Consider the following 135,026-nt stretch of genomic DNA (forward strand, 5'->3'; position numbering starts at 1 on the left):
AACCGAGAAATGTTTTTGCATAAACCAATACACCACTAGGCCATGTGGGCTCTGCCTCGCCTGCCGGTGTCCCCTCAGATGTGCAGCCCTGGCCATCTCTGCAGGCTCTGTGGCCCAAGGGTGACCCTGCTGCTGGGGCCACGTCTCGCAGGCATGACCAGGCCGACCTCTGAAGGGACTGAATGTCACTTAGCATGACAGCCACATTGTATCCTGTCTCATGACTCTCAGGAAATGGCCCAGCTCGCTTATCTGCTGTTTTGCCTTCAGCACGTAAGTTTCCCTGTCAAAGTAATTTCTCCAGTGCCTGAAAAACCACGATGTCACCCTCAGTGCACATAGCTGCCATTATCTGAGAGGTTTTAATGTCCATGTAAGATGTGATAATAAGATTTGAGTTTAATAGAGTTGGCCTTCTAGACTTGACCTTATCTGTATTAATCAACACTTGACTCACACTAGCTGCCCTCAAGGACTGCACCAAAGTCACGGCCTCTTCTCGCCCTCCTCCTGCCCATGTCTTGGCTCCTCTCTGTCCTGACTTAGCCTTGCTTAAAGTGGCCACAGGTGCCCCAGGCTCCTCTTCTTGCTGAGAAGAGAGTAGGGATGTGGGCAGAGAAGGACAGCAATTGCACGCGATAATGCCTACATCCTACAAAATGTATTTCATTTCTCAAAGTTACGCTGTTCAATGATTTAAATGAAAAGTTTTGCAAAATTATTGACTTTAAAACAAGGGGATAGTGGAGGTTGCCAAATATCATCTCATTCTCAGCCTGGGCAGGGTTGGGCCACCACAGACTTCCTCTGGATGCTTTCCAGGGAAAGGACCCAGGGGGACTCTGGGATGGTCTCTGCATCGCTTGACGCCAAGCATTCTTCAGAACTGGGTGTGGAGGGAGAGGGGGCCACAAAGCCTCATCATCTGCGGGGCTCAAGAGGTCTGGGGGTATCAGCGTTTCACCATTTCATGCCAGAGGATTACGTAAAAGATGCGCTCTGCCCAGGAGGGTCTCTGTGGGACTCTGACTCCCTCTTCCCCCAGGCCACTTTCAGAAACCTGCAGGGGCCCAGCATCTGACATTGACACTTAAGCAATGGGAGTGCACTGCGTATTTTCTTCCTAATGTCTGTGCATATGTTGTGTCTGTGTGTGCAAACGTGTATTTTGCATGTGTGCCATGTCAAGATTGTACCCAAGTCTCTGCGTGTGTGTTTGTGGTTCTGCGTTTGTGTGTGTCTCTTTGGAGCCCGTGTGTATAAGAGTAAAGTTGTGAGCTGAATTCATGTATGTGTTTAGACTGTGTTTGTGGGTGTCTCTGAAGAGATGGAGGGATGACATTCCTTTACTAATTGTGTCCTTAATGTGCTTAATTTGTGAAGCTGCCAGCTGCCTGCCTTCCCACTCCCCCCACCCAGCAGAAGGCAATTTGGTCCAGCTATCTTGCTGGAATGCACTCTGCTCTTCTGGAGCATGCCTTATTATTTTTAAAGCCTTTGGAAGGCCTTGTGAGAGAGGTGCCAGGAGTTCATTGCAGATTAATATTAATAACAGAATTCTAGAGGAAATGGAGTGCTATGTTTTATTGGCAAACTGTCTTCTCCATCTTTAAAGTAAACAAGACTCCATTTTCTACATTACTTAGTATATCATCCTTCCACCCCTTTTAATCATCCTCCAGATGGACTCACGGGGTCCAATTGAACAGGCGTGGAGCCCTCTCTATGTATAGATGTACATAGGGGAGGGAGAGGGGGCACCTAGGGGAGGATCAGGATCCACTGAGATTCAGGCCCTCTGTGGGCCACCAGGGCCAGCACCCTGCTCCAAACTACGGCTTGCCATTTAAACTCAAGTCAACTTGATCCAGATAAACACTTGGAGAATCCGCTTGGTTTGCATGCTAGCTAAGCCTGTGTGTGAGTGTGTGTGTTTGTGTGTACATGAATGAAAGCAGAGACTCTCACTACCAATGGAGAACATTGATGTAATTTGCCCAAACCTGAGCTCTTTTGGCTGCGATGAGGCCCCTACCAGGTCGGTGAGTCCCTGCTGCTGTCTGCATCTCTGCCTGCTGAAGCCCCCTCAACACTAGTTTCCTGAAGTCTACATACAGCAGGCCCCTGCAGTTCTGTGTCCTTCTATGGAGGGTGGGATGCCTGCCCCCTCTCTCCTGCCCCTTCTCCTTACACCCAGCTCAGCTCAGCCACCTTTGTGTCCCGGCAGGAACGTTCCTCCCTCCCTCAGAGCCCCCAAGACACTCAAGTTTTACCCTTCATGGGCCTCAGAACAAGTTGTCTCTGAATAAGTAGAGAGGAATTTTGAGTAACACATTGTTCTGCCTAACTACATCTATAAAGCTCACAGCCACGTGGGAGGGGTTTGCTTCACAAGATTTTGGTCCACTGTGCTACTCTTAGGAGAAGGAGCTCATCATCAAGTCTTCCACTAAACTGTCCCCTCAAGATTTCCAGGACTCCGGGGAGCCACAGTGAGTACAACTTCAATACTCTTAACTTCTCCAAAGCCTCTATTTCCATTCTCCTCCTTCATGTCTTTTCTCTCATTATCATGAAAACGCTCAGGCATGTTCCTTGAACTGTGACAAATTAGTGGGGGGCAAACCACACAGTCGCAGAGCCACATATCACCCGCACTTTCAGTCGTCCTCCAAACTACTGAATGTCCTAGTGTTGGGAAGGGTGTGAGGCGCTGAGGGGCACAGAGAGGAGGAGACCCCCACTACCCCCAAGGGGCTCGGGTCTCAAAGGGAGGCTCGGTGAGTGTGTGAATACCTACGAGGGGGAGTGTGGAGCTTTGGAGGACAGTCCTGGCTGAGACTCAGGCTCCCTGGAGATGACAGAACTGAAGCAGCCCTTGAAGGCTGGGTGGGATTTTGACAGAAGCCCATGGAAAGAGAAGGGCAGCCCACGGTGGTGAACAGAAGCACAGGGCAGAATGTGTGCCCCAGTGGGTCCCGGCCAGGGGCTGGGACTGAAGGGGCCCATAGGAGAGGAGGGGAAAATGGGCAGGACCAGATGCAGGGGGGCCGGAGGAGAAGAAGCCAATATTTGGAGGTTGTCATTAAAATACCTGGAGCAGGCAGGGATGCAGGCTGACCTTTGTGTTAGTGGAATAGAGAAAGAACCATGGTATAGAGTACCTTGGGGGTACAGAGGCTGGAAGGCAGCAAGGAGGGCAGGGCTTGGGAGCACACACCCCCACACTCAGCTCCACCTTTACCTGCACTATCCCTGAACCCCTTGATGCGCAGTGGCTCCGCATCAGCTCCACAGGAGTGGGGCGCCTGCCCTCCACAGCTGAGGCCCTGCCGTCCAGCCCTTGTTCTTCCTGGGCAGCCTGGTTTGCATGCTGGACTTGCCTCTTGCATCGGTTCAGGTGGTGTCTGTGCCTTCAAAGGCTTTTGACAACCCCTCCTCCTTTGTGACCTGTTACAGCCCAACCCCTGCCCTAGATCCATCCCAGCCTGCATTCCTGGGATTACGCCCCAGCGTATGCTCATCTTGGCCACTCACCTAACGTTAACTTAAATATTGTTAGAGATGTTAACATGAGGGACATTATCTAATGCTTTTTGTCTCTACTAATAAACATTTTTTTCTGTATTCTATTTATAATTCTTGCTTCTCCCCCATCCCCCACCCCCCCCCCCCCAATAAACTCCACAACAAAAATTGTTTTGATAGGTGCGACAGTTCCACAATTTTTTGTTTTTTTCGAGATGGACTCTCACTCTGTCGCCCAGGCTGGAGTGCAGTGGCACGATCTCAGCTCACTGTAATCTCCGCTTCCAGGGTTCAAGCGATTCTCCTGCCTCTCCCAAGTAGCTGGGATTACAGGTATGCGCCACCGTGCCTGGCAAATTTTTGTATTTTTTAGTGGAGACAGGGTTTCACCATGTTGGGCAGGCTGGTCTTGAACTCCTGACCTCAGGTAATCCACCTGCCTCGGCCTCCCAAAGTGCTGGGATTACAGGCGTGAGCCACCGTGCCTGGCCCACGTTTTACAAAAGCAAGATAAGAGGTGTTTTCTTTCTGTCCCTACCGGTGCCCTCTGTCTGGGGCTTCTTCAACAGGGTGCATGGCAGGCGGTGTTAGTGTTGAACTCATGGAGACGCCTGTGGCCAGCCCGCGGGGGCAGTTCAGAGGGGCAGGAGGCACTACACAGGTGGCTGGGTACAGGTGCATTCCCCGAGCTGCCCCCCCACGCTGCCACCGGCGCTGCCACCTGCCCATATCCCCGCCTTCCGCAGAGGCTTCAGCCTCCCCTGTACAGAGGCGGGGCATGGAGCCGGCGGCTTTCAGAACTCCCAGGGTCTCTGCTGCGGTAGACCGGCTATTTAACCTCCCTTTAATGCCTGTGTAATGTGCTGGAGAACAACTAGCTACAGTGGGAAATTCCCCAGGAGAGAATTCTTTCCTGGAAGCCCATGCGGACACCCTCGGCCCTGACTGTGGCAGGACGCAGGCAGGCAGTTTTGAGAGACCCCAGCTCTGATGGACAAGGTGACAGTCGCACCGGGCGTGGCCCAAGGCCAGGATCCTGAGAGCTGGCTGCCTGCGGCCCGTGGCATATTTGCTAGCGCCTTCCAGGCATAGAACGGTGGCAGTTTTTTCTGTCAAGGACTCACTTTCTAGGGAAGAAGGAGGGTGGTGGGCAGCGCGAGGCCAGGAGGCTGGCGTGGGCTTGCCGGTAGGCGCTTCTGAGCTGGGTGGGCTCGCCTTCTCGCCCTTCCTCCTCTTTCCTTCCTTGTTTCCCCTAATGACCCGGGCACTTATTCTAGCCCAGCTCTGGCCTCGCGTCACTACGCTCTGCAATAGGAGGACGGTAGGGTCCTTGGCCATGCTGGCTCGCCTGGTCACGGCGACTCCCACGCACGCCCGGACTCCTGGTGCTGGTGCTCGCTCAGCAGGCGCGGCTGGGGGCGGCTGACCGAGGGGCCTGGGCCCAAGAAGCTCTGCTTTATGAAGACACCGGGCGCAGGGAGGTCCTCCAGTTCCCCCATCCCACTGTGAGTGTCCAGAGGTGGAAGAGAAAGGTGTTTAGGGCAAAATCTCATGCCTAGAACTAGGACCAGCCGTGGCAGCAACAGGCCTCGCAGAAGCAAGGCTTGTTGTCAGTGGGGGTCTGGGATCCCTGCAGGCCAAGGACAGCATGCGAAGGCTGGAGGTTCACAGGTGGAGATGTTGCCCAGGGGCCCTGGAGGCGTGGCCACAGCGTCTGGGTCTCTCCTGTGCCCCGAGGCCCAGGCAGCAGCTGGAGACACTCAGCTCCACCTTTACCTGCACTATCCCTGAACCCCCTGATGCGTGGTGGCTCGCATCAGCTCCACAGGGGTGGGGCTCCTGCTCCGGACAACTGAGGTCCTGCCGTCCAGCCCTGTACTTCCTGGGCAGCCTGGTTTGCACGCGGGACTTGCCTCTTGCCTCGGTTCAGGTGGTGTCTGTGCCTTCAGAGGCTTCTGACGTCCCCCACTCCCTGTGACCTGTTACAGCCCAATCCCTGCCCTAGATCCATCCCAGCCTGGGTCTAGATCAGTTTCCAGTCCCAAATATCTCAGCCAAAACTCACGACTCATTTGTCTATTCTTACTGAGAATCTGTTAGTGCCAGCTTCTGGGCTCCATGTTATGGGGATTCAAGGAGAAGGACACTAGCGGTGACCTGAGGCTATTGTAGCCCTGAGTAATCTCTCTTCCAACTTGTTCTTAAAATACACATCAAAGTACAGAAAACAGCCAAAAAGCAACACAAAAACTGCACAGGAACAGTGTCAACAATTGTTAGCCTTGGGAGGGATTTCCATTATCTTCAAAAATAATGAGACACTCTCGGGCACATTTGAGGACATTTTCATTGTTAGTGGCTCAGTTGGCCAGAGGCATGTAGGTGAGAAGGGGCCTGGTGGCCCAGTGGCCATCACTGAACCTGGCAGAGCCCTGAGAGCACCTTACCCTCCCCTGGGGCAGGGACTGCTGCTCATCTGTCCTGAGCCTGGGCCTTGCCTCTCCTCCTCCCTGCTGGTTTGCAATGTTGGGGAGGTAAGGGGGAGGACATGTCCCACTGAGTCCTGAACCATGTGGTCCCCGAAGGTACAATGCTGCTGGCCGGGCGGAGGGAGGACTGGCATGGCTTTTTCTTCCGTGTAGCCTATTTGGTGGAACAAAATAAGCCCCTTCCTGTATTCACAAGGGCATACATTGACCCTAAGTGGGTCAGAGAACCTGCCTTCCTCAGCCCAGCCAACCACACCCAATGAGTGCCTGTCTCCAAAGCACTGACATCGGGACTGGGGGTGAACCCACTGTGCCTTCCAGCTTTAGCTCTTCAAGGGGTGTTCAGCCAGGGGACCCAGGGTGGCAAGAGGGTGAAAGTGTGCTGTGTGTCTCTGTAACAAGGTTTTTATGGAGCACGGACCAATGGAACCAATGAACATCTTCTGAACCGAATACACTGACTATAGTTGAAAATACAGTGTTTGAAAAAAATATTTTTAGGAAGAAATAAAAAAGAATTTAAAGATCCATATTTCAAATTCTCAGTGAGCAATGGGGATATAAGATTATTAGAGGAGCTCAGATAATGCAGAGGCTGAGGCACAAGCCCAAGTGAAAAGCACCCCAGACAGGAGGAAAAGCTTCAAAGGTGCCCACCTGCAACAGCAGAGCCCAGCGCTCCACAGTGGCCATAAAGGAAAGAACTGAAGCCCTAGAAACACATTCCAGTCAGTAGAGCAAATTCGAATTGCTCTCATAGAATCCACAGGAAAAGGACAAAGGGATGAAAGCAATGAAAAAATACAGCCATCAAGGAGGCTAGTAAAAGGAGAAGCAGTCTTCGAATAACATGGCCTATCATGAGGAAGAACGAGAAATAACTGCAAAGAAGCAATAATGAAGGATAGAACATTTGAAAACTTTCTTGAGCTGGGAGAAAAGAGTGCTTGGTCTAGAGACTGACTTACATAACGATGTATAAGGCAAATTTTCTAAAAAACAAAGCTATATCCATTACTTTATCAGTGATTAAAAATAGGTAATTTAATTGACAAATTAAAAACAGGTATAGAAACATTCAATCTGAGAGCACATGCTGCTCAGAAATGAATAAATTGCTTGTCAGGAGGATGTCAGACCCGTTCCCAGCAGCAAGTTGCAGAAGACAGTAGGGCAATGTCTCCATTTTCAGAGAAATCATTTTCTTATCCCCAATTTGACTTTGTATATTAAGACAGCAAATCCCTTCTTACGTGCAAGGGCTCTGGAATTATGCTAAGCTTTATGGTGTTATAACTGAGAGAATAATCAACCACAGGAACTCAGGAATGGGAAGGTCAGTTCACAAAAGTCTACCTTGTTGTCAGTTTGGGTGAAAGAGCCAGAAAGCAGCATGAAGACTGAAGATACATAATGAACAAAAACTGTAGCTTGGTAACCATGACATGGCTCTTTAATTTCTGATGAGTGAGAAATGTCTCTAAGCCAGGCAAGGTTCAGAAGCCAAGGATGAAGACAAAGAGAGCTCCTGGTTTTCTAGAGTTGCACTTCCTAAATAGTATGCTAGAGAACAATGATTTTTTATTTTTTATTTTTAGACAGAGTCTCACTCTGTCGTTTAGGCTAGAGTGCAGTGGTGTGATCTCGGCTCCCTGCAACCTCTGCCTCCCGGGTTCAAATGAGTCTCCTGCCTCAGTCTCCCAAGTAGCTGGGATTACAAGCATGTGCTACTATGCCTGGCTAATTTTCGTATTTTTAGTAGAGATGGGGGTTTCACCATGTTGGCCAAGCTGGTCTCAGACTCCTGGCCTCAAGTGATCCACCCTCCTCGGCCTCCCAAATTGCTGGGATTACAGGCATGAGCCACCGCGCCTGGCTGAAAACAAAGAAATCAGTGAGATGATTTCAGACAACAGTAAAGTTACAAAAAAAAAATAGCACAAGGTGCTGATAGGGAGGATGGAGAGAGCGGAGGCTGCTCACAGTGGTCAGGGGATGCCCAGGAGGTGACAGCAGTCGCAGTGTGAGGCTGCCACTCACCCTCAGGGAGGGGTTTCCAGGCAGCAGGGGTGAGGGCAAAGGCCCTGATTGAAAGGAAGCTGATGTGGGGCCAGAAGGCATATATGTGGGCAGAGAGGCAGGCAAAGGCTGACCAGAGAGCCCTGGCCACCATGGTGGGCACATGGATTTTGTCCTTAGGGCCACAGGACACCGTTGAAGGGTACGAGTGGAAAAGTGACCCTCTGAGGCTGCGTGTGGGGCAGGCTGTAAGGGCTGGCACGTGCCGGGGCCCAGGGCAGGGGGCTGTGGGCTGATGTGGGCTGTGCTCATGGCCTGAGGGAGGAATTCAGGAAGATTCTGAGCCTTTTGGCCTGAACAACATGTTCTGAGATTGGCGAGTGGGAGATAAAGAGGTTTGGGAGGAGTGAGGGGAATTAGCTGTGGGATTTGAGGAGGGCCCAGGCCTGAGCCCTGTGTTGATCCAGTATTCAGAGAAGGGAGAGGAGTGGGGCCCAGCGAAGTAGGCGGGGAAGGGGCCAGCAGTTTGTAAGGAGAGATGGGGATGACATAGAATATATATATATATATATGTATTTTTTTTTTCTTTGAAATGAGACCTATCGCCCAGGCTGGAGTGCAGTGGCGTGATCTTGGCTCACTGCAGCCTCCACCTCCCGGATTCAAACGATTCTCCTGCCTCAGCCTCCCAAGTAGCTGGGATTACAGGCATCTGCCACCACGCCCAGGTAATTTTTCTATTTTTAGTAAAGGCAGGGTTTCACCATGTTGGCCAGGCTGCTCTTGAACCCCCAACCTCAGATGATCCGCCCGCCTCGGCCTCCCAAAGTGCTGGGATTATAAGCATGAGCCACTGCGCCCAGCCCAGAATATTTGTTTTTCAGTTAGAAATGTATTTGGCTTCTAGTAATGGAGACCAAACATAACAATGATTAGAATCAGATAGACATGTTCTGGCCTCTATTAGTGAAAAGTGGGTTGTGTGCTTAGGGACAACAGAGTTGCCCCACAGATATGAGGGACACTGACACCACCTATCTTTATGTTTTTGTCAGCTTTAGAACACAACTTCTGTCCTCAAGGTCAACTCAGAGTCTGTGGTGGCTGCTGGACCTCCAGCCATCACATCTGTATTCTCACACCTAGAAAGTGGGAGGACAGAAAAGCATGACGGCCTCCTGCCATTTAGTGGTCTCCCATTTAACCTGCTTTCCTGGTTAAGAAATTGTGAATTCCAGTCACAATTTTCATTATATTGCCTTTTCAGATTCTTGCTATCCTCGTCTGTAAAAATAGGGAACTCTTCGCTCATTCGCGATTCATTATTCATGCATGCATTCATGTGTATTCAGCAGTAGGCTTGGGGTTGAGCCTACCACTAAATGCACCTGGGTAAGGTGATCAGCATGGCCTGGGATAAAAAGTGATTATCCCTATCTGTGAAATGATGAACACTGGCCGAATGACAGGCCGGGTGTAAAGTGCTCGGTCTTTGTTACTCCACTTCATGTTCTCAACAGCTCTATAGGCTGCTGTGGTCTTATTTGCTGCATGAAGACAGCGGGCCTGCAGTAGGTGTGCCTCGTAGTGATCACCGCACTGTGTGGGGACTGGCGGTGTGGACCATGGTGTCTGCTGCACCTGTACAGCTGGGTCACAGTAAGCCTCCCGCAGGCACTGCTCTGGGCCCAGCAGACTTGCTGACGACGGGGACAGCTCCGTGCAGGAAGCCTCAGAACAATGCATCGCTGCAGCCCAGAGGTCTGGGCACGCCCACGGAGATTTCCCCTGTGTGTTCTGGAATGTTTAGTGTGGTTGACCTTGCCAGTGATTTATGAAGTATCTTAAAAATAGTTTTTACCTAGAAATAAAATATGCCCCTGATTCTTATGCTTACAATGACCATTGTACTTGTGATGACTTCAGCTACAGTTGTTTGAGATCAGTATTATATTCACCCAGAATACTTAATCAAATAGTTTCCCTAACAAGCACTTGGTTTCTGAGCAGAATTTCCTCTAGTGGTACAAGGAAACCATTCATGTCTTACCCTTAAGAGGTGATGGATAAAATTATCCTGATTATGAAGAAATTATTTGTCCAGTGAATAAAGTCTGCTGACCCTATTGTATAGACATTCACATTTTTCTGAGTCTGACCTCACTCAGTTATGGCCACAGTGGGTGGTGGCCCTACCTGTGCCGGGACACCTCTCTCCCCCCATGTGGTCACTGTCCCTGGTGTGAGAAGTGTCCCCCCCAGGTCGGGCCTCGTCTGGCTCTGGCCTGGACCTTACTCCTCCTAACTGCACTCATCCACTTAGAGAGGGCACTTTGATTTATGGTGTTTACATTTGTGTTTCTCATTAGCCAGCATTTCCTTTGTGCAGTCTGTGTCCCAAATATCCTTAATTTTTGGGTTATCAGCAGGCAGAAGGGCAGCAGCCTGTAATGCCCCTTGTGGGGCCTGAGGAGTCCCTTCCCGCCTGGCAGAGGGACACACTGAGGGCTGCACCACTGAGTCATTCCCATGCTCTCTCCACAGAATCAGTCCAGAGACTGGGAAAGAAAACTGGCTAACCTCTCCAAGGGCCACTTTTTTAAAAAAGTAGATTTTATTATTTTTAAAGAGCATTTTCAGGTTCGCAACATAATTGAGTGGAGAGTATTTTCAGCAATATTTTGCTGACATACATTATCTCATGTGATTCTCATTACAGTCTTGTGAATTAAGCATGGGAGGTATTGTCATCTTATTTGAAAAAATTAAGAAAGTGATGTTCCAGGCACTAAGTAAGTTCAAGGATATGGGACTAGCCTGGTAAGTACAAGGATGTGGGACTAGCCTGGTAAGTACAAGGATGTGGGACTAGCCTGGTAAGTACTAGTATGTGGGACTAGCCCAGTAAGTACACGGATGTGGGACTAGCCCGGTAAGTACTAGGATGTGGGACTAGCCCGGTAAGTGTTAGGATGTGGGACTAGCCCGGTAAGTACTAGGATGTGGGTCTAGCCTGGTAAGTACTAGGATGTGGGACTAGCCCGGTAAGTACTAGGATGTGGGTCTAGCCTGGTAAGTACTAGGATGTGGGACTAGCCCGGTAAGTACTAGGATGTGGGTCTAGCCTGGTAAGTACTAGGATGTGGGACTAGCCTGGTAAATGCTAGGATGTGGGACTAGCCCGGTAAGTACTAGGATGTGGGTCTAGCCTGGTAAGTACTAGGATGTGGGACTAGCCCGGTAAGTATAAGGATGTGGGACTAGCCTGGTAAGTATAAGGATGTGGGACTAGCCTGGTAAGTATAAGGATATGTGACTAGCCCGGTAAGTACTAGGATGTGGGTCTAGCCTGGTAAGTACTAGGATGTGGGACTAGCCTGGTAAATGCTAGGATGTGGGACTAGCCCGGTAAGTACTAGGATGTGGGTCTAGCCTGGTAAGTACTAGGATGTGGGACTAGCCCGGTAAGTATAAGGATGTGGGACTAGACTGGTAAGTATAAGGATATGTGACTAGCCCGGTAAGTACTAGGATGTGGGTCTAGCCTGGTAAGTACTAGGATGTGGGACTAGCCCGGTAAGTATAAGGATGTGGGACTAGCCCGGTAAGTATAAGGATATGTGACTAGCCCGGTAAGTACTAGGATATGGGACTACGCCGGTAAGTACAAGGATGTGGGACTAGCCCAGTAAGTACAAGGATATGGGACTAGCCTAGTAAGTACTAGGATGTGGGACTAGCCTGGTAAATGCTAGGATATGTGACTAGCCCGGTAAGTACTAGGATGTGGGTCTAGCCTGGTAAGTACTAGGATGTGGGACTAGCCCGGTAAGTATAAGGATGTGGGACTAGCCCGGTAAGTATAAGGATATGTGACTAGCCCGGTAAGTACTAGGATATGGGACTACGCCGGTAAGTACAAGGATGTGGGACTAGCCCAGTAAGTACAAGGATATGGGACTAGCCTAGTAAGTACTAGGATGTGGGACTAGCCTGGTAAATGCTAGGATGTGGGACTAGCCCGGTAAGTACTAGGATGTGGGTCTAGCCTGGTAAGTACTAGGATGTGGGACTAGCCCGGTAAGTATAAGGATGTGGGACTAGCCTGGTAAGTATAAGGATATGTGACTAGCCCGGTAAATACTAGGATATGGGACTACGCCGGTAAGTACAAGGATGTGGGACTAGCACCAGGTCTTTCTTCTGACTCTTGGCTGCATGCTCAGTCTGTATCTGTTCACACAGGAGAGGGCAGGTGCATCATGATGTGGCACCAGAGGGGGTCTGCAGGGCATGAATAGCAGTACCTCTTCTACACACAGCACTGCAGCAGGTGCAACCGCAGACCCCATTACTCTGTATCTAGGGGACATAGTATATGGCAGAAGGTTCCTAAGACCATTTTTGAAGATAAAAGTCTACACGTTCAAGTTGTCATGGAAGCTTGAAAGTGCCACATCTACACAGAAAGACTGATTGGTCTATGGGGGAAATAGTTGTTATCAAACAGGGACGAGCCAGATGGAGCTGGATCTTGCATGGGGCTCACAGAATGCAGATGTGGCTTGGAAGGGAGGGGTGCTTGGGAGGGGAGAGGGATGAGACTCTGAGCTGCCTTCCCATGAGCCCAGTGTGGACCAGGGGTAGGTGGCAGGACAGCCATGCAGCCCTTTCTAAAGCATGCTGGCAGAGGCCTTACTAAACAACCCAAGGAGCAGGCAAACAGATCAACTGAATCGCAAAAAGGCCGCTCAGCAGTGCCTGAGCTGCCACCAAATGTGGTCTTCTCGCAAAACACATGGAGGGAAATGTGCAATCCCCTTTCCAAACTTCAGAAGATTAAAAGGGTAAACACCTCCGAAGTCAACAAATGATGCCATCAGGGCAGGAGAGCCAGGGGGAAACAGGGGAGAAGCGAAAGTGGGGACAAGAGCTAGGAATTCTGGAAAGAACAGTGCTTGCCATCATAGAGAGGCTGCATAGTGGGTGGTGAAAAGAAAACAAAAATATTAAAACCAGCGAGAAGGGCTGTGGGGGAAAATGAGAAAATAAATGAAAGTGGAAGAGGATTTAATGAGTTCTGGGAAGAAAACACTTAGTTGGAGTGGGAGGCTAAAGGGATAGGGGGTGGAAAGAAACAAGCTCTTAAGAGTTGAGAATGACTGAAATGGCTCCTGACTCAACAGTTTTGAATTACAGTTTTGTATGTAAAATTAAGTTATGTATAGCCATTGCGGACAGGATGTGCAGCCTCTCTGTTGATAATGCTGTTGGCTGCTCCATGGATTTATAAGCATCATTGGATCCAGAATAAGTTGCCCTTTATCCCCCAGCCTGGAAGTGATTAGGCAGGACTTCTCTTTGGGCACTCTCAGCTGTGGCTGAGAGAGAAGGAAAGAATTAGGGAAGCAGGTGCATCTTCCTGTGGGCAGGAATCTCAGTGGTTTAACCAGCTCACTAGAGGTGGCACTCAGGGGTGAAGGTGGCAAGACCACTAGAGGAGGCGCAGCCAGGAGGCAAGTGAGCGAGGGAGGGGCCTGAGGTCTCAGGGCGATTGGGTCCACAGGTGGCACAATGCTTGTTATCTGGCCAGGAGAATTACCGGCCCAGAGACACCAGGTCCAGGGCCAGGCTGGACGAGGATGTAGACGTCATACCAGGCATTTGTGTGCTATGCCAAGAGGTGGGCAGGGTAGAGGCACTGGAACCAACAGGGCTCGGTCAGGTTGGCCTTGGGGAAAGGTCACTCTGGCAATACCGATGCCTCTCTCCTCCCAGCCCTTTAAAAATCTAAGTGGATTCACATTTCCTCAGTATCCTCTGGAGCCTAGGTCACAAGATACATGGTTCCCACCCATGCCCATGCAGAGGAGGGTTGCTGGGGGGATGTGTGCAGGCAGCACTGAAGGGGGAAGCATGGGGTGGGATTTCAGCTTAAGTGGGGAGCAGACAGACGAGCAGAGAGACCCAGGGAGCATCAGCTGATACACAGCCACGCACACACCTTCCAAGTGACAAGGGTTGTGCAGAGGCCATTTTGTGCCCTGCAGACAAGCACTGTGGACCTTAATGCAGACATTTGGCCTGATGGTTGGGGCCCCTGGGGCTGGGCTCAGGGTGGGGATTTTAATTTTTCTTTTCTTTTTTTCTTTATTTTGAGACAGGGCCTTGCTCTGTTGCTCAGACTGGAGTGCAGTGGCACGATCTCGGCTCATTAACCTCTGTGTCCTAGGCTCGATCAGTCTTCCTACCTCAGCCTCCTGCGTAGCTGGGACTACAGGTGTGCATCACCATACCCAGATAATTTTTGTATTTTCTGTAGAGACGGGGTTTTGCCAAGTTGCCCAGGCTGGCTGCAAACTCCTAGGCTCAAGCAATTCTCCTGCCTTGGCCTCCCAAAGAGCTGGGATTACAGGTACAAGCCAGGCCAGGGGTGGGAGTTTTTACAAAGCTTTTTATTTAGAAATAATTTTAGAGTTACAGGAAAATTGCAAATAAAGTACAGAGAGTTTTCACCAATACAGTATGTACATTTTAGAGACCCCCCTTAGCACGATAATGAAAACTAAGAGATGAACAGTGCAGTATCATTGAGTGAATGGCAGCCTTTATCAGATTCCAGCGCTTTTCACGCTGTGATCCTGTTTCTCTTCCAGGATCCCACCTTGCACACAGCCCTCATGTCTCCTCAGTCTTCTCCAGTCTGTAACAGTCCTCATTTTGCCCCTTTTCTTTCATGCCCTCGAGACTTAGAAGGATGCTGCCAGTTACTAGGCAGAATGTCTCAGTCTGGGTGGGTCTGTAGTTTTCTCATGATGAGGTCACACACTTCTGGCAGGAGTGTCTGGAGCTGGTGTGCCCTTCTTGGTGCAGGACTGGGGAACCCGATGCAATATGGCTTGTTACTGTCTTTCCAACGATCATTTCTGTCATAAACACTATAGGTCTCTATGTAAATTTAAGTGGCTGAGCAAAGGGCGAGGTGAAAGATGTTTTCCCTCTTTTGAGAGTGGAGCTGTGAGTACCTAAGAAGCACAAACACTATCATCCACTATCCATTGGGTTCACAGGAGCCTCAGATTGGACCCAGCTCACCTGCCTGTAAATCTGGAACTCGCTGCATGGCACTCTCCTGAGACAGGTATCCAGGTTCTTCCTGAAGTGATGGGCAGTGGCCCTTGGTGGGGCAGTCCAGCTGGCCATCCCCAGGCAGGACCTTCTGTTCCGCTCCCACTGCCTCTCCAGTGCCTGGCACACAGAGGTGCTTGGTACGGATCTGTTGGACAAGTGAACGTCAGAACACTCTTTGTGTTGAGCTGATCTCAGAGTCCCTCTAAATTCTACTCTTTGGGTCCATTTCTGTCCTCTGAATCACACACAAATACACACTCTTCTCAGTTGTAATTTTTCTTGTTAGACTTAGTTTTCTTTGCTACTAAATGAAGTTAAACTTTGTTTCCCTCAATTTGATAATCTTTGTTTTTTCCCAATTTTTAAATTATGGTAAAATATATATCACGTAAAATTTACAATCCTAGCCATTTTTAAATGTGCAGTTCAGTGGTATTAAATACATTCATAATGTTGTGCAAACATGATCACCATCCATCCACAGCATGCTTTTCGGCTTGCAAGACTGAAACAGTGCTATTCTACTTTCTGTCTCTATCACTCTCGGTATTCTCGGGACCTTGTTAGTGGAATCATGCCGTCTCTGTCCTTCTTCTTTTTTCTTTTTTTTGAGACAGAGTCTCACTCTCTCGCCCAGGCTGGAGTGCAGTAGTGCGATCTTGGTTCACCGCAACCTCCGCCTCCCAGGTTCAAGCGATTCTCCTGCCTCAGCCTCCTGAGTAGCTGGGACTACAGGCACCAACATGACCAGCTAATTTTTGTATTTTTAGTAGAGACGGGGTTTTGCCATGTTGCCCAGGCTGGGCTTGAACTCCTGACCTCAGGTGATCTGCCTGCCTCGGCCTCCCAAAGTGCTGGGATTACAGGCATGAGCCACTGTGCCTGGCCCCGTCTCTGTCCTTCTGTGACAGGCATATTTCACTAAGCATCATGGTCTCAAGGTTCATCCATGTTGTAGCATGTTTCGGAATCTCCTTCCTTTTTGAGGTTGAATCATATTCCTTTGTTAGGGTTACAGCACATTTTGCTTCTCCGTGATAAGCATCTGTGATGATGCTTGGGTGCTTCCATATTTTGGCTACTGTGGACAGTGCTGCTGTGAACATGGATGGGGAAGAGCATCCTTTGTCTCTGTAATTTCAATCAAGTGGGGTGGGCAGCAGGAGTGGCCTGCTGGCTGAGATTCCCAAAGCACATGAGAGCTTGACCAGAAGTCATGGTGTAACTGATCCTAGAAATAACCCCACCCAGAGCTGACCTGTAACAGTCAAGGGGACCTCTGGGTCCTCAGCTTCTAATAGGCCCTGTCTGGCACCAGTATTCCATGACAGAGGTCCCAGACCCTAGACACCTGGAACTGGGTGCAAGTTGGATCCCTCAGTACCCAAGAGGCCTCGTCCGCCATACGCTCTGCAGACGGGCCCCTGTCCCAGCCCTTCCTGTGCGGCAGTCCAGCTGCAAGATCCCCCAAAGTGCTCTTCCATCTTCTGTAGTTCAGGTCCTTCTGAGGATGACCTGCTCGTGGCACAAATGCTTCAGCCCTCCAGAGATTTTGCCTCTGTCCACAGTTCCTGGGGCCCTGTGCAAACAAAGCAGCCAAACCTTAGAGATGGCACAGGGAGTCTGAGCCAGGGGATGAGGAGGGGAGAGCAACCAGGAACCAGAGAGGATGATGATCCAGAAGGAATCCTTTGGAAAAATGGGATGTGAGTGTTTTTGTTTTAAATTTTCTCATCAATATTATTTTATTGTGCCCTTAACATTAGATGCTTTAAGTTGTCTATGACACAATGATACCATCATGTAGTTAATGCACACCACAGAAAAAACTCTGTTTCAGGTCTCAGATATAATTGCCTGCAGGTGCCCGGCAATAACACACACTTAGGGAAGCAGGCAGGGCTTCCTCCACAAGGACAGTGATGACTGCACCCGAGTTGAATGGCTGCATGGGAGGGCTGGCCCAGTGTGCTCCTGCCAGGTACTGAAAAGCACATTGATTTCAAGCCAAACACACCTGCAGGCCTGATGCGGCCCCAGGGCGGTTGGTTTGCTTCCTGTGTTCTATGCCATCTAAATGTGGAGCTCTTTATTGAACAAGATAGAGTAAAATCCAAGTCAATACCCTCTGACGGCCTCATCTCAAACTAATGGCTATGGCTTAAATTAATGGCTTGATTTAAAGTTGACTCAGCTCAGAGTCCTGTCAGCAATAAGCCACAGGTGGGATGACATCAACAGAGATTTTGAAGAAGGGGCCATGTGACAAGATTTGTTTGTAGGAGATTCCCAGGTAGCATGCTCAGGTCTTTCCAGCCAAGGAGATGCCCTAAGGGGTTGTGCTATAGTCCAGGTAAAAGGTGCTAAAGGTGTGATCCAGAGAGGCAGCTGGGGAGGTGGACAGCAGAGGCCTGAGGCACCCCCAAGCCATGGCCTTCAGAATTAACCCTTTTGCGTATTCCCCAGGAATTCTGAAAATGATGCACATTTTAAAGATAACATTTTAATTATTTTATCTTATATTTTATAATTACAAGGGATGTAATTCACATATGTATTAGTCATTTAAAGTAAACATATTATAACACTCTTTAAAAACTGTATGTAATAGAATTTAAGTATCTTGCAATTTGATAGTCATCATCACCTATTTAAAAATATATTTGAGGCCAGGTGCGGTGGCTCAAGCCTGTAATCCCAGCACCTTGGGAGGCCGAGGTGGGTGGATCATTTGACAAGGTCAGGAGTTCGAGACTAGCGTGTCTAACATGGTGAAACCCTGTCTCTTCTAAAAATACAAAAATTAGCCTGCCATGGTGGTGTGTGCCTGTAGTCCCAATTACTTGGGAGACTGAGGCAGGACAATAGCTTGAACCTGGGAGGCAGAGGCTGCAGTGAGCCAAGATCATGCCATTGCACTCCAACCTGGGTGACAGAGGGAGACTCTGTCTTTAAAAAATATATATATATATGTATATGTATATATATATGTATATGTATATATATATATGTATATGTATATATATATGTATATGTGTGTATATATATGTATATGTATATATATATGTATATGTGTGTATATATATATATATATATATATATATGAACTTAACTCTTTAATAGCTGGAAAATTAACACTGTTCCTTTTCCTCCTTACATTGTATTTCCATTTCCCACTTCCGTCTTTGAATTTTATCCTAATATATTTTTTAATGGCTGAAAGTCTTTTATTGATATATTTATCAAACTTCCCTGTGGCAAAAATATGTATATGGCAAAAATAAGTATATAAATAAAAATAGATTTTTCAAAGTAGTTCATGCGATTACAAGGCTCTTACAAGTGTTAAGAATATTTATTGTTGGGTGGAGCCAAGATGGCTGAATAGGAACAGCTCCAGTCTAGAGCTCCCAGCGTGAGTGATGCAGAAGACAAATGATTTCTGCATTTCCAACTGAGGTACCGGGCTCATCTCTCTAGGGAGTGTTGGAAAGTGGGTGCGGGATAGTGGGTGCAGCACACCCAGCGTGAGCTGAAGCAGGGCGAGGCATCGCCTCACCCGGGAAGCGCAAGGGGTCAGGGAATTCCCTTTCCTAGTCAAAGAAAGGGGTGACAGACGACACCTGGAAAATCGGGTCACTCCCACCCTAATACTGTGCTTTTGAAATGGTCTTAGCAAACGGCACACCAGGAGATTATATCCCGCGCATGGCTCGGAGGGTCTTACACCCACTGAGCCTCACTCATTGCTAGCACAGCAGTCTGAGATCCAACTACAAGGTGGCAGCGAAGCTGGAGGAGGGGCACCCGCCATTGCAGAGGCTTGAGTAGGTAAACAAAGCGGCTGGGAAGCTCGAACTGGGTGGAGACCACCGCAGCTCAAGGAGGCCTGCCTGCCTCTGTAGACTCCACCTCTAGGGGCAGGGAATAGCCAAACAAAAGGCAGCAGGATCCTCTGCAGGCTTAAATGTCCCTGTCTGACAGCTTTGAAGAGAGCAGTGGTTCTCCCAGCATGCAGCTGGAGATCTGAGAATGGACAGACTGCCTCCTCAAGTGGGTCCCTGACCCCCAAGTAGCCTAACTGGGAGGCAACCCCCAGTAGGGGCAGACTGACATCTCACACAGCCGGGTACTCCTCTGAGACAAAACTTCCAGAGGAACGATCAGGCAGCAACATTTGCTGCTCACCAGTATCCGCTGTTCTGCAGCCTCCGCTGCTGATACCCAGGCAAACAGGGTCTGGAGTGGACCTCCAACAAACTCCAACAGACCTGCAGCTGAGGGTCCTGACTGTTAGAAGGAAAACTAACAAACAGAAAGGACACCACACCAAAACCCCATCTGTACGTCACCATCATCAAAGACCAAAGGTAGATAAATCCACAAAGATGGGGAAAAAACAGAGCAGAAAAACTGGAAACTCTAAAAATCAGAACGCCTCTCCTCCTCCAAAGGAACACAGCTCCTTACCAGCAATGGAACAAAGCTGGACGGAGAATGACTTTGACAAGTGGAGAGAAGAAGGCTTCAGACGATCAAACTAATCCGAGCTAAAGGAGGAAATTCGAACCCATGGCAAAGAAGCTAAAAACCTTGGAAAAAAATTAGATGAATGGCTAACTAGAATAACCAATGCAGAGAAGTCCTTAAAGGACCTGATGGAGCTGAAAACCAAAGCACGAGAGCTACGTGACGAATGCAGAAGCCTCAGTAGCCGATGCAATCAACTGGAAGAAAGGGTATCAGTAATGGAAGATGAAGTGAATGAAATGAAGCCAGAAGAGAAGTTTAGAGAAAAAAGAGTAAAAAGAAATGAACAAAGCCTCCAAGAAATATGGGACTATGTGAAAAGACCAAATCTACATCTGATTGGTGTACCTGAAAGTGACAGGGAGAATGGAACCAAGTTGGAAACACTCTGCAGGATATTATCCAGGAAAACTTCCCCAATCTAGCAAGGCAGGCCAACCTTCAAATTCAGGAAATACAGAGAACGCCACAAAGATACTGCTCGAGAAGAGCAACTCCAAGACACATAATTGTCAGATTCACCAAAGTTGAAATGAAGGAAAAATGTTAAGGGCAGCCAGAGAGAAAGGTCGGGTTACCCACAAAGGGAAGCCCATCAGACTAACAGCGGATCTCTTGGCAGAAACTCTACAAGCCAGAAGAGAGTGGGGGCCAATATTCAACATTCTTAAAGAAAAGAATTTTCAACCCAGAATCTCATATCCAGCCAAACTAAGCTTCATAAGTGAAGGAGAAATAAAATCCTTTACAGACAAGCAAATGCTGAGAGATTTTGTCACCACCAGGCCTGCCCTAAAAGAGCTCCTGAAGGAAGCACTAAACGTGGAAAGGAACAACCAGTACCAGCCACTGCAAAAACATGCCAAATTGTAAAGACCATCGAGGATAGGAAGAAACTGCATCAACTAGCGAGCAAAATAACCAACTAACATAATAATGACAGGATCAAATTCACACATAACAAGATTAACCTTAAATGTAAATGGGCTAAATGCTCCAATTAAAAGACACAGACTGGCAAATTGGATAAAGAGTCAAGACCCATCAGTGTGCTGTATTTAGGAAACCCATCTCACGTGCAGAGACACACATAGGCTCAAAATAAAGGGATGGAGGAAGATCTACCAAGCAAATAGAAAACAAAAAAAGGGAGGGGTTGCAATCCTAGTCTCTGATAGAACAGACTTTAAACCAACAAAGATCAAAAGAGACAACACCATTACATAATGGTAAAGGGATCAATTCAACAAGAAGAGCTAACTATCCTAAATATATACACACCCAATACAGGAGCACCCAGATTCATAAAGCAAGTCCTTAGAGACCTAGAAAAAGACCTAGACTCCCACACAATAATAATGGGAGACTTTAACACCCCATTGTCAACATTAGACAGATCAACAAGACAGCAAGTTAACAGGGATATCCAGGAATTGAACTCAGCTCTGCACCAAGCAGACCTAATGGACATCTACAGAACTCTCCACCCCAAATCAACAGAATATACATTCTTCTCAGCACCACACCACACTTATTCCATAATTGACCACATAGTTGGAAGTAAAGCACTCCTCAGCAAATGTAAAAGAACAGAAATTATAAGAAACTGTCTCTCAGACCACAGTGCAATCAAACTAGAACTCAGGATTAAGAAACTCACTCAAAACTGCTCAACTACATGGAAACTGAACAACCTGCTCCTGAATGACTACTGGGTACATAAGGAAATGAAGGCAGAAATAAAGATGTTCTTTGAAACCAACAAGAACAAAGACACAACATACCAGAATCTCTGGGACACATTCAAAGCAGTGTGTAGAGGGAAATTTATAGCACTAAATGCCCACAAGAGAAAGCAGAAAAGACCTAAAATTGACACCCTAACACCACAATTAAAAGAACTAGAGAAGCAAGAGCAAACACATTCAAAAGCTAGCAGAAGGCAAGAAATAACTAAGATCAGAGCAGAACTGAAGGAAATAGAGACACAAAAAACCCTTCAAAAAATCAATGAATTCAGGAGCTGGTTTTTTGAAAAGACCAACAAAATTGATAGACCGCTAGCAAGACTAATAAAGAAGAAAAGAAAGAAGAATCAAATAGACACAATAAAAAATGATAAAGAGGATATCACCAGAGATCCCACAGAAATACAAACTACCATCAGAGAATACTATAAACACCTCTATGCAAATAAACTAGAAAATCTAGAAGAAATGGGTAAATTCCTTGACACACACACCTTCCCAAGACTAAACCAGGAAGAAGTTGAATCTCTGAATAGACCAATAACAGACTCTGAAATTGAGGCAATAATTAATAGCTTACCAACCAAAAGAAGTCCAGGACCAGATGGATTCACAGCCGAATTCTACCAGAGGTACAAGGAAGAGCTGGTACCATTCCTTCTGAAACTATTCCAATCAATAGAAAAAGAGGGAAACCTCCCTAACTCATTTTATGAGGCCAGCATTACCGGATACCAAAGCCTGGCAGAGATACAACCAAAAAAGAGAATTTTAGACCAATAACCCTGATGAACATTGACGCTGAAATCCTCAATAAAATACTGGCAAACCGAATCCAGTAGCACATCAAAAAGCTTATCCACCATGATCAAGTGGGCTTCATCCCTGGGATGTAAGGCTGGTTCAACATACGCAAATCAATAAACGTAATCCAGCATATAAACAGAACCAATGACAAAAACCATATGACTATCTCAATAGATGCAGAAAAGGCGTTTGACAAAATTCAACAACTCTTCATGCTAAAAACTCTCAATAAATTAGGTATTGATGGGACATATCTCAAAATAATAAGAGCTATCTATGACAAGCCCATAGCCAATATCATACTGAATGGGCAAGAACTGGAAGCATTCCCTTTGAAAACTGGCACAAGACAGGGGTGCCCTCTCTCACCACTCCTATTCAACATAGTGTTGGAAGTTCTGGCCAGGGCAATCAGGCAGGAGAAGGAAATAAAGCGCATTCAATTAGGAAAAGAGAAAGTCAAATTGTCCCTGTTTGCAGATGACATGATTGTATATCTAGAAAACCCCATTGTCTCAGCCCAAAATCTCCTCAAGCTGATAAGCAACTTCAGCACTCTCAGGATACAAAATCAATGTACAAAAATCACAAGCATTCTTATACACCAATAACAGACAAACAGAGAGCCAGATCATGAATGAACTCCCATTCACAATTGCTTCAAAGAGAATAAAATACCTAGGAATCCAACTTACAAGGCATGTGAAGGACTTCTTCAAGGAGAACTACAAACCACTGCTCAACGAAATAAAAGAAGATACAAACAAATGGAAGAACATTCCATGCTTATGGGTAGGAAGAATCAATATTGTGAAAATGGCCATACTGCCCAAGGTAATTTATAGATTCAATGCCATCCTCATCAAGCTACCAATGACTTTCTTCACAGAATTGGAAAAAACTACTTTAAAGTTCATATGGAACCAAAAAAGAGCCCGCATTGCCAAGTCAATCCTAAGCCAAAAGAACAAAGCTGGAGGCATCAAGATACCTGACTTCAAACTATACTACAAGGCTACAGTAACCAAAACAGCATGGTACTGGTACCAAAACAGAGATATAGACCAATGGAACAGAACAGAGCCCTCAGAAATAATGCCTCATATCTACAACCATCTGATCATTGACAAACCTGACAAAAACAAGCAATGGGGAAATGATTCCCTATTTAATAAATGGTGCTGGGAAAACTGGCTAGCCATATGTAGAAAGCTGAAACTGGATTCCCTTCCTTATACCTTACACAAAAATTAATTCAAGATGGATTAAAGACTTAAATGTGAGACCTAAAACCATAAAAACCCTAGAAGAAAACCTAGGCAATACCATTCAGGACATAGGCATGGGCAAGGACTTCATGTCTAAAACACCAAAAGCAATGGCAACAAAAGCCAAAATTGACAAATGGGATCTAATTAAACTAAAGAGCTTATGCACAGCAAAAGAAACTACCATCACAGTGAACAGGCAACCTACAGAATGGGAGAAAATTTTTGCAACCTACTCATCTGACAAAGGGTTAATATCCAGAATCTACAATGAACTCAAACAAATTTACAAGAAAAAAACAAACAACTCCATCAAAAAGTGGGCAAAGGATATGAACAGACACTTCTCAAAAGAAGACATTTATGCAGCTAAAGACACATGAAAAAATGCTCTTCATCACTGACCATCAGAGAAATGCAAATGAAAACCACAATGAGATACCATCTCACACCAGTTAGAATGGCAATCTTTAAAAAGTCAGGAAACAACAGGTGCTGGAGAGGATGTGGAGAAATAGGAACACTTTTACACTGTTGGTGGGACTGTAAACTAGTTCAACCATTGTGGAAGTCAGTGTGGTGATTCCTCAGGGATCTAGAACTAGAAATACCATTTGACCCAGCAACCCCATTACTGGGTGTATACCTGAGGGTTATAAATCATGCTGCTATAAAGACACATGCACGTGTATGTTTATTGCGGCACTATTCACAATAGCAAAGACTTGGAACCAACCCAAATGTCTAACAATGATAGGCTGGATTGAGAAAATGTGGCACACATACACCATGGGATACTATACAGCCATAAAAAATGATGAGTTCATGTCCTTTGTAGGGACATGGATGAAGCTGGAAACCATCATTCTCAGCAAACTATTGCAAGGACAAAAAACCAAACACCGCATGTTCTCACTCATAGGTGGGAACTGAACAATGAGAACACATGGACACAGGAAGTGGAACATCACACACTGGAGCCTGTTGTGGGGTGGGGGGAGGGGAGAGGGATAGCATTAGGAGATATACCTAATGTTAAATGACGAGTTAATGGGTGCAGCACACCAACATGGCCCATGTATACATATGTAACTAACCTGCACATTGTGCACATGTACCCTAAAACTTAAAGTATAATAAAAAAATAAAAGAATGTTTATTGTTAGTTGAATTATTATAATATTATTAGTATTCAATTGATGAAAATACCATGAAAATATTATAAATTTGGAGAAAGTATATAAAAGTAAAAATTTTATGGTAAATTTATTTATTTAGTATTAAAGGAGATATATGGGACATTTTAATAAATTAGTTCATGCATAGAGAGATGAATATTACTTATTTTCAGTTTCTATAAATCTAAGCCTGAGAACCTTTACTCTTTTATGTAAGTAGATGAGAATGGAGTTTTGTTTTGTCAGTACTTTGAACTCTTTCCTAGGTATTTGCCAAAAATCAAATCATAATCTATCATCAAATATTATTTTCAGTGATTTGTCAGCTGACAAATTCACTAGGTTTTCCTTCAATTTTGTTGAAAGCAAAGAATTGGAAACCAAGCGGCATGACAGTGAGTCTTGAGAGCTGTTTGTGCCTCTAAGGTACTCACGTGCCTACTCTCAAAAGAGGGAAAATGTCTCTCTCCTCTTTGCTTAGCCTCCAAATTTACAAAGAGGCCTATAGAGTTTACTGTGGAAATGACTGTTATGACAGAAAGATAGAAGAGCTTTTTTGCTTGAACCAGGGAAATATTCTCCAAATCTAATGTCCAAAATGGATGATTCTTATAGCACACATGGCCACCAGCTGAGGTTGTCCAATCCAGTGGGTACGATGGTTTCAGGAAATTGGGAGAACAAAATCACTGTCGAGCTTTTAGGAGTTTAGAGGGAGTTAGCAGAATATTGTAAACTTGTATATTTTGCAAGGTGCTCCAAAAAGGCTGAGATGTTGTTGATCTTTTGATTAATTTCAAGCTCCAAAATGTACCTGCGGTGTCTCTAGCATCCTTTACAATGCCTGAGTGAGAGGGCTTAAGTCACAAGCTCTATCCACTAGACAAGTGTATGCAATATTCTTGTTTGTAGCACCAGGATTTTGAGTAAAATAGCCTTCTTCTTGGATGTCCTCACATTTGTTACCAGAATGCAAGACGAGAAGCTAAGAAGGAACTGGGTTGGACCCAGCAGAACTGAAATGATTTGCAGCCTCTACTCCTCTGATGACACTTTAATGTGACCTTGCATTCTTTGGCTTTCAGGCTTTTTCTCCTCCAACCCCAACTCTTGGGAAATTAACCTCTCTGAAGGCAAAGATACACATCTCATAAAGTTCTTTGGCACCCCAGCCATGTGGCTATAGATGAGGAGACTTTCAGTACCATGAGATCCAATGTCAATAATTTCATCCACTCATTCTTGCTGCACCTGCTTTGCTAAGCAATGTCCTGGGTGGTTTGAAGCCCAGAAAACTGAATCACACATGGAGTGAGACTCTGAGGAGCTAAAAGAAGTTGGTTTTATACATCATAAACCCAAGTGAAGAACCAAAGAAATGAACAATGTAGAAGGAGGCAATTGACAAAGATGAAAGTTAGAATTAATGACATTAAAATAGTAGCAGTAATAAATAAAACCAAAAACAGTTTTTACGGAAGACAAATTAAATATACAAAAGCTGATTCTTTCAAAAGACCAATTAAATTTACAAATACCCAACAAGCTTGATTAAGGAAAAGGAGAGAAAGCAAAACTAACTACAGATATAACAGAGATATTAAAAATTATAAGTAGTATAACATGTAACTCAATGACATCAAATATGAACAGAAATTATATAAGAAATAGATGATTTTCTAGGAAAAATGTAAACCACTGCTATGGTCTGAATGTTTGTGTCCCCTCCCAAATTCATACATTGAAGTCCTAACCCCAAGGTGATGGTATTTGAAGGTGAGCTCTTTAGGGGATGACTAGGTCATGGGAGTGGAGCTCTCATGAATGGGGTTAGTGCCCTTACAGAAGAGGCCCAAGAGAGACGCCTTACCCCATTCATCATGTGAGGACACAGCAAAAAAGTGCTGTCTACAAACCAGAAGGCAGGCTTTCACCAGACACCAAATCTGCTGCTTCCTTGATCTTGGACTTCCCAGCCTCCAGAGCTGTGAGAAACAAATTCCTGTTGTTTATAAGCTACCCACTTAATGAGATTTTGACAAAGCAGTCTGAATAGACTAAGATAATCACCAAAATTAACCTAAGAAGGAGGAGAATACTAAACAGATCTGTCACAAGTGACAGAAGAGGTGAGAAAAGTACTTAGATAGCTTTAATTAAAAACAATTCGGGCCAGGTGCGGTGGCTCACACCTGTGATCCCAGCACTTTGGGAGGCTGAGGCAGGCAGATCACGAGGTCAGGAGATCAAGACCATCCTGGCTAACATGGTGAAACCCTGTCTCTATTAAAAATACAAAAAAATTTAGCTGGGCGTGGTGGTGGGTGCCTGTAGTCCGAGCTACTCGGGAGGCTGAGGCAGGAGAATGGCATGAATCCGGGAGGCAGAGCCTGCAGTGAGCCAAGATCACTCCACTGCACTCCATCCTGGGCAACTGAGCAAGACTCTGTCTCAAAAAAAGAACCAAATTCAAATAGATTTTGAGAGGAGCTAATTATAGTATGTCATTTCTGTTTTAAGCTGTTTTAGATCATAGAAAAAGTTACAAAGTTCCACAATTTGTTTTATAAGGCTACTGCAACCATAATTCCAAACCTATAACAAGACCATTTTCACTTACAACTATAGATAAAAATTCTAAATAATTAACTATACTTATCTAGCAGCATATTTATAGACTGATACAAAGTAATCTGATAGAATATTAAAAATGGAATAATTACCACCTGGAGAGGAGGAAGAAGATACTGAAAAAGTACTCCAAGAAATAATGGTTGAAAACTTCCAAAATTTGGTGAAGTCCAGAAACCTACAAAACTCCAGAAGTTGAGTGAACCCCAAACAGGATAAACCCAAAGAGATCCACACCAAGGCACACCCCAGTCAAACTTCTGAAAACTAAAGACAGAAAAGTCTTGAAAGCAACAAGAGAGAAAAACACCTCCTTACCCACAGGGAAAAACAGTTCAAATGACAATAGATTAATCAAGATCAAACCTCCAACACTAGAAAGAAGTGGCATAACAAGTGCTGAAAAAGAGAACTGTCAACCCAGAATCTTATATTCAGTGAAAATATCCTTCACGAATGAAGGGAAAATCAAAACATTAAAGATGAAGGAAAGCTAAGATAATTTGTTGCCAGCAGACCTACCCTAAAAGATTGGCTATAGGAAGTTCTCTAAACAGGAAATGATAAGAAAAATCTGAGAACATCAGGAAGAAAGCAAGAACAGGATGAACAAAAATATGGTTAAGCCCAATAGTCTTTTCTTCTCCTAAGTTTTCTAGTTTGTTTGACAACTAAAACAAAAATTATAACTCTAATATAGTTCTACCAGCATGTGAAGAGGATGTCAGTGGGGATGGTGGAGCAAGGATCTCAAACCCCTCTCCTCCTCTTTATAAAACTAGCAATAATACTGCTAAGAATTGTGAAAATTAACTTTTTCAGAACTCTGGAAACTAACAAAGCTTGTCACAATCTGGAAAGCACTTACTCAAGAAAAACACTAAGTTGTGGTAAGAATAGCAAGCTTTGTAACATTTTAACGAGCCCTATTTCTGTCTTCCCTGTACAGCTTGGCAGTAGCCTTGGAAGCCAACAGCCCACAGCAGAGGTAAAAGACAGCAGCCCAGCAGCCAGTGGAGGGGCCAGAATGGGGCTGCAGCTTCTCCAAAGACCCATTCCCAGAGAACTGCCATTGTTTGACCTGCTAGTCATTCCCCACTCATAAGAGTTGTCTTTATTTGGTCTGACTCAGAGCTTGCCCAGTGCAAATAACCTTTTCCTCAGTGACATTTGTCAAAAACAATCAGTGGTGATGGTTTAGCATCACTGCTGCCTGAGGTGATGATAATAGTTGGGGCAAATGACAAGCTGACCATAAAAACCCAAAGGGAAAAGCTAGAGACTGAGATGTCCAAAGGAGGCTTTGAAAAACTCTGACACATCCTAGGAACCTGGAAGGCCACTTGCATGAACAGGGTTGTGCAAATGCCCAGGGCCGTGCATGTGTTCAGGAAAGAGCTGAGAAGCTCTAAGTTCTCACTTCTGGCTGATATTGAGGTCCTGAAGAGCAAAAAGGAGAGCCTAAGGCAGAGCTGTCAACTACTTGGCTGAGTGTAGAAGGCATTTCCCAAAACGTACTCACAATCCCTTGGCAACGACTGGGAGACTTACTGGCTTCAGACAGTTAAGAAAATCTATGCACAATTGTGAGCTGCCCACTGAGCTAACTGAGCAGTGACTTCTGCGGTCATTTATGACAAAAAGGCAGAGTCTACAATATTAATTCAGGAAAGTCACTAAAACAAACAAACAGCAGCAGCAAGAACAACAATAAGTGGCAACAAAAAGAAATCCCAGGGAGTGGAGAGAACCTGAATTTCAGAGCAGCCACATTACATCATTTGAAATGTCCAGTTTCAACATTCAAAGAAACAAGAAAATATGGTCCGTGTACAGGGGTACAAAGCAGTCAACAGAAACTGTCCTTGAGGAAGTCTATACATTGTCCTTACTAAATAATACCGAAGCTATTTTAAATATAAAGAACTAAGGAAACCATATCTAAAGAACTAAAGGAAAGTATGAGAATAATGTTTCATCAAATAGAGAATATCAACAAGAGATAGAATTATACAAAAAAACAATAGAAATTCTAGCGATGAAAATAATAACTCAATTGAAAAAAGTTCACTAGAGAGGCTGAATGGGATATTTGGGCTGGTAAAAGAATCAGTGAAGTTAAAGGTAGGTCAATTGAAAATATACAGTCTAAGGAATAGAAAGAAAAAAGAATAAAGAAAAAGAAACAGAGCCTAAGAGATCTGTGGGACACGATCAAGCATACACAATATGTATAATGAGAGTCCCGGAAGGAGATGAGGGAAAGGGGTGGTAAAAATACATGAAGAAATAAGGGCTAAACCCCCACAAATTTGATGAAAAACTTTCATCTCTACATGCAAGAAGCTCAGTGATCTCCAAGTACAATAAACGCAGAGATTCACACCTCCGCACCTCATAAACAAACTGGCAAAAACAAAGACAAAGAGAGAATCTTGAAAGCAGCAAGAGAGAAGTGATTTATCACTACCTGTGATCCTCAATGAGATTAACGGTTAATTTTTTAAAAATCAGAAATGGGGAACAGAAGGCAGTGGGATGACGTATTCAAAATGCTGAAGGAAAAACACGTCAACTGCCCATGCGGGGCGGCGCCCGCCTGGAGGGTGGGGATGCGGGGCGCGGAGGGGCCATGCGCCTGGGTCTGCACCTGCCTCGTTCTGCGCCCCGCGTGTGCACGCGAGATGGTGAACCTGGCGGGCACCGTGTGCCCTGGCTTCTGCAGAAGAGGAGGAGAGGGCAGTGAGAGATAGGAATCTCCTCCAGGTTGAAGACCACGATCAGCCCATCCCTTGGAAAGTGCAGTTTAACCTGGGCTATAGCAGTCGCCTGAGCAGCCAATGCCTCAACTCCAGTCAAAGGAAGCACGTCCTCACGGGTGAACTAGGCTGCGTTTGGGAGAGAAAGTATTTGCAGGCGCATGGCTGCGGTCAAGTCAACGTCCCTAGCATAAAGCAACACTGCCGCAAAGGCTGCTGGCCCGACGGCTGCTGCAGCGCCTCCTGGACTGCATCTCCCGCCGCCTGCAGCCCAGACACAATTTCTCCCGGAGCGCTTCTAACCGCGCAGCGGTGGCGTTCCAGAGACTCTTCATGGCCCTTGCTCTCGAGGATCCCTTGGAGTCGTGCCTGGCCGAATGCAGAGCCTCATTCCAGAGCTTGCAGCATGAGAACACCTACCGGGACCCCTAGCAAAGTACTGCCGTGGAGTCAGCCCCGGAGCTCTTTGCCTCTGGATGGGCAGCGGACTTGCCCCAGCTTGGGTGGGGAGGCCCCGCGAAGAACTCGCCTCGTGAGGTCCGGCTGCAGGGCTCAGGCCAGGCAGTGGGAAGAAGACAAAGGCAGCGCGAGGAAACCTTGGCTTTGACCACTTTTCGTTTGTCATCTTGGCTTAGCTCAGCACCGGGCTTACCAGATGGAACAGTCTTCTGTAAAGCAGCTTGGACCCTCTGGCCATTCCCATTGGGGAAAGATGAAACCACAGGCCGGTGGGGGTGGTGCGTTCTTGGACGACTCAAACCTGGGATCTGCACAGGGACCTGTGACTTGTGTTCGTCGGGAGCCGGTGTCACTTCCAGTTTTGATCCAGGCCCTTTCACTGTACAATTATTTATTGGATTCCTTTGGAGTAGTGGGAAAATTGTAATGTTTTATGTAGAAAAATGCTTTGCCCTTCTAGCGACCGTGTTCAAGGAAACGATTATAGTTGTTGTTCTTGTGTTCTTGAGTTTCACGAGTTAAATCATCCTTTCACCCAGATAATATGTTTTGTCATTTAGGATGTAGATGTTCTCTTTAGGCAGTTATTTTTGTTTTTATTTAGACAATATCAAGAGTAGGCCCTGAACACAACCTGTTAACCATATCCCAATGTCTAAAATTATCTAAAAACTCAGGCATTCTTCCATTCTTATCTAACTGAAAGCTTTCCAGCAGTTGGCACCAAGTGCGCACCCTCAGGTTCTATTCTAGTGGTGGTTGAATGTGCTCATATACCCCGTGTGAGAGCACCGTTTTAGCCCGAAATCACACTTCTCATCCTGGAGGAATTTGTTTGCATTTCTTTTGCCACTTAAAATTAGCTGTGGTCTGCTCAGCCAGGGGACAATGGAGCTTCAGGAAGGTCTGAGGCAACCTCCTCCCTGGTTCTGTCAATAGAAACCCAATGTTAAGGCAATTCCTAAACAGAGATGCACCTAGCAACTTGCTGTATGTGTTCATTCTTTATTGCTTTCAGCTTCAGGGGGTGTAACAAGTATAAATGTTTGGTTTCCTTATGAGGAAGAAGAGGAAGAAGAAGAAGGAGAAGGAGAAGAAGGGGAGAAGGAAGAAGAAGAAGAAGAAGGAGAAGGAGAAGAAGGGGAGGAGGAAGAAGAAGAAGAAAAGAGAAGAGAAGAAGAAGAAGATGAAGAAGAAGGGGAAGAAGAAGAAGAAGGAGAAGGAGAAGAGGAAGAAGAAGAAGAAGAAGAAGAAGGAAGAAGAAGAAGAAGAAGAAGAAGAAGAAGAAGAAGAAGAAGAAGAAGAAGAAGAAGAAGAAGAAGAAGAAGAAGAAGAAGACAGGCGAGGGGGAAGACCCAACTTTCTATCAAAGTTCTGTAAGAGATTTCTTCTTACAGACTGGAAGGTTTCTTCTTTTTTCTAAGCTAGAGTGCAGTGGCACGATCTCGGCTCACAGCAACCTCTGACTTCCTGTTTCAAGCGATTTTTCTGCCTCAGCCTCCTGAGTAGCTGGGATTACAGGCGTGCACCACCACACCCAGCTAATTTTTTTATTTTTAGTAGAGACGGGATTTCACCATGTTGTCCAGGATTGTCTTGATCTCCTGACGTCGCGATCTGCCCACCTCGACCTCCCAAAGTACTGGGATTACAGGTGTGAGCCACTGCGCCCAGCCAGAGATTCTTACATCTACCTCCAGTGGGAGATGAGGAAGATCATTATGGCTTAGACAATGCTGCACAGGTAGGTTGCTGGTATGTCCTGAATCCATGTGCATAAAGCACTTCCCATTTTTCTACTGCAATGCAGACTCTTCAGCTCAAGGCCTAGAGTATTTGATCCTAAGATCAAGACATTATGCCCCTTGAATAGCAGTGCTCTTTGATTTCATGTGTAACATTAACACACAGCCCTCCTATATTCCTTCACTAACTTCAGGATTGAGCAAGGTCTTTTAAATTTTTTTGGTTCAAATTATTGACCTGGGAGCAGGGTGCTAGATCTATGGTCAGCATTCAACATTTTTTTTTCAGTGGAGGTTTTTCTTTGGGCTATATTTGCCTTCCAGTATGTTTCTGCAATATGTAGTGGTAATTTTCCTTACCTTCCTCCAACTGCCTCTTATACTCATCTTTCGAAAATAATTTGCCCCCCTTAAATAGATTTTCTTAGAGGGTAGGTTGTCAGGCAATTAAAAAATATTAGATCCCAAGAAATCTATTCTGTTTGCATTGGATTTTTTTCAGATTCTGTGTGTTCGCAACAGTACTAAATCAAACTCTGATGTGGGGGAAAAAAGTATGTCAACCAAAAATTTTATATACAGCAAAATCATTCTTCAAAAACAGAGATGAAATTAAGACGTTCTCAGGTAAATTTAAGAGATGAAGTTTGTCATTAGTAGACCTGCCCCCCCACAATGCTAAAGGGAGTCCTTCAGGATAAAATGAAAGGACACTAGGTAGTAGGTCAAATCCACACGAAGAAATACAAGCACCTCATAGGTAAATATAAAATATGGTATAATGTTTTTTCTTTTTTTTCTCATTTTTGATTTAAAAGTCAATGCAATAAAGTAATAATTATAACACAGTGTTAATGGGTGTACAAAAAGATGTAATTTCTATGATGACAATTGCACAAAGAAAGAAATGAAGAGAATGGAGCTATATAGAAGCAAAAGTTTTTATATACCATTAAAATTAAGTTGATATTAACTTGGACTAGATTGTTAGAATGAAGTATAATCCCCATAGCAATCACTAAGAAAAATAACTCAAAAACAATCTTAAGGAAACAAGGGAATTAAAATGGTACATTAGAAAATATCTATTTAACATAAAAGATGGAGAGACAAACTTTACATGTTTGTAGATGAAATAATGATGTAACAGAGCTTGATCCAGTTTTTTGATGTTTGATGGTTGACAGCTTTGAAGCCTCATCCTTCCTCCTTCTGTTTCTGCTTCACATCTGGGCAAACTGATAAGAAAGCCTGGGTTCTCCCTCCTTCAGCCAGGGGAGGTTTACCACATGTAGGAACCTACACTGAGGCCCTACTCGCTAACAACCATAAATACCCCAAGCTTTTCTCTGCTCTCTCAAGCCATTTTTGGCACTGCTTGTGAGCCGCGGTGCTCTTTTCAGAAAGCCTCATTATGTGAGTCACGAACCGTTCCATTTTCTCTTGGGGTCAATATAGTATCATTAGTCTTGACATCTAAATCAAATTTTGGAAGGGATTCATCCTATGCAGGGTGAACATAAACAACTCAAGACAATTATAAATGGAGGGGGGTAAATTGACTTATAAAAAATAGATGCTTATACTTCACTTGAACTGATGAAATAATGACATCATTAGAGTGTGATATTTTGTATATATGGTATAATACTACAGCAGCCATATACACAAAAGCTACTCAAAGAGCTGCACATTCAAAAACAGTATAAAGCAAAATAGAATTCTGAAAGTTCAAGTAACCCACAGCAAAGCAAGTAAAAGAAAACAGAGAAATAAAAAACAAAACAAAATATTCAAGTCCTTTTTGATCCTGAAGTCAATTAGGTGCCGCTGTTGCTGCTCATATTGACTCTGGAACCGTAGCCAGACATGGGACTGGAGGATGAGCAAAAGATGCTGAGCAGGTCCTGAGATCCTAAGGAGGAGGAAGAGGAAGAGGAGGAATGAGTGAATCCCCTAACAACCGTGAGATAGCAATGTGAGCAGTTGGAGAAATGTGTAAAGGCCTGGAAGCAGCTAGAGCTCTGTGACAAGCGTGTTATCCTCTCGATCACATACAGAAGAGGATTGCAAGAGGAGCTCTTTGACTTCTTGCATGCAAGGGACCATTGCTTTGCCCACAAACTCCTTAACAACTTGAAATAAATGTGAGGACTTATTCACCCCAGCCTTCATCACCTGGGCATCAGGATATTTCTTTATGGTTTTGAATATGCCATTTGTTTCTTTTTTTTTTCTTTTTTAAAATTGTCATTATACTTTAAGTTTTAGGGTACATGTGCACAACATGCAGGTTTGTTACATATGTATACATGTGCCACGTTGGTGTGCTGCACCCATCAACTCATCATTTAGCATTAGGTGTTTCTCCCAGTGCTATCCCTCCCCCCTCCCCCCACCCCACAACAGTCCCCGGTGTGTGATGTTCCCCTTCCTGTGTCCATGTGTTCTCATTGTTCAATTCCCACCTATGAGTGAGAACATGCAGTGTTTGGTTTTTTGTCCTTGCGATAGTTTGCTGAGAATGATGGTTTCCAGCTTCATCCATGTCCCTACAAAGGACATGAACTCATCATTTTTTATGGCTGCATAGTATTCCATGGTGTATATGTGCCACATTTTCTTAATCCAGTCTATCACTGTTGGACATTTGGTGCTGGAGAGGATGTGGAGAAATAGGAACACTTTTACACTGTTGGTGGGACTGTAAACTAGGTCAACCATTGTGGAAGTCGGTGTGGTGATTCCTCAGGGATCTAGAACTAGAAATACCATTTGACCCAGCCATCCCATTACTGGGTATATACCCAAAGGATTGTAAATCAGACTGCTATAAAGATACACGCACACATATGTTTATTGCCATTTGTTTCTTATTTGTATAACTAAGTTCATATGAACCTCATAGATTTTGGCTTAGGCTAGTAGCTTCTAGGTAATTTGCAGTGATTCCATCTTAATAAAGTTCTGTGATCTGCAAAAAAATAAAGTGGCAGCCTTAAGTCCTAACACACCATTAATGATATTAAATATAAATAGTCTTAATGCAGCAATAAAAAGCAGAGATTGACAGTGTGAATTAAAAAGCAGGGCTCAAGTGTATGTTATCTGCAGGAAACTCACTTCAAAATAATGATACAGGCAGTTTGAAAACAAAAAAATGGAAAAAGATATCTATACAAACATTAATCAAAAGAAAGTAGGAATGGCTATATTAATAAATGATAAAGTAGATTTCAGAGCAAAGAAAATTACCAGAGGCAGAGAGGAACATTATTAATGATGAAGGGTCAGTACACCAAGAAGACAGCCATTTAAAAGAGCTACAAAATGTGTGAAGCAAAAACTGATGGAACTTAAAGGAGAACTAGACAAATCTACAATTATAGTTGAAGACTTCAGTGTCCCTCACTCAACAATTGCTAGAATAACTAGACATAAAATCAGTAAGGATATAAAAGAACTCAAAAACTCCCTCAACCAACAGTATATGGTTAATATTTATAGAATAATCTGTCTAGCAACAGCAGAACACACATTTTTTTCAGGCCCACAAAGTAGATAGCAGCATAGAACATATGCTGAACCATAAAACAAACCTTAACAAATTTAGAAGAATTGAAATCATACAGAACACATTATCTAATGTTATGGAATCAAACTCGAAATCAATACAGAAAAATGATCAGAAAATTTCCGAACACATGGAAACGCAACAGCATACTTGTAAAAATCCCACGGGACAAAGAGGAAATCTTGAAGGAATTAAAAAATACACTGAACTGAGGGAAAATGAAAACACAACATATCAAAATGTGTGGGTGCACATCTACGGCAGTGCTGAGAGCAACGTTTGTATCTCTTAACACATGCACTAGAAAAGGAGAAAATTGAAAATCGATAATCCGAGCTCCTGACTCAAGACGTTTGAAAACTTCAAAATGTAAGCAGAAGGAAGGAAAAAATAAAGAACAGATATCAATGAGATTGAAAGCAGAAAAACAATAGAAAAAAAATCAATGAAACAAAAATGATTCTTTGAAGAGATCAATAAAATTGATAAACCTCTAGAAAGACTGGCAAAGAAAGAATAAATACACAAATTACAAATATCAGGAGTGAAACCTGATATATCACTGCAGACCCGTAGACATTAATATGATGTGGGTTACTATGAACAACTCTACACATGCAAATTTGACAACGTAGATGAAATGAACTAATTCATCAGAAAACACAAATTTCTGCAACTTTGCCAATGTGAAATAGTTATTTTGATCAGTGTTGTAACTTAAAGAAAATTGAATTTGTAATTAAACATCTCCTAAAAAGGAAATTTCCAAGCCCAGATAGTTTCACTGGATACTTCTACCAAATGTTTAAGGGTGAATTGACACCAATTCTATACAAAAATCTTTTCCAGAAAATGTAAGGGAACACCAGTTCATCTTTGTGAAGTGAGTAATACCAAAACCAGACTGGTCTCATACCAAAACCAGACATAGTACAAAATCTTAGAGAACAGAATTCAGCAATTTATAAAAAGAAATATGCACAAATTTCAAGTGGGATTTTTTTTCTAGGTATACAATGATGATTTAATATTAAAAAAGTCATCAGTGTAATTCACCAGAGTAACAGACTAAAGTTGATGTGGAAAAAAGAATTTGCCAAAATCTAATATTCACTTATGATGAAAAACTCTCAGAAAAAATAGGAAGAGAGGGAGAACATCCTCAATTTGATAAAGAGCATTTATCAAAAAAATTGCAGTTAGCATTATGTTTAATGGTGCTTTCCTTCTAAGACAGGGGAAAGGCAAGGATGTCTGTACTCACCACTTTTATTCAGCATTGTGCTGGAAGCTCTAGCCAGTACAATAATGCAAGAAAAGGATATAAAAGACATGCAGATTTGAAAGAAAAAATAAAACTGTCTCCATTTGCAAATGACATGATTAGCTCTATAGAAAATCCCAAGGAACCTGCGAGACCCTCCTAGAAACAAAGTGAGCTCAGCAATGTTGCAGGACAGCCCCATGAAGGAGGGGTTGGGGTATGGACTCTGGATTGGCTGCTTTGCACGTGAAAGGTGTGTACGGTCGAGCTGTTTCCAATCTTTAGGAACTGGCTAACGCTGGGAGGGGCAGCCCCTTTGGGGTCAGCAAGGCCCCAGATGTCAAAAACATGAGAATACAGAAAATAAAGGATGTGGTTACTACATCCAGGCTCACTGATGGCTGGCTTTTCTTCATCCTGCCGGTCTCAGCTTAATTGTCACCTTTTCAGAGACAGCTTCTGGGGAACCATGCAGCCCAGATGCCCCCACCCACATCATACTCCAAGCAGCACCCTGTTTGTTTCATTCACAGCCTTCACATTTTTAGTTACTTGTCTGTTACATGTGTGTGCCCTCTGTGAGCGCAGAACCATGCCTGCCTTATTCATTGTTAAATCCCCAGGGCCTGGCAGAGGACCTTGCACATAAAGGGCACCCAATAAATATTTCTGTAATGAAAAAAACAAATGCATGAGGATCACAGAGCTTAAGTGGCTTTCCAAGGTTGTATAGCTGGTAAATAGAGAAAGCAGCAGATGAGCAGAGTTCTCTGGACTTCAGTTTTGTTTATTTTTTACTCTGACACATTATAGTGCTTCTCAAAGCCACGAGTGCATCATGAGCCAGACTTGCCTGGCATTTAGGCCCTCCGAGAAGCTCTAGCCATGGCACTGCCTGGTCCCATTGGGTGTGAGGGGCTGAGTCCCCTGATTCTGAGGGAGGCTGTGCAGCTCTGCAGAGGGTCTGGAACAGAACTGCTGTCCCCTCACCAGGGCCCCCTAGTCCCCACTGATGACCAGTCAGACTTGTGTGAAATTTCAGATTAAGCCCATCCCAAGGGCTCAAAACATATTTGATTCTGTAGGCCTGTCAGAGTTGCCAGATTTGGCAAATAAAAACATAGGATTCTTAGTTAGATCTAAATTTCAGGTAAGCAACAAATATTTTATTAAATAAAAGTATGTCTCAAATATTACATGGAACATATTTAGAATAAACCACAATTCGCAGTTTATCTGAAGTTCATATTTACCTGGGAATCCTGTCTGTAAGCTGGCTGCCTTCCTGGTGGCATGTTCCAGGAGACTGGATTTTTAAAATAGATTCCTCAGTTGATTTCTCTCATCAACCATGTTGGAAACAATTGCTAATGCCAATCAGTAATCCACTAGATGCCATTTTTGCTCAAGTTATTAACTGGCAAGTTTATACATTTTTATTTAATTTACGGATCTGGAGTCCTTGTCATTCATTAACAGTGTCTCTCACTGGCACAGGAGACTGGAGAAATCACCATTTTTCCAGGGTTTATAATTTATAGAGGAAATTCCTGATAGACAGAGATGGGGTGAGCTAGCCTTGAAGACAGGCAAAAGGACTTCCTGCCAACTGCCCTGTGTGCTCTGCTCCTGCAGGAAGGTTACTGGGCTTGTCAGCCATTAGAAGGGGGCAATATCAGAGAATGACGGGGTGATCCTGTGTTTTCTCTTGGGGTGGGTGGGTAGATAATGGCCCCAACAACCAGAACTGGGGACACAAAGAAGTGTCTTTAGGTAAGAAAGACACAGTGAGATGGTTTTGGAGATGTTCATATCTCCTTTGTGCATGCAGGTGGAGGCATTTACCAGGCAGGCCAGTGCTGGGTCTGCATTTGGGAGCACAGCTGGAGCTGGAAGCATGTGTCTGGAAGTCGTCAGTGTGCTGGTGGTAGGTGACACTGGGCTGTGAGTGCAATCGTCTAAGAGCAAGGACAGGGCCTAGGAAAGTGTGGGAACAGCCAGCTCCCTTCCTGTTCATGCTGTCCTTTCCCTGTCCACCTCACCGGCTGCAATCCATGCACAGAGTTCCACCCAGTCCCACTGTAGGGGGCTGCCCTGGTGCCCACACACACCCTGTAACCCCAGGGCTTTATTTGAGACAAACATGGTTGAGTGTGATCATGATGCTGGGATTATGATCCTCGAGACCTACTCACTGAAGCTGAAACACTGCCCCAATCTTCTGCACAGTGAAGGGGGCCATAACAAGAATCTCTGTTACACATATGGAAAAATGATCACATTTATGGGTTACTCAAAGACCACAGTCTACGAAAAGACATATGGGAAGGATAAATGAACCGGAACTTAAAGGTGTTCTTCCCCTGACCTCTAGAAATGTTGGGCAAGTTCACTTCACCTCTCCGTATTCTGTCTCCTCACCTGCAATGGTGTAAGTGTGATGCCTTCCTTGGAGGGCTGCTCTAAGGGTTAAATAAATGTATGTGAGTACACATATATATGTATATATTGATGTATATGCATATGTGTGTATATATGTCTATGTATGTAAATACACATAGACACATGGTGTTTAGAATAAGCTCTGACATGTACACTCGATAAATATTAGCTATGTATATGTTGAATTGTGTTAAATCGTATGTAACTCTTCCATTCCTTTTTAACAAGTTTGTGGAGGCTTTTGTGTTCTGTTCAGGCCAGGGTGGAGGCAGGCAGACAGGTTGAAACCCATATTTCTGCTGGCTTAGGATTGGGGCCTCTTGTCATCTGGTGTTCATTTGTTTTTATGAGTCCAGAGCAGGATAAACTCTTCAGCCTCTCTCTTACCCTCAGTGGAAAGAGCCCTGGGCTGAGAAAAGGAAATACTGGTGTTTATCCACTTCCACTGGTGAAATGGGAGAGAACACGGTGTGTTTGAGAGGGGGCAGCAAGTGTAGCGGGTGCTATTGTGTTCCCCAGGTGCCCCTCAGGACTGAGGCACTCCATGCCGGAAGCTGACAGTTCTCAGCCAAATTCCTCTCTGGAGGTTGCTCTCTGGCTTGCCCAACCTATCCACTTCTTGTGGGCAGCCCCCATCCAATAACTGGTTGAGGAGGAGAGGAGTCTACAGGCCCTGACTTTGGCCTCAAGATGGGAGAACACCAAAGAGCCATTCCAGATCCAAAAATTCTTGAAGCTCAGCTTTCCATTGAAACCACCTTGCAGTTCAACTTCCTTTGCACAGTTTTGCTTTTCTCACCCCTTATAGATGTGACTGTTAAGAGTAATTCCTAACAAACCTTCTGCATACAAATTTCAGAGCTTTAGAGACTCTTTTTTTTTGGTAATCCCAACCTATGATAATTGGTACCAGAAATGGTCCTACAAAGCACAACCTAAATTTGGGTTTTGAAGATAGACCATCCATTGGCTTACTGGCAATGAAGACCACATCACTGGTCTAAGTGTACCCTGATAGTCCCAGTGCCAAATTGGGGAACAATTGTTGAGATTTTCAACAGTGGTAGACTGAGATTGGGTGCTGGTGGGAGAAAGCATATGGCAAGTGTGACATCTCAGGTGGTCATCTTGGGAGTCTGGGGGCTGGAGATAGTCATTATAAGGATGTTGGAACCAAGTGTCCATTCCTTGAGGCCATCAACACCTTGGAGAAAAACAATGACAGTCTGAAGATGAGAAATCACCAGTGTAAGGCGAAGTATGAAAGCCAGAGAATCTCCCTGGCTGCACATGGGAACTCTCATTTCTTTCAGTCAAAATGCAGAAAAGCAGAGGAGAAAGAGAGCTCCAGAGAAAGTTCGGTTTTCAGCATTTGTAGGTCTGCTCCATGCAGATGAGGGCTTTGATTGGGAAGGAGTGAGATACTGAGTTTGGAATAAGGGCTTGTATGGACATAAGTTTTTGTTTTTCTTGGGTAAATATGTGAAAGTGGAATTTCTGGGTCATATGGTAGGTTTAAGTTTAACTTTTTCAGAAACTGCCAAATTGTTTTCCAAAGTGGTTTTACTATTTTACATTCCTACTAGCAATGTATGACAGCGCCAATGGCTGTATATCCCTGCCAAACTTGTATTGTCAGTCTCCAATTTTAGCCATTTCAACTGCTCTGTAGCATCTCAATGTGGTTTTAATTTGCACTTCCCTATTGACTGAAAATACTGAGGGCTGTTTCATAGGCTTACTTACCATGTGTATTTCTTCTTTTGTGAAATATCTATCCAAATATTTTGTCCATTTTAAATTGGGTTGTCTTCTTGTTGAGTTGGAAGAGTTCTATGGATTCAAGTTCTTTGTCAGATGTATGACTGAAGAATATGTTCTCCCAGTCAGTAGCTTACCTCTTTTCATTTCCTAAAACTCCTATCTGTAGCAGAATTTCATTTTCTTGATGATGTGTCCCTTCTTTCACTCTTGTCCATTATCCACTCAGCAGCAAATTTTGTGGAGAGATCCTCAAACGATGTTCAGGATCCAGTCCCTTCTCACTGTTTCCGCCACTCTCCCTGAGCTTTCCCAAGTCTGCATCGCCTCTCCCTGGATCACTGCAATGGCCTCTTTATGGTCCTCCTTGCCTCCACTCTTGTCTCCTTGTAGCTACTGCCGATACAGCAGGCAGCCTGATCCTTGAAATGTAGACGATACGATGTCACTACATGCATCAAAACCCTGCATTGGTTCCCCATGTAATTGCAGTAAAACCCACAGATCTTACAAAAACCAACAAGGGCCTCCGTGGTCTGATGTCCCGTCCCATGCCTGACCTCATCTCTTTTTTGTTCAACTCTACTGCAGCCATACTGGACTCCTTGCTGTTTCTCCAATGTGCAAGGCACACTCCTGTCTTGCACACTTAAAAAAATTGAAATGTAACTTACACACATACATTTCACCCTCTTAAAGTATAATTCAGTGTTTTTTTTTTTACCGTATTCACAAGGGACTCCAACATCTACACTCATTCCAGAACATTTTCATCATTCCCAGAAGAAATCCCATCCCCATTGTCTCCTGCCTTTTTTTGTGTGTGTGGAAATTGCAAAGGAAACTTTATAGACAATGAAAATATAGTACTTTGATTGCTCAAAATGTATAATGTGCTAGAACTTGAAATTATGTAGTTTACTTGTTGACCATCTGGCTACAGTTCAGTTACTGCTTCAAAAGCTAAACTTAATAATCTTCCTAAGCTGCTTAAAATAAAGTTCTTAAATTATAGCAATAAAGAAAAGGAAACAATTAATATTGCAGTTTGTCAAAAAACTTGTATGAAATTTCAACTCTTATTCTTAAAAAGTTATAAAAATTGATGTTTTGGCTAAGTTATAAACATGCTTATAATGCAATTATTTGTGTAAGTCTAGTAATGCTTATGGTGGCTGTAAGATCAGAATAGATTCTTAAAAAACATAAAAAATAAAAATATTTATCCCCATTATTTATCTGTAGAATGTGCTTATATATGCCTAAATTTCAGCATTTACTATATCTTCATTGCTTTAATTTAAGAAGTCACATATGAAGAATAAGGCAAAAGCAGCTACAAGCTGGCATATTAGTTTATTTCTCAACTTGTAAAAATATTCTTAATTTGTTGATGTAGCAAACAAATTTCAACTCTGATTGCTTTGCAGAAAAACAACATAATCTTTACAATAAACTTTATGGTTGTTTTTTCTTTTTTTTTTTTTGAGATGGAGTCTGGCTCTGTCACCCAGGCTGGAGTGCATTGGCGCCATCTCTGCTCACTGCAACCTCCACCTCCTGGTTTCAAGTGATTCTCCTGCTTCAGCCTCCCAAGTAGCTGGGATTACAAGCATGTGCCACCACACCTGGCTAATTTTTGTATTATTAGTAGGGATGGAGTTTCAACATGTTGGCCAGGCTGGTCTCGAACTACTGACCTCAGGTGATTCGCCTGCCTTGGCCTCCCACAGTGCTGGGATTACAGACGTGAGCCACCGCGCCCGGTCTTGCAATGAACTTTATGGTTCAATTGCATACAGGCAACATGTTATATATGAAAAAATTACTAACTGAACTACAGGTATTAAATACTGAAAAAAGTTAGCAGTTTATTATGATTTGTTTTATTTAACAGTTTAGGAAATCATAGCCATCAGCTTTTCCAGTGGAATTCAGGAATCTCGGTGGAGCTGTTAGTGTAGCGAAACTTTATAGGTAAAATACACAAATATTTTTGATAGCACTGTTTTTTTTGCTCGTTAGTTGATGGAGTTTCTTCCTAGCCTTGATGGTCTTTACAATTTGGCATGTTTTTGCAGTGGCTGGTACTGGTTGTTCCTTTCCATGTTTAGTGCTTCCTTCAGGAGCTCTTGTAAGGCAGGCCTGGTGGTGACAAAATCTCTCAGCATTTGCTTGTCTGTAAAGTATTTTATTTCTCCTTCACTTATGAAGCTTAATTTGGCTGGATATGAGATTCTGGGTTGAAAATTCTTTTCTTTAAGAATGCTGAATGTTGGCCCCCACTCTCTTCTGGCTTGTAGAGTTTCTGCCAAGAGATCCGCTGTTAGTCTGATGGGCTTCCCTTTGTGGGTAACCCGATCTTTCTCTCTCTGGCTGCCCTTAACATTTTTTCCTTCATTTCAACTTTGGTGAACCTGACAATTATGTGTCTTGGAGTTGCTCTTCTCGAGCAGTATCTTTGTGGCGTTCTCTGTATTTCCTGAATTTGAAGGTTGGCCTGCCTTGCTAGATTGGGGAAGTTTTCCTGGATAGTATCCTGCAGAGTGTTCTCCAACTTGTTTCCATTCTCCCCGTCACTTTCAGGTACACCAATCAGACGTAGATTTGGTGATAGCACTGTTAAGGGATCTCTCTAAAATTAACTCACTGGTTTCATTCTCAAGCCATGTTGACTTGGGCCACTCAGCATGGCTTTTATCACGCCTGATGTTAATGCATGTTGTCTTTTTACAACAAATTCATGACCATCAGAAGATATCCATTTGACATATGTGGCATCAGGGCCTTAATAGCCACCATAGGTTTTCTCCTCTCCATCCATTATGTCCTTATGAAATTATACAGTTTTGGGAAAGTCTACCTCCAGACTTTTGCATTGCCTTTCCCCCACCTCGATTGCCCTCCATTCTTTCTTTGTCCATTTGTGTTGCTATAGAGAAGTACCTAAGCCTGGGTAATTTATAAAAAAAGAGGCTTATTTGGCTTATGGTTCTGCAGGCTGTACAGGAAATGCGGTGCCGTATCTGGTTGGCTTCTGGTGGGGGACTCAGGCTGCTTCCACTGATGGTGGGAGGTGAAGGGGAGAAGGCTGTGCAGAGGTCACATGGGGAGAGAGGAAGCAAGAGAGAGAGGGTAGTGCCTGGCTCTTCTTAATAGCCAGCTCTCATGTGAGAACTGACCCATTACCTCTAGGCCAGTGACAAGCCATTCACGAGGGATCCTCTCCCAAGACCCGAACACCTCTACCAGGCCCTGCCTTCAGCATCGGAATCAAATTTCGACATGAGGTTTGGAGGCGGGGCAAATATCCAAACTATAGCTCACTCCCTCACCTCCTTCAAGGCTTAACGCAAGTATCACTTTACCAAGGGGGCATTGTACCCCGACTACCCTGTTTAAAATCACTGTCTCCTCTACTTTTTCGTTTTTCCATTCTACTCATCATGTTCTAACATTCTGTGTATAGTTATTTATTCTCTTTATAATTTATTGCATTCTCTGGCAACAATGTAGGGACATTTGTGCTGTTCACTGGTGAAACCTAAGCACCTAGAACAGTGCCTGGCACACAGAACATGCTTATTAAACATTTACTGATGAGATGAACAAGCCAATGAAATCCTGAGTGAATGTCAACCACCTTTCTCGACATAAGTGTGACCGGGCACCCCAGGCCTCCCTTGAGGATAGTCCTAGCTGTTCTTTTTTCACCAAGCCCCAGATCTGACTTGAAGAGGCAATGCAGATATTTACTGAGGTTCTTGGGGGAGACGGAGGAGGAAGTGCTTACAACCAACATTGTCACCACATCTCTAATGGCCTCCTCTTTTCCTCAATTCTCCCCGTAGCAGCATACTCAGCTTTCCTATGTTTTTTCTTTTTTACAGAATCTCTCTCTCCTCCTTTTTTGCTGGCTCTCTGTGTCCTTCCTGACACTGCCCTTCATCTTGTACACCCATTCAGCAAGACAAAAAACTGGTCTGCTCAGCCAGACACCTGGTCACTTATTTCTTCCTAGACCAGGTCACTGATAGACAACAGGGGTATGTGGGGATTCTAGTACTCTGACATTTTGAGAATAGTCGACTCCACCCTCAAGTCCTTTCTACCTGGATGTGTGAGGCAGTTATTCCAGGTATCCACTGCTTGCCATTCTAAGCCTATGTCCTTAGCTCCTAAGAAGGTGTGAAATTCTTTCTTGTTTTGGAAAGCAAGGAAAGAATTAGAGAAGTCTCTTCTGATCCTTGTTCTTTGAAAAAAAGCACAAATGGGGTATTTCAAGAGGGAAGAATATGAGAGGCTGAGAAGCACATGGAACTGTAATGAGAGGCCTGCAGCTTCAAAGGTGAGTCTCTCCAGGAGGGGAAACCTGAGCCCCAGGCCTCGGGTTCCTTGCTGTCCAGGTTCTCATTCCTTCCATCTGCTTCACACTGCTTGGAGCGTGGTTTTGCTCACAGGCATGAGATGACCTGAAGACTGGGGTCTGTTTGCTGTGACTCTATGTTTTATCATTTGAATGGTTGCTTTAGCCTTCATAGTATACGTCCTTAGCTTATCATAGTTGATCTTTGAGTGTATTTATAGCACTTTATAGACGGTATTACAATCTCATGATAGTTATTCCCATTTTCCCCCTCCTGGCTTTTTGTGCTGTTGTCATACATTTTATGTCTACATATGTTGTAAATGACACAATTACATCATTATTATTTTTTAATAAGAATAAAACCTTATACAGTTACTCATGCAGTTAACAACTTCTGATACTCTTTATTCCTTTGCATAGATCCAGATTTCCATGCGGTCTCAATTTCCTTCTGCTGAGAAGTTTCCTTAACGTTTCTTTTAGTCCATGTTTGCTGGTGATGAATTCTTTTAGCTTTTTATTTCTGCAAACAGTCTTTATTTTTGAAACATATTTTTTGCTGGATATGGAACTCTACGCTGACATTTATGTCTTTAATCTGACTGTAATTTATATTTGTTTATGATAGTTAATAAAGTCCATTTTTGAAACTGTAAGTCTGATATTAAATTTCTAGGCACCCTGAAATAGATGGGATCCGGCGTTAACTAGGTCTTCTTTTGGTTTCAGCTCTACATAATGCTAATCTCCTTTTCTGATGCCTTTTTTCATTCAGTACTTTAAAAATGTTGCTTTATTTTTGCATTGTTTCAGACAAGAAATCTTCTGTCATCCTCATCTCTGTCTCTGTATGTAATATGTCTTTTTACTCTGGTTTAAGATTGTCTCTTTATCACTGTTTTTGAGCAACTTAATACTGAGATGTCTTGTAGTTTTCTTTAAGTTTCTTGGGCTTGGAGTTTGCTGAGTTTTTTTGATCTATGGGTTTATAGCTCTGATTGAATTTGGAAATTTTCAGCCATATTTCTTCAAATATTTTTTCTGTTCCACACCCTCTATTCATTTCAATTTTTGATTATTTTCTTTCTCTTGGTGTCTTATTTTGGATAGTTTCTCTTTCTTTAAGATCCCTAATATTTTCATCTGCAATGTCTAATCTGTTGTTAATCCCATCCAATATATTTTTCATTGTAACATCTCACACATTATAGTTTTTATCTCTAGAAGTTCAATTTGCCTCTTTTACAGATTCCATGTAGCTAACTTTTGCAAATACATAATGCAGTTATAATAACTGTTTTAGTGTCCTTGTTTGCTTATTTGAACATCTGTATCAGTTCTGGGCCAGTGTTGATTGGTTGATTTTTCTTCTCACTGTGTTTTCTGCTTCTTTGTTGCCTCAGCTTAGGAGTCCTGTATTCTCCTGCTATCCCTCTCCCTGCCCCATGGCTGGAGAGGTCTCCAGTAAGCTGGGGCAATCAGATGGGTCACCTCATTTGTGCCCATCTCTTGGGGATCACCGTCCTCCATTGCTTGTTGGCCAGTGTCTTAAAAACTATTTTTTCATATATTTTATTTATTATTTTTGTGGGTTCAGACAAGAGGGTAAATCAAGACCCGGTTACTCCCTCTTGGTCAGAAACGGAATCCACTTGCAACATGTAGATAATAGTAATTCTTTGATAGGGGTCAAATGTGCTAATAATTGTGAAGGGTGTAGTCTAGAACTTGGCAGAGAGTAAGTACTCAGTTAACATTAGATATTGCCACCACTGACAATGCTGTTACTACTGTTGCTGCCATTGCTGTTAGTAATTATCTCAAATGGATGAAATATGTTAATTCAAGTGCCTAGCCATGATCTGGTGGTTAGTAAGTCCTCTGTTAATATTCCTCCTTCTATTGCTGTGGGTGCCATGCTATTCCTACTATAACTGTTATTATTATTACAGTCAGACTAACAACCCTGGCCTCAGAGAGACTCACCGGCATGTAATAGAACCTGACAGATCTCTTCCCAGAGGTTATAACTAAGGGTGTTTCTGAGATGTGGAGTGAACATGAAACCTCTATTCCAAGCCTAGGTGGACAGATCCAGGTGAAACTTGCAGGGGATTCTTGCTTTGGTCTGGGAGATGTGTTTTTCCTAGAAGTTATAAAACAGCATTAAGAAATTTAGCTTCTCTGTTATATAGTCTCCTCAACACAAGCTATGCCTCCCTTGTGTCTCCCAGTTATCTCATTGTAATCTCCTAGATTTGAGAGGTGGGGGCAGGAAAGGGAGCTAGCGCCTGTTGAGGGCCTGCCATGCACCAGACGCTCCCTCTGATGCTGGAATGGCCATGTCCCTTAATTTCTGAGTCTTAATTTCATCAAGTATAAAATGGAGATAATTGTGCCAATCATACAGTGTTATTATGAGAATGAATTTAAACACGTATAAAGTGCTGCGGGTAGCGTTTGGCATTGTCTGTATTTGATACATTTTATCCATCATTATTATCTTCACAAAAATCCTACATTGTAGCTGGCGTTATTGTTCCCACTTACATAAGACACCTGATGGAGCCAATATCAGTCCCACAGGGAATGACAAGTCCATCCCTAAATGCCATTTGCTCATTCATTTTTGGAAATATACCGAGGCTCTCCCATATCGTAAGCCTGGGGTGCACAGGTTTCTCCCAGAGCACAAAGTGCAGACAGGCAGGTTAATTTACAAGTGTAGGCCAGGCGCGGTGGCTCTTGCCTGTAATCCCAGCACTTTGGGGGGCCGAGGTGGGCGGATCATGACGTCAGGAGTTCAAGACCAGCCTGGCCAAAAAGACCAGCCTGGCCAACATGGTGAAACCCAGTCTCTACTAAAAATACAAAAATTAGCTGGGCAGGGTGGTGGGCACCTGTAATCCCAGCTACTTGGGAGGCTGAGGCAGGAGAATTGCTTGAACCCGGGAGGTGGAGGTTGCAGTCAGCCAAGATCGTGCCACTGCACTCCAGCCTGTGTGACAGAGCGAGACTCTGACTCAAAAAAAAAAAAAAATTTGCAAGTGTAATAAAATATCATGGGAACACTGGTAAAAGCTTGTGTAGAAGGGACTGACTTTAAATGATTTTAGGAGAGGGAAGGTTGTAAGTAATCTTCACTTGGACAAATTTTTGAGCTGTGTTAGCGTTCATCTAATGGCAGGTGTGGGGAAGTGCATTCTGAGCAGAGAGAATGCTGAGTCAAGGCCAAGAAGCATAATGTTGCCAGCTGACCCATATGTGTGAACTGTAAAATACCACAGGGTTTGATGAGAACATGGTCTGTAGCAGGAGATTCTTGATGCTAAGAAAGAAGGTGGATTTTTATCTTGCAGGCCAAGGGAAGCCACTGAAGGATTTTAAACTGGAAAGTACTTACAACAGTTGCACAGCATTTTTTTTAAGCTAAAAGATTGTAAATTACCATATTCCTATGGTCACAAACCAAATAGTACATATTTAGGTGTTAGGGACTGATTGCTCGGTGCAAGTCTTTACACTGCTGTCTCTGCAGGTGGGATCTCACACTGATGTCTCTGTAGGTGGGATCTCACAATGTTGTCCAGGTCTTCACACTGCTGTCTCTGCAGGTGGGATCTCACACTGTTGTCTCTGCAAGTGGGATCTCACACTGCTGTCCAGCTCTTCACACTGCTGTCTCTGCAGGTAGGATCTCACACTATTGTCCAGGACTTCACACTGCTGTCTCTGCAGGTGGGATTCTTTCCTGAGAGGATGGCTGGCTGGAGGCCCCAGTTTGTGTTAAGGGATTGTCAGTGGGCAAATGTCACTTCAGTGTGTGAAGGCAGGAAGTCAGTGTCTGGGTATAGACTCCCTAAAGCCTGGAATGAGTAACTGTTGCATCTGCAGAGGTCCTGAGCTTAGTGTCTCTTAATAAACATCCTGGTCAACTCTTGTGGAAAGCTCCAAAGTGCAAGGCTTTGCTGAGGGTTGTACAACAAGGTGAGTTTTTCTCCACTCTGATTTATCTGTTAATTTGTTCTCATTCACTTTTGACTCTAAAAACTGTTGAAATGTCCTTTTCACTAATGGCCTTTCTCTTCATTGTTATAGGTTCTTACTGTTTTTATACCTCTTATACCTTCCTATAGATTTCAATTTCATGCTCTTGAACTAGAATCCTGATTTTGCTTTTTAAAAAGGTTCCTGTTGTCTGTAGTGGGGATAATTGGAGGGGTGTGGCCTGGATGTAGGGAGACCTACCCAGAGAGTATTGATCTCGTGGTCCAGCTGACATGGTGGGGGGCTGAATTGAGGGGAGCAGTGAGCCCAGAAGGCAGGAAGGACCCAGAGAAGCCCACAGGTAGCATCACAGGTGAGGGAAGGGAGGCACAGGAGGGCTGGAGGGTGAGATGCCTGCCAGGTCTTAGACACGACTGGCTTGATTTGCAGCAAAGCACAAGGAGAAATGAGTTGGGAGCAGAATGCAGAAGACCAACTTGGGCAACTCAAATCTCTAGTGTCACTGAGACATCTTGGTTGTTATGTGTGTAGATGGGGTTCTTGGGAGACATGTGCAGAAGAAAATATGGATTTATGAGTCATTAGTGTAGGACTTGATGACATGGTGTGCTATTTTGGGGGTCCCAGAGGCCATCCTCAGCCTCAGCGATTCACTAGAAGGACTCACAGAACTCAGAAAAGCTGTGAAGCGGGTGGTTATGGTTTATTACAGTGAAAGGAGGAGGGGAGGCTGGGAGTCAGCTTCCAGTTGCCCTCTCTCAGTGGGTCTGCACAGAAGCACTTACTTCTCCCCGCAATGACGAGTGACAACACATGGAGGACCGGCAGCCAGGCAGTCTCAGCCCTGGTTTCTAGGGGTTTCACTGCAAGTTGGTCACCTAAGCATGGGGTGCCCAAGCGACCGACCTTAGCTGCTTAGTCTCCAGCCCCTGTGGAGGTCAACTTCACACCACATGGCCTGGGACCAACTCCCCTCCCGCTTGACTAAATCACATTGTCACCATAAAGTATGTGGCATGGCCCAAGGCCCCAGGAAAAGACAGTTTTCTCAGGCAGGACACTCTAAGGCCAGGGGTTAGAGGTTTACTCCTGGAGTCAGGCAAAAGCCAGACCTTTCTTGGAATTTAAGATGTGGGATGGGATGAAGTCCCTAGGATGGGTACAGAGGATGGAAAGTGAGGAGAGCCGCAGACAGTGCTCTATAGAGCACCCCAACTTCCCAGGGAGAGTCAGAGAAAGGAAGAATGTCAGAGGCGGGAGGACAGCTTAGAAGGTGCCCCGGAGCCAAGGGCGCAGGGCAGTCAAGGGAACCACACCACACGTGACAGAGAATTCACGCAGGAGGCTGTCTGGAAAAGGTCCATGGGCTTAGCCATTTGGGTGAGAGCCATTTTAACAGAATGTTTCCACTGGAGTGGCTGGGGGCTGGACACCTGACAGTGGTTGGCTGGAAATGTTGGGAGGTGGGGATGGGAACACAGGCGAATGTTGTGAGCTGCTTGGCTGTGAAGGGAAGGAGAGCGACAGGGTGGCAGCTGGCAGGGAACAGCAGGTGGAGAAACGTGTTTTCCTAACCATGGGAAACGGGAAGACGTGACTAAGTGTAGAGGTTGTGGGCAAGAGGCTGGAAATACGAACCAGAGTGAGAGAAAGAGGGAGGGAGAGATGACCTGGAAACTCGGGACGGAGAGCGTGCTGGAGGACGGAGGAGGCTGTAGGATCTGGAGAGCCACTCTAGGGAAAAGAACGGGAACTGACCAGGGAGATAGGAACTGCTGAGGACAGCCGAGGTGCTTAGCACATGAACCAACGCGGAACATCGTAGAGCTTAGGCTGGAAAGTGGACTTCAGAGTTGAGTGTCATAGGCTGGGTGTGTGGGAATGAGGATGGGAGGGTTGTGAGAATAGCGGATCGTGATAAAGGAACAGAGCGTGCAATTTTGGAGATTATGTTTGATGACAAAGTCTGTGGTGTGGCCCAGGGACTGGACAGGTGAAGTGCAGTAGGGTCTAGGGGCTAAGAACTGTTGAAAGTCAGGGTCAGAATTTGATCACCCACAGGACCAACTCTTGTTTGGACATCAGGTAATGTTTAATCTGACTGAGAGGTAGGCATTGGACTAGAAGTTCCACTGGATTGGTGTTCTGGAAGCTCACGGTAATGCCTTCTTTCATGTACAAGGTAGCAATGAAGATGACTTAAGCCGTAGGTAGCAGAAAGCCTGAAACAAACTGGCTGAAGCAATGTGGAAATGTGAGAAGTCAGCCACAGAGCCAGCTGATCACAGGGCTCCAGGTCTGTTTCTCAGCTGTTCTCCAGGCTTGGCTGTCCTCTGTTATGTGGGCTTAATTCTTTAAAAAACTTTTAATTAAAAAAAATCGTGGTAAAATACACATCACATAAAATGACCATCTTAACCATTTTAAGGGTACAGTTTAATGATGTTAAGGACATTCCTATTGTTGTGCAATCATTACTATCATCCTTCTCCAGAACTCTTATCTTATAAAACTGAAATTCTATACCAATTACACAAATAACTGCGATTCCCCTCCTCCCAGCCCTGACAACCACCATTCTACTTTCTGTCTCTCTAAATTGACTACTCTAGGAACCTCATATAAGTGGAATAACATGGTATTTGTCTTTTTGTGCCTGGCTTATGTCACTTGGCCTAATGTTCTCAAGGTTCATCCATGTTGTAGGATGTGTCAGAATTCTCTTCTTTTTTCAGGCTGAATAATTTTCCGTGGTATAGACAGACCACACTGGAAAAAAATCTATTCACCCGTCAGTGGACGTTTAGTTGCTCCTATCTTTGGGCAATTGTGAAGAAGGCTGTTGTGAACATGGGTGTACAAATCTCTTTGAGTCCCTGCTTTCATTTCTTTTGGGTGGGTACCCAGAAGTGGAATTGTTGGGTTTCATAGAATTCTATGTATAATATTTTGAGGGATTACTGGGCCATTTTCCATAGCTACCATCCCATTTTACGTTCCCACCAACTGTGGGCTTAATTCTAAAGCTGCTTCTCCCCTGGTGGCAAATGTTCAGGGCTTTACCCCCCATGCTATGACCTCAGAGGGAGGACAAAAACTGTCTGGGATCTGGCAGTAGTGATGAGACCTAGCCTGCTTGGTGGACTCAGGGCACAGGGCTAACCCTAAACCAATGACTATGGCAAAGGACTGGTGGGCTTTAGACAACCCACCCCCACCCCACCCCCCACACCTTGGAACTGGGGCTGTGGTCAACACCCTCATAAGTGTGTTTGCTGCGTGGATAGTGCTGGGGGCAGATTCCAGGACTATCCACTCAGCAAACACACAGATTCCAGTAACAGAACATGGCTGCTGGGATCACCAACTGTGTCCCAAACTCAGAGTGCTGGGACACAGATTTTTTCTTTGAATAGTTACATGAAGTTATAATTGGCATACAACAAACTGCACATGGTTAAAGGGTACAGTTTGCTAAGTTTTGGTCTGTGTGTACCTGAGACACCAATATGATTGACCATCAGTTTAAAGTATTATTGATATGTTTCCTGAAAAATGATCATGTAATTATCCGCTGCATTCCAATATTGTTTTAGGATGTATCACTTGGTTTTCTCTGATTCTTACCACAATACTCTGGAAACACCTGATCATCGTTTTGCATATTCGGATGCCGCAGTGCAGGAGCAGCATCTCCGGATCGGTGAAGCGGTCCTGGGAAGGATGTCTCCTCGTGGTGGAACAATCAAAGTGTACGGAAAGACAGTTTTTCTCTAAAAAACTAAATGGCTTACTAGGGACCAAATCCAGAGTCTTGACCCACTTAACTGGATCCCTTGGCTGATCCTGAGTGGGCCACAGGCTGGACCCAGAACATGTGTCTTCAGGCCCTCCAGGCCTCTAGCAGGGCACTTATGTTCACACACCAGGGCTCAAGCCTGAAGGCCAATAGAGGCCAGGGCTGATGGAGTGGAGCCTGCGGCCAGCATTGGGCCTGCCCTGCCAGCCACGGGTGCCTCCTTCTTGCTGGCCGGCTGGCTGGGTATTCTGTGCACGGACTGCAGTTTGGTGGAAGAAAGGCGATTCCTTTACTTGTGTGGCAGGGTTCCAGAGAAGATGTGCATTTATAACTGGGACTCTGACAGCCTTGGGTTAGTCCCTGGTGGGCCACTGAACCGGACCTATTCATTTCAGGCCTGAGGTCACAGATGGGAAGGCCATTTATTACAAAGTAAACCTAAGTGAAAGTTCAAATCTATCAGTGCTTCTTAATCCTAACTGGACGTTCAGATAACCTGGGAGGTAGACACAGATACCTGAGTCTCCCCCTTTCTCCCCAGATTCTGGTTTAATTGGTCTGGGTGAGGCCCAGGTGTCAGCATACTATCAAAGATTTCGGGTGAGTCCATCATGCTCCTGGCTTTGAGTGAGGACCACTGACCTGAAGGGTTACTTCAGGTAAAAAGCCATTTTCATTTACATACATATTGCAAGACCATTCTTCTGACACCTGAATTCTTTCTATTTTTTCACATTACTTTTGTCTTCTGCTTAAGTGGAGCACGGACACTTCTCTGACATTTGAATGGTGACACAACGACTCAGGATTTTTAGGAAAAGGCTGTCTTGTTGTGAACACATGGTTTTCTTTCATTAACTTTGCAATGAAAGGGGTGACTCTCGCCAGACTTTAAGACATGTCTTCACAGTTTGTCATCTACAATGGGAGAAGACACTTTGGCTGTGTTCCTCCAGTTTCAGAGAAAATAACTGTGCCTCACAAGTTCGTCTACTAACTTCCAGCCTCTGGCAATAAAGTCACAATCTCTTTCTAGAGGCCCAGGCTGGGTGCTGCAGGCCACCTTCCCACAGTCACTTGGATGATTTAAGGTCACATTAGGAAAGAGATGGCAGATGCCAGTTCCCAGGTCCACGATCAAACAAAGACTCAAAGGAAAAGACTTTGGAAACAAATAAGCCTGGCTCTTCCAAAAGCCACACTTCAGCAGGTTATGGGCAGGCTCTATTGAAGGTTTCACTGCAGTCATTACTGGCTCCTGTGAAAAGGTCAAGGCCCTAATTCAGATGCTGGAGCCACTTCCCCAGCCTTGCAAAGGGAACATGGAATGCAAATATGGAATAAAGAGTAGGTTCTGCTTAGGACCTGGCCACTCAACTACCCCAGGGACTGTGGTTACCAGATAGTACCCTCCTGCCTGCTTCAGAGGTCTCCCCAGCCTGGGCATGGTGCACCCGACAGTCATCTCCAGAGAGCTGTCTCTACTGTGCTGCATACATTGCGGTCCCTCTCTGTACACCCGAATTGGGCAGGCAGGCCTTCCCTTTTCTTCTTTCCCTTTGAGAATGAAGTGTCCGTGGGAACACTGGGACGTTCAAGCCTCCCATCAGCATCTCTTCCTGCCTGTGTGAGGGCATCTGCCAGGTTAGTCTGAGAGGCCAGGACAGACCCTGCCTCCCAAGGTCTCCTTGGTTCCATGTTCCCGGCAGCAACTCCAAATGGTGGCTGACCAGTGGCAGGCCCTAAACAGTCCTGTGTGAGGGCTGGCACTCTGAGTATGACTGTGTGAGCCTCCTCAGCCGGGCCCTGGGCCCCAGAGGGGGGACTCACCTTCCACATGGGGCCCGGGATGCTTTGACCTCCACACTGCCGGCCCAGCCTCCTGGGCTTTGTGTGGCTCCGGGCGGGCGGGCCTTTCTCCACCAGGGCCTCCTGGGGCAGCAGAGAAAGCACCCCAGTCCCGTTTCCCACCCTCTAACAGCGGGGGCTTGGACTTCCCTGGGTGTCCCAGGCCCTTCTTGTTGCAGCAGGAGGATCCTGTGCGTTTGATCTAAATCTGGTCTCCCGCTGGAGAGGCCCAAACAATCTCGGTCAAAACAGTATTAACAGGAAACCTGTCTCTCAGGGCCAAGAATGCAACCAAAATAGCTCCAAGTCTTCAATTCCGATAGCAGCACCGTTTGGGAAGGCTTTACCTGAGAGAGACAATAAGTGGAACTCTGTCCCCAAATATCCCGCCCTGCCTCTGCAGCCTCCATGGGGCCTGGCGGAACACAGGGAGTGTGGGGCTGCTGGGCGCCAGGCTCCCCAGGTGGGTGGGTGGTGAGCCCTGACTGTCCTCCGAGGGTGGAGATGGGGATTCCGGCTCCAATCCCACTGTGCAACTCGAGTGTGCCACAATCAAAAGGCTTGTTTTGACTGAATTAACTGAGCAGGTTTTTTTTTTTTTTTTGAGATGGAGTCTTGCTATGCCACCAGGCTGGAGTGCAGTGGCACGAGCTTGGATCACTGCAACCCCTGCCTCCTGGATTCAAGCGATTCTCCTGCCTCAGCCTCCGGAGTAGCTGGGATTACAGGCGCCCATCACCATGCCTGACTAATTTTTTTTGGATTTTTAGTAGAGATGGGGTTTCACTATGTTGGCCAAGTTGGTCTTGAACTCCTGACCTCAGGTGATCGGCCCACCTCAGCCTCCCAAAGTGCTGGGATTACAGGCGTGAGCCACTGTGCCTGGCCCAGGTATTTTGTTTGGTGGAGATAATTGAGAATTTTAGAAGGAAAACAATCCTTGTTTTAAAGCATCTAATTTCGCTGTGAAATATTTACAAACTCAAAAAATACTACAAGGAAGAAGATACAAGTCACCCATAAGCTTACAGTACAGACAGAACACAGCTCACGCCTGTGGGAACGCTCAATATTTCTTCTATTTATGTGCACGCATCTACATAGACACCAGACATACAGCACACTTTTTAATGGGTTTGGGTATCTCTTGCTTCACTATTTTCCTCTCCCTCCAGGCAGCCCTTGCTGCCAGCTTCCAGAGGTGTCCGCTACCTCGGCAGCACATCTGCATTTGTTCAGAGGAGCTTTCATATGCAAGTGGTAGCACAACAAGGTACTTTTGTGGCCCTTCCTTTCCTTTTGAACTTGACCCTGTACCTTGCAGAACCTTCCAAATCGTACAGGCCTCCTTCTTTACGAACTTGTATAATATTCTACTGTATGATCACACCATAATTTATTCAGTCCCCTATTGTGAACATTTAGATTGTTTTGAGACTTATTTAAAAAAATACTCAGTTTCTCACTTTGTAGAAGTGGTGTCCTTGAGTCAAACACTTCTGGTGCTGAGTGCTTTGCCAGCCTGCTCTCCCCTGAGCTTGTAAACCTGCACTCCCACTTGCAATAATAGCTAGGAGAGTGTTGATCTCTCCGCACCATCACTCACACAGTTTGCCATCACAGCTTTTGAATTTTGCCAACTTGTTAAGTGAAAAATACCACTGCCTTTCTTTTAAGAGTGAGATTGAAATCTGTTCCCATATTTGAAAGCATCTGCACTTTTGCTTCTCTGAACCGTCCATGCGGTTTTGCTCACTTTTCTACTGGTTGTTGGTATCTCTCTTTTTCTTCTCTCTTTTTGATAGCACAGTTTTTATTTTTTGGCCACTACTCCTTTACTACTTCTTAGCCCAGGAAGAATAGAAGCCGCCCACAATACAGTTTCTTTTTCTTCTTTTAAATCTCCTACCTCACAGACTGTCTGCTTCCTGAAAACATGGCTTACCCATGGTTCCTCACTCAGTCTGTTTACTGATGCTTTCCCTGCCAAGTGACCAAACTAGGTCCAGAGTAGCTCTAACCACCAACCCATGTACCCAGCTCCCAGAGGGTAATTTTATTCTGCAGAGAAACTTCTAGCAATGTACCACACAAGCTGGAAGAAGCAGCATGCCAGGTGGTAAAGAAAATATTTGGTTATTTTGGCTGGAAATTCTTGTCCTGTATAAAATTGTCCGTGGTAGTTGGTGGAGGGAAAAAAGCTTTCAGAGTCTAATATTACTGATTCAGTTTCCTCACAGTTGTTCTGGCAAAGTCTATGTAATTGCAAAAATGATTTGCTTTACTTAGAGTTTTGCTCCTCATTATTCTGAGATGTGAAGTTCTAAAGAGACCGAGGTCTCTATCGGGAAAGGTTTCCTCACCATCAGTCTGAATGTGGTGTGTCATCTGAACTTCTGCCTGTGATTTTTAAATCCTTTTAAGTTTTTTTCTAAGTATTGGCCTTTTAGTTCCATCTTTTAAGAAATAACCACAGGGAAAGGACTGTAACTAGCACAGCGGACAAACATAGACACCATTTTGCAGAAATGATCAGACTTTTTCCACTCTGTCCTCCCCAACCTGGTCCCTGCCCAGTGACAGTGAGATACACGCTGTGTCTTTCTTTCTTCTCTTCTCATCTGTGCAATTCCTGTATTCAGAGGCATCAGGATGTAGAGTGTTAGGCAGCAGGCTCTCCCCCTCACTCCTCATTTTCATGGATTTTATTTGTGTTGAAGGCAGAGGCTCCCTTGCCACTGAACTGCTGACTGCATGGTTTGGATGCTCAGCCTGTGGCCTGTCGAAGGAGGATGCCACCAGGGTGGTCTGTCACTTCTGAGCCATGAGGAATGTTCAGACCTAATTGTTCTTAGTTCGAAATTCTACTGTTTGGAAAATGATTTTCTTTCTTTTTCCCCTATAAACACTAATAAAGGATTCATCATGTTATAATATTTGCTAGATAATCTTTGCTACATAGACTACATTTTTCTTTTTCTTTTCCAAGGGAGAAATATTATCTCGGACGGCAGGCAATCTGCCAGTGTTTGTGATTCTTGAATTCTGAATGTATCTAGAACATTGCTATCTTGATATCTGCTGGCATTGGGGAGTAACAGTAGTAATAAACATAATGAAAAGAGTAATAGCAATTGTGCAGCACTTCATATGTGCCAGACACTCTTCAAAGCACTTGATTTTTCTTTTTTTTTTTTTTTTAAATTATACTTTAAGTTCTAGGGTACAAGGGCACAACGTGCAGGTTTGATACATAGGTATACATGTGCCATGTTGGTTTGCTGCACCCATCAACTCGTCATTTACATTAGGTATTTGTCCTAATGCTATCCCTCCCCCAGCCCCCCAACCCCCGACAGGCAGTGTGTGATGTTCCCCACCCTGGGTCCAAGTGTTTTCATTGTTCAATTCCCACCTATCAGTGAGAACATGCGGTGTTTGGTTTTCTGTCTTTGTGATAGTTTTTTGAGACTGATGGTTTCCAGCTTCATCCATGTCCCTGCAAAGGACATCAACTCATCCTTTTTTATGGTTGCACAGTATTCCATGGTGTATATGTGCTACATTTTCTTATACCAGTCTATCATTGATGGACATTTGGGTTGGTTCCAAGTCTTTGCTATTGCAAACAACTTGATTTTTATTAATTCATTTAATCCTCACAAAAAATGGGAGGAACACTAGCTACCTTTGTTTTACAAGAGGAGGCCTTGGCACAGGAAGGTTAAAAGCCTTGTCTGAGGTACCTAGCCACGAGTAGAGCAAGACTGGAATTGCAGAACACTGCACACATTACGCAATGAGAGAATTTGTTGGACCAGGAAGTTGAGCTAAGAAATTCACCAGCCGGCCGGGTGCAGTGGCTCATGCCTGTAATCCCAGCACTTTGGGAGGCTGAGGCTGGTGGATCACTTGAGGTCAGGAGTTCGAGACCTGCCTGGCCAACATAGTGAAACCACGTGTCTACTAAAAGTGTAAAAATTAGCTGGGCGTGGTGATAAGCGCCCATAATCCCAGCTACTTGGGAGGCCGAGGCAGGAGAGTCACTTGAACCCGGGAGGTGGAGGTTACAGTAAGCCGAGATTGTGCCACTGCACTCTAGTCTGGGTGACAGAAGAAGACTCTGTCTCCAAAAAAACAAAAAAAAAAAAAAAAGAAAAAAAGAAAAAAAGAAAAGAAAAAAAAAAAAAGAAATTCATCAGCCAACAATGATCATTGAATGAGCATCATAGCTGAGATTGGTTCTAAGACCCCTGAAAGTATTGTGGGTGATTTGGAGCCAACCCATAACTGGGTCTAGGGATATTGGAAGCTTTTATTTTCAGAAGCTTAACTTTTATTTCCCTTTTTCATCCGGACAAGTTTTAAACGGTATTCCTTGGGGGAATTTATAATGAATGGAATTTGGAAGATGTTATTAGTAATAATAAATTTACATCCTGGTCGGGCAGGGTGGCTCACGCCTGTAATCCCAGCACTTTGGGAGGCCAAGGCGGGTGGATCACTTCAGGTCAGGAGTTCAAGACCAGCCTGGTCAACATGGCAAAACCCCATCTCTACTAAAAATACAAAAATTAGTCAGGCATGGTGGCCGGCGCCTGTAATCCAAGCTACTCAGGTGGTTGAAGCAGGAAAATCACTTAAACCCAGGAGGCAGAGGTTTCAGTGAGCCGAGATAGTGCCACTGCACTCCAGCCTGGGCAACAAAGAGAGACCACACCTTCAAAAAAAAAATTACATCCCATTAGGATTATTTAGAAAGCACAAAATTATATACCCTTCTTTCCAAGTGAGAGCCCTCCCTGTGTAATTGGAACTACAACCACGGTAAGACTGTGTGCGTGGTCACGCTTGCCCTGGTGCTATCTAGGGCACACTGGATATCTTAGACATGGTTTTTTCCTCACAGTCTCTAAACATCGACCCTGGTTAAAGACATAAGACACGTTAGTTACATGGTATAATCCTGTTACAGATTTTCAGGATGAGTTTTCCTCTAAAATTTCTATACTCCAAATCTTCAAGAGGCAAATGAAAGACGTTCGAAGGGCCTGAGCCTACCAGGTGACACATAATATGGATTGATGTGCTCAATTCATTTTTAATCTGCGGTCGATATACAGTCCTCTGTGCAGAATGGAGAAACCTGAAAACTGTATTTTCCAGTTGTCATTGTGCCTGGGATTCCACGTGGGCTGGATGGCCCAGCAATGAGATGCACCCACTGGAGAATTAAACTTGGAGCTCGGTGGAGAGAGCTGCACAGCATGGGGAGCCATTTTCTGATGTGGATTCTGTGGGGAACTGTGTTTTGGAACCAGCAGTTCTTCACAGTCAACAGTTTTCTAAAGTCACTACCAGTCAGTCTTCTCTTTGTACTGTTATGTTACCAACCAGGTAGATAATCAGGCTTATTCATTTCAGATTGTTTTGGGAATTGTTTTGGAAACTGAATTCAGATGAATTTAGAAATGCGTTTCATTATTTATTGTATGTAAAACATTTTGTTTTTAAAGTCAAAACTCTAGGTGGTATCTAAGAAGTCTTTCATTCCTATCCTCACTACCTTGTTTCTCCTTCCCTCTTTATGTAACCACTTTAAAAAATTAGTTTTTGGTTTGTTTTTCGAGTATTTCTTTTTGCCAATATAAGGAGATACATTTATATGTGTGTTTCTATGATTTCTTACCCAAAAGGGCTACATTGTATTTCCCATCATGCCCCTAGTTCTTTTCCCTGCAACAGTGTCTCTTCCAGAGTTTCAGGTCAGAATTTGGAGCGAAGAGCTTGTTGTATTCTCTTGTCTGTTGCCCTGGCTACCACTCCAACACAGCGCCCTCATGGGGAACCCGTTTCCCATTTGGTAATGGGCCAGAATTGGTTCCTCCCGGTGGGATCTTGGTATGGCTGACTTCAAGAATGAAGGCCCCAACCCTCGCAGTGATTGTTACAGTTCTTAAAGATGGTGTATCCTGACTCTGTTCCTTCTGTTCAGATGTGTGCTGAGTTTCTCCCTTCTGGACCCTCCTAGGGAGTGTTAGTTCTTAAAAATGGTGTGTCCAGAGTTTGTTCCTTCTGATGTTCAGATATGTCCACAGTTTCTTCCTTCTGGTGGGATCGTGGTCTTGCTGACTTCAGGAGTTAAGCCACAGACCTTCGCAGTGAGTGTTACAGCTCTTAAAGGTGGCCCCTCTGGAGTTGTTTGTTCCTCCCGGTGGGTTTCTGGTCTCGCTGACTTCGTGAGTGAAGCTGCAGACCTTCGCAATCAGCCTTACAGCTCATAAAGGTAGTGCAGACCCAAAAAGTAAGCAGTAGCAAGATTTAGTGCGAAGAGCAAAAGAACAAAGCTTTCACAAACTGGAAGGTGACTCTAGCGAATTGCCAGTGCTGGCCCAGGTGGCCTGCTTTTATTCCCTTATTTAGCCCCATGCACAGCCTGCTGATTGGTCCATTTTACAGAGAGCTGATTGGTCCATTTTACAGAGAGCTGATTGGTCCATTTTACAGAGTGCCGATTGGTCTGTTTTTACAGAGTGCTGAGTGGTGCGTTTACAAACCTTTAGCTAGACACAGTGCTGATTGGTGTGTTTACAATCCTTTAGCTAGACAGAAAAGTTCTCCAAGTCCCCACCTGACCCAGAAGCCCAGCCGGATTCACCTCTCAGTAAGATGCTGGTTTTAGGGTGGAGTTGTTTATCTAAGAAATCATGTCAGGGAAGTATCCAACAATTCTTTCTTAACTGAATATTTTTAAATACCAGCAATGGGTGTCAGATTTAGTTAAGTGGAGGCAGAAACCATGCCTATTTTTAAATGAAAATAATTTAACATAAAGAACTGTTCACTAAATGACAAGAAGGGACTGCTAAGACATCTGAGAGGTTGTGGGTGGGGGACAAAGGGGAGAGGAGGGGCCACATGGAACTCAGCCCTCTGCAAATCCCCCCACTCCCTGAGCTCAGGCTGGGTCCTGAGGCCTGACGGGCTCCTGGAGCCAGACCCAGACGTCTGATGGAGGCAGCGGCTGGCTGGAGGAGCAAGTGCAAACAGCAAACTGGACTCAAGTGCTGCTCCTGGAACACACCACCACATTTGAGGTGAAGAAGTGAGGATGGGATGATACTGGCTGAAGAGGGAGCAAACAGGAAGAGTGATGCCCCCAGCCTGGCCGCCTCCCTTCTGCCCGTCTACTGCAGGGCCTAGCAGGCACAGCCAGCGGAGCTGGGATGCGGTTTGCAGGGTACCAGCCCCAGCATTGCAGAGCGAAGTGAGGAGCGCAGGCTGGAAGCTCAGGGACGACAGCCTGATAACTGGCACAGCACGTGTGAAACAACATGACTTTTCTTCTTGAAGATATAGATACCATGAGTCAAACACTAATGTGATTAGGCTTTCGAAAATCGCTTTCTTTTCTGGAACGAATCCCACCTGGTCATGACAATTGTTTTGTACATATACTGTTTGCTCACACTTTTAAGATTTTTATGTCAGTATTTATAAGTGAATTTGGTTTATAATTTTCTTTTTAGGGCAATATTTAGTTAGATATTGATATCAATGTTAGGTTTGTTTTGTAAAAAAGAATTTGGAAGTTGTAATTCTTTCCCTTGTGAAACCATCAGGGCCGGGTGTATTATTTGGTGAGAAGTCTTGCAATTTTCGCCATAGCTTCTATAGTAATTGAGCTCTTCAGATTTTTTATCTCTAAAGATTCAAACTTGATACATTATATTTTCCTAAATATTATTTATTTCATTTAGGTTGTCAAATTTATTTACATTAAGTTAGCAAAGTATTATCTTAAAATATTAAAAAGTCCTCTATTTCAATGTTTTCCCACTTTGTCTCATTCTATTTGTATAATTCTGCTTTTTTTTTTTTTTGCTAGTGTTTTCTGTTCTTTGTGGATTTTTTTCCAAAGCAATAGCTTTTTGATCATTTATCAGTTTTACTGTTTTTTAGTTTTCTAACTCAGTGTCTACTCTTTATTCTGATTTATTCTGTTTTTTTTTAACATTAGTTTCTTTCCTTTTTTTGATATAGATATTTAATACTATGATTTTTTTCTCTGAGCACAGCTGACCTATGTTCTAGAGTCTTCAGTATGTGGGTGGAGAGTTCTCTTTTAGTATGCCATAATTTCTGATTGGCAAACTTGTGTTATCAGATACACAAATATTAATAAGTTATATCTTCATTGTAAATTATAGCCTTTAGCATTAAAAAGTGTTTTTGTTTTGCTTACTGCTTTTTGACTAGAATTCTACTGTGATATCAAGATTTGACTAGTATGAATTTTCTCATCTTTTAATTTTTACCTTTTCTTAATCTTTTTTGCTCACTTCTATATAGTATAGAATTGGATTTTGCTTCATTAGTTAGTTTGATAAATCTTTTCTTTTAATACATGATCTAAGCCTATTTCTATTTATTGATAGGAATGGCATGTTCTCAGTTTGACCAGGTCACGTTTTACTTGCTTTTATTGGGCACTGACTTTGGTATCCAGGAGGATTTGTGTGTGCATGTGTGTGTGTTGTAGTGATTACTTCTGTACTAATGATTTATATAAGGACTTAGTTATCTTTTTCTCTAGATATTCTCTGTTGGGTTCCTACTTTGAGAAATATGGAAATTACTATAGACACCATTTCTCCTCCCTCTTCCTAAGCTTTGAATTTTAGATACCAGTTTTATTTTATTGATAATCTTTGTGGTCTTCAATATACTCAAGCTTCTTTTACTTGACTTGTCAGAAAGTGACATCCTTTCACTCCCAGCTAATACCAAGAGGCAATCAATAAACTTCTACCTTCCAGTTTCATCATCCTACTCCTCATCTATCCTTTGGTGAAGTGTGTCTTCAAATATTTTGCTCTTTTGTTCTTTATTGAGCTGTTTGCTTTCTTAATTTTTAAGTTTTAAGGGTTTTAAACTCCTTCAAAAAACTGATTTGCAAATATTTTCTCCCAGTCTGACATCTAAGTTTTCATTCTTTTAATAGTGCCTTTTAAAAAGCAGACGTTCTTAATTTTGATTATGTCAAATTTATAAAATTTTTCCCTTGTGGATCATGGTAAGCACTCTTTGTCTAACCAAAGGTCATAGAGATTTCCTCCTATGTTTTCTTCTAGAAGTTTTATAGTTTCAGGCTTTAGAATTAGGTCTACGATCCATTTTGAGTTAACTTTTGCACATGGTGCATGGAATGGGTCAAAGCTATTATGTTATTATTGTTTTGCACATGATGACCCAATTGCTTCAATCCCATTTGCAGAAATAGCTATTTTTATTCTTTGCATAGTCTGTGCACGTTGGTTGCAAATCAGCTGTCCATATATAAGTAGGCCAATTTCTGGTCTCTCTATTCTGTTACACTGATCTATTTGTGTATCTTTATACCAATACCACATTGTCTCAATTATTATAACTTTATGACAAATTATGAATTAGGTCATTTGTTTTCAAAGTTGTTTTGGCTAGTTTATGTCCTTTACATTTCCGTGTGAATTTTTAATTACCTTTTCATTTTTTCCAGTAAAGCTGACTAGGAGTTTATTTGGATAGTGTGCTGTTTCTAGAACAGACATCTTCATAATATTGAGTCTTCTGACCCATGAACACATATATCCCTTCATGCATTTACATCTTCTTCAGTCTCCTTCAGCAATACCTTGTAGTTTTAAGTGTACAAGTCTTATAACTAAGAATTTCATAATTTCATGCTATTGTTAATGGTTTTGTTTTTAAATTTCAAGTTCTTTTTTTATTGTAAGTACATATAAATATAATTGGTTTTCGTATATTCATGTTACATTCTGCAACCCTGATACACTCTCTTATTATTTCTAGTATTTTTTTTGTAGATCCTTAGGAATTTCTGGATTTACGATCATGTTTTTGGTGAATAAAGAGAGCTTTTATTCTTCCCTTAAAATCGGGGTGCCTTTCTTGCGCCCCCCTTTTCTTGCCTTAATACACTGGCTAGATTCTCCTATACAATGTTGAATAGAAGCCATAAGAGTAGACTCCTTGGCTCATTCCCAATCTTGGGGGGCAGAAAGGGCAATGAAAAAGCATTTAGTCCTTCAAATAAGTATAATATTGGCTGTAGAATTTTTTTAATGGATGCCCTTGATCAGGTTGTGGAAGTTCCCTTCTGTTCCTAGTTTGCCGAGAGTTTTTAATCAGAAGTGGAAGTTGAATTTTGTCAAAAATTTTTTTTCTATCTATTAAATGATCATAGAGATTTAAAATAATTTGTTAACATAGTGAATTACTTTGATGTATTTTTGAATGTTAAATTAGCTTTGAATTCCTGGGATAATCCCCACTGGGTCATAATATATTGTTCTTTGTATTTATTGCTGGCTTCAATTTTCTATGCTTTAAAAAGAAGTTTGCATCTATACCCAGGAGGGATATTAAATTGTACTTTTATTGTAATGCCTAACTTATTTTGGAATAAGAGTAATATTGGCCTCATTCAATGACTGGGAAGTATTTTCTCTTATTTAATTATCTGGAAAAATTTCTGTAGACTTGGTATTAGTTCCTCTTTAAACATTTGATAGAATTTACCAGGGATAGAATTAGCCAGCCATCTGGATCTGGAGTTCAATCTGTGGGAAGGTTTTAAACTAAGACTTCAACTTTTTTCTAGATATAATGGCTTTTTTTCCCCCAGTTATTTCTTGAATTAGTTGTGGTGATATGCATCTTTTAAGGAAATTGTCAATTTCAATGAAGTTTGCAAATTTATTGGCATAAAATTTCTCATAATAATCCCTTTTTTCATCAACAACTGTAAAGCAAGTAATGATGCCACCTCCTTCATTCCTTATATTGGGAATTTTTCATCTTCTTTTTTTTTTCTCCAGAAGTCTGTCTGGCCATTTATAAATTTTATTTCTTTTTAAAAATAACCTAACTTTTGGTTTCATTGCATTTTCTTCATTTTTTTTGTTTTCTACTTCATCAGTTTTTTTGTTCTCATCTTTATTTCCTTGATTTTGCTTACTTTGGGTTTAATTTGCTCTTATTTTTCAAATTTCTAAAGATGAAACTGAGATAATTTATTCCGAGTCTTTCTTCTTTTCTAACACAGGCATTTATTGCTATAAATCATAAACTGCTTTAGTGACAGTTTATAATATATTATGTGATATATTATGTTTTCATTTTTATTCAGATTAAAATACTTTTTTCTGACTCATTGCTTATTTAGAAAGTGAATTATTTGATTTCTAAGTATTTGAGAATTTTAAAGAGACATTTCTGTTGTTGATTTTAATTTCATTCCATTATGGTTACATGGCATATATTTTTCTCTTTTTTAATTTTTAAAACTTCAGTAGCTTTAGGGGTAAAAGTGGTTTTTGGTTACATGGGTGAATTATGTACTGGTGGAGTCTGGGCTTTTAGTATACCCATCATCAGAATAGTGTACATTATATCCAGCAGGTATTTTTTCATTCCTCACTCACTTCCCACCCTCTCCCCTTCCATTATACCACTCTGCATGCCTTTGCATACCTCATAGCTGAGAGCCCACTTACAAATGAGAAAATGTGGTATTTGGTTTTCTGTTCCTGAGTTACTTCACTTAGGACAGTGGCCTCCAGTTCCATGCAAGTTGCTGCAAAAGCCATTATTTCATTCTTTTTTTATGGCTGAGAAGTATTCTATGGTATGTGTATACTACATTTTCTTTATCCACTCATCAGTTGGTGGGCCTTAGGTTGATCTTTGCAATTGGGAATTGTGCTGCCAATAAACATGGGTGCAGGAAGTTCTAGCCAGAGCAAGCAGACAAGAGAAAGAAAGAAAAGGCATTCAAATAAGAAGAGAAGATATCAAGCTACCTCTCTTCACTGAGAATATGATTCTATACCTAGAAAACCCTAAAGACTCTGCCAAGAGGCTGCTAGAACTGATAAACAATTATGGTAAGATTTCAGGATACAAAATCAATGTAAAATATCAGTAGCATTTCTATATACCAATAATGTCCAGGCTGAGAGTCAAATCAAGAACACAATCCTATTTACAACAGCCACAAAGAAAATGAAATACCAGGAATACAGCTAGACAAGGAGGTGAAAGATCTCTGCAAGGAGGACTACAAAACACTGCTGAGAGAAATCAGAGTGATGACACAAATAAATGGAAAAACATTCCATGCTCATGAATAGGAAGAATCAATATTGTTAAAATAGTCATACAGCCCAAGGCAATTTACAGATTCGATGCTATTCCTATGAAACTACCCAATGTCATTCTCCACAGAATTAGCAAACAATTCTAAAATTCATATGAAATAAAAAAAGAGCCCAAATTGCCAAAGCAATCCTAAGGCAAAAAGAGCAAAGCCAGAGGCATCGCACTACCTGACTTCAAACTACAATATAAGGGCACAGTAACCAAAACAGCATAGTTCTGGTACAAACAGACACGTAGACCAATGGAACAGAACAGAAAACTCAGAAATAAAGCCATAACTTATAACTATCTGATCTTTGGCAAGGCTGACAAAAACCAGTGGGGAAACAACTCTCTGTTCAATAAATGGTGCTGGGATAACTGGCTAGCCATATGCAGAACAATGAGACTGGACCCTGATCTTTCATCATATTAAAAAAAACCTGAAGATAGATTAAAGATTTAAATGTAAGAACTCAAACTGTAGAAATTCTAGAAGAAAACCTAGGAAATACTCTTCTTGACATTGGCCTTGGCAAATAATTTTTGGCTAAGTCCCTAAAAACAACTGAAACAAAAAAATTGGTAAGTGGGACCTAATTAAACTAAAGAGCTTCTGTACCATAAAGTAAACTTTCAACAGAATAAAAAGCCTACAGAATGGGAAAAAATATTTGCAAACTATGCATCTGACAAAGGTTCAATATCTAGAATCTATAAGGGACTCAAACAGATCAACAAGCCAAAAACATAAGCCCATTAAAAACGGGCAAAGGACATTAAACAGACACTTCTCAGGGAAGACAAGTGGACAAGAAACATATGAAAAAATGGTCATCATCACTAATCATCAGAGAAATGCAATCGAAACCACAATAAGGTACCATCTCATACCAGTCAGAATGGCTGTTAGCAAGGCCATGGAGAAAAGGGAACACTTATACACTGTTGGTGGGAATGTATAATAAGTTAGTTCAGCCACTGTGGAAAGCAGTTTGGAGATTTCTCAAAGAACTTAAAACAGAGCTACCATTTGACCCAGCAATCCCATTACTGGGTATATACCCAAATAAAAATAAAACATTATACCAAATAGACATATGCACTTGTATGTTCATCACCATGGTATTCATGATGGCAGAGACATAGAATCAACTTAGGTGCCCATCAGTGGTGGATTGGATAAAGAAAATGTGGTATGTATACACCATGGAACACTACAAAGTCATAAAAAGAATGAAATCATGTCCTTTGCATTAACATGGATGGAGGTGAAAGTCATTATCCTAAGCATATTAATGCATGAACAGAAAACTAAATACTGCATGTTCTCACTTATAAGTTAGAGTTAAATATTGAGCACACATGGACACAAACATGAGAAAAATAGATACTGTGGACTACTAGAGGGAGGAAGGAGGGAGGAGGACATAGGTTGAAAAGCTACCTACTGGGCACTATCCTCAATACCTGGGTGTGATATGCCCATGTAACAAACCTGCACATGTACCCCCATATCTGAAATAGAAGTTGAAAAAAAAAAAGAAATAATGCTCTATGGTAATCTACTGATTAATTACCTTGTTAATAAATATGTAAAGCTCAGCACTTCCCCCAACCCAAACCAAAACCAAATAAGAAAACAAACAAAAAAAACCTATGTATGCAGGTGTGTGTGTTTTCTATAATTACTTCTTTTCCTTTGGTAGGCCTACTTTTAGTTCTTTGAGAAATCTCCATACTGTTTTCCATAGAGGTTGCACTAATTTAACATTCCCACCAGCAGTGTATAAACATTACCCTTTCACAACATTGTGCCTATATCTGTTGCTTTCTGACTTTTTAATCATGGCCATTCTGGCTGGGGTGAAGTGGGATCTCATTGTGGTTTTAATTTGCATTTCCCTGATGATTAGTGTTGTTGAGCATTTTTTTCCTATGTTTATTGGCCATTTATATATCTCCTTTTGAGAAATGTCTGTTTATATAATTTTAAATTTCATACAGCTTGAATCCTTTTGGTTTTATTAACACTTATTTTATAGCCCAGAATATGGTCTTTCTTGGTGAATATTCTATGTGCACCTGAAAAAATGTGTATTCTGCTGTTTTGGGTGAACTATTAATGTCAATCATGTCATGTTAGTTGATAGTTTTATTTAGGTCTTCTAAAATTCTTCCTGCTTTTCTCTCTCTTTGTTTTATTAATTGTAGAGTGAAGGGTATTAAAATATTTTATCATAGTGGCTTCATGTATTTTGAAACTCTGTTATTAGGTGCATAAATGTTTACAATTGCTACGTCCTCTTGATGAATTCACCCTTTTATCAATATGAAAAGACCATTATTATCCCTGATAATATTCTTTGCACTGAAATCTACTTTGTCTGATATTACTATAGTCAGTCCAATTTTCTTTAGATTAGTGCTAGCATGGTCTATGTTTTCCATTCTTTTTCTCTTATTGTTTTTGTGACTATTTTTGTTAGTATCTCTGTGTATTTTTAAACTGTTACTAAATGCCTACAAATTGAGGATGTATATATTATCTTAATGAATTGATCCATTTAACACTTTGAAATGGTATTTTTTATCTTTAGTAACACACTTTGCTCTGAAATCCACCTTGTCTGATATTAATATGGCCTCTTTAGCTTTCTTTGTATCAGTGTTAGCATGGTATATTTTTTCCCCTCATTTTTAATCTATTTGTGTCTTTATGTAAAATGCATTTTTGATTATATATGTATTTTGAAAATTGATTATTTATTGCATGTACTTAAGATATACAACATGATGTTTTGATATACATATACATACTGAAATGACAACAGGTAAACAAATTAATATATCTATAATTTTCCACAGTAATCTCTGTTTTTGTGGTAAGAGCACCTAAAATCTACTTTGCCAGCAAATTTTCAATATATAATACAATATTATTAACTATAGTCCTCTTGCTGTACATTAGTTCTTTAGACTTACTCATCTTACCTAACTGCAAATTTGTACCTTTGACCTACGTCTCCCCATTCCTTCCCCATCCTACCCTGAAAACCACTATTCTACTCTCTGTAGAAAGAGTAAAATTTTTTGGATTGCACATGTAAGTGAGATCATGCACTGTTTTTATTTTTGTGTCTGGTTTTCTTCACTTAACATGATGTCTTCTAGGTTCATCCATGTTATTGTAAATGGCAGTATATCCTTTTTAAAGGTTGAATAGTATTTCATTATGTAAGTATACCACAGTTTCTTCATTCATTCATCCATTGATGGACAGTTACATTGTTTTAATATCTTGGCTATTGTAAATAATGCCACAAGGAATATGGGACACAGATATCTTTATGAAGTGCTGATTTCATTTCCTTTGTGTATACACTCAGCAGAGGGATTGCTGGGTCACGTGGTAGTCCTATATTTAATATTTCAAAGAACCTCTGTACCATTTTCCATAATGGCCATACCAATTTACATTTGCACCAACAGCATACAAGAGATCCCTTTTCTGCACACCCATGCCAGCGCTTGTTATCTCTTGTTATTTATTTATTTATTAAATAATAGTCATTCTAACAGGTGTAAAGTGATATCTCATCATGGTTTTGATTTGCATTTCCCTGATGGTTAGTGATGTTGAGCACCTTTTCAGATACCTGTTGACCATTTTTATGTCTTACTTGGAAAAATATCTGTTCAGGTCATTGCCAATTTATTGATTGGGTTGTTTTTACTTTTTAGTTTGCTATTGAGTTGCATGAGTTCCCTGTATATTTTGGATATTAACCCATTATCAGATATATGGCTTGAAAATATTTTCTCCCAATCCATTGGCTACCTTTTCATCTTGTTAGTTTTTTTTTTTGCTGTACAGAAGCTGTTAGTTTGGTGTAGTTTCATTTTTTATTTTTGCATCACTGCCAGAACTTTTTGTGTGATATTCAAAAAATCATTGCCAAAACCAATAACAAGGAGTTTTCCCTCTATATTTTCTTCTAGGAGTTTTATTGTTTCAGGTCTTATGTTTAAGTCTTTAATCCATTTTGAGTTAATTTTTGTGTATGATGTAAGTATCCAATTTTATTCTTTTGTATGTAAACCATATGTTTATTGGCCATTTATATATCTCCTTTTGAGAAATGTCTGTTTATATAATTTTAAATTTATATTTTCCCAATACCATTAATGAAAAGACTATCTTTCTCCCCATTGTGCCTTCTTGATGTGCTTGTCAAAAATTATTTGACTATATTTGCTTGGTTTTATTTCTGAGCTCTCTATTCTGTTCCACTGGTCTATTTGCCTGTTTTTTTTTTTTTTTTTTGTTTTGCTTTTGGTCAGTAACATACTCTTTTGATTATTATAGCTTGGTACTATAATTTGAAATCCAAAAGTGTGATGTCTCCAACTTTGTTACTCTTTCTTAAGGCTGTCTTGGCTATTTGGTATCTCTTGTGGTTCCATATATATTTTAGAATTGCTTTTTTTATTTACTTAGAAATGCCATTGGGATTTTGATAGAGATTGCATTGAATCTGTATATTACTTTGAGTAGTATGGGGATTTTAACAATATTCATTACTCCAGTCCATAAACATCAGATATCTTTCCATTTGTTTGTGTCTTCTTTAATTTCTTTTCCCAATGTTTTTATACTTTTCAGTGTACAGGTCTTTCACTAACTTGGTTAAATATATTCCTAAGTATTTTATTCCTCTTGATGCTATCATAAGTGGGATTGTTTTCTTGACACTTTTTTCAGATAGACTGTTATTGGTGTAAAGAAGTGCAACTAATTTTTTATGTTAATTTTGAGTCCCACAACTTTATTAAGTGCATTTTTTGGGTCTTGATTTTTTGATTTTAGCTGACAATTTCTGTCTTCTAATTGGGCTATTTAGGTTATTTACATTTAATGTTATCATTGATATTGTTAGGCTTAAATCTGTCATCTCATTTATTCTGTATTTTTCTCATGAGTGTTTCCCTTTTATTTGTATGCCTTTTTAAGATTTATTAAATATTTCGTATAATTCCATTTTATGTCAATTTTTGCCTGCTAGTGATAGTTATGATTTGTGATAGTTATTTGTTTTGTTATTTTAGTATTTTAGTGGTTACTTTAGAGTTTATAGTATATATCTTTAATTTATTGCAGTCTGTCTTTAACTAATATTATACCATTTCATGAATACTTAATAAAGCCCTATAATAGTATACTTCCATTTCTGCTCTCCTGGCATTGTGCTATTATTGTCATACGTTTAACATCTACATATGTTATATAAACCTTATGCTATAGTTATTTTTGTTTAAATACTTAATATTTACTCTTTAAACAAAGATATTTAAATAATATTCAAGATATTTAAATAATAAAACATATTTTACTTTTGTTTTTACCAGTCTCCATGCTCTTCATACACTTTTACAGATCCACATTTCCATCTGGTACTTTCTTTGTCATTTCTGTATATTTTGCATTTGCTGGTGAATTAAATGATTTCAACTTTCATATGACTGAAAGTCCTTATTTTGTCCTTAATTTTGAAACATAATTACACTTTACAAATCATAACCATTACTAATAAGCAAAAACAGACATAAAATGGGATCATATAAAATATTTAATTTTAAAAAGGCATACATATAGGGGGAAACAAAGAATTGATGAGAAAAAAACAAAACAAATGAGATGATAGATTTAAACCTAACAATATGAAGGATGTAGAATTCTTATTTCACCAGTTTTTCTTTTTGCTCACCTCTACCTTAAAAATTTGCTCTATTGCATTCTCTTTGCTCTATTGCATCCTCTATTGCATTCTTGTTTGAATAGTTTTCAGTAAGAAATTTGTTATCCTTGTCTTTGATTACCTGTATATGACATACCTTTCATTCTCTGGCTACTTAAAAAATATACTCTTTATCACTGTTTTCAAGAAATTTGTTTATGATGTACCTCAGTGTAGTTTTCTTCATATTTCTTATGCTTGGGGTTCATTCAGCTTCTTAGATCTGTGAATTTATAATTTTCCTTAAATTTGGAAAATTCCAGTCCTCATTTCTTTAAATATTTATTTTCTCTCCTCGTTCTCTTCCCCTTTAGAGACTCGACTTACATGTATGCCAGACTGCTTGAAGTTGTGCTGCAGCTTACCCATGAGCTGTTTACTTTAACAATTTTATTTTTTTTCTGTTTGATTTTGAGCCATTAAAGGGAAAGGTAGCAGTTTCAAGGAACTTACAAAGGAAAATGGCATATTTACTTTGATAAGCTGTAATTAAAAAAAAATAAGTCAGGTCTTTCCTGTCCAAAACAGTGGCTATCAAAAAATAAGAGAGCTTTTGTAAAAACTGGCAAATGTCAGATTATTCCTTGTTGAAGGAAACGGTTTATTTTTGTGTAGAGATTTTCCCTGCCTGAATTTACTGATTTTCTCTCCATTGTGTTATTTGACATGCTCCTCTATTCTCTGTATTTCATGTAGATTGGTAGATAGATCTGGATGATACAATTTTTTTGACAAGAATATTTCATAGGTAGTTGTGTACTTCAACAACGAAGCACATAATGTCTGATTTTTCTCTTGTGATGTTAACAGCCTTTGACAGTCATCATTATCACTCCATATGGCAATTTAGTTCCAGTAGACGCCTCATGAGTGACTCATGGGAGTAAGATGTGTTGAGTTTTTGCTTTTTTTTTTTAATAAGAGACTGCCTTAAGCCTTTAAATATTAGTCTAACTGGATGTAAAATCCCTGGCCTCATTCATTTCCTTGAGCATATTAAATATGTAATTCCATTGTCATTTGGCACAAAATGTTGCTGTTAAAATGTCTGATGCCAATCTGATATTTCTTCCATTTTAAATGTTTTGTTATTTTTGTCTGGTGTTATCCACACAAACAAAATAGTTTTTGAAAAATAAGTACTCTATTTCAAAATTTCAACTACTGTTCTCAGATTGACCTGTCTTGCTAATTTGTACTTTTTGGAATTTTTTTGTTTGTTGGTTGCCAGTGTTACTAGAAGTGTCATTGTCTCATGCAGCTCACATAGCTGTAAGTGGCTTGTTCCTGCTTTATAATTTTGGGTTTATGAAGATACGTTGTCATCTAGATGTTTTAGTATATATTATATTGCCTATGGGCTTTTGGGTCTTCCTAGGAGCTCTGTTTATAAGGACAGGGGCTCTCAGGAGAATTCACAAACAATGCATATGCCATTATACCTGTTTTCTCAATCTTCCTAGTAGGTTTTGAAAATCTTGGATGTGAGTTTTGTTGGTGTCTTTGTTTGTATTTTCTTTTGTTTTGGTGTTCATGACTTTTAGGGTACGTTGGCTTTTCCCTCATTTCCCTAACTTAGACCCACAGCTGCTGACCTCCCACACTCCTGCTCACCACTACTTTTATTCAGGTCATAAAGGACTCTCCATTACCTGGTGGTGTTGAAGATGTTATCCATAGATTCATTTTTTCCACTTTCATATTTGATCTGTTTAGTTTTAAGGAGTTTGGAACATTAAAAAAACTACCCTGCTGCTATGGTCAGTCATATCATTGGAAGTTTATGGAACTTTTTTTCCATATGGAAGTTAATGGAAATTTGTAAAAGTTTTATCACACCATAAATGTCACTATGTCATACTGGTAGTTCCTTTTTTTACACTTAAATTGTTTTTGGAATTTATCCCTGTCGATCTATATATATATATATATATATATATATATATATAATTTTACAATTTCTCTGTGATATTTTCCCCTTGTATCAATATGCCACATTTAATTCACCAACTCACCTATTCATTTGCATTTCTGCTATTTCAGATTTTTCACTATAACGAAAAAGACTGCAGTAAAAATTCTGATATATTTCTGTTTGAGATCATATGATAGTTACTACAGTGTTTATTTATAAAAATTCATATTTAACCTTTCAAAAATTAAATCACCTAAAAGAGCTTTGTAAATGGAACATGGTATACAAATATCACATACTTTAATTATCTGAGATTTTGGCATTTTCTGATTTTTACAAAAGATCTCTTCCTTTTTGATAGCTGCTTTTTTGAACACGAAAGACTTGACTTTATTTTTTTTTAATGACAGCTTATCAATGTAAACATCCCATTTCCCATTACAAGTTTCTTGAAACTGCTTCCTTTCCCTTTAATGACTCAACAGAGCACACATAAAGAACTGCACAAACACATGCACACCCCAGAGAGCTTTGTGTGAAAATCTCTGTGTTGGTAGTTTTCTGTGGTGGTTACCCTTTTAGTTTGCTCTAAAACATCCTAAAAAGAGTAAGGAAGGATATATTGGATTCCCTTCCAGGCTCTTCCATCCTATATCCATGTGCTTGGGGTTTCTGATGGGCTCCCAGCATTTCCAGCCAGGCAACTTTGCCTGGACAGAAACAAGATTTCTTAGTTTGTACAATATTTATTAATGAATAAGTGAGCCTGACTCTTTGGCCTGGAGTCCTTTGCTTTTCATTTGGGTAAATTAACTTAGGAACACTAAATTCAACTCATTGAATTTCCTGTGTATTATTTTGTTGAGGAAGCAGTGATCGTAGTGTTTTTAGATATGGTCCAGGCAGCTGTGACTGCCCCAGATGAGGGTAAGAACATTTCTGTTTTCCCCCGGCTGAGACCTCACACGTTGGTCTCAGTCTCAAAGGGAAAAGCCACCAGCTGTTTGATAAATGTGTTCATTTGTTCATTCACTTGACATGCCTTTATGGAACACCTGCTGTGTGGCCGGCTGTGGTAGAAGCTCAGGATGCAAACACGATGATGATGATGATGATGATGATGATGATGATGATGATGATGATCACACTGAGCACAATGATGATGGGTTTAGATGTGCTTGTTTCCTGGTAATAGATGGAGAATATTTTTTCCATTGCATGAATATACTACATTTAATTGATCAATTTTACAATTCATGCACATTTAGGATGTTTGTTCCAATGATTTACATGATTAGCTGCTTTCATCTTCACAATAATCCTAGAGGTTGGCAATATTGTTCTCGCCCCTATTTTACAGACGGGAGAAGGAAGGCACAGAGAGTGAAGCAGTTTTCTTGTAAGTGCTCTTATGTGGTGAGCCTGGGATCCCATCCTAGGCAGCCTTATTCCAAAGACCACATGCTCAAGAACTCTCCTCTCTCCACCTGTCCAGAAGTAGTTGCTGTCCTAAGGAATTCACAGGCTAAGAGCTCAACATGCAAATAAGTCACTTATAGTACATAGTAGTAAGAAACAATAGCTGACCACTTAGACAGGCGTAGCCCAGAGAAGAGGGGACTAGCTCACCTCTGCAGGTAGGAGGAAGTCTGCTGGGGAGACTCCTTGTTTTGAAGGATACATAGGCTCAGCCCAATCAATTCGGACTCCTAGAGAAGGCGTTTGTACATGGCAGTGGGGGACTATGTGGACAGTGTGAGCAGTGGTGGACTATGTTGACAGTGTGAGCTCACCTACAGCAGGGCAGTGCGGAGGAACAGGAGGCTCCCCAAGAGAGTCCACTTGGGGTCAGAAGTTCAGGCCCTGCCACTCTGCCTCTCACGACCTCTGGCAAGTCACTTAGCTCTCCTGATGTGGTCTTCACTTAATCTCACACATTGGTCTCAGTCTCAAAGGGAATAATCAATGCAGAAGTTCCTTGTAAATGGCAAAGTGCTGGGCACTGTGACGGCTGCTACCACTCCCTGGAAAGGACAAATGAGGCCTGGCGGGTCTCATTGGGGGCAGCGTGAATCATGGCTCTATCGCCTTGCTCCAGTGACTGCCTCGTAAAGCTTCATCTAATCCCTAGGTTCCAGCCTTGAGCTCCTCAGGAAAGGTGTCAAGTATCACGTTTCACCACGAACTGTTGGTGTTGACCTGACAGTCAGGGCCTGGCCAGCGAGCTGAGGCTGCGCTTCTCCACGCCACTCAGCCATGGTCCCCTTTCTTCCTCCATAGGCAGAAAGCATCTGTTTCTGTACAATAAAGAGAGCGGCTCCACTGATAACACAGTCGCTCAACCGGCCCCAACCACCAGAACAGTAGCACTGGTTAACTCTGTGCACAGAAGCAGGGACTTTCCCTAAAGTAGTTCTCAGAAACTGGGAAAGTAAGACTGGGCTGAGGGTTTATCCTAGAAGAATGTGTCAGGATAGCCCCTTTATTAAGAGGTTTCATCCATGATTCAATCTATAATTCCAAGAACTCTCATTTTTTAGACTTAACAAGCTCTCCATCAATAATGGCTGGAGAAAGACTAAAGAGCATATTTTAAAAACTGAAACCTGCAATCTCCTGATGATGGAGACCAAAAATGGAAATAATCACACAGATTTCTCTAGGTCCTCAGGCCCTCCAGGTTTCCCAGGCTCCCTCTTGAGAGAGCTACATTCCATTCAGACCAGGGGGAATTTACATTGAGGGATCCGTCTCATTGTACTCTGCTGAACCTAGCAGCCAAGCTGGCCAGAAGAGTCCTCACTTGCATGGCAGGTGCTGACATTGGCAGGGAAGCCTTCCCCAATCCAGCTCTGTGTCATTCTTGGGAATGGGCAGTGGCCCGTGTGTTCTCCTGAGGTTGGAGTAGTTTCCTTCCCTGGCGAAGCTGCAGTGAGGAGGCCACCGGGCATGGCAGTCTGGAGTTCAGTGTGTCCTGTGCTTGCTGTAGAGCTCCCTTTCACTCTGGGTCTGCTGGGAATATGTGATCATGAAATGCACTGAGAAGAGGCAGCACCACATCTTTGGATAAAGATGCTCCATCAAACTAACCGACTAAGGTCATGACCCCAGGGTGATCCCTAAACCCAGAGCCATGGCCACCCTGGACCTCCCCACCCAGCCATGCTACCTGTGTCTAGGCCTGGGGGCAACTCAGCTCTGCTTCTCTCAGAAGCTTCTGGTCAAAGAATGGTCTGTCCTGCCTTGGCTGTGGTAAGGCTGCCACACAACCCATTTTAGGAAACTTTCATGGTGATGGTTGGGTTGGACGACCTGCTGCCTTTAACTCAGTGTCCTGGATGTCACCTGAAAGGCATCGGCTTCACAACATCCTAGACCTTAAGGCTCTGAGCCCCCCACTTGCTTCCTGGCAATGTGTGCTTAGTCAGCCTCATGGCTGCTTCAAGCTTCCCACTTACGATGCCTCTATCTTTGTTCAAGTCCTTTTTAACATATTTCGTTCCTCCAAATTGTGTAATTTGAATTTGGTTTTACTTTGACTGACTATGATATTTTATGGAAACACATGATGATAAGCCCCCAGCAACTTGCATCTCCCTTAGCTGAAGTGTGAGTTGGAGCCCTGAGCTGCACACTTCGATGGTGCTGAAAGAGGGTCCTGGAGAGGCAAGCAGGTGCATTTGGGCATGCGCAGCCCTGGCCAGCTATATCCTTTGCTGTATTCTTCTCAGCGTATGGCCCTCCAGACCTCCTAGCTCGCTCACAGTCATAGCCAAAGTCACGTTTTGCCCTCATCTACTCCCCTTCCCCTACTCCATGGGGCACACCGGCCTCCTGCCTCCTTGGCCATGCAAGGCACTGGCTCACCTGCCTGGACACCTTTGCACACCTGTCTACAGGATGGCGCCATCACCTCCTCCAGGTCTTTGCCCAAAAGTCACCTTCTTGGGGACTTGTTCTTTACCATTTGATTATTTAAAATTACAGCAGATTCCTAGAACCAACCATCCCTTTTGCTCTCTCTCTCTCTCTTTTTTTTTTTGCCCTTCTCACCATTGGGCATGCTCTTTACTGATTGTGTATTTCTCCCAGCCACTGTGTAACCCTTAGAAGACAGATTTTTTTCTTTACAACTTTTATTTTCGGCTCAAGGGGTACAAGTGCAGGTTTTTTACACGGGTAAATTGCGTGTTGTGGGGGTTTGACGTACAGATTACTTTGTCTCTAATAAGGAATAAGCACAATACCCCATGGGTAGTTTTTAATCCTCATGCTCCATCTTCTGCCCTCAGGTAGGCGCGGCAGTCCTTGTTCCCTTTGTGTCTACACATATGCAGTGATCAGCTCCCACGTCCATATGAGATCATGGAGGACAGGTGTCTGCCTGGTTTGTTACCTTCCCAGTACCTGGGCAAGAGTATCCATGAACTAATGTGGAATACATACCTTCTAAGGAATAAATGAACATTATATCCTCATATTATATAAAGAATATCATTTGAAGTATTTCTCCTTGTGTAACATCTCTCTAAGTAAAAATTAAATTTCTCTAGTAGAATAACTTTAAAACAACACAAAACTTCATTTATCCATAGATATATATTTAAGCCATCTTTTTACTTTTTTGTAAAAGTTTTGAAAAACTTTTTCTTTCAGGCAATAAAAGTAATTCAGAATCATTGTAAAGAGTTTTTAGAAAGTACTGTTATTTTTAAAATTAGTAATTAGTAATAATGCCAGAGTTAACCACTGTTAGCACTTTGCTATATTTCCTTTTATATTTTTATCTATGCTGCACATTTGCATAGACACACACACATGCTTCTATAAATACTTAATGGTATTTGTCTACACACATATGTATATATATATATTTAGGTTGGAATTGTACTATGTTTACTTTTATCATGTACTATGCCAAGAACATATTATATATTGTTCATTGCTGGTCTTTCTGGAACACTATGTTCAGAGATATACTATCATTTCACCACATATAATCTATCATAATTTAACTAATATGCTATTGTGGATAATAAGTGTTTTCATTTTCATTATCTATTGAGTTTATTGGTCTTTAACAGCTCTTACTTTTATTTATTCTAATTCCTTTAGCTTATTTTGCTTGTATATTTTACCTCTCAATAACCTTCAAAGTTTAGTCTTTTGTCCTTATGTTCTTTCAAAATGGCATTTTCTTGACTCTCAGTGGTTTCGTCCCATGGCCTGTTTACCTTTAGTTCCTTGATTCTATCTGTCTCACCTTCCTTGTATTTTCTAGAGTAGATCTCATTTCCGGGATGTGTTTCCTGGCAGGCTTTCACTGTGGTGAAGTGGGAACAACGTGACCCCACAGCCCACTTCCTACTCTGTCAGAACCTTCTCCTCAAAGAGCACGCTCAGGACCTGGGGTTCTTCCCCCTGTGGCTGGCTAGGTCACAGTGCCCTCTGGAATCATGTTCCCAGCCATCCCTTGCTGAGAGAGGAACATTCCATGTTCTAGAGTCTCTAACATGTGCAGCCTCTGATGAGGAGCAAGAATGCCCCCTCTCATCCAGCCTTGTCAGGGCCAAGTGAAAGAAGCCCGGGCAGGCCTGGGGAAGCTGCCCAAGGAGCCTCAGTAGTCAATGCTGGCATCGTTTCTCTCTCAGCCCCGTCTCTGTCACTTTGAAGCTTTCTACTGGTTTCCTTTGAGTCCCCTCAGCTCCCCAGTCAGATCAAGGAAGAGCTGGTTGTTGCTTTCACAGACTTCAGGGGCAAGCAGATCTGAGTACCTCGGGGGTCAAACAGACCTGCCCCAACCACAGCGTTGAAGAGGAGATCCATTTCCTAAAAATGGGGGGAGACGGCTATTGGTGGGATACTCTATTCACATCTGTCTCCACTGCATGTCTACAGAACGGCTCCCTGTAGTCTGGGAGTAGCGTTCCCTGGCTTCTCTGAGCTTCCTGCGGTCCACGAAAGGCTGTTTCCCTTGACAGAAGCCTTTCCTCTTCTTCCATATCTGGTTGACTGCATGTCCTTTGGAGCCAGCCCTCTGGACTGAGGACTTGAATCTCTGATTAATCCGCCCAGTACTCAGCTCCATGGCCTCAGTGGTGTCCACGAGACTCTTGACACGGGACCTATTCACAAGGGAAGGCACCTCCCCACAGATGCACCTGAAAGCCGTGGACCCTGTGATTCTCAGGAATTCGGCTGACTGATGGAGCAATCCTTCCCACACGGGTGAAGGTGGAGGACTCCCCTTGACCCAGACACACGGGTATTCCGTGAGTTTCTTGACGGTGCCAGTTCCTCTGAAGTATGGATTTTACTCCTTGGTGTTGTCTGATTAGATAAACTCTCCAAGATAAAGATCCGGATATATTGGCAAGGGACCTGGCTTTTAGAAAACATATTCCTCAGATTTAAAGTTGTAGGCCCTCTTTTCTCTCCAGGTATGTGAAGAAAATACCTTTGGCAAAGGTCTTGGTGGGCTGGCGCCTGTATCTGCTTAGCTTCTGGAAGAACTGGCTCGTGCACTGAGAATCTGCTTCTTCCATATCTGGCTAGAAGTCTCATTAGATGTATGATCTACAGTCTGGCCAGGGTGCATTCCATCTACTCGGCTTCTGGGTCCCATTGCAATCCAACTTTAACCTTGATTCTCTGCCCCAGGAGAGGGATGGTTATCTGAGAAGACCCATCATTAGGCCCAGCCTTGGGCTCCTGGGCCCACCTGCAGCCAGTGGGCCATCCTCTGGGTGGTTTGCAGCCACAGTTGGGAGGGAGGTTGAGTTCAAGGGTTTGCTAGTTTGTAAGTGAATTTTATTGCTGTAACATCATTCTCACTCACTTGCCCTCTGACGTGCTTTCTTGGGCAGGAGGGAAGGTCAGGGTGACTCAGTGGTGCAGAAATTATCTTGATTCCTGGGCACCCCCTGGACCCCACCTGGGCCTCTGGTCCAAGGAAAGCAACGACACTCACGTTAGGGCCCTGAATACTCAAGTCCAGCCTCTGCCTTTTTGTAAATAGTAAATCTACCCGAGGTTATGTACATCCCAAAGGGGAAATGTGCCTTTTCCACCCTGTTACACAGCGTGGAGGTGCATTTACAACTTGAATGTGAGAAATTCACCCCCAGCTGGACACCAAGGCCAAAGGGCCTTCTTACTGTCAGGCTTCTCTGCTGCAGGCCTGATGTGCATGGCAGACTCACACCTCTGATGATCTCAGCCAGACGAGACGAGGGCCATTAAGGTGGGAATTCAATTTCTGGACTTCAGTTATACCATGAAATGTTATGTGGCTATTTAAAAAGCATGCTTTTGGAGTTATTTTAAGACATGGGAAGATGTTCTTAGTACATTACAAAGTTGAAGAAAAGGACAGGGCCCTAAGCTGCTTCCTCAGTAAGACCCCCATTTTGTTATCTGTATATATAGCCATATCAAAATGCTGATGATAGATATTTTTGGGTGACTTCATTATAGGTACTTTCTAATATTTTTCAAATATCTACAGTGTATGTGAATTATTTTGTAATGAGAAAAGACACATTGTTGAATTAGTATAAGTTTTGTTAAAAAAAACTGTATTAAAATTATGAGTTTCATAATTTATAATGAACCCCCACCCACAGACCCATCACCCATTCTCAAAAATTACCCCAACTATGGGCTAATCTTATTTCATCTATGCCACCATCTACTTCTCTCCTGCTCATATTACTATTTTTAAATTAACAGACAATTTTTGAGAGCAGTTTTTGGCTTAAAAAAGTGGAGCAGACACAATGGAGAGTTCCCACATGCTCTCCCCTGACCCCAGTTTCCCTATTACAAACATATTGCATTAATGTGGAATGTTTGTACAATGGATGAACCAATACTGATGAATTCTTATTAATTAAAGTCCCTAGGTTACTGTAGGGTTCACTCTTTGTTTTGTATAGTTCCGTGAACACAGGTTTTTAGCTTTTTTTATTCCACAACTTATCAAGTGGATTATTCCCAAGACTACAAATGTCTGAACCAACTTAACTATTTGAAGTATCTAAATTGCATTCCAACTACAATCCAGGAACAAGTGAGGTGATGAAGAAGCCCTTTAGAAACATCTGAAAAGCACAAAGTTGAGAACACAGCAGCCACATTGAAATCTCCATCCCTAGTATATGAGTATAAAGCAACAGCAGTGTGGGTTGCTGGTGCTGATGTGTGGGGGCTGGGTTGTAGGGCTGCGCCTGCTGCCTGGGGAAGGTGAGCCTCACTCCTCCGGGAACAGTAACTTTAACTGGAGCACAGTTGTTGAGGCAGTGGGAGTGGGAAGGAGCGTGCAGAATGTTCTCCAAGACTGATTGGAGCCAGAACCTACAAAGGGGATTAAAAAAAATTAAAAAGTAATCCTGGAAGCCTAATGAAACAGAGACTTTCTCAGCAGTGGAATGGGGGAGCAATGCCCAGCCATGATGTCACCATGGCCGGCCAGGCAGCTCTTTCCAGACACCTGCCAGACGCTAATTAGTCCAGGCCTCCAGAGCAGGGATCCGGGTGGGAGCAGAGGGAGCAGAGGTCATTTTCCCCAGGACATTTGCAACCTGTCAGAGTTTAATGCCCTCTCCCCACAACCAGCCTACAGTAGAGTTTTGGTTTCTATATGCAGAAGGGGACAAAAATTGTCATAGCCAGCTGACTCAGCCCCTAAATTAATCATGCCAGTTGTGGTAGAGACCACATTGACTGTTTGCTCTTCAACAATCTCACTGATAAGCACTTCCTGCATGGGGCCAGGCTTCTGGGAGGCACTGGTGGCAAGACAGGGCAGGCTCTGCAGGGGCACTGACCTCCCACTGCAGGACACCAAGCCCCTGAAGACAGTGGGGGCTGCTCTTTATTTGCTTATTTCCAGGGGCCCCACCAGCCTTCACTTTGCCCTGTGTAGCCAAAGGGCCATGTGCATGCACAGACACATGTCATCTGGGTTTCCTGAGAGTGGAGGAGACCAAAACTGAATTCTGAGTTTCCAAGTTTCCAAATATTCAGCCCGTCATGATGGTGTGGGCAAGCCCTCCTGTGTGGATGGAGTCACAGAGAGCCGGACGCTGCTTCCTTCCACCTTCTTTTGGGGCCACAGCTAGACGTCAGTCACTTCTCAGCAGTGGGCCTCACCCCTTCCCAGCCAGGAGCACCAAACTCAACCCAGGACCATTCAGATTCTTAGGCTACTTTAGAGAATCTGTACAAACCTATATAGAAAAGCAATTAGGAAACTTTAAAAAGAAAACTAGGAGAAGGGACTAGCTCTACATGATTCCAAAATATATTTTAGGTTTCCATGGAAAATGGCACCTGGTAAGAATTCCAGATACAACCTCCTCTCCCTTTCCATGAAAAGACCTAGGAAGAAACAGAAACGCTTGGATACTAACAGATTCTTACTGCATGTGTATTGCATACCAGGTATCATGCTGGGTACTTCCAGCAGCTCATCAAGGTTGGCGGAGTAACTGACCCCACTTACAGAGGACACCCACCCGCCCAGGCATGCACAACCCCACAGACTCAGCCAGCAAGGGGCACGATGGGTGTCATGTCTAGCCCTTCCTGGACCCCAGGGCTGTGCTCCTACTGAGGCCACTCACCTGGTCTTCAGAATCCTGGGGGAATTTCCACAGCATGGGAACCTAAGGGGCTGAACCAAGAATCACGTGCAGAAGCTGGCAGTGTCTGAGCCTGGGACAGATAGGGAGGGACAACGGCTTGGGGCCTGTGGTCATCTCTCCCCTCACAGGCCCATGTTGTTGGCTCTCAGGCCACTGAGCAGTCTTAGGTCTGAGCTGTGGTTACTTTCTGGAGGTTTCATAGAAAGGCTTTGATAGCTGACCTCAATCATTGTCTCCTAGCCCAAGATGGAGCAAATCCATCAGCCTAGTTCAAAGGCCAGTAACTTCCTCTGTCATGGCTCAAAACCCAGGCCACGACCAAGCCCTGCCATGCCTGGCAAGGGAACGACTCTTGGCGTTGACCAGAGAACTGCTCCCTGTACTGTTTCCCTGACCTCTTTCCTCCACCTGATTTCCCCATAAACCTTCTCTTTCTAAATCTGTTCAGGGGAGCCAGAGAGTAGCGGAGGAGAGGTAGCAGCGCTGTCTCCCAATTCTTCCCTCGCAGTCAGCCCCTGCAATGTCTTCTCTACATAGTAGCTATGGTAAGACTTTTAAAACATACATTCAGCTCTGCACCTCCTCTGCTGGTGCTCTCAAATAGCCCCATGGCTTCTCGTGTTGGAAAAGCCTCTCCTCCCTACCCATTCCACTCCTGACTCTGGAGGCCTTGCTCTTCCTGCAAATACCAGGTGAGCTCTGGCTTCAGGGCCTTTGTGTATGCTGGGCCTCCTCCTAGGATGCACTTTGGCCAAGTGTGCTCATGCTCTTCTATGTCCACTGTTGGCTTGGACAAGGATGAGTTCTCTTTGTCTTTTAACAAATGAGGACCTCGGTTTCTGAAATACTGGTAATGTAAAAAAAGAGTTCTGGCTTGAACTTGAGAAGTTGATTTTGTCTGACCTTATGAAATCTCTTGAGAATACACAAGAGTGATTCAATGAAGGGGAAGTGAACTGATCTTCCCTCTCTTAAGTGATCCACCAAGGAGAGGAAGGGAATCCAGAACTTTCAGGAGCAAAGTCATATGTTGGAAAGGTGTCCATCATATATTCATTCAATAGACACCTACTGAGCACTGAGCTTGTGAGTTAGGAGGTGGGGACCCCACCCTGAATCAGAGAGCAGTCCTTCTGTCAATGAGCTGATGGCTGGCCTAACTGAAGAGACAAATATTAAGTGACTATACAAATAATTATAAAATCCTAAGTATCATAAGTGCAGTGAAGGTGACATGGGCAGTTTTAGGTCTGTCTGGGAGGCCAGGAAGGGCTTCCCCAGAAAAGGGACATTCGTTGTAGAATATGAAGGATAAGTTGGAGAGATGCTGAGCAGCACTGCGAGATCCATGGCTTCCACCCTTCAGTGCACACTAGTAACATTCAGTGAAACAGAAAACACCAGGAGACAGGAAGGCCAGGTGTGGGTAGATGGGGAAAGGAATAAGTTCTGTTTGGGACTTTACTGTGAGGTTCATTTGAGCCAGAGAAGAGCCAATATTAAGTATACAATTGGATATTACTAGATATACCAAGGACAATATGCAGACAAAAGCTTGGAAATGTGAGGAGTGGTCTGGCTCAAGGTACATGTTTGCGAGTCACTACCATGCTGTGCGGTAACCAAAGGCCTGGGTGCACACTAGTTCTTCTGAGGACAGAGTGCAGATGGCACAGAGAAGGGGGCCTGGGGGCCGCCTTGAGGAGCTCTAACATTCCAACTGTACGTAAAGAAGGATGAGCTTGCCAAGAAAGCAGAGACATTTCCTGATCAGCAGGAGGAAAAGCAGGAGATTGTGCTTTGAATGAAGTCGAGGGAGGATCCTTTGGACTATTGGTGTGACATTTTTGTAAGTCTAAAATTATTTCAAAACAAACAGTAAAAATCAGTTTATTAGGGCTTATTAGGATGGAGGAGGGCCCAGCTTCTCCATGATGGATAACTGCTTCCCATCAATAGGGACCTTCCTTAGTAGGGGTCCTCATCTTCTTCCGTATCCTCTTCAAAAAGCCACTTTAACTCCTCAAATCTTCTTCCTCCTTATGCCCCTATACTTATCTTTTCATCTAAACCAGTGTCATTCCAGGATGTAAACTGTGAAAAAGGGATAGATCATTTACTTTTCAACCCTTTATATTTAAAGAAATGCTATTGGCTTTTAAATGTATGCTACATTTTAATATATCCCCACTTATTTATTAAACAAACATATACATACATTTAATTGAGGACACTGGAGAAATTACTGCCAATTTGTACCAGTCAGGATAGGCCAGGTTTGATGATAACAAACAAGCCCCAAGTCCTGGGGGCTAAAAGAACAAAGGTTTGCTTCTTGCTCAAGTGCTCCATCTACTGTGGGTTGTGGGAGAGCTTGGCTTGTATTTATCACTCTAAGACCGCTCCAACTTGACACTTATTTCCATGATTGCTGTGGTGGGGAAGGCAGGGCTCAGTCAGGCACTGCATTAGGTACTTCAGCCTGGGAGCTACACACATCGTTTCTGCCCACCCTTCATTAGCTGCAGGCAGGCACTGGTTGTGCCTGACTTCAAGGGAGTGTGGAAGTATCCTTCCTGTGTACGTGAAATAGAAGAAATCCAGAACCAGTCCATGCAATGTAAGGTTCTACCACAAGCAATAAAAGTCAGTAAAATCACAACATTGTGGCAGAAACAGCTAATTGCTTAGTCAATGTTCATTCTTCTCTACTTCCTAAGAGCACCCTTGTATGTCAATACCTACTGAAAAGTATCTAACTCTACAGATACCTTAATAGCTAAGCGGGGGACATATGACCCAATTTTGGGTGTTTGGATGGAATCAGAAGTCACTAGGGGTGGGGCTTAAAGCAAAAAAATCTTTTTGGTGATCTGACAATGCTCGCTTGTGCCTTTGGCCTCTGTCCTTCCTCTGCCGTCCATCTTCTTCCTCCCATCTTGGCCCCTGGAAATGCTGGGAGCACAGCAGCCATCCTGTGATCCCAGCACAGGAGCCTCACTCTGAGGACGGCGGGGCAGGACTACTCATGGGGCCTGGTCTTGGTGACGGTGTTGAGCCTCTAGATCAGCCGTGGGCTGCTTCCCCAACATCGCTGCAGACAAATAAGCCAGCACTGTTAGGTTCTCTGTTACTTGCAGACAAACCCAATCTAAATGATGCAAATAAAATATTTTTATTACCACATACCAGAAATAATGATGTATTCATACAGTATAATTCTGGGCATTTTAGAAATATTTACAAAATTGTCACATTAACATCACCTTTCAGGTAGTTAAATGGCATGTAACTTTCTATAATGAATTTAGAACAATTTTTCTACAGGAAAACAGAGGGAAAATAAAATATTATCTACATGTAAGACCCACTTTGGGGAATAAGTTGTATGCTTTGAACTTCTTGTAAAACTAATCAATCTAGCCTAATAATTTAAGACATTAAAGTTAGTTATTCAAACATTGATAGTGATAAATATAGCAGTAGTATCCATTCCTTCTCCAAGTAATCAAGACATTATGGTTTATTGATGTAAATTATTTTTTAAACATGCAGTTCATTTAGCAATACATGTATTGACAGCTGCACCTTCAAAAAAACTTACAAAACCAGAGAACACAACATTAACTTGTTACTAAACTAAAACAAACTTAGCTGAGATAGTGTTTTGGAAATCATGAGGGACATAGCCTGCTCTTTGAAATGAAAACAAAGGCATTTATTGGGGCATAAAACTAAATTCATTATTTGGCAAATTTCTTGCTCAAATACCATGTCCACATGCATTTCTGTCCCAGCAATTCTGTTTTGTCGTGAATTATATATAACTTATTTTAATGTGTTTGCTTTACTTAAAAAAAGGAATGAATTATAGTAATCTTTTCATCATGCTTGCCTCACCAGAGAGGAGCTCTTAGCAGAGCTGTTCCAGGTATAAGAGCCCCACAGCAATCCTTCCGCCTTTCTGAAATGCCCGTGCAGGATGTTGAGGGCCTGTGGCCAGCGTTTTCTTTTCTTTTCTTCTTCTTTTTTAAAATCTCCCCCATTCATTTAAACTTTATTTATATGAATAAAAGAACTTGAGACAATTTAGCTCAATTTTAATGTTTCCCAAGCATTATTTTGACCAGGTACCCAGGTTTAAGTTATGAACATTGACAGTGTCCATTATATAACCACACTTGAAGTTATTAAGGACTTAACCATTTTCTAATATTAGCCTATTTTCTACACTGCTTTTCACATATATGCCCATTAAAAATGGAATGTCTGTTACATTTATTGGCTTGTGAGTGTTTCTGGAAAACTGCAGTAAGTGTGAAGGCCAATTTCCATGCTGGCATTGCATGCATCCAAATATTAATGCACGGAGGCACAGAATTAGAGCAACAAGAGAGCATATTCAAACACTAGCATGCGCCATTCCCCTTTTTATTGCTTGTTTGCTTAGTACTTCTTAAAACAGAAGGAAAGACTTGAATTCAACGTTCAACTACCAAAGAAGGAGTAACAGCAGGACACATACTCAGGACTTGAATGAAATTGTAAGCACTAGCTGAAGCAAAACAGTAGACATGGGTATATATCCATATATATATATATATATATGTATATATGTATATACCTATATATATACACACACATATATATACCTGTATATATATATATAAAATATCTCTATATATAGACATTGGTATATATCTATATATATCTATATATATACAGCCTTATTATCTAAAACTCTTCTCAACCAGGGCCTTCCCAACAAATTGGTAACAACATGATTTATGTTGAAATATACACAAGAAATAAGAGTGTGTTCTTTGTCTTTGGGAATTTAATAACTCAGACTATCCAAATTTGAATTCAGGTCTGTAGGAAGTGAGAAGCCTGTACTAAGCAACTGTCCTACATTTCTGCTGCAGTTAGGTTATTTTGGACAATTATACCTAAACTATCCTTGGTTTCATCCAGCAAAATGTATACAGTACAAACAGGAAAGCATGCCAGCCAGCTAGGGGTTTAATAACGCATGATTTTTATTCTCTTGGTCTGAAAAGTTGTATCAAAAAATGTAAACTAATGCAAATAACTCAAGATTTATGGGCCTCTTGTGCTTTAAAAAAGGAAAAAAGGTACCCACTAATTTGCTCAGATATAGCAGGCTTAATGGTTCTATATTTTGAAAAGTTTTTAAGAATGGTTTCTAATGTAGGAGAGGGAAAACATCCACTATACCTTTTCAGAATTTAAATGGAGGGCAGTAAACATTCTTTACACCCAAAACCTATGGCAGCAGTTCAAATTTGACCAAGGTAAATGTAGAATGGAGATGTTCTAAACACAGCTAGGACTCAGCAAGTCTAACACACTAAAATCATGTGATTACATTTTAAAAGAAAGTGCACAAAAACCAAAAAGAAATTTTGAGACTTTTTTATTTGAAGGTAATCTTAATGCTATTAAATTCACAAATGCTAATTTAAATACCCAATCCTATTTACCTAAAACACACATTGCAAACACACAAATTATCTGTTCTCTCCACATGTCGGCGTCCATTCATATCATGGTTTGGAAATGGGGAGAATAGATTCCCCTTAAACTGCAAGTCAGCAGGTGTTTCTTTACAGTTAACTTTAGCAAAATTTATACAAAATAGTAATTAACAATTGATCTTCTTTACTTGTTAACTCACAAGGAAACACCTTCAAAACTGCATTTTGTTAAAGTTTCTGTACTAAAATGTAGAAAAACTGAACTACACAGATATTGAAAAGTTAAAAATTCCTTAATTTTTTATTCCTGGTACCACTACCACAATTTACAGGGCAATATACCTGATGTAATGAAAAGAAAAAGAATAAGACAAAGCTACAACAGATAAAAGACCTGAGGAATGTACATCTAATTGACGCTACATTGCATTAATCGATAGCTGCACTTCCTGCAAACTGTGGCTATGACAGTCCTGAACAAGAAGGGTTTCCTGTTTAAGCTGCAGTAACTTTTCTGATTATGGATCATCGTTCCTTCTGTGACAGATTTTTACAGTTCCTCTAATGCACTTGGGACGACTGTCTCAAAGTAACCTGTAGCTTTCCTGACAACTCCTCACTCTCTCTCCTGCTAAGAACTGTAGCCCTTTCCTGCTGTTTTTAGAACCTTCTGCTACCATATCCACCACTTCCACCACCAGATCCATAACCACCACCATAGGGACTGCCCGAGCTTCTTCCACCAAAACTGCCCCCTTTCATGTGTCCATAATTTGATTGCTGTTGTCCACTGTAATTTCCAAAATCATTATAGTTCCCACCACCACCATAGTTACTACCGTCAAAATTTCCTCCTTCATTGTAACCATCATATCCTCCAACACCGCCACCATATCCACCACCTTGGTTTCCATATCCTGGTCCACCACCACCATACCCGCCTCTACTACTATAACCAGGACCACTGCCATAGTTGCCACCATCACCTCCTAATCCATTATATCCACATCACCTCCTCCATAACTACCTCTGCTGCCACCACCTCCACCACCATAGCCTCCTCTTCCACCAAAGTTTCCATCACGGCCAAAATTACCTCCACCACCTCCAAAGTTTCCTCTGTGACCCATACAATTGCCAGATCCACCTCCACGACCCCTCTGTGATCCAGCCGGCTGCATCACTTGTTTAGCAAGGGCCTTTTTCACTTCACAGTTATGCCCATTAATAGTGTGGTATTTCTGAACAACAATTTTATCAACTGTATCATGATCATCAAAAGTTACAGAAGCAAATCCTCTCTTTTTTCCACTCTGCCTGTCTTCCATAACTTCTATGGTTTCAATCTTGCCGTACTTTTCAAAGTAGTCTCTCAAATTATATTCTTCTGTATCTTCTTTAATACTGCCAACAAAAATTTTCTTCACTGTTAGATGGGCACCAGGCTTCACAGAATCCTCTCTAGAAACAGCTCTCTTTGGTTCCACTACACGCCCATCAACCTTGAATGGTCGAGCACGCATTGCTGCATCCACCTCTGTAACACAAGAATAAGTCACAAAACCAAAGCCCCTGGAACGTTTTGTTTGGGGGTCTCTCATTACCAGACAATCTGTGAGTGTGCCCCATTTCTCAAAATGTTCTCTTAAACTATCATCTGTAGTTTCAAAGCTCAGACCACCAATAAACAGTTTTCTCAGCTGCTCTGGTTCCTTTGGATCATGGCCCTCCTCCCCCCAGTGGCGACGGCGACTGCCGGAGTCGGGCTGGGGGCAACCAGGCGGCGGTTTTACCTCCATTTTGAGACAGGACTCACCTCTTCCAACTCGAGATCAATATGGGACCGAGAGGAAGGTGGCCAGCGTTTTCATTTAGGCAACTCTGCCTGGATCAGCACACTTTCCCTCTGCAGTTCAGGACTTACTCTGAACTTCATTGATAACTTGTGACTTCAGGAAAAACCACACTGTCTTGCAGTATCTCAATTGAGCCACTGACATGGACCTGAAAATGGCTTTTTAAATGGTTAGATGAGGCCGGAATGTACTTTTAGATCAAAAGTGAAGTAAGGAGGGGTCAGGAAAGATGAGAGTTGCTGGTAATTTTGGTGCTCTAGATGCCCTAGACCTGGGGAAGGGGGAATGGTCAGGGATGCTGGTTGGAAAACATGTTTTCCTGAGCTGTGGACATTTCAGTATTTCTCACTCCACATTTCTACCACTTTTGGTTGTTCTTTGAACATCTTTTGCATATTTTACTTGCATGCAAATATTCTCCCCAAATCCACTGTTTCAGTGCTAAGCAGCCCAGCTCCAGTCCCATCTTCTCTGGGAGCTTTCCAAATCTCATCATCTTCCTCTGAGATACCATAGCTTTCTGTCTGTGTTTGACTCTGCCATGTCTTGAGCCTGCTCTCTCACTGGTCTGCCAGCTCTTAGAAGGCTGGCATCATTATTCTTCTCTGACTGTCCCAGGTGTTTGGCACACAGTGGATGAACCTAGAAGGAGCTTCATGTGTGCTTGAACAGAATGAAAGGACAGCTGTGATTTTCTCCTGTGCGGCTGATGCCTTCTTTGTCCCATCCAGAAGCAGGATTGCATTGAGATCCCTGGAGTTGTCTCTGGCCCTTGTAAAATTAAATGCCAAGAGAACCTTGGTTAACAGAAGAAATGGAGAAGGACCAACTTCTAGTTTTCTGTGCCAGAGGTCAGTGCATTGCTTCTTCTCTGTGAATTGCTCTGACTTGCTGAATTGAAACTTTCTTTACTTTTGGGCAGATAAGAGTAATTTGGGGGCAGATAAGAGCTTCTGGGAAGTTGTTATTGCAAATGGCTTGGCAGTGATGCTGCTACACAATGGTTATCCAGGACTCGTTTTTTTCCTAGTTTGAGTTACTTAAAAAAAACCCTAAGAATTACTTGATTTAAAAATAATAGGTCAAGACCTTCTGGCACTACTGAAACTTCTGAGTGGGCCTCAGATGGTCGCTTGAGAATCTATTCAGACAACCCAGCAGTTGGCAGATGTAACACTCATCATGCCTCTGCACTCTTTTGTCATTAGTTGATTACATAACAAATATCAGTGGGCTGGGCGTGGTGGCTCAGGCCTGTAATCCCAGCACTTTGGAAGGCCGAGGTGAGTGGATCATGAGGTCAGGAGATCGAGACCATCCTGGCTAACACGGTGAAACCCCGTCTCTACTAAAAATACAAAAATTAGCCGGGCGTGGTGGTGGGTGCCTGTAGTCCCAGCTACTCGGGAGGCTGAGGCATGAACCCAGGAGGTGGAGCTTGCAGTGAGCCAAGATCGCGCCACTGCACTCCAGCCTGGGCGACAGAGCGAGACTCCTTCTCAAAAAACAAACAAACAAAAACAAATAGCAAGCATGAAGTTGTGTGCCTGAGTGAAGCCCTAGCAAAGGAATCAAAGAGCAAACTTTTACATGCAGGTCAGCAACTGTTGGTGTGCTCCACGGGGAATTTACCTTCAGGGCACACTCGGGCCCCCACTGTGCCACCATCACTGCCGACCTCCCTGCCCAGGGGAATCCGCTCCCAGGCGGATTCTCCCTCCTTATGCCACTTGTCCTTCCCACCTTCCATTTACTTATGTGTGTCAACACAAAGCTGTCCACTGACTCTCTCCTTTGTTCTGGAGATATCATTCTGGGAATAAAAAGGAGAGTGGATGGGCCATAAACAGTGTGTGGGATGGAAAGTATCAGACAATTTAGATGTCTGTGAGGCCAGGGGAAGCCTCCTCTTTGGGGGCAAGGACACTGGCTCAGTCCAGGCTGTGTCCAGCCTCAGGGCCAGCTGGGAGCACGTGTCATTTGCTCTTCATCCCACTCTGAATGGGCAGGGGTGTGAACGCTCGTACAACAGGCTTTCTCAGGCTATTTTCAATTGTGTGCAGCTGGTGTTTGAAAGAGCATTGCATTTAGGAATAGGGCTACTTTATGCTCTGGGGGTGAGGAAGGACGGAATGAGAAGGCTCTGGTTCCGGCCCATCCCAAACCACTGTGCAACACCGTGCCTCTGAGGTAGCCCAGAGTGGAAAGTGCCTGGGGTCCTGCATACCCACTGCTGCTAGTGGCTTATTAGCCATGAACATATTGCCGCCCGATTTCTGAGATAGCACTTGTCACATCCAGAGGAAGAAATAATTATCAGATGTGAGAGATATTGGTGGTGGCAGAAGGAAGAGAGGGGGCTGGGGGGAATCCCGAGGGTAAGTGTTGTCTGTGGGGCCCAGGCCCAGGCCTAGGTGAGCAGGCACTGAAATTCTCTAGGATAGAGGATGCAGCAATGCTAAAGGCAGCCATCACTGCATTAATTTTACAATGATTTTACATGCGTTTGCACCTGCACTCTGAGGGAGTTTCCAGGCTGGACGTGGTGGGATGTGCCTGTCTTCAAGGACCTGCCCTTCCACCAGGGGAGCCAAGATGAGCACTTACACTAAATTTGTATTTGCCACAGTGAACAGCTCCTATGCTCATGGATGGCACTGACTGTGATTTACCATTGGGGATGGTCCATCCTGAAGAGGGCCTTTCCTCTCCTTTGCAAAAGGATTTAAGAAGCAGAAAGAGACACATGATCCTCCCCAACCCATTGTCTCCTTGAGCCCCATGGCTGCTGATGCCGGGGCAGCAGGAATAGAGCTCCCAGGAGCTCTCCCACCCGGCGAGAGTCAGGCCCCAACCCACAAAGCACAGCCAAGGGAGTGCGCTTGCGATTCTAGTCTTTTTCTGAGCATCCTTTCTCTAGATTAGAGAAAATCCGTTTAAAGTAAATTAATGGTCAGATGACCTCTGTGAAACCTCTAAAATGATTTCTCATACCCATTAGGCTCAGCTCCTTATATTATATCAGGCAGACAGGAACTGTATTTTAAATCTCTAATAGCACCTAGTATCATATTCAGTGCAATAATTCTGATGAATAAATTTCTTTACCTTTCTTGGTGAAAATTATTCACCCTGAGGGCATCTGTTTGGGTCTTGAAAAAGGCATTAGATATTTTCTTTATATACTGTTTGCTACACGCACACACACACACACACACACACACAGGAGTTATGAAATCCAATATAACATGAACATCCATGAACTTACCACTCAAGTTGAGAAGCTATCTTTGTGTTCTTCCAAGATCCCATTCCTCCCTTCCATGAAACCGTGAATTTTGTGTATATTATGGCCATAATTGTCCACATGTGTATGTATCTCCAATTGCATTGTTTAGATTCTACAGTCACTGGCTTTGTTTAGGAGTGTGTACCACAGTGGTTACAAATAGTGGTTTTGGAATCAAACTGATTGTGTCGAAATCTCCGATGAAGCATTTACTAGTTGTGCAACCTTGAATGCATTACTTACCCGCTCTGAACATCAGTTTCTTCACTCCCAAATGGCGGTAATCCTGCCCAGCTCATCCTTCTCCTGGAGTTGCCCAGGAGATTGAATGGAATGAGACCTTGTCCATTTCTTCTTGGCCCATTATCGGCCCTCAACTAAGGTTGAGGGCAACCCTCTGCCCCAGACATCCCTGGGAACTCCTGTCAAACACATGCACCCTTCACCACTGGCACCTACTCCAAGCCACCAGGCCTTAAAACAGCAGCAAACTAGGAACCCTTGGGATGAGCAAGAGCGCCGGACTTAATTTATAGCCTTTCCTGTGTCCACACAGGAAGACAAATGTGCTGGGCAGAGGACAGCAGATGCCATTACCAGATCATTACTTAGCAAGTTGCTTGGTCTTGGCAGGAAATGGTTCATCATTTTCAGATGAGTAGAGAGCTGCAGAACCTTGTAACTGTCCTCCCTCATTCTGCACCCCTGTCGCAGACGCAATGGTCCTTGCCAAAGCTTTCCCTCCCACGGTGCCTTATCGAGATAAGTGACTGGGGATGTGGGATGCCACATGATCCACTGAATGCAAGAGCCCTGAACTCAGAAGGGGGCTGGGGTCAAAGGCTTCCAGGGCTGGAGAGTGAGGCCGGAAACCCCAAAAGATAAATGAGGACTTCTGGAACAAGATGAGAAGATGAATTAAACTGTTTACTTCGAGCATGCACATAATGTTCCAGAAAAATCCACTTTGGCTGCCAAAGTAGCCCTTCTGGAATTTATGAAGACCCTTGCCAGGGCCCTCACACTGGGGCTTAGTGCTCAGGTCTTGCATCTGTCTTTTTTTTTTTTTTTTTTGAGACGGAGTTTCGCTCTTATCACCCAGGCTGGAGTGCAATGGCGTGATCTCAGCTCACTGCAACCTCTGCCTCCCAGGTTCAAGCAATTCTCTTGCCTCAGCCTCCCGAATAGCTGGGACTACAGGTACCTGCCACCATGTCCTGCTAATTTTTGTATTTTCAGTAGAGACAGGGTCACCATGTTGACCAGACTAGTCTTGAACTCCTGACTTCAGGTGATCCCGCTGCCTCGGCTTCCCAAAATGTTAGGATTACAGGTGTGAGCCACTGCCCCCGGCCGCATGTGCTGTTTTACAGCAATCCAGTGGGGCAAGGTCACCAAGCTCACAAAGGAAGAACCTGAGGCTCAGGAAGCAAAAGTTATTGCCCAAATTAAACATAGTAAGAAGCTGATTTGATTCCAAACCAATATCTGTTTAATTTCAAAGCTCAGGCTGGCTCTATTTCACCATCCTGTGTCCCTCAGCAGGGTGACAGGTCACCATGAACAGGACAGCCACTGGCCAGCAGTGTCTCAATCACTGATTGTCCACTGTGCTTAAGCACCCACAGGGCTCTTGGTGCTGAATAGATGGTGGATTTTTGGCTTTTTTGTCTGTCCCAAATCTTTAGAAGCCTGTTGTCTGTGGTGACAGTGATTTCAGATTGGCTAAGTTTGACAAGCAATGAGCAACAATACATCTGTTGTTAGAGGTGTTGGTTATTCCACGTGCCAGGAAGACAGAGAGAACGTCTCAACCAAATTGTCAAGGCAAGAGTCTTTCAGGAAAAGGATATGGCTAAGAATTCTAAAAGGGGTGGGGGTTGGTTTAACAAGAAGGAGCAGGGAAAGGTGTCTACCTTGAATCTCCAATCTGAAAGGTTGGTATAGGCATAAGATGTCAAGAAAATTAGCAGAAAACATCGTGTTGAGCCCTCAAGATTTGCTTGGAGCGGAGGAGACCACACTCCTGCAGCTGGGTGGTCAGGTAACTGGGTTTCTGACCTTACAGGAGCAGCCGTGTGACTGCACACCTGGCTGGGGCTTGAGGCTGGGGGTTGGGGAGACATGGTGACCCAGCGATCTACTCAGTTCAGCTGCTGTTTCCCCAACAGGAACCCTAGGGTTGCAGGGAGGGGCTGTTGGTTTTGTCAGTCCATTGTGCTTGGGGTGAGGAAAATATTTAGGATATATTTTAAGTAATCTTAAATTAAAAATTAAAATTATTGTCATGAAACTGTATGTGATTCTTATTTTTGGATAGAATTAAGAACTATTCAGCCGGGTGTGGTGGCTCACGCCTGTAATCCCAGCACTTTGGAAGGCGGAGGTGGGCAGATTACTTGAGCTCAAGAGTTTGAGACCAGCCTGGCCAACATGGTGAAACCCCGTCTCTACTAAAAATACAAAAATTAGCTGGGCGTGGTGGCATGCACCTGTAATCCCAGCTACTCGGGAGGCTGAGGCATGAGACAAGAATCGCTTGAAACTGAGAGGCGGAGGTTGCTGTCAGCCGAGGTTGCTCTACAGCACTCCAGCCTGGGTGACAGAGACAGTCTCAAAAAAAAAAAAAAAAAAAGAACTAATTTATTAGTATCTGTGGAGAGTAGATATAAGCATTTGTCCACAATTTTTTTATTGTTTCACTTATATCCTCCCATCCCTGCTTTAGTTCTCCCTTCCTCCCACTGGATTAGTTAAAAGACAATCCAGATTTTTATACCATTTGAGTCATAAATGCTTAACTATGTGTCTCTAAGTGAAAGAGACTAAAAAAAATAAACATTTTACATTATCAAACTAGAAATATGAAAAATAATTCCTAAATATCATCTAATATTTGGTCAATACTTAAATTTTCCTGATTCTCTTCAGGTGATTAAAAAAGGAAATAAACAAGTGTACACCTTATATTTGGTGTGTATGAACATATCTACCTATCTCAACCAACAGTTCTCCTTTCTTCTTTTTTCTCCTTGTTATTTATATGTTGAAGAAACTCAGTCATTTGCCCTGCAGAATTTTCTACACTGTGGATTTGCCTGACTACACCCTGTGGTGCTGTTCCTCTATCTTGTTCTGGGTAAGTTAATAATTAGATCTAGAGGCTTGATCAGATTTGGATGTTTTTGCAAAACTATTTCCCACTTATTGCTGTGTTCTTCCTGCTGCAGCTCACAGGGGCACTGGGAGGCTGAGGTCTCTCCTTTGGGATGTGTAAATTCATCAGTGGGATTAGGTTATGTCAGCCTCCTCCATCCTGCAAGAAATTTCTCACCAGCTGTCCCCTAAGGATTTGGCAGCTAATCATGGTCTTTGCCAGATTCATTATTTTATTAGGGTTATGAAATGCTGATATCCTCACACAATAATTATTTCTGCATTTGTTAGCTGAAATAATTCTATGAATAAGAACTTTTGGTCATCAACTAATTAGTTACCCCTGGAAATAGTTTGTACAAGAAAGTCCAGATAAATGCTCTATTCTTTCCATTTATATATCAGTTTTCAGAATAACAATTTGGTGTTCTAGCAATCTCCAGTGTGACCAATGCTATTATTATGAACTCATGGATTTTAACTTCTTTGATATAGTTTGACTGGTTGCAATCATTGTTCTTTTTGATGCTTAAATTGTGCCATCCTCGGCCAGTGAGAATCCGTTTGGACTGGCCTCTCTGTCTTTTTGACATTTCCCTGATAGTCTTAGTTAGCTTTCTTGCATCTCCTACAATTTCCGATAAGACCTGGAATCAGACCTTTTTCCCCCAGTGGATTCCTAGGACAAATATTTATAAACTAAAGTCTGGATACTACTTGGTTTTCATTGCTTCTGGGTATTTTCTTTTTTTTGAAATCAAGGAAATAATATTTTTACTGGACTAGAAAATATGTATTTATTTTATTTAAAAATAAAAGTACATCATGAGTTTTTACTTGCATTTCTGTTTTTTTTTTTTTTTTTTTTTTTGAGCCAGCGTTTCACTTCTATCACTCAGGCTGGAGTGCAGTGGTGCTATCTGGGCTCTGCAACCCTCTCTCCCACCTTCCTGCCCAAGTGATCCTCCAGCCTCAGCATGCCTCCCCCTCAATAGCTGGGGACTACAGATGTGTGCCACACTCCTGGCTAATTTTTGTGTTTTTTAGTAGAGATGGGGTTTCACCATGTTGCCCAGGCTGGTCTTGAACTCCTGAGTTCCAGCAATCTGCCCACCTTGGCCTCCCAAAGTGCTGGGATTACAGGTGTGAGCCACTGCATCCAGCCCTTTACTTGTATTTCTAAGTCACATTTAAAATTACAGGGATCTTAACTTCTTTGACTTAATGTTAATTTTCTTTACTTTTACACTAAAAGTTCTTGATTCCTAATAACATTGTGGTGATGTGTGTGTGTGTGTGTGTGTGTTTGTGTTTGTGTAGGTTCAAATAACAATGTCAACAGCACCACTTGTTATTAATAAAAAATAAGGCTACAGAATACTATTTGAAATTTCTCTGTATTCTTTTTGTCCTTAAGATATATTCCTGTAGGGATGAACAGTTCCATATCTGTGTCTTAAACTTATTTAAAGTAATTTTTCTCTTTACTTCCCTCTTATCCGGTCCAATGTCATTAAACACCAACCTAATATATAGTTAGGTTCATTTATTTTCTTTTGATTTGTAATCATTTTTTCCCATTTTGGTTGAATTTTATTTTGTAACGATGTAACACGTCCAAAAGGTTCCAAAGTCAGAACTCTAAAGCAGGTGCCCTCTGAGCAATCGAGCTCTGTTCCTGTTTCCTGCTTCTTATTTTCTCCTTCTCTCACAGGTAACCATTTTTTAAAAATTGAGTTTTGTTTTCTTCATTTCATTTTAAAAACAAAACAGGCACTCACATATTTATACTGACTTCTGTCTTAGACAAAAGATATCACGCTACACTTGCTATTCGGCGCCTTGCCTTTTGTCTTTAATATATGCAGACTTTTCTTGCTTCTTTTCATAGCAGCACAGTCCTCGATTGTGTGGGTGTATCACAGTTTATTCACATTGTCCCCCGTGATGGACACTGGGTCCCCCATGATGGACACTGGGGTTATTTCCGTCTTTTTCTATTACAAATAGTGTTGTAGTAGGCAGCTCTGTGCCTGTATTGTTTGCATTTTTTGGTAACAAGTTGAATGAGCTTAGAAATCATCTTAGTTATAATCTTCCAGGGGTTAGGTAAGTAGAATTATTCACTTAACATATAGGTATTTATTGATGTTTATTATGTGACAAAACCTGTGCTAGTTTTGGTGAAAGAGGGCTGGACAGAGTGATGAACAACACAGGCATGGCCCTGCCCTTGTGGGGCTTACAACACAGTAGGGAAAGTGTGTGAGTAATGGTAGAAATAAATGTTTAATTACATGTGTGATGAACAACATGGGGGGAATGAAAAGAGTGAGCTAAGAAGGCTGAGATGGTGGTGAGTGGCCAGAGAAAGCCTCCAGAAGGAATGGCCATTAGGTGGGTGTCTGGAGGAAGAGGAAGAACAGACCAGGCAGAGATGCAAAGCAAAGCCTGCCGGGCCAAGCCAGCACAATGGGAAAAGTTCACAGGCAGGAGAAGGCTGATGTTTCAAGCAGGAAAGGGCAGTGGGTCTACCTCATGAGCAAGGAGAAGGGTGGCAAGGGATATGGTGTGAGGGTGTGCAGTGCAGGTGGCAAGGATCTGGGGGGACTGGGAATCCATCCTAAGTTACAGGAAGCCACCAGAGAGTTTACACTAGTGGTGTGATCCAGTTCATTCTGTAAAATGCCATTCTGACTTCCGTGTCCAGAGGCACTGGGGAGGGATGGGAGCAGAGGCACAAAGACCAGGAGGGGATGGTTGTGGGAGTCCAGGAAACTGATGATGACAGCTTGGCTTAGGGTAGTGGGGTCGGGGTGGAGAAGAGGGAATGGGTTGAGCTCTTTTAGAGGAAGGGTAGATCAGAATTATTGGATGGAACTATTGGATTGAATGAGAGGGAAGGAGGTGTCCACAATAACTCCTTGGTCTTGGGCACAGGAACTGGCTTATGGAGCTGGATGACTTTGAAAGAGGACTGGGTTAGCGTGGGGTGGGAGGGGCCATAAATTTGGGACATTTTAATTTGAGATCTGTGAGAAATCCAAATGGAGACACAGGGAAAGTCTCTGAGTACGTCTGTTGGGACCTCTGAAGGTGTCATGTGGAGGTTGCACGCATTGGGGATGGGAGGAGACTGCCCAGGGGCAGGGCAGTGAGTGAGAAAAGAGGCTCCAGGGCTTGATCCAAGAAATTCCAACATTGAGGAGCTTGGAGAAAATGAGGCGCTGGTTGAGAAGATTGGATTATTTTAAGCAACAGTGGGAGTGAAAATTATTTTTTCTTAATAATTTACATATACAACATTATAGAACAACAGCGATTCTGGAGATATGTAGTCTGACTCCCCCATTTAATTGAAAAGGAGTTGGAGAATTCTGAAGTTACTGTCTGTTGCTTGCCAGCTAGCACAGCCTGCCCTGTACAGATAGTTTGACTCCAGGAAGAACACTGACCTCAATTAGCTTGCAAATGCAGAAAAAAAAAAAAAAAGAAAAGTTAAAACCACACAGTGGCTCCCCTGGAGCGTCATCATACCCTTCTCCTGGGGTATAGCTCTCTGGGTATCCTTGTAGGGGCTCACTGGCCTGGGACTGGCAGCTGGGCATGGCCATCATTCATGCCGTTTGTTATATTTTCTTCTTTTCCCTCCCTCTCGGTGCATGGCAGGACTGCTCTTCTCAGTCCCCTCGTGGTTGGGTATAGCTATGTGGCTATTTCTGGAGAATAAGTTATGGGTCGAAATGATGCTTCACCTCCAGACCAGAGCTTTTAATTGCCAGGGTGGGATTCTCTACAGTGTTTTGCCTTCTGGCACAGTGACTGAAATCTCGTAGATATTGATGGCCCCATCAGGCTGGATTCAGTGAGGAACAGAGCCCCTCTGATAGCCTGAAATGAACACGCAGCATGAGCAAGATAGAAATCTTTGTTGTCTTAAGCCACTGACATTTAGAGGTTGTTTGTTACTACAGCATAACTTAGTCTATGCTGACTGACACCCTGGATGTTCTACTGCCTGCTTTTCAGAGACTAAATGGACAATCTGTGTATTTAGTTCTTCAAGGACAAATAGATACTCTCATTTTCCCTGATTCCAGACTTTGTATAGTTTGCCAAATTAGGTTTTAACGTTGGAGATGCTGACACCCAAAGTCTTAACCAGAGGAGCTGAGGTTGCTTCTTCCAGACTTTTATTCTCAAATGAATTTCATGCACTAAGGAGGGAGTATTGGGATACATCATGTTGGGCATTTCTGCCAGTAACATGGAGACCAGGAGACAGACCTTCCTGAAGGAGGTGGTCTGAGGGAGATGGTTCAAAGAGTAAACAAACAAACAAGGAAGCAAACAACCACAAGCATTTGCCATCAGGAATAGATGGGGAGAGAGGAAGTGATCAAGCCCCAAGGGGACATTCCCGAAATGATGGTGAAATTTCCATGAGGTCCATGTAACTGTTTCTTGTTACTTCATGCCTTTTTCCCCGAAAGGAACTAGAAAAACAACAACTTCCTCCTCATCCAGTAAGAGAAAGAACAGATCTAACAAAAGCGAAAGGAAGCAACTCATCTCAAATTGGAGACACATAAAAAGAGGACTGCAGGGGCTTTCTCATACAGAGGGGTGCCCGGAACTTCACTACTAGGACTGTGAGGAATCAGGAGTTTAGGCAGCCTGCCCATGTCTGGCCTCTGTGATTTCTAAGAGAAAACCCAGAAGAAAATTGTGTAATTTGCCAAAATAGGTTTTAATAGATTTTAATGTTGGAGAGGAATGCTTATACCCAAAGTCTTAACTAGAGGAGCTGAGGTGGCTTGAAGGATGCCCTTCTCCCACACACCCCCTTCCCCAGTCCCTTCTTAGCCCTGTCAGGAGCTTTAAGTATGTCTGCCAGCCCGCAAATCCTTTGCTGTTTCTATGGGGAGCTCAGCCGCTAAGCACACTTAATGGATTCAGTTTTGGAGTGGCCAGGATTTTGCTGTGTGGCCAGATATCTATAAAGAAATGCATCTCCCAAGAGAGTGACAGATGTTCCATCTTTGTTATATATGAGTTTGTGAGAATAAAGCCTTAATGAGGGTGATTCTTAACTGCTTGGACTCTGGGAGGCAGCTTAGCTTTTTCACACAAGCGGTTGAAATCTTTCTTAAATATTGAGATATCACACATCTTTCCTGCCATGGTCACTGGGTCTTCTTTATGCCAACAGGCAGGGTTCCCAGGGAGGGAGAGCTGGGCAAGGGCTCCCCAAAACTTTGCTTCTCTTAGAGGTATAACCACAGACAATTGATGGGCAGAGTTCACCATCATCACCTGATCTCTTCCTGTAGTTTCCAGGACACACTTCCTGGTTCCTTCCTCTTAGCCACTGGTGGGGCTTACCTTATAAATGGCCAATAACAGAAAATGCATATAACATTTGGGATAAGACAGGAATGGGTCTCAGTTCTCCACTCAATTTTCCCTGTCCTGCATACCCAGCAGGTTGTGAGGCCAACAGAGACACCGGAGGTGGGAACACCATGTACAGTGGGAACCCATGTTCCTTTGTCGTTACTGCTGTTGGTGGTGGCTGCAGTTTAGCTAGGAGAGCTAAAAGGCAGAACAACTAAGAGAGTGGAAAGAGCCATCCCCAAACCTCACAGTTACATAATTACAGTTATATAATAGGTGCAGAGGAGAGCTGTGCCATTCCCCTGCCTGCTCCCTCTGCCTCCCATAGTCCCACTTTTGTTAATCCATCCTGAGACACCAACCCCCAGCCCATGACACAGTGGGGCAAAAGGTGGCATGAAGGCTGTGCTGTCTCAGATTTCAGAGCCCCTTCAAAATGTGTTGATGAATGATAATCAGGATTGAATTCCGTGGTTGTCAGTTACAAGCTGTGTGGCCTCTGCTAAGTGAGTAAACCTTTTTGAGCTGTTTTCCCCTCTATCATATAAGATGGGGTTGATAATCATAGCACTTATCTCTATAGAGTGGCCATAATAGTTAAATGGAATAATGCATACAGGGTCCCTAGCCTGCTGCTTTGCATATAGCAATATATGCTTATTATTTTTGTTTTGAAAAAGAGAAAGCGAGAGAAGAAAAGATGGGTGTTTTAGTCCATTCTGGCTGCTATGACAAAATACCACAGACTGTGTGGCTTATAAACAGTAGACATTTATTTCTTACAGTTGTGGAGGCCGAGAAGTCTGATGTGATATTTAGTGAGGGCCCATTCCCTGGGGCTTAGGTGGTGCCTTCTGGCTGTGCCCTCACATGGAGCAAGGGGCCGGCAGCTCTCAGGGGTCCCAATCAGGACCCACACTCAGGACCTAGTCACATCCCAAAGGCCCCACTGCTAACACCATCACATTAGCTTCCAGCATGTGAATTTTTGGAGAGCACGAACATTCAGACTACAGCAGTGGGAGTGGCACATGATGTGATGGGTAGATTTTGTTCCTCATGAACCTTAAAAAGGTCCACCGAATGCATCTGACTCTCTAATCACAGAAACTGGTGGTCCAAGGGGGACGTCACTGTCTTTAGGATCTATGACCCAGCTCCATCTAAGTAGTGACTGCTTTGAAGAAGAACTTCTGCTGAGAGCTGTATTTATCAGCCCCTCAGACAGTCCTTGGACGGTGCAGGTTTTGGGGGGGCTTTTGACCTCCCTGAGGGGAGGAAGTGGGTATTGGACCAGGACAATCCTCCCTGTGTGTCTGCTGGCAGATGCCAGGCTTGCATATACTTTTTTCCTTTTTCAAATATGAGCAAACATTAAAAAGAAGTTCCCATGATATAGCTCTGCAGTTCAGAGAAAATAACATGTTATCTGGAGGATGGAGGACTTAGAGAAAGAGCAGATCTCTAAAACCTTTTTCTGCAGGAAACAGAAGAATGTTTTGTAAAACATCTGCCTGGTGTCCTCAAAAAGGCAAGAAGACTGGAATTCTATGAAATGGGAGCAAAATGCCACAGAAAAAACATACGGATTCTAGGGAGGGTGGAGCCAAACGCGAACCCCTATGACAGAGTTCAGGGCTCTCCCTGCCGTGCTCACCGTTGCCTTTGTGGGAGAGCTGTCTATAGGAACCACATGCAGGGGCAGGGGTGAGCTGCTCCTACAAGGCCACCTGGTCACAGAGCCATGACAGGCACTGCCCCAGAAACACAGGACATAAACCACTCAGCACCGAGCTGGAACCTCCTGTCACCTCTACCTCTAGTTCTAAATTTATCCCCACCTCCCCCACACTCCTGGAAACTCACCTGGAAAACGGAATGCCTAGGAATTTCAACTTCTCCATTCTTTGATCCTAGCTTGAGAAAGTCTAACCAGAAGCCAGCAGCCTCTGACAGACCTCTCCCAATGCTGCCTGGACCTCCCTTTATAAGGATAAACAGGCCAAAATATATATATATATATATATATATATAAATAAAAAATAAAAAAAATCACCCTGCACCTGACATGTTCCTCGAGGAAGCAGGTTGACTCCAAGAGAAAGGGGAAATCATTTGAAAATCTGGACTTGGATTCTCAATAAAATGTAAGATGTAAGTTTATGAAAGAGAACGATCTTTGACAAGCGTTCCATGGACTTAAAATGAAAAACACAGTTGCCAAAAATAAAAATGGCACAAAAGGCACAATCAGCAGATTGGGTGGTGCAGAAACTTGCCTGAGCAAAAGATTGGCTGGTCATTGCCATGTGGCTATTAAAGCACAGCATAGAAGTCCTCCCACAGGAAAAGAAGAATTATAGATACACACAGAGGATGTACACGAAGATGAGACGCCAAGGTTCGATACAGAGAAGTGCAGATACTCCCAGGGAAGATCACAGAAGGGGGCACACAGACGGCTGCGGCAATGCACAAAGCTACAGAACCGCAGACGTGGGTCCTGCACAATGTTCGAGAGTTTCTCAAATGGAACAAAACCGGAAACAAATGGCAAAAGGGTAAGCAGGCACACCTTGAAAACCCCAGAATACTTAAAAAAAAAAAAAAACAAACAAACTCCTGATATCACACAGAAAATCAGCACTGCACTTACAGACTATTTAGAGAATAATAACCAAAATTTAAGAGTATGTGGCTGAAACTTAAGGAACATATTTATTTTATTGAAACTCTTCCAGAAACTGTTGCAGAAAGGAATAAAGTTTCCTAATCTCCTTAACAGAGATGGCCTAAACCTGATAAAAACATAATAAAAATAACATTTAAAACATAAAACTATAGCACAATCTCCAGGATGAGTGCATTCAGTGTTATAAAGATGTCAGCTCTTTCTACTGATATGCAAACTTAGTATAACTCTAGTCAATAGCCTAACTTAATTTCTTTTCAGAACTTAGCCAAGGGGTTCTAAGTTTATCAGGAAGTGAAACATGCAAGGAAAGCCAAGAAAATTCTGGAAAAGACAGCAATTGTCTGGTAATTGCTGTAGCTATTAAAGAGTATCACCATGTTTCAGTGATCAGAATAGCCTTGAGTCAACCCCAGGGGAGACTGATCAATGGGGAGAGGCAGAGCAGAAACATGCATCCAGAAACAGATGCATATATGCAGGAAGATTCCTAAAATTAATAAAAATGGTGTTTAAGTCAGCATAGCCAGGGTTTATTACTCAGTATGACACATTAGCCCAGCTCGTTACTTATTTGGCAAAACACTGGCAACAAAAATTACAACAGTAATAAGTATAAATCTTTATCAGATTAATTATATGTAAAAAAAGCCATGAAAACATTACAAGGAATTGCAGGATAATAATTTTGTAATTTTAGGCTGGGGTAGGCTTCTCAAACCAAGATTTTAGAATCAGAAACCTTAAGGGAAAATGCGATAGAATTGACTCAAATTAATGAAAAAACTCTTCGGAATGGAAAATATTATAATAAAAATTTCAAATAAAGCTGAATTGGGAAAAATAAGACAGAAGATTAATATTATCAACATGCACAGAGCTTTGCAAACCAATATGAAAACTACCAACACTCTAATTGTGGTGGGTGCTGTGGTCCATACCTACATCCCTCCTTCAGGACTGAATTCCTATTCCCCAGCTGCCAAGAAGTTGGCAGCTAAAGGCTCACAGTGAGTCCTTTCCCAGGAATTGCCCTCTGCTGAAGAAAGCTGCCTCCTACAGGGTTGAAGACCCCCCTAAGTGGTAGTTTGCCTCCAGTGTGACCCACCTGTGCAAGGCTGTCCTAGCTCCAGGGCACCCCTGTTGTGGGCTCTGTGCCTCTGCCTCCACCCTGCCTCTACCCTGCCTCTGTCCTGCTGCCCTCCCTTCCTCCAGGCATTGCTCTGAGAGCCCCAGACATCCTGCATGCACATCTCTGTTTCAGAATCTCTTTCCTAGGCAACCTGACCTAAGAAACCAACTAGATAAAAATGGACAAGCGACATAAGCACAGATCACATACACAAAAAGGAAAAAAAAATCCTAAACAAGATGGTAAATTAGCATTGAACATGTGGAACAATGCCCAGGTGGAGTGAAGCAACATGAGAAGCAGGGCTGTTTGAGAAGGTAATGAACACAGCATTTCTGTATGGAAATTGAGGAGTATGTGTGAAAATCTAGAAGGTTTTTCTTGGGAAATCTCTTATGAATTTATCCTAAGAAGATAACTGTACAAACAGATGTATTAGCCAGGATTCTCCAGAAAAACAGAAGTGTGTGTGTGTGTGTGTGTGTGTGTGTGTGTGTGTATGTGTGTGTATAAAGAGTTTTTTATTTTGAGACAGGGTTTCACTCTGTTGCCCAGGCTGGAGTGCAGTGGCATGATCATAGCTCACTGCAGCTTTGAACTCCTGAGCTCAAGCTCTTCCTCCCTTAGCCTCCCAAGTAGCTGGGAGTACAGGCCTGCATGACCATGTCCAGCTAATTAAACTTTTTTTTTTTTTTTGGTAGAGATGAGATTTTGCTATGTTGCCCAGGCTGGTCTTGAACTCCTGGCCTCAAGCATTCTTCCCTCTTTAGCCACCCAAAGTGCTGGGATTATAGGTGTTAGCAACTGTGCACAGCTTTATATAAAGAGATTTATTATAAGGAATGGGCTTACATCATATGGAGGCTGAAAAGTCCCTAGATATGCAGTTGGCAAGCTGGAGAGCCAGCAGGAGAGCCCTCGGTGTAGTTCCAGAGTCTGAGTCTGAAGGCAGGAAAAGACCGAGGTCCCAGCTCAAGGCAGTCAGATAAGAGGCGTTTCTTATTTCAGCCTTTGTGTTCTATTCAGGATTTCAATGGATTGAATGAGACCCAGCCACGCCGGAGAGGGCAATCTGCGTTACTCACTTTACCAACTTGGATGTGAATCTCACGGAGAGGCTCCCCCACAGACATACCCAGAATACTATTTGACCAAATGTCTGGATATCCTGTGGCTCAGTCAAGTTGTTACATAAAATTAACCATCCCTACTGGTATGCACAGAAACATTAGTTGGAGCACGGCAGTTTGTGTTCATTCACAGCACCCTGGGTACATAAATAAATCCACAGCCAAGCAAAGGATTGCGCCGAGGCTGTAGCAAAGCAAGCAGGAGGGCGCGGCCCAGGAGATGTGAGCTCCCATACTGCTCGCAGCACTGGGACCCAGCATCCCCCTCAGCAATAGCCCAGAATACACAGGGCATCAAGAGCCCTGCCCTGCAAAGGGAGGGCAAACCTCCCATTCCTGGTGCTTTAAGTGGACCCAATCCCTGGCTGGAACTTGAAGGCAGGCCACAGAAACAGACTATTTCCGCCCTTTACTACTCGTACTTGTCTCAGCCCATCTGCTCACACCTTATCCTTCGGGTTCCTAACCCCACTATCTGTACCCAGGTCTTATATTAGCATTTTCCCCCTGGCCACTCAACTTAATGCATGTTTAGATTCACTTTTGGGGCTTCATGAAGTTCCGACTTTCTTTGGGCACTGGACACTGCATCGTGGAATCCCTACATTCTTTGCAAAAACTTCCTTACTCCAACCCACGTCGCAAGGACCTCCCACTCATGACTATGCAGAGTTGGGGATTTGGCCTAACCCAGCAGGCTGGCTTCTCCTGCAGATGCGCCAGGCATCCCGTCACATAATCAGCATGCCTGCTTCTGGAGAGGGACCACTCATTGTGTTGGGCTCCCTTGCGAGCTCAGCACTGAGATGGTCCTAGGAGTTTCTATCCCCACATTGCACCTGGAAATCTCATGGTCCTTGACAGCCACAGGTTTCCAGTGGCAGCTCATGAGGCCTCCAGATAGGTGGCAGGGACCGAAATACTTCACAGCTTTTCCACGGACAAAGATCAGCAATTTGTTTTTAAAATAAAAAGTCAATGTTAAAGTGAAGTTGGCATCAGGTAATTGAGATGCTATCAGGATCCTGAGTGGGGACTGAACACATGCAACCACACAGTGTAGTATTTTTAGGCAATTGCTCACTCATTTGAGAAAACACAGTGGGTAAAACTGTTTCCCTTGTGGTGACTGTTGGACTTCCTGCATTTTCAGAGGTTTTCTGTATTTTCATAGGAGTCCCATTTCCTTTTAAGAACCAGATTGCCAATGCCCCATTAGTTAGCTTTCCACTCCAACAGGCCGCTTGCTCTTTTGCCTTTCCCTCCCCTTCTCTTTTAAACCAATTAATTAAAAAGCTTTACAAAAACAATACATGCTAACGTGAAAAATTAAAGCAGTATAGAAAACTACAACACAAAAAGGAAAAGCTCCTCTGCCCTCAGCTCCTACACTCCTCAGAGGTGGCCATCATGAACATTGGCTTCTTTCTAGAACTTTTCCTGCATAGACAATCAGAGAAACATAGATTGATAGACTGATTTATGCAAAGATGGCTGAATAATGATGTTTAATGCTCTGTTACTTGCTTTTTCCTACTTAATTTATGCTAGACATGATTTCACAGCAGTTGTCAAGGAGGTCTATCACCCTTTTCAACATTTGCATTTTTTCAATTATAAATAAAAAATTAATTAATTAAGAAACACTTGCATTTGGTTCTACTGTAGAAGTGTACCATCATTTGTTTAACCAATATTCCACAGATTGACTTGTAGATTACTTCAGAGGTCTTAATATTAAATGTTCCAGTAAATATCCTCAGGCATGTGTTTTTGAAGAACAGGGCTAGTGTATCAACAGGAGATTGTTTTATAGGTCTTTATAAAATTAAACTGTTTTCACTGGTATAAAAATTTAATAATTGTCAAATAAAATGTTGCTCTTTTAAAGTTTCTTCTCATTATCAAATGACGCTTTTTTTTTTGTCTTGGTCTTCTATAAACCTGCCCTTAAGCTGTGACAAAATTAATTTAAAAAAATCGATGTTGGTCCATGGGATCCATAAATTCTTTTTATAGATCGTTTAACAGAATTCTGTGTCGTGGGCGAGGCTCCAGGCTGGTGTGCAGCGGTGCGCTCCTGGGTCTGTGAGTGGGCATTCCTCAGAATCCCCACAGCCTGACCTGCTGCCCTTTGCTGGTTTCACTTGAAGCTATTATTCCAATTGACTCACTCTTGGCTGACATCTGGATGCGTTTTATAACAGACTGTTTTCATAACTCCACAAAAAGGTTCTCAGGATTAATACTTGTTTATTTTCATTTTCCATTGGACCTTAAATTAGCTAGCAGCCAATACTGGCACAACCCCTTACTGGAAGCCATTTTACCTAAGTGGAGGGGATGGCAAATCCATCCAACCTTGGGTTTTCTGTTGCTTTAAAACCTCTTGCCAACCAACTATTCCAGAGTGGCTGTCAAATCAACCAATAGCAAAATATTTGGGAGTATTTGTCAGTTAGCTGGGGTAGAAGCAGCCAGATGTGTGGATAGGTCATACAGTTACCTTCCCCGTGTAAGTTGGGGCCAGGGTAACCCATGGACATGTGTGCATGTACAACACAGGTGCATGTACAGCCAAGCATACAGGTGCCAAGATATTTTATTGGGATATTATGTGTTTTCTTCTCTCTGTTGTAGGTATTTTTTTTTCCTCTCCCACCTGAAAATTTTTTCTTTGCTTTTTGAGATTGTACTTTCAAAGACATTCAAGACACCCAGATTTTAAATTCAGGGTGTTAATCCAGGGTTTTGTTTTTGAAGACCTGGGATCATTGAAGGGATTAAGTTAGATTTTCCTAGAGGAAAGAGGCAAGTGACTGCCTTTGAATTTAAGGATTGTCTGTATACGTGTGTGTGTGTCTGTGTGGTGGAGGAGGGGGTTGTTTGCCCTTTAACATTTGTTCTTTTAAGGTTTCTTCTCATTATCAAGTGACACTCTTTTTTTTTTGTTCTATAAACTTACCACTGAGCTGTGATAAAATTGATCATTTAAAAAAATATGTGTTGATCTGTTGTGATCTATAACTTATTTTCTTATAGATTATCATGGGCACAGCTCAAGGCTAGTGGTACAAGAGCACCCCTTCCCAGCAAATTAAAAAGCCTGTTATTTTTGCAAAAGCATTAGAAGCTTTCAACAATGTTGTCAAGAGCCTTTCTTAACTCTTTGGTGACTGGTCTGAGTCAGTCACAGGTGGAAGGTGTGATGTGATCAGACAGGCCCTGACATTTCTTGTGAACTCATGAAATCCTGCATCTTTTCCAAATGTGCAATTTTGTTTTTGAAATTAATTTTTATTATCTTCACATTGTGTTGGATGATCAGAGGATTATAATTATTCCCTGCCCCAGGGGAGAGTATTGCAAAGGTACATAGGGCATGAACGTGGGGAGGGCAAGAAGTGTGCCCAAAGCGTGCTATAGCACAGTGTGTGTTCCACTCCTCATACAGCAATGAACTGGTGAAGGAGTTAAAATCTTAATGATTTCCAAATGATCAACAGTTTTTAAAAACATAAATATGCAGCATGAGAGCCTACATTTGTACAAGTGTATGGTTGTGTGTGTGTGTGTGTGTGTGTGTGTATGAACATGCTTGCATGTATGTGCTCACAAATGGGGAGGAAGCACAAGAGGCAAAAGGCAATGGTTTGTTTCCTTTTTGAATTTAGGAGGTATGTTCAAGACAAGGAAGTTCTTTTCTTATCTTCATCAGACTACTGGAAAATGGAATAAAAATACAAACCATAAACTTCAGGCACTCAAGTTTCTGAGTTAAGAGTAGCATTCAAATGTTATTCCAAACCTCTATGGTCATAAGATTTCTATATTTTAAGTTGGGTGGTACAATACTAGCTCTAAGTAGGCGGTAAAAGTTAAGGAAATGTATTGTAATTTCTAGAACAATCACTCCAAATGTAATGCGATGAAGTATTGCTAAAAAGCCAACAGAAACATTAAAGTGGAATTCCAGACACTTCAAATAAACAGTCAGGAAAGCTGAGGATAATTCATTTAAAGTGTCTAGGGGCAGATAACAGGCCTTAAATGAATGGTTAAAGAAAAGTCAGCAGAAGAGAAAAGCAAAACAAAAACAAAAAGAAAGCACTCTGTATTTCCTCTCCTAAACATTGTTTAAAAAGCAGCTTGCAGGATATAGAGAAAATTCTTTTGGAAGAACGCTTGCTTAAGTAAGGTACCTAAATATCTTACCTAAATAAGATATTTTCGAACAACAAATACTCATACTTTTAAAGAAATACAACCACAAGCTCTGCAACTTAGAGATCAAAAAATGAGAGGCAAGGAGAATTGATACATGGAGAGGAACAAATATAGCACCACAGGACTACTGAGTTTATTAGAATTGATGTTGTCAAAAATGGAACTGTCATATGGATGAGATTTTAGAAATTATACAGTATGCAAAGGTTAGAGGGGGATTTGAATACTATGGTAAGTACAAGCAACAGGCAAATGTGTTCCAGTGCACCACTGATGCACTTCAAATAGAGAAAAGAGCACTTTGGAACAAAAAAATTATAGTTAGAAAGGATTTTTAAAATAGTTTAAAAAAACTTTCCGGAAATGACAAAAGATCTGAATTATTAGATAAGAGTGCTTATCATGTCTTAGGAAAAAGAAAGTAACCATTCACCAAGACATGTTCCATGGAAGCGACTATACTTCAAAAATGAATATAAATCCTGTCAGCACCAGAAAGAAGAAAATCATTTATAAGGGGAAAAAGATCATTCTTGCTCCAAATTATCCCAACAATATTTGGGAAGGAAAGACAAAAGGGAGTGAGAGAAAAAGATTGTGATCCAAGAATTCTGTATATTTGGGTTGCTAGTCATCTGAAAAAACAATGAAATAATTTTCCAACAAACAAGAAAAAAATTAATCCTTTGTAAGATACTCGTGACCTTTCTTGCCATGCTAATATGGAAAACTTTGGATAAGCGTAGTGTATTAGTTAGGGTTCTCTAGAGGGACAGAACTAATGGAATAAATATAAAATTCTGCTTGTTTAGTTTCTCTGAACAATGCTGTAATAAGCATTGGTGCCTCATTTTATGGGCCCTAGAGGATACCTACATGTGATGATTAAAGCTGAGTGTCAACTTGATTGGATTGAAGGATACAAAGTATTGATCCTGGGTGTGCCTGCCAGGGTGTTGCCAAAGGAAAGGGGAGTTTATTAAGTATTAACTCACACGATCGCAAGGTCCCACAGTAGGCCATCTGCAGGCTGAGGAGCAAGGAGAACCAGTCCCAGTTCCAAAACTGAAGAAATTGGAATCTGGTATTTGAGGGCAGGAAGCATCCAGCACGGGAGAAAGATGTAGGCTAGGAGGCTAGGCCAGTCTCTCGTTTTCACATTTTTTTCTGCTTGCTTATATTCTAGCCTCGCTGGCAGCTGATTAGATTGTGCCCACCCAGATTATGGGTGTGTCTGCCTTTCCCAGCCCACTGACTCAAATGTTAATCTCCTTTGGCAACATCCTCATAGACACACCTAAGATCAATACTTTGTATCCTTCAATCCAATCAAATTGACACTTAGTATTTACCATCACATGTAGGTATCCTCTAGGGCCTGTAAAATGAGGCACCATGGATAACGATCTTTGGACAAAAATGCTTATTACAGCATTGTTCAGAGAAACTAAACAAACTGAACACTTTTCAGTAAGGGAACTGTTAAATAGGTTCTGTTCATCCATAGCATAAACTATAATGCAGTGGATAAAAAGAGGAGAGAGAGAAAGAGAGAAGTAGCAGGATTTCCTTCTGATATTGTTGAGTGGGAAAAGTAAAATGAAGAAAGCACATACAACATACTACCATCCACTCATAAGTATTACATATTGTATATATGTACATACACATATACAAAGATGAATGGACATTTGTATATGATTGTGAGAGCAGGGGGCAATATGGAAATCAGCACAATTTGTTATCAGCATGGATGGCTGGAGTGTGGTGAGGTGGGCTTAGAGGGTGATGTGGGTGCAGGGAGGAAGGATGAAATAAAAGGGAGAGAAAAGGAAATAGGAGAAAAAAAGGACTGCAAAGAGAAATAAACAGTATGTTTTATGTATTCATGTAAAGATAGATATGCATGCTTGAAAGAAGACATGAATAGGGCATTACATATATTTTTCATTGAAATATATATATAGATTTTTCTATTAACTTTTAGCATGCTAATGTTTTGCCAATTTGCTTCAGAATTTTTAAGAACAATAATATCAAGCTCAAAAGGCCTTACCCCTTCGTTCCTTCCTGCTCCTCAGCAGCACTGCTTTTCCTTAAGTTGGTATAATTCATTAACAGTATTATTGTATAATTTTACTACATTTGGATATATCCATATACAAATGGAATCATGTTTCACATATATTTTCCTTCTTGATTTTTACATTTGGCCTTGTGTTTTTGATATTTATCCCTGTAGATACATATAGGTCTAATTTGTGTCTTCTGTTGCATGATATTCCATTGTATGAATAAGCTACAACTTACACATGCTTTTCCTGACTGACAGCTATGTTGTGTACATTTTTTTCTTGTTATAAACAATGGCAAAAATCAATGTCTTTGTACATGTTACTGTATATATATGTGTGTGGGAATTTCTCTAGGGTACAGGCACACATGCATGTTTGCATATGCCCATATACATTATATGTTATGCTATGCATACGCACATTTTTATGTGCACAGTATAAGCATGTGCAGATGCACATGTATATGCTGCGTACACATGTACATTCATATGTGTACATGTATACATGTGTGTTTCACAGGTACATATCATGTAACATGGACTAACTGAAGATGCATATATCTTGTGAAACAGCACTTGCCATCATAGGAATAGAATGTATGTATCACACCCACATGCACACACACCTGCCTAGGAAGGCAATTGCTGCATGATACGAGACATACATCTTCAACTTTGCTGGTGGCTGTTGCCACATGACTATTCTATTGATTGTACCACTTGCTGCGCCCACAAGCAGTGTGTACCCTGCTATACCCCACATGACACTGGTACTTTTGGACTTAACAAAAAATTTCTAAGCAATCCAATGGATAATAAAACTTGTATAAATATCCACTGTACATGTTAAAATATATTAAAAATATCTGAAAGTAGTATTCTTGACTCGAAGACTATGTGCACTTCCAATTTTGATTGAAAAATGGATATTTTGTAGGTCAAAAAGGATGAAATATTGGCAATGACATGGAATTCAACCTATTGCCAAGTGGTGCTCCCATTGTGCAGCTGTGGTCATTTTCTTTTTCACAGCTTTGCTGATTCTGAACATTTGGTTTTATGTATTAAGTTTGCTTATACTTTCTTATATTTTACATTAATTTGATCATTATCTTTATCTTCTTACTTTCTTAACTACTTGAAAAAAATTCTTTATGCATTGTGAATACTTATTCATTGCCATGTGTCTTGTTAGTATATTCTCCCAGCTTTTACATTGTTGTTTGATTTTCATCATGTGGTTTTGCAGAACTATGCATATCTTACATAGTAAAATTTGTTCATCACTTCCTTGATGATTAATTAATTCTGGGCATGTGTAGAAAGCCTTTATTTATCCTAATATTATAAAAATACATTATCTTCTGGTACTTTTGTGACTTCATTTATTATGTTTAAATATTTGCCACAACTGCCAATAAATTTGGTATGAGGACTTAGGTAGGAGACTACATTCCTTCTCCTTCCCCTGCCCTGCCCTCCAATTGAGCCTTTTTTTTTTTGCGGCATTGCTTGCTTATGGTGCTGAAATGTTACATTTATAAAATCCAATACTTCCATTTATTCTTGGTTGTGTTTCTGGATTCTGTTCTATTCTATTTCTTTGATTATTTCTGCACTGGAATCACTGGATTTTAATCATTCTAGCCTTTAACATCTGACTGAGCCAAACTTGCTACCTAACCCCCCTATTTATTTTTCTGATTTATAAAAAAATCACTAAGTTTCTAAAAAGGAACATGTTTGGAATGTTTTGTGATTGCATTAAATTATTTATCACTACATGACATATTCTGAGAGTTCCTCTTCCAGACAAAAGTACATCTTTCACTTTACTTCAGTCTTCTTGTTTGTCTCTCAAGAGAGTGGGTGAGTCCTTGCTAAGCAAAACAAAACAAGACCCAGAAACTATAAGGGAAAAGACTCATGCATATGAGTACATAAAAATAAAACTAAAATTCACCAATGAAAAATATGGCAGAAGTTAAATTTAAAAAAAGGTCAAACAGGAAAAATACTTGCCAAACAAGTCAGAAGAAGAACATGTCACTATTGTAAAGCCAGGGATTACAAATCTGTCACCAAAATGCCACTCAGTGGAAAAATTGACAACACACATGGCAGTCCACAGAGAAAGAAAAGACTAAATAATAAAGAGACAGCATAGGATTGCTCACCACTGAGCCTGGAAAAAGGTAAACTGTCCCACATTAGCCAGTGTGGCAAGGTAGGGGGAGGGCCTCTGATGCTTTGGGAGAGCAACTTTGTGCAATGGCAAGTGTGTGGTATTACCTGTAAAGGCAAAAGACGGAACGTACCTAAATGCCAATCTAGAGGGACTTGGGAAAATGCATGATCATTCTTCTCTAAAATAAAATACAACGCAGTTTTGAAAAAGAATGAGTGAGTCTGAATGTGCTGAAATGTATTGTTATAGCAAAGAAACTTGGATTCAGAAGAGTAGGCACTGACTGCTCTAATTTGATATGAAAAGGATACGAACGCAATGAACACAAGTGAATACATGGGCTTACATATGTGTAAGATGTCTGGAGGCCCAAAAAAACTATTCATGATGGTTACCTCTCGCAAGGAATCTGGGGGTCTGGTTGTGAGGGAGATTTGCTATCATTTTTAAATATTTAGATTTTTTTAACACGCGCTTGCCCTACTTTAAATGAAAGAGGATTGGATGACACCTTGAGAATGCATCTGATGTACGAAACATTCATGTTTGTTAAACAAATATAATAGGACATGTCTCTTGGAAATCAATTATGATTTGCAAAGTTGGCCCCCTAAGTTCCTAAGTTTTGTAAAAATTTGAATTCAATTCCATTATACTTTCAAATTTGGGGAGCAGGTGGTTAGCAATCCAGATGTGAGAGGAACTGCATGCCAGCAGTCACTTTCAGTTTTAAGGAGAGAGGCTGACTAACCTCGGTGAGAGGGCCCTTAACAGAGAATGGCGGATGTGGCTGGGGAGAGAAAGCCGCAGACACTGCTTACAGCTTTTCCTGTCACACAGGGACTCTTGCTCAGCCTCTGCTCCTTTTCCTTCGGCCTCTTAGGGATGCACATTTTTAAATGATTCTCTGCTACTCTTCTGCACTGAGAATGACTTTTGTTTCTAACGTTTTTGGTATAAGATTTTCAATTATTTCCTCCGCCCTTTGTCTGACCCAGGTTGGAGTCTATGTCTTCTTCCTAGATCTTCCCACAGTTTTGGCTGTGAGGCCATTGTGGGAGTCCCACAGAAACAGGTTGCAGCCTAGTCACTGAGCAATTGCTCATATATCCTTTGTGAGTTCCGAGAATGCCGAGAGCTTTCCAGAGTAGTCTGGAGATAACATCCTGGACCTGTCCACACTTACTTTTGAAACAAAGCAGATGTGCCATAATTAGTGGTTGGTTCCATATTTTTTGGAAGACGTAATATTTTTTCCTGAAAGAATGCACAGAACAGATGCATTCCACTGCAGCAGGCTGAGTGTTGTAACAGGAACATGCACAGGAGTTTATGGGAATGGAGGTGAAGGAGACTGGGAAGGGTGCAAAGGAGGAGGATGAATTGTCCAAGTGGAAAGTGGTCCCAGAACAGAATTAGAGAAGGCGGAGGTATGACAGAGTGGAAAACAGCCTCTAATGGAATAGGCCAACTAGGTTAAAAACACACATGTAAGAAGCTCCCAGGGGCCTCTGCACTAACAAGGGATCTTGAGGATATGAGAGTGATGGGGATGTTTTCCACTCCTTCCCTTCTGCTAAGTCATTCCCTTTGGGCACAGAGAGACCTGGCTCTAAGGTAGAGTTCCTACACTCACCAGGTGTGTGTCAATATGGAAATCTCTCCTTTTCTAGAGACCCCACTTCCTCATCAGCAAAATGTAAATATTTAGCACCAGTTTCACAAAATCTTGTGCCTGGCACGTAGTAGTTGCTCAATAAATATAAGCTTCCATTTTCTCTCATGAATTCCTTTAGTGTAAGTACTACTTGTTCATCCACTTGGCATTCAAAGTCTTCCGTGTTTTGAATCACTCATCACACAAACGTGACCTTCTAATGTCTCTGAATGCTAGACTTTGACTTTAATAATAGAAATGACTAATAATATCTTAGCAAGACACTTCTAACTCGGAGTTAGATCCTTCTATCATATGCACCCTGTGATGCAGCTGGCCTAGGACCACTATGGTCCCCAAGAGACAGATGCAGAAATGGAGGCCAAGGCCCAAGTGCCTTGAAAGGCCACTAAGTTAGTGACCAGCTAGCCAGGACTCAACCCACTGACTCTCTTGCCTGAGGTGGCTACAGTCCTTGTCCGGCAGGTCATTAAACATCAAAATCACAGGGTTCTTCCTTTCCAAACGTTCTTACTTTTTTGCCTGTGGAAACCTATTCATTTTCAGGGTCCATCTTTTTTTGTGTGTGTGTAAGACAGGGTCTTGCGCTCTTACCCAGGCTGGAGTTCAGTGGTGTGATCTCAGCTCACTGCAACCTCGACCTCCTGGGCTCAAGTGATCCTCCCACTTCAGCCTCCTGAGTAGCTGGGAATACAGGCACACACCACCATGCCTGGCTAATTTTTTTTTCATTTTTGTAGAGATAGGGTTTCTTCATGGTGGGCCCAGGCTGGTCTTGAACTCCTGGGCTCAAGCAATCCTCCTTCTTCAGCCTCCCAAAGTGCTGGGATTACAGGCATGAGCCACCCTATGCCCAGCCTAGGGTCCATATTAAGACTTTTATATTTCAGAATTCTTCCAACACCAGTGTGATGGGTGTGTGTGTGTGTGCGTGTGTGTGTGTGTGTGTATGTGTGTAGAGAGAGAACATGTGTGATCTGAATGTTCTGGCATTTGTGTAGACACCCTTTGGGGATTCTGGCTATGCCTATATAACAATTTCTCCTTCGTGGGAAGAAAGCAAGGGTAGCAGGCTGTGACCGTGCTTTTTGTTTTTCAGCAAGGAAGAGCCAAGCACCGCATGACTCTTGTAGAAGATGGACTTTGCAGACTGCAAAAGGGGAAAGGAAAGGGGCGTGTGATGTTTGTAGGTGCCTTGGTAGAAAGTCCCTCTTTGCCTAGAAATTATTTAGGCATCCTTTTATAATGCTTCTGGAAGAACAGAAAGAAAAATCTATTTCCTGAATGAGATAAGGATGCTTTTCATTGAGTGTCAGTATTGAACCAGCCCCAACTGAAATGAGAATTGTACTTGGATGTCACTGTGGACCCACCCCCTCAGTCCTAGTAAAACCAACACAAGGGGTTGGGATTCTCCCCGTGCCCTACTTGAAATGATTGCTGGTTCTTGGGTTGAGCTGGCGTTTGGTGGCCGGCACCCATCTGCTATTGCCCCTAGAGGAGGTGAGTATGGTTCTGGGTCCCTGGCTGCTTGGGGCAAGGACACTGAGGTTGAGATCCAGATGTTCCTTGTCAACAATGCTGTAGGAATTAAAGAGTCTTTACAGCCCCTTAGTCCCGACATTTCCATCTCCTTGAGCTGAAAATAATCAAATTGAGGCTGACAGGGGAGTCTCCCCAGGTTGCGGAGTTCCTGTGGGCGAGCCTCCTCCATCTGGGGGACACCTGCACACCTGCAAAGTGCTCTGACCTGGGGACGGTGACGGTGTTGTGGTGAGAGGGATCCAGACCTGCCCTTCAAGAGCCTGCCTTCTGTCTGGGGGTCAGGTAGATGGCTTGCTGGGGAGGGCCACCGTCCTGGAGGCGGATAGGGTGGAGGGTCAGGAGAGGCCTCACAGGGAAGACTTATGCTACAGAGGGGTTATTTTCCTCAGGACTTAATAGGACTAAAACTCCTAAGCTAAGTTTTAAAGTAAGGCTGGGTGCAGTGGCTCACGCCTGTAATCCCAGAACTTTGGGAGGCCGAGGTGGGAGGATCGCTTGAGCCCAGGAGTTCGAGACCAGCCTGGGCAACACGGCGAGATCCTGAAAGTTAGGAAAGTTAGGCTGAGAGGGTCGAAGCCCAGCCTGCCTGGTGCTCAGGACACCCCTGAGCCCTGAATGGGGCTGTCTGGGGCCAGGGGGAGGGTCTGGAGTGAGCGGCAGTAGATGAGCTGCGGCCAAGGTGAGCCCAGACCTTCGTGGGTGCCTCTCTCTGGACCTGGCCCCCCTATGGCAGTGATTTCCGGTGCCTAGAGGGGCAGGGCTGGAAGCACAGAGAGGTGCGGTGGGGGACCGCACCCCTTGTCGGCGTCAGGTGTGGGGTGCAGGAGGCCTTTGCAAAAGGCCCCTCGCAATGCACTGACAATTTCACAGCGTTTATGATTTATAGCCGGGCAAAGTGAGTGGGAGTGGTCACCAAAGAGTAGATTAATGATTCCATTATCACACATCTTAGGTTTTTAGCTTTCTGGAAACGAATGTTCTTTGCTTTAAAACATGATGGCTGGCCTTCTCTGTGAACGGCGGGCCTCCGAGCGTTTCCTGTGGAGCTGGTTTCTGGTGCTGGTGCGCCTGTGAGATGGGCGGAGGGGCTCTGCGGCTGATCTGGAGCTTCCAGAAGCAGCCCTGTGTGTTTTTCCATTGGATGTGACATTCCATAACTAAGGGATTAGTGGACCCTTTGTTGTTCTCAGTCTTCCTAAAATGATGAGAGGAATTCCTCCCAGACTCTCTAGAAGATGCTTTAGAATAAGCTAGAGAGATTTTAAAAAATAATCTTGATGAGGCTTTACAAAAAGAAAGATCGATGGTCAGGGCTTACGTACCATGTAAATTGACACTTGAGACAAGTTAGCTGACAGCCATACTTATTCAAAGATGAATAAAGAGAAAAAGAAAATACACTGTGTGTCCTGGGAAGAGCTTCTGGGGCTTAATGGAAATTAGGAATTACCCTGATAACTAGAGGAAGGTTCACTGATAAGATTAGAAAAGAAAATTTCAGAGGAAAAAAGAATAACTTATCTTTGGAAAAACACAAGAAACCGTGAATAAAATGCATTAAAAAATCTTATAAGTACTGTGGCACTAAAATTTTAGTTAGAAAATTAGCAGAGCAGTGTGCTGGTAAAAAAAAAAATTAATTGTGATTAATTACATAATTCTAACTTAATCTAAATTTAATTTCTAATTAAAATTAGGAAAAAAATGCCCACAAATATATCAAGCTAATTTTAGCCTCCTGTCTATCAGAGAGCATGCACAGGGCTTTGAAGTAAACAAATTCTGCTTGCAGCCAACTTATCGTGTAAATTTGAATTCAAGAAAATAATATTTGCATGCATGCAGGAGCCTGGATAGTTTTTTGTCTCCAAGCTCTCCCTGAAGCTTTCATAACTATCTAATGAATGCATCCAGGAAATGTCAGAGAAGCTGTGGTGAAGGTTCAGTGATGTAAGTGAATAATCAGAGTGTCCCCGAGCCTCCTTTCAGCACCCCCTCTCCTAATTCTACTAATTTACCTCCTCCAAGGCTCTTATGTCCACCTCCACCCCCTCCCCGACCCCAAATCCAAGCTACAACCTGCTAGATTTTTGAGACTTCTGACTATTCTCCAAGGTCTTTCTTGGACTTCAGTTGGGGAAGAGAAAATTACCACACAGGCGTGAGCCTCTGGGGCTCCCCTTCCAGCCCTGGGGTGGGAGCTCCCCTCCAGGTCTTGTTTATCCTTGGTGCTTCTGCCATCTCCAGTGCTCTCCCTGACCCCTGTCCCCTCCCTCCACAGCAGCCATTTCCCTGGGGAAACCTCTCTGCCCATGCACAGCCCATGCCAGTCTCCACTCTTCCAGCAGCTGGCACTGGGCCAAGTGGTCATACATCTGAACCATGGCCATCCCCCTCATCTGTCCCTGGGCATGGGGAGTGGTCTGCTCATCATCCTAGCCTTAATGTAGCCCTTGGCCAGTATGTAGTACCTGTTCAGCGGTGTTTGTTGAAGGAATGAATGAATCCTGCAGTGCTGTGTTGCAGTTGTCCACAGGCTTCCCAGGACTCCACCCCACTGGGCCTGTGTTTTGCTGTTCCTTGAGTTATCTGCATGGATTGAGTGTGCACCGATGCTGTGGGACACGCCAGCCACACTGAGGTCTGGTGGGCAGTTTGGGGATGAGCAGGTCCCATCTTGACCTCATCCTTCAGTTGGAGGGCCACCAGCCGCATGACGTTTTCTGTAAAATCCCGGGGTTGGGGTGGGGAAGTTCCGATTTCTTTCCTGCTCCCTTGGAGCTTTGTGCAAAGCCTCAGTGAGACTGCTCACTGAATTGTATATATTTTAATGTTAATTCGTGCCTCATTTTACTGCCCCCTGCTTTGCACCGCCCTTCACAGACATGTGCAGACACCGAGGGGATGCAGAGAGGGCTGCAGCGGCCTTTCTGGAGAGAGAGACGGCAGCTGAGGCTGAAGGCCGGCTGGGGCAGCAGAGTGGGGCTCTAAACTGTCTCTGCAGAGTCACCCCATGTTCAGCCTGCAGGGCAGGGAGGCTGCAGAACATTCTTTTCCAGGAGGGACGCAGGTTTATTGACCTTCAGGTTCCTGGAACTCTGTGATAGATCCCACAGGCTGCAAAGTGTGGTGACTTGCCCTCAGGGGGCTTCCAACTTAGAGAGAATGGGGAGGAGGAGAGGATCCCTTTTGCTCTAGAAGGCTGTTAAAATTTCTGTCAAATGCTCTGGTAGAGGCAGGTTCAGAGGTCCAGGAGCACAGAGAGGAGGAATATTTTACCTTTCACTATAAGGGCTGGAGCTGGGGAGGCTTTGTGGAGGACATGACATAAGGCCAAGAAAGAGAGAAGATGACAACAGACAAAGGCCCCAGCAAAGGTGGAAGAGCCAGGGAGTAGTCCTATGTTGGGAGCACAGTGTCCCAGAGAGTGGCAGGAGGTAACTCCGGGTTGTAGCAGATAGGCTGGGGCCTTCAGTGCTTGCCTAAGGAGGCTGAACTTTCTCCTGTGAGTAAAAGAGGAACAGGTGAAGATATTCTACCTGACGGTGGAGTAATGGCTGCATGAAAGAGAGGAGACCTGCGGAGAACCATGGTGAGTTCATGCGCGAGGGTGGTCGAGGGCAGGATCTTAGGTCAGGAAAGAGCTTTGGGGAGCAGAGCGAAGGCTCCCCCTCACTCCAGAGTGAATGACTTGGGAGGAGGAGGAGGAGGCTATGCTGAGCAGATGCTGCAGTCTGAGCTCAGCCCCTCCCCGTGCCAAAAGACAAATGAAACTTTTATGACTTCATCTTACTCAGAGACTCTGAATCTTTCAGTAGTAGTAGACACAATTTTTCCCCCGTCTGTCCCTGTGCCTTTTGTACAGATGCAAAAACATGAATCCAATTCATGCTCAAGAAAGGTTTGTTCAAGGAGCAGACAGATCCTATAACTTGCAAAATTGATGAGTTTGGGCTAACATCACTGGATTGCTGCTCTGAGAGTTCTAGAAATGCTATAAAAAGATAGCTTAGAAAAGTGGTGGAAACATAGGCTCTGGAGCCAGCCTTGCCTGAGTTCAATTCCCAGGTCTACCACTTAGCAACTGTGTGACCTTGGGCAGTTACTCAGCCTCTGAGTACTTCAGCTCTTTCGTTTGTACAGAGCAACATAATAGTATCTGTCTCCTACAGTTGGTTCAGTGATTAGAGCTGGGCCTAATCAGCACTGTGTATAGAAGTTGGTTTTTACTTTCGTTTGCTATTGCTGCAGAATTCAAGTGGTTCAATATTGATAAAACCAAGGTAACAAAGAGGAGTTGAAAAGAAAATAATTTAATCATAAATCCAGGCAAAAAGCTTGTATATAAAATTAAACATGAAAAAAAGTCTGGGCTAGTAAAAACAGAGTTTCTGGCAGAAGCATTCTTTTCCATTGTAAATACCATGGTTATTAAGTCCTTGTGTGATTTTTTGGCATCTTTTCATTTTTGGAGGATATTTTTAATAGTTTTGTTTCCTTCTGACTACCCTTACATGACTTCATAGTGCTATGTAGGGGAAATTATGGGAGTAGAGAGGCCTTAATATAGAATATTAAATGCATGGACTCAGAGTGTTTTAACAATGTTGTCACTGGAGTACTCAGAATGCTGTTTCTAGTGAGTTTTTGCCACACTTACAAGTTGTGACATTTTCCAAGAAAAATACTACATTTTAGAAAGTCATACGGAAGGAGTCATGATTTGGATTATATTTTACATTATATTATATGTGTCTTTTGTTTTTGTAACTTTATTTACTAACTCTGACTTTTATAATAAAGAAATTTTAGCGCACAATGAGAATATCTGGCATATTTGGAAGGCTGCATTTGGTAAGCCATTTTGGACTACTTAGAGCAGGGGTCTGCAACCTATGGGCTGATACTGGTCTGTGGCCTGTTAGGAACTGGGATGCTACAGCACGAGGTGAGTGGTGAGTGAGCATTGCTGCATGAGCTCTGCTTCCTGTCAGATCAGTAGTGGCATTAGATTCTCATAGGAGCATGAACCCTACTGTGAACTGCACATATGAGGGTTCTAGGCTGCACGTTCTTTATAAGAATCTAACTAATGCCTGATGATCTGAGGTGGAACTGTTTCATCCTGACCCATACACCCTGCCTGTGGAAAAATTGTCTTCCATGAAACTGGTCCCTGGTGCCAAAAAGGTTGGGGACTGCTGGCTTAGTGTAATTGTGACATAAACAAAGAACATTATTCCTGTGATTTTATTTAAAATGTCTGGCTCTCATATCACTGTGAATATGGTCTATTCAGACTATGAAAGAGTTAAGGTTAACATGAGATTGAAAATTTACTTCATTATAAAAGTTGGCTATGTTTACCTGCTTTCTATGAAAAAACTCAAATTAACCAAATATATGATTCCAAATATCTAGGCAATGCCCTTAGGTATGCAAAAGTGGATTTTTATAATTGCCTTACTCTTGGTTGGAACTGTGTAGACACATCTTTGCCTTGTCTACAATTCCACCCAGTGACAATGTTATTTATTTTATTTTATTTTTGAGACAGAGTCTCACTCTGTTATCCAGGCTGGAGTGCAGTGGCACGACCTTGGCTCACTGCAACCTCTGCCTCCCAGGTTCAAGCAATTCTCGTGCCTCAGCCTCCAAGTAGCTGGGATTACAGGTGAGCGCCACTGTGCCCGGCTACTCTTTGTATTTTTAGTAGTGGCAGGTTTTCACTATGTTGCCCAGGCTGGTCTCAAACTCCTGGACTCAAGTGATCTGCCCGCCTCAGCCTCCCAAAGTGCTGGGATTACAGTTGTGAGCCATAGTGCCTGGTCCCACTCTCAATTTTAAAGGGCTGTAAGTACTTTCGGGCAAGCACTATGCTGAAAGTTTTGTTCCAAATGCTATTGTTAATCTACTTTTCACCAATCTGATCTGCTCCATTAGCTTCAAAAGACACTTTTTTGTTTGTTTGGGTTTGCCTTTGATGGCCTTCTGCCTGCCACAAGCAATCCTCTAGAATATGGGCCTGTGCTTGGCTTTTCTACCCAAACATGAACAACCTTAAATTACTGGGCGACATTCATCGCCTCCTGCCAACTAGAGAGAGAGGCCCGTCCTGGTGAGAGTGGGACCTTGAGCTCCTCTCGGCCTTGCTTGGGCCTTGGTCCAGGAGGTTATGGGAAGAAACTGGTTTAGAAGCTGACCTCATGGGTTCGCTATTCTTATGTAACACTTAGGAAGAGCAGAGACCCACGCGGTTCAGTCCCAGAGCAATGTTGTGGTCAAGAGAACACAGTCCAGCTACCAATAGTTATTTCAAAATAATTCAAGCTCTTTGTTTATATTTTTTTAAAAAAGAAAAAAGACAAAAAAAGGAAGGGGTGGCCGAGCTGGAAACCTGGCTTTAAGTCCCCTTTGTTTCCCTTCAGGGGGCCCCTCAGGTGGGCGCCTGCTTGGAAACCTCTCCACCCTTCCAAACACCCCTTTCCTACCTGAATGTTCATTTGCTGATCCAGATTCTGAATAAATGAAGTCGCACAGAATCTACCTGGCAGAAAGGAAACTGCCTGGAGGCCAGAGCTGAGGGGAGGCCCAGAGCAGAGCGGGCGCGTGACTCCGCAGTGAGCAGGGAGGGCAGGCTGGGGACGTTCACCACCCAGAGCGCCTCTGCTCCCGGCAGCCCTGAGACTCCAGGCTCCCCTGTTCCTCCCTCCCAGAGACCCTGCCGGTCCTCCCCGCCGGGCTCCCTCGCAGCTCGCAGCTCGCAGCTCGGGGAAAGGGCGGGCTGCGCCCTCAGGACCTTTCTCAGCAGCCACAGCAGCGCATCCCAGCACCTCCTCCAGGAGCCCCGCCATCTCCTGCCACCCGGACTTTCCCCACAGCGCAGCATCCCCTAGTCCCTTCAGGGCTGGAACAGTGGTACCCGCAGACGGTGCAATAGGGAAGTCCCTTTTGCCTTTCCATGGAAGCTGTAGGGCGCTTAGAGCTGCTGGGGGAGGAAAAGAAAGAAGAAGAAGAAATACAGTAAGTGTGATATGGGTACAAAGAAACGAACATGCAGCTTCCGTGTGCCTAGACAGGAGCCCTGGGACATGTGCACTGGGCCTGCGTCATCGCCTGCCTTCAGCGGGCTCCAGACCTTCCAGAGGCCCCCCTCACCACCCGCGGCCCTCCTGAGGCTCCCCTCACCCCCACCCACCTCCGAGGCCCTCCCGAGGCTCCCGGGCTCGCGCTCCTCTGAGTTGCCTGCGGCTGACTCCAGGTGTGGCCTGGGTCTAGTGTCTGGGGGGGTCGTTCCCAACGAAGGGGAAGAAGGCTTTTCGTGAGCATGTAAGGAGTACATCCTCATTTTGTCTTCTCAATCTGTTCACCCAGCGCCTGTGACCCGGACCCAGCGCGCGACTCACAGACCCCGGCTCTGGGCACCCCTGGTGAGTGCCTTCTGCCCCAGAGCTCCACACAGCACCAGCCTGCACGCTCCCCCAGCTTCAGTTCATTTGCTGCTGTCCTGACAGGTCAGTCGCTTGAGCATCCATGCTGCCAGGTGACAAACCCAGTCACGCAGAGGTGTACATCCTTTAGCCAGGGTGACACGATGTGGAGCTGAATCCAAGTCCGGGAGTCTGGTGACCGTATCTGGGCTCTGACTGCGCAGCTGTCTCACAGTGAAACAAATTGGGGACTGGCCTTGTCCTGAGTGGCCTTAGGACGGTGCAGTGGCCTGCAGCCTCCTGTCCAGTCCCCACCATTGACAAGTGCATCGATGTCCCACAGCTGTGCCACTAGAGGCTGTTTGACTGTGGTAGTTTCACATGTATCTGCTTAGTCCTCTTTTGCCAGACTTTACGCTTTGTGTGCCAGTTCCAATTTAGGTAAAAATTCTGGATATTCTCGGTTATCCCACGTGGAGGAAGGACTGAGCAAACTCACATCCATCACCCTGACCAGGGCCTGAGAGCAGCAGCCTCTCCGCGGGCAACTCTGTTACTAGGACTCTGGGCGTGAGGGGAAGCGGAGGGGGCAGCTCTGTTACTAAGAGTTAGGGAACCCAGCGGAGCTCCACTGTAAGTGAATGTCTAGTTCGACTATATTTTCTTGTAGAATCATTAACTCCAAAAGAATTGAATTGAATGATGTACAATTCACAAACACACGACTTTACCATCTCACCAGAAACACTCTTACCACAAGGACACTAAGTTGATTCTGTAAAATGTGGGAAATACAATGCACCTCGAAGCCTTGCAGGCTCCTGTTTTTCTTTCCTTTTCTCTTTTTTTAGGATTAGAATGAGTACATGTAAAGTGCTTAGTGTAGGAGCTGGCAGAGAGGGTAGACACTCAATAAATAGCAGCAATCGTAAGTGTACAAAGCGGGTCATGTGCCTGGCATTGCCCCTCACCCCTGCCTCCCATTCTAAGCAGCCTGTTGAGCACTTGGTAATTCCTCACTTGAAAGAGATTATAAAGAGGTTTTTTTTTTGGTTTATATTTTAAAAGATTTTTTTATTGTGGTAAGATGTACATAATGTAAAGTTTGTACATTCACGTTGTTGTACAACATCATCACCATCTATCTCCAGAACTTTTCCATCATCTCAGACAGAAACTCTGTCCCCATTAAACACAGACTCCCCATTCTCTCCCATCCCTAGACCCTGGTAACTACCAATTCTACTTTCTGTCTCTCTGAGTTTGAGTACTCTAGGTATAGGCTATAAAGAGTTTTGATCAACACAAACCATAATAAAACTTAAACCTATAGAATTTAAGTAAAGAGTTGGTTTCTCCCATGTCTTCACACAGCTATCTCCCTTCACAAAAGTTTCTAAATCAAAGAAGGAAAGTAGGGACTCCGTGTCTCGGGTCTGCAAGACTTTCCCAGCTGTGAGATCGCTCACCAGCCCACCTTGAGACTCTTAGCTTCAGATCTTCCACTGTTCCACTATCTCCTCCCAGCTCTTGCTGCTTGTCCAGATGCTGCAGGATCAGCCGTGTCCCAAACTTGGTCCCACTGGGAAAAGGTGCTCAGTTTTTCCCAGCATTGCTACCATTTGCTTTTTCTGTTATTCCTCCCACAGGACATAAGCATGTACTCTCTGGGTAACAGAATGTTATTTCACATTGTCCTCAGTTAAACCCTGGTCAGTGCTTCCCTGGAAGTGACCAATGAATTCATCCAAGGACCAACTATCAGAAATAGACTTGCTAGAAATCATCATTTATGATTCAATTTCCAAGCAAATCAGGAATTGTGGATCAAGAGTGTGTCCAAAGTGTGGTGTTGAATTGTTACAGTCAGGTCAGACCTCTCATCTGATGCCTTATGTAATATTATTCCTAGTATTTGCCTGAGAATGGAAGCTTTCCACTTAGTCACAGGAGTCAGACTTCCACCTCCCCCTGTACTTTGTAGCAAAGGCAGAAAGAAAGAAGGAGGAAGAAAGGAAGAAGGAAAAGAAGGAAGGAAGAGAAAAAGATGCCTTATGGCAAAATCCAGTGATGAGATTTCCATTTTTGGCAATAGCCGGAAAAACCAAACCAGTGTAGAACATCTAACAATGCTGGATAGAATATTTAAAATAAATCTTTAAAAATGAGTGGTTAATCATATGTGAAAATAAAGAATGTCCCAAAAGCCTGGAAGTGATAAAGAGGTTCAAAGCTGGAAACAGTAAGTGAAACTGGAAAGATAAGAAATTGTCATCCAGTTTTTGTCCTGGGAGTAGGGTGGAGGACAGGCAATTAATATCCTCTTTAAAGGGAGGGATCTGGAGCTGGGCTTTTTACAGGTTCTGGAATCTAGAGCTGGGATGTGTTTGGCCTGTAAGCCAAACGCAGCCTACTACCTGATTTTGTAAAGTTTCATTGAAACACAGCCATGCCTTTCCTTATCATATTATCTGTAGTTGTTTTTGCAAAACAAGGGCAGAGTTGAATAGTTGCAGCCATATGGACCACAGAAGAGAAAAAATTTACTATCTGGCCCTCTATAGAAAAAGCTGACTGTGATTCTTGAGTAACACAGTAGGGAAAGACACTTGCCTGACTTGGTTTTGTATTTAAGTGGAGGGAGGGAATAAAGGGAAAATATAATCAATCCTTAGGATAAAAAAATTCAATAAAACTGAGAGAAGATATTACAAACAAACCAAACCAATGCCAAAAGTGAAAGAGGGCACAATTACAAATAGAATTGAGATTCAAAAGGTAATAAAATAGGATATACTGAACAACATTATGGCAATCAATCTGGAATCAGGTGAAGTAGAAATATTTACAGGAAATATAAATTACCAAAACTGACTCCAGAAGAAATAGTAAGCCTGAATCATCCTATGTTTATGAAAAACATGAATCCTTAGTTAAAAAAATCTGTCCTTAAGGAAAACACCAGGCTCAGTTAGTTTTATATGCCAGTTTGAATACTCAGAGCTGAAAATTCCAATCTTACATAAAGTCTTTGAGAGTTTCACAGTAAGACTAGAGAACAAATTCATATAACAAAATCAACTCAAAATGGATGAAAAATCTAAATGTGAGACCTGAAAGAGTAACACTTCTTTTTAAATTTAACTTTGAATGGTCACAAATTTAGATAGTGGCTACCATACTGGATAATCCCACTCTGAAATCTAGAGGAAATGGGAAAAGGTTCTTGCCATTGGTATTTTGTTGCCATTGCTTTTTGATATGACCCCAAAAGCACAGGCAACAAAAGCAAAAATAAACAATTGGGATTATCAAGCTAAAAAGCTTCTGCACATGAAAGGCAACAATCAACAGAGTGAGGAAACAACCTGCAGAATGGGAGAAAATATCTGTGAACCATACATCTGATAAGGAGTTAATATAAAAATACATAAGGAACTGAAAGAACTCAATAGCAAGAAAACAAGTAATCCAATTTTAAAAACTGGGTGAAGGACCTGAAAAGACATTTCTCAAAAGATGGCATACAAATGGCCAATGGGTCTATTAAAAAAAAACTCAACATCATTGATCATCAGGGAATGCAAATTAAAGCCAGGATGAGATATTTCCTCACACCTGTTTGGATGGCTATTATAAGAAATATAAGAGATTAAAAAGTGTTTTTGAGGATGTGTGGAAAAGAAAACCTTTGTAAACTGTTGGTGGGAATTTAAATTAATACAGTCATTTTGGGAAACAGTATGGAGGTTCCTCAAAAAGTTAAAAACAGATCCAGCCATGGTGGCTCATGCCTGTAATCCCAGCACTTTGGGAGGCTGAGGCAGGTGGATTACAAGGTCAGGAGTTTGAGACCAGCCTGGCCAATATGGTGAAACCCCGTCTCTACTAAAAATACAAAAATTAGCTGGGCATGGTAGTCCTAGCTGCTCGGGAGGCAAAGGCAGGAGAATCGCTTGAACCCAGGAGGCAGAGGGTGCAGTGAGTCGAGATTGTGCCACTGCACTCCAGCCTGGGTGACAGAGCAAGACTCCATCTCAAAAAAAAAAAATTAAAAACAGAACTACCATATGGTCGAGCCATTATGCTTGTGGATATATAGCCAAAGGAAATGAAATACTTATGTTGAAGAGGTATCTGCACTCCCATGTTCACTGCAGCATTATTATCCAGAGCTAAGATATGGAAACAGCCTAACTGTCCATCAACAAATAAATGAATAAGAAAAATATAGTATATATACACAACAACATACTATTCAGCCTTTAAAAAGAAAGAAATCCTGTCATTTGCAACAAGGATAAACCTGGATGACATTATGCTAAGTGAAATAAACCAGGCATAGAAAGACAAATACTACAAGGTCTCACTTATATGTGGAGTCTAAGAGTTGAACTCACAGAAGCAGAGAGGTGGTTACCAGGGGCTGGAGAGTAGGAAACAGGGAAGATATTGGTTAAAGAATGTAGAATTTCAGTTAGACAGGAGGAATAAGTGGGAATTCTATTGTGCAACATGGTGATTATAGGAAACAACAATGTATTATATGCTTGAAAATTGCTCAAAGAGTAGATTTTAAATTTTCTCACCATCAAAAAAGATGTGTGAGGTTAATTAGCTTGATTTAGTCATTTCACAATATATACATATATTAAAACATCATGTTATACACCTTAAATAAATATACAATTTTGTCAATTAAAAAAAGTAAAAAGAGAAATAAGATTGGAGTGAAATAATTAGAAATATAATTACTCATAGATACATTATTGTCTATATGCTAAATGCCACAGAATGTACAATGGAATCATTAAATTGATAAAATATGTATCTGTTGTTTCCTGACTTTTTAATGATCGCCATTCCAACTGGCGTGAGATGTATCTCACTGTGGTTTTGATTTGCATTTCTCTAATGACCAGTAATGATGAGCTTTTTTTCATATGTTTGTTGGCCACATAAATGTCTTCTTTTGAGAAGTGTCTGTTCATATCCTTTGCCCACTTTTTGATGGGGTTGCTTGTTTTTTTCTTGTAAATTTGTTTAAGTTCTTTGTAGATTCTGGATATTGGCCCTTTGTCAGATGGATAGATTATAAAAATTTTCTCCCATTCTGTAGGGTGTCTGTTCACTCCGATAATAGTTTCTTTTGCTGTGCAGAAGCTCTTTAGTTTAATTAGATCCCATTTGTCAATTTTGGATTTTGTTGCCGTTGCTTTTGGTATTTTAGTCATGAAGTCTTTGCCTATGCCTATGTCCTGAATGGTATTGCCTAGGTTTTCTTCTAGGATTTTTACGGTTTTAGGTCTTATGTTTAAGTCTTTAACCCATCTTGAGTTAATTTTTGTATAAGATGTAAGGAAGGGGTCCAGTTTCAGTTTTCTGCGTATGGCTAGCCAGTTTTCCCAGCACCATTTATTAAATAGGGAATCCTTTCCCCATTTCTTGTTTTTGTCAGGTTTGTCAAAGATCAGATGGTTGTAGATGTGTGACATATTTTCTGAGGCCTCTGTTCTGTTCCATTGGTCTATATATCTGTTTTGGTACCAGTACCATGCTAGTTTTGGTTACTGTAGCCTTGTAGTATAGTTCGAAGTCAGGTAGTGTGGTGCCTCCTGCTTTGTTCTTTTTGCTTAGGATTGTCTTGGCAATGCAGGCTCTTTTTTGGTTCCATATGAAATTTAAAGTAGTTTTTTCTAATTCTGTGAAGAAAGTCCATGGTAGCTTGATGGGCATAGCATTGAATCTATAAATTACTTTGGCAGTATGGCCATTTTCACAATATTGATTCTTCTTATCCATGAGCATGGAATGTTTTTCCATTTGTCTGTGTACTCTCTTATTTATTTGAGCAGTGGTTTGTAGTTCTCCTTGAAGAGGTCCTTCACATCCTTTGTAAGTTGTATTCCTAGGTATTTTATTGTCTTTGTAGCAATTGTGAATGGCAGTTCACTCATGATTTGGCTCTCTGTTTGTGTATATTATTATTAATGTACTATTACATTATTAGTGTATAGGAATGTTTGTGATTTTTGCACACTGATTTTGTATCCTGAGACTTTGCTGAAGTTGCTTATCAGCTTAAGGAAATTTTGGGCTGAGATGATGGGGTTTTCTAAATAAACAATCATGTCATCTGCAAACAGAGACAATTCGACTTCCTCTCTTCCTATTTGAATACATTTATTTCTTTCTCTTGACTGATTGCCCTGGCCAGAACTTCCAATATTATGTTGCATAAGAGTGGTGAGAAAGGGCATCCTTGTCTTGTGCTGGTTTTCAAAGGGAATGCTTCCAGCTTTTGCCTATTCAGTATGATACTGGCTGTGGGTTTGTCATAAATAGCTCTTATTATTTTGAGATACATTCCATCAATACCTAGTTTATTGAGAGTTTTTAGCATGAAGGGGTGTTGAATTTTATTGACGGACTTCTCTGCATTTATTGAGATAATCGTGTGGTTTTTGTCATTGGCTCTGTTTATGTGATGGATTACGTTTATTGATTATGTTAAGTGGAACCAGCCTTGCATCCCAGGGATGAAGCTGACTTGATCATGGTGGATAAGCTTTTTCATGTGCTGCTGGATTCGGTTTGCCAGTATTGTATTGAGGATTTTCACATTGATGTTCTTCAGGTATATTGGCCTGAAATTTTCTTTTTTTGTTGTGTCTCTGCCAGGTTTTGGTATCAGGATGATGCTGGCCTCATAAAATGAGTTAGGGAGGAGTTCCTCTTTTTTTCTTGTTTGGAATAGTTTCAGAAGGAATGGTACCAGCTCCTCTTTGTACTGCTGGTAGAATTCGGCTGTGAATC

At 42.8% G+C, this 135,026-nt stretch overlaps 2 long non-coding RNA genes and 4 pseudogenes across 5 annotated transcripts, besides 5 other annotated features; 3 read left to right on the top strand and 3 right to left on the bottom strand.

The window, feature by feature from the left end:
- Positions 933-1,102: an enhancer, noted in NCBI's record as "experimental_12372 CRE fragment used in MPRA reporter constructs". NCBI's record gives its function as "activates a minimal promoter by MPRAs in K562 erythroleukemia cells, with activity observed for the introgressed 10:44194638 variant allele {active_cell/tissue: K562}" and the evidence as "EXISTENCE:reporter gene assay evidence [ECO:0000049][PMID:34662402]".
- SPRING1P1 (SPRING1 pseudogene 1) lies at positions 29,996-30,950 on the top strand (annotated as a pseudogene).
- Positions 34,093-34,528, top strand: UQCRHP3 (ubiquinol-cytochrome c reductase hinge protein pseudogene 3; annotated as a pseudogene).
- Positions 38,875-39,044: an enhancer, noted in NCBI's record as "experimental_12424 CRE fragment used in MPRA reporter constructs". NCBI's record gives its function as "activates a minimal promoter by MPRAs in K562 erythroleukemia cells, with activity observed for both the introgressed and non-introgressed 10:44232580 or rs17154237 variant alleles {active_cell/tissue: K562}" and the evidence as "EXISTENCE:reporter gene assay evidence [ECO:0000049][PMID:34662402]".
- Position 38,960: a transcriptional cis regulatory region, noted in NCBI's record as "Neanderthal adaptively introgressed variant 10:44232580 (GRCh37/hg19 assembly coordinates) or rs17154237 in the experimental_12424 CRE". NCBI's record gives its function as "modulates activity of the experimental_12424 enhancer by MPRAs in K562 erythroleukemia cells {active_cell/tissue: K562}" and the evidence as "EXISTENCE:reporter gene assay evidence [ECO:0000049][PMID:34662402]".
- ELOCP30 (elongin C pseudogene 30) lies at positions 43,103-44,249 on the bottom strand (annotated as a pseudogene).
- Positions 55,577-56,288: an enhancer, noted in NCBI's record as "H3K4me1 hESC enhancer chr10:44249197-44249908 (GRCh37/hg19 assembly coordinates)". NCBI's record gives its function as "activates a minimal SCP1, AML or CMV promoter by ChIP-STARR-seq in naive H9 embryonic stem cells {active_cell/tissue: H9 hESC(naive)}" and the evidence as "EXISTENCE:reporter gene assay evidence [ECO:0000049][PMID:30033119]".
- On the bottom strand, positions 79,390-80,730 carry LINC02658 (long intergenic non-protein coding RNA 2658). Of its 2 annotated transcripts, none has more exons than NR_134483.1 (2): positions 80,410-80,730; positions 79,390-79,678 (listed from the first exon to the last, which is right to left on the bottom strand). It is a non-coding gene; the product is annotated as a long intergenic non-protein coding RNA 2658 (long non-coding RNA). The 2 variants fall into 2 exon arrangements; NR_134484.1 differs by having other exon boundaries at positions 80,535-80,653.
- A 43-nt stretch (positions 80,731-80,773) lies between these two features.
- LOC105378275 (uncharacterized) lies at positions 80,774-120,572 on the top strand. 2 transcript variants are annotated; one of them, XR_945906.4, is made up of 3 exons: positions 80,774-81,711; positions 98,614-98,700; positions 120,335-120,572. It is a non-coding gene; the product is annotated as an uncharacterized LOC105378275 (long non-coding RNA). The 2 variants fall into 2 exon arrangements; XR_945907.2 differs by lacking the exon at positions 80,774-81,711 and adding an exon at positions 85,373-85,463.
- On the bottom strand, positions 89,240-92,245 carry HNRNPA3P1 (heterogeneous nuclear ribonucleoprotein A3 pseudogene 1; annotated as a pseudogene). Its single transcript, NR_002726.2, has one exon. The product of NR_002726.2 is annotated as a heterogeneous nuclear ribonucleoprotein A3 pseudogene 1 (transcript).
- Positions 118,395-118,595: a silencer, noted in NCBI's record as "peak936 fragment used in MPRA reporter construct". NCBI's record gives its function as "represses an SCP1 promoter by STARR-seq MPRAs in K562 erythroleukemia cells {active_cell/tissue: K562}" and the evidence as "EXISTENCE:reporter gene assay evidence [ECO:0000049][PMID:32103011]".
- Positions 120,573-135,026: the final 14,454 nt, after the last annotated feature.

Source organism: Homo sapiens, chromosome 10 (genome assembly GCF_000001405.40).
Source record: "Homo sapiens chromosome 10, GRCh38.p14 Primary Assembly".
Lineage (NCBI taxonomy): Eukaryota > Metazoa > Chordata > Mammalia > Primates > Hominidae > Homo > Homo sapiens.